Here is a 144,179-nt window from a genome sequence, read left to right as displayed (position 1 = left end):
AGAAGCGCAGAGGAAGGGAAAAGAAGAGAGGAAGAGGACATGCGGAGGGAGCCGACCGAGGAAGAATACCTTAACAGTGTTAAGTATGTATGCAGCAGTGATGGTGGTGGCAGGTGAGTGGGTGGATGTTTGCTCGGGCGGACAGGGCGGTCATGCACCCACATCTCCAGAAAAAAAATGTAGAAAGGTATTTTCCAGATGTGTGCCCCCAGCTGTTGTAAAACTACAACTCCCAGCATGCCCGGACAGTCTTTGGCTGTCCGGACATGCTGGGAGTTGAAGTTTTGCAAAAGCTGGAGGCACACTGTCTGGAAAACACTTCTTAACAAAAATGGGCTGCTCCCCATTTAATGTGGGGAACTGACGCCTGTTTAATGTGGGGGAACTGCCACCTATCTAATGTGGGGGAACTGCCACCTACCTAATGTGGGGGAACTGCCACCTATCTAATGTGGGGGAACTGCCACCTACCAAATGTGGGAAACTGCTGCCTATCTAATGGGGGGCTGCCACCTATCTAATGGGGGGGGGGCTGCCACTTATCCAATGGGGGAGGGGACTTCTGCCTAACTTATGAGGGGGAACTGCTGCCTACCTGGGGGACTATCTACTACGTCCCTGCCCAGCTAATATGGGGACTAACTGTCAAGCTATTACGGGGGCTACCTCCTATCTACATAGGTTATATAGGGGTTTTCATACAGTGGACGGCTATTTGGCGGATTTACCTACAGGGTCAACTCTCTCCGGAGGTTCCCTACCTACTCATGTCACCTATTATTACGGTTTGGGGCATTATAGGTCTTAGAAAAATCAGGAGCCTGAAATGTTTTTTCCGACAGGTCCTGCAGAGAGGAGCCGTACCCGGAAGAAATCATCATGATGGAAGTAAAAGGAAAGTGACAGATTCCAGTCAGAGAAGACATCACCCGATGTAACTGTATGTAATCTTATTTATGGTCTAATGTGGTAATGATGGGGGTTGTTATCAGTCACCTGATGCAACTAGATTTAATCTCTTATATAAATGTTGTATTGTGGTAATGATGGGGGTTGTTGTCAGTCTGTAAGTATAGAATGTCCTCCAAACTTAGATGACAACGTTATTGCTGTTAAAGAGGTATTCAGCTTCTGCATGTGCTGGCGTGATTGGGCTTGTCTAGGGGTGTGGCCAGGGGCGTGATTAGTGGGTGTGGCTAGTCCCTCTTTGCTCTTATGAAAAGTTGGGAGGTATGTTTGGTGGCCCAGTACAGGAGTTGCACCCCTGTACTCTAGCTGCCCTGTCCGGCAGACTCCATTCAGTGACCCCTCCTGCCCCCCTCCACCCGTGCACCTAAGATTTCTGTATTTACTTAAATGCCTGTTATATAGTGTATTGTACAGAAAATGTGTTATACCTTTAACCCCTTAAGGATGCAGCCCATTTGGGCCTTAAGGATGCAGACAATTACATTTTTACGTTTTCGTTTTTTCCTCCTCGCCTTCAAAAAAATCATAACTTTTTTATATTTTCATCCACAGACTAGTATGAAGGCTTGTTTTTTGCGAGACCCGTTGTCCGTTGTAAAGCCATCACTCACTTTACCATAAAATGTATGGCACAACCAAAAAGATACTATTTGTGTGGTGAAATAAAAAAGAAAACCGCAATTTTGCTAGTTTTGGAAGGTTTTGTTTTCACGCCGTACAATGTACGGTAAAAATTTACGTGTTCTTTATTCTTTGGGTCAATACGATTAAAATGATACCCCTGATAACATACTTTTCTATTACTGTTGCGCTTAAAAAAAAAAAAAAGGCTAACTTTTTAACCAAATTAGTACGTTTAAAATCCCCCTATTTTGAAGACCTATAACTTTTCAATTTTTTTGTATAAGCGGCGGTATGAGGGCTCATTTTTTGCGCCGTGATCTGTGCTTTTTATTGATACCATATTTGCTTATATAGAACTTTTAATAAATTTTTTATAAATTTTTGGGGGAATAGAGTGTTATAAAAAAGCATCTATTTTGGCCTTTTTTTATTTTTACGTTCACGCCATTCACCGTATGGTATCATTAACATTTTATTTTAATAGTTCAGATATTTACGCACGCGGCGATACTAAATATTTATATAAAATATTTTTTTAACACTTTTTGGGGGTGAAACAGGGAAAATGGGACAATTTACGTTTTTATTGGGGGAGGGGGTTTTTCAAATTTTTTTTACTTTACTTTTTTACTTTTATTACTTTTATTTTTACACTTTAATAGTCCCCATAAGGGACTGTTTATAGCAATCACTCGATTGCTAATACTGTTCAGTTCTATGTATAGGACATAGCACTGATCAACATTATGCGAGAAGGCAGATCAGAGCAGAAGACGCCGGGAAGGCAGCGGAGCCAGGTGAGGGGACCTCTGTCTGCCATGCTGGATGATCGGATCGCCGTGGCAGCGCTGCGGGCGATCCGATCATCCATTTTAGTGACCATTTTAGTGATGCTGCAGAATCCGTGATCTGTATTGATCACGGCATCTGAGGGGTTAATGGCGGACATCCGCGGGATCGTGGATGTCCGCCATTACAGCCGGGTCCCTGGCTGCGATCAGCAGCTGGGTCCTGCCACGCATGATCCGGGCATCGCTCAGACGTAAATGTACATCCTCACCAGGATGTACATTTACGTCCTGCGTCGTTAAGGGGCTAAGTAAAGTTGCTATGCATTGTAACCAGGGAAGGTACCAGTGACCATGTGACCTACAGGGTGACCTATGGGACCCCTCAGAGTCTCCCCCATGTAAGCCCTAGGTGGAGCTAGCTTACTCTCTTAGTTCCTGCTTAGCTGAGTGCAGCAAGGTCAAGTCCTATGTGTGTGTATGGTGTCCAGAGGAGGCCAAAGTCTACCACGCAGCCATGGATCCACAGGTCCACTACCCCCCAGGTCCAAGTCAAAGCCTGGAAAGCTACAAAAGGGGTAAAGTCTGTCATAGTCAGTCTCAGTCAAGTCAGTCGAAGTCAAGTCTGTTTCAAGTCAGTGTGGTCCTGCATGAAATTGTCCAAGTCCACTATAAGTCCCAGCAAGCCCTGTGGTCTCTGAAGTCATTTGTCACCTCCTTGGGCCTAGCCAAGCTGTATAGACTGTTACACCTGTCTGACTCAGTAAAGCTGCCGTTGTTCAGTAACTTGGCGTCGGAGTCATTATTTGCCCCCGGGATCCAGTGGTATACCTGCCCGTGGTGTAGAGGATAAACCACACCCTGGCATCATGAACACAAGGGGTTAATGCCATCTGCCCCTAGGGTAATTCCATCTGCCCTCATCACACCCTCACCACATTACATTAGCACATTACATTACACTATATTACCCAGCAATTGTCACTGCCAAAAACGGTAGAATGGTGGTACAGCTTGTCGTTCTGATGTCAGAAGGGGAATGGTTTGAGGAGCTATCATAGAGAGGGTGGTGGCTTGGCTGGATGATGTTAGAAAGGGGGTATGGCTTGTCGGTATGATGTCAAAAAAGGGAGTGGCTTACAAGGTAAGGACAACAGTACATCATCTCTGTCTATTGGGGGGGGGGGGGGCAAAGTGAGCAGAGAATGGCAGCTTTTTCTTCTCTACCGCCTCTCACAGCATTTTCCAACAGGTAAAACGGCCTATTACAGGTAATAAGTGTATACAGTTGATCAAGTCATAAGGGGGCAAATTATGATTTTTTTTTTTTTGCAAACTGGAGTACCCCTTTAAGAACTAATTGGGAGACTTATAAAAACCTGTGTAGAGAGAAAGTGGTTCAGTCGTCCATATCAACCAATCAGATTTCCTTTTTCATTTTTTTTAATTGCCTCTAAAAATAAAAGCGGTTGCTATGAACAACTGCACCACTCTTCCCCAACATACCGTATATACTCGAGTATAAGCCGAGTTTTTCAGCACGATTTTTCGTGCTGAAAACACCCCCCTCGGCTTATACTCGAGTGAACTCCCCCACCCGCAGTGGTCTTCAACCTGCGGACTTCCAGAGGTTTCAAAACTACAACTCCCAGCAAGCCAGGGCAGCCATCGGCTGTCCGGGCTTGCTGGGAGTTGTAGTTTTGAAACCTCCGGAGGTCCGCAGGTTGAAGACCACTGCAGCCTTCAACATCATCCAGCCCCCTCTCACCCCCTTTAGTTCTGAGTACTCACCTCCGCTCGGCGCTGGTCCGGTCCTGCAGGGCTGTCCGGTAAGGAGGTGGTCCGGTGAGGAGGTGGTCCGGGCTGCTATCTTCACCGGGGAGGCCTCTTCTAAGCGCTTCGGGCCCGGCCTCAGAATAGTCACGTTGCCTTGACAACGACGCAGATACGTCGTTGTCAAGGCAACGGCTCTATTCCGGGCCGGAAGCGCGGAGAAGAGGCGCCCCCGGTGAAGATAGCAGCCCGGACCACCTCCTCACCGGACCACCTCCTTACCGGACAGCCCTGCAGGACCGGACCAGCGCCGAGCGGAGGTGAGTACTCAGAACTAAAGGGGGTGAGAGGGGGCTGGATGATGTTGAAGGCCGCAGTGGTCTTCAACCTGCGGACCTCCGGAGGTTTCAAAACTACAACTCCCAGCAAGCCCGGACAGCCGATGGCTGCCCGGGCTTGCTGGGAGTTGTAGTTTTGAAACCTCTGGAGGTCCGCATGTTGAAGGCCGCAGTGGTCTTCAACCTGCGGACCTCCGGAGGTTTCAAAACTACAACTCCCAGCAAGCCCGGACAGCCGATGGCTGCCCGGGCTTGCTGGGAGTTGTAGTTTTGAAACCTCTGGAGGTCCGCAGGTTGAAGACCACTGAGGGCGAATGATGAGAAGAGGATGATGAAGGGGGGGGGGTGTGGGGATGATGAAGGGGGGTGGGGATGATGAAGGGGGGGGTGTGGGATGATTACAAGGGGATGATGAAGGGGGGATGTGTGGGATGATAAGGGGATGTGTGGGATGATGACAAGGGGATGATGAAGGGGGGATGTGTGGGATGATGACAAGGGGATGATGAAGGGGGGATGTGTGGGATAAGGGGATGTGTGGGATGATGACAAGGGGATGATGAAGGGGGATGTGTGGGATAAGGGGATGTGTGGGATGATGACAAGGGGATGATGAAGGGGGGATGTGTGGGATGATGACAAGGGGATGATGAAGGGGGGATGTGTGGGATGATAAGGGGATGTGTGGGATGATGACAAGGGGATGATGAAGGGGGGATGTGTGGGATGATAAGGGGATGTGTGGGATGATGACAAGGGGATGATGAAGGGGGGATGTGTGGGATGATGACAAGGGGATGATGAAGGGGGGATGTGTGGGATAAGGGGATGTGTGGGATGATGACAAGGGGATGATGAAGGGGGGATGTGTGGGATAAGGGGATGTGTGGGATGATGACAAGGGGATGATGAAGGGGGGATGTGTGGGATGATGACAAGGGGATGATGAAGGGGGGATGTGTGGGATGATAAGGGGATGTGTGGGATGATGACAAGGGGATGATGAAGGGGGGATGTGTGGGATGATAAGGGGATGTGTGGGATGATGACAAGGGGATGATGAAGGGGGGATGTGTGGGATGATGACAAGGGGATGATGAGGATGTTAATGACGGGTCTGGATGATGACAGGGGGGGATGAGGTATTTCCCACCCTAGGCTTATACTCGAGTCAATAACTTTTCCTGGGATTTTGGGTTGAAATTAGGGGTCTCGGCTTATACTCGGGTCGGCTTATACTCGAGTATATACGGTAAGTGTTGATAAATCTCCCTAACATATTTTTTAACAAAAATGGCGGTAGGCAAAAAAAATACAACAACAAAAAAACTGTTAGCGTGCATGGTATGAATGTCCAAAGTACCCCCAATCATGAAATGGTTAATGGATCTGTTATCTTTTTATAATTAACCACTGTCTAGAATGTGGCAGTATGTCTATAGAATATATGTTTTTCGGCCTTTCCCTCCTATAACACATTTACGTTGTCACGAATGATCAGCAGCTCTTATAATTGGATTTTATGTTAAAAGCTTAACACAGCAGCTGAAGAGCTAAAACCATTCAAACTGCATGCATGCAGAAAGACATCTACTGGGAAACATTGGTGCCACATATGGTATATGATCACCATCATTGTCATATATTATTTCCCATCACATCTTGTAGAGTCAGTGACTAAAGCATAAAAAGTACATAAGGGACTACTGATCAGAGTAAAGTACAAAAATAGAACTCTATTGCTTGGACATCTTCGTAATTCCCATTTTATTGCACCTCTGTTCCATTGGAGATTTACTATGACTCACATGTGACAACTCATACCAAAGGAAATTGGAGGCATTGCCCAATAAATTAATGGGGGGCATTTGTCATTGTAGGTGTAAGTGAAGCATTTTTCTACGCCTTTTGTTTTTTTGTGTGCTGGTAATGTGTAGGGGCACAACAAACACAACAAGAACGTGGTCTCAAATGTCAGGAAGTGCTCGAGCCCAAATGCTGGTGTGCATTTATAGGAAATAGCAAGTCCTGCACTTGTGGTCCGTTGCTATGGGCAATCCCCAGCAAAAAATGCATACAATGGAGGATGTCTGCAACCAACCACAAGGACCAACATATATCATCCTTACCCGATGAATGGGTGTGTGGATGTGAACATAGAGAAGTACAGAAACACAACATAAACATAAATGCACTGGTGTGGTGGATGTAACAATGACATTAGCTAACCCTCAAAACTGATGTAAAATTGAGACATTAGCCAGTATATCCTTATATGAAGGACATACCTGAGCCCGCATACCACGCCAAGGTTTCTCAAGTGATGCGGGACCTCAAGTTGACACTGGGAGCAGTCTGTAAGTCGGACCAAAAGCTTTTGTAATTGCGCATTTGCCCCTGCTTTCTTGCTTATCATGCACAGGCAGGTTTAGGTTAGGTCCCGCATCACTTGAGAAACATTGGCATGGTATGCGGGCTCAGGTATGTCCTTCATATAAGGATATACTGGCTAATGTCTCAATTTTACATCAGTTTTGAGAGTTAGCTAATGTCATTGTTACATCCACCACACCAGTGCATTTATGTTTATGTTGTGTTTCTGTACTTCTCTATGTTCACATCCACACACCCATTCATCGGGTAAGGATGATATATGTTGGTCCTTGTGGTTGGTTGCAGACATCCTCCATTGTATGCATTTTTTGCTGGGGATTGCCCATAGCAACAGACCACAAGTGCAGGACTTGCTATTCCCTATAAATGCACACCAGCATTTGGGCTTGAGCACTTCCTGACATTTGAGACCACGTTCTTGTTGTGTTTGTTTTGTAATAATATACCAATGCGCCTTTATTATCATGTATAGGTAGCATTTAGATGCACCTGTGAGGCCGGCAACTCATCAGCCTACTTAGGTGGGGCTTATAGCCTGCTTCCTCCCTCCCATTGTTTGTGTGACCACACACTGGAGTTGACACTGGGAGCAGTCTGTAAGTCGGACCAAAAGCTTTTGTAATTGCGCATTTGCTCCTGTTTTCTTGCTTATCATGCACAGGCAGGTTTAGGTTAGGTCCAGCATCACTTGAGAAACCTTGGCGTGGTATGCGGGCTCAGGTATGTCCTTCATATAAGGATATACTGGCTAATGTCTCAATTTTACATCAGTTTTGAGGGTTAGCTAATGTCATTGTTACATCCACCGGAGTGCATTTATGTTTATGTTGTGTTTCTCTAATGTGTAGGGGCACCAGATTTATTATATGGTCGCAGAGCATTTGATAAATTTTGTGCAGGTCACATTTTCAGAAATTTCACTCTTCACATACACCAAAAAGCTAAGCTAAGTCTGGGTTGGTGTAGTTTAGAGACTTTTCAGTGGATTTGTGCCTTTTTTTGCACCTTTACACACAAAAGCGCAGTTCATAAAACCGTATTGCCAAAATCAGTGGATTACAACTCAAAATCAGCAGAAATGTGTAAACCAAAAGGGGCAAAAAAAAGGACACTTGTGCCAAAATAGTGCCAAAATAGTGCCAAATATAGATGGGGAAAAAAGGGTAAACACAATGATAATTGCCGGCCAATGTTCCCATGTGAAAAAAACAGGTAGGAACTTTCTGATGGGAGATATGTCAGCTTTATACACTTATTTAGTTTCATTCGCTAAATCCAGTGTTAGACCAGGGTTCCTTGCACCACCTACAGTATACACAATAGTGCACTCTTATAATTTCATCAACTTCATTTCCATCTCATAAGGAACAGTATAAACCCAAATGACAAGGAATTGACGCCAAAGTCAGCTCCAAATAGGGTTGCCTTCTGCTAAATCATTGGGGCTCTGTATTGAGTTAGAACTTGAGACCAAATGAACACCTTCTAACATCTCTCTCACATCAGCAATATTGACTACTGTGAGGAAACTATTGACGTCCACCAGGAAACTATAGAACACTAATAAAAATATCTCAAAATGTTATCAAATTTTGCATAATTACATACTGTATGTTAAAATTTTAAATATTTTTTTTTCAAGAAGGATGAAGAAATCCAAAGTGTTAGAGGTCAGCTACCATCCTTCATTCCTTTGTCTTTCCTTATCTTAAGGTGGCCATTCACCTTTACAAACTGTTGGTCAAACATTTGCTATCTCTTCTGGCCTTCCCATATACATAAATGTTTGACATGGCTTAAAATTCATGTTTTGTCTATGGGATAGGGAAAGGTAAACCAGAGCCAGACATCTCCCCCAACAATAGGGTCAAGCGATAAAAACACACCCAATCTGACTCTACACCAACATCATTTGTCCATGGAAAGTCAGGAGGACCTCTATAACCCAAAACAGCTGTCTACCAACTGGTGTCTTTTTCTTTTAAAGGTGACTCTTGCTTGACATACTCTTAGTCATATTTCAAGGCACTTTAATGGGTAGGACACTGATGTACAGGGTAGCTGTCTATAGGTGGCACTAGTGAGGTTTCCTTTCCCTTATTTGCATACTTTATTTCCCATGGAGCATTGCCTGTATGACTTTATACATAACTGAATCTCCTCAATAATAACCAGTACCCAACGTGACAATAAATATGATGCAGATGGAAGGACAGTAGAAACAGAAATCTATTACAACTAAGTCAGAATATGTTTAACCTGAATTAAAATAGGAAGTTCCTTGACATTCTGAGCTTCATTCTTTTTTGTAGGTTATTGTCCACGGTGAGTATTTGAGAAGAAAATGATGCCTAAGATATGTCTTCTTGATGTATGGATAGAAGATAGGGAAGCATATCAATGCTATTATAGAATTTGTGCTCTGAGACAATACTGGAAGAATGCCGGGAAGATATGGAAATTGGTGCTATAAACATCTGGAGGCTCGTGTCCAATTTATTGCTATAGCAACAGCATTCAACTGGAGATGCTATTATGAAGACCACTTGTAGTAGAAGCTTAGGTTCAATAACAGCTCTTCGTTCCCCCAAGTATATGTAGCAGTTATGCAATCATATTCTTTCTTTCAACAGTGGTTTAGTAAAATATGTCACATGATCATTCTGTATAATGGAAATGAGCTCTGCATGCATTTCCTGGTGAGCTAAAGCTGGGCCTGTGCTTACACTGAGCAGCCAATGTGAAGAGACTGAGCTGAAGTTGTAGTGTTGGGGGATGACAGAAGATCCAATAGTGTGAAATGCAGGAATGAGAACTCTGGACACTTGTTTAACATGGAAACAACTTGGAACTTTACTGAACATTCTGTGAAATTCTAAAAGACAGTCTCTACAGCACAGAGTAGTATTTTACATGTTGTAGGCCCTGTTCCTTTAAGAGTTGCATAAAATGGGTATTCCAGCTTCATACATCTTATCCCCTATCCAAAGGATAGGGGATAAGATGTATGATCGCAGGGATCCTGCCGCTGGGGACCCCCACGATCTCGGTACAGCCCCCGGCATTCTGTGCCGGGCGCTACCTCCAAAACATGGACATGACGTCATGGTAATGCCCCCTAGTGATGTCACACCACGCCCCCTCCATTCGTGTCAATGGGAGGGGGCGTGACAAAGTTGTGACTTAAAGCAGCCTTTGACTTGAACAGGATACAGGACAAGATCGATCTGAACTTAACTGGACCTAGAAGAAAAACTTGGCGTATGTCTGTTAAGCAGGACCAAAGCTCGGAAACATAAGGAAACTCATATCTTACCAATCCTGCCATCTGAGGAGAGGAGGTTGGACGAGGGACTCTTCCCACAGCCTTTCCTGAAGTTTCTACATAGAAACTAGCTGGGGAGTGTATCAAGTGATCAGGTGACTTTGCTGACTTGCTTACCCCCGCCCCCAAATTAACTGCTTGCAAATCAATTCCCTCATCACTAGATATTGCTTTTCCAAGGGAAACCAAGATGATCAATTTTATGCAAATTGTGTCAAAGTCATCTAGGTGCATGTTGTATTTTGTATGTGGCAAAACTCATGGCACTTCCATAAGCTCATGAATGTCATACACATACAGAAATTACTTACCAGGCCATAATACATCAGTTGTCTAATAACGCCTCCTCATCTGTTGTACGTGTCAGAGAATAGGATTATAAATTGTGCACATTAATCTGGTTCATGGCTCTTGTACCATTTCTCTAAATCAGGTTACACATTTAATTGGATAAATGTCCCCAATGTACCATGTGATGCTGCTCTTTACTTGTTTCTCATAACACCCCAGATACATAAGTAGAATAGTAATAACAATAGGGAACATTTCTTCTAAATTTGTCAATGACAGCTTATATACACAGAGTCATTTTTATGCAAGACCAGGTTGTACTTTGTAATAAAATCACTAATTTTATGGTTGGTTTTATAAACTCGTTCATGGGTGCGTTTTCAAACGTGAAAACAAACCTTTTACTGTTAAAATTGATGTTTCTTTTTTCTTTTATTCTGTTGGGTTTGCCATTTATTTTTCATACTCTTTCTTGAGCTTTTTGGATAATATTTTCTGCAAAAATACACACCCCTCTTGCACGTAATGTATAAGAGTCACAGAGCACCTGTTACCAGTGGGGTACTGGAAGAAGCTACTGTTGTCTCCACCCCCCCCCCCCCCCTTGCACACCTCCCTGCCGTACCGCTTACCGGAGGATTTGTTTCCCCAGCAAGGGTGGATATCCAGCTTTTAACAAGAATAAAGGCATGAAGAAAATAACTGGGTGAGTGCATTGCATTTTTCTACAGTTTCTACTCCTCCTTAACATGCAGTAACACCCTCAGCAAGGTTAACCGGTAGTACCATTCACTCATTAAGTATCACGTCACATATCTTGCAGTGCCTAGGCTATCTTTTGCATATCAAGCACCTTAAAGTACAACTGAAGTAATATTTTTTCAGTAGGTCCATAGGATTATAACAAAATCCAATTTAGGTTTTATTTTGCTACTTAAAAAAAAATGCATTTTTTAAGAGAATTTTATAAAAATTTACAACTGAGATTATTATTATTATACATTATTTCCCTAAAATTGTAATTCTCCAAAACTAAATCACTATATAGTATTTTTTCCAATAACCTATGTTTAAATACCAAAGGTATCTCTAAGGCCTATAAAACTTTTCTTTATAATACCCAATTTCCAGTGCAGGAAATGGGAACAGGATTTAGGTAGGAAATTTAGCTATGATCAATGGAATTTTAGTTTTAAATTAAGCTCAAAGGTTTCACATAATGTTTTACACTTGGAAACAGCTCGGAAAATTTTGTACAGGTGGTACCTTACTCCATACAATATTTCAAAGATGTACTCTGGCTCCTCTGATCAATGTTGGAGATGTAATGCACAAGTACTATATTACATGTTTGGTGGGCAAGTGATCTCAGCCTCCCATTTTTGTGGAAAAATACATAAAATCCTATGTTAGATAGTAGGTTATCCTCTACCTGGGCCCTGAATTGGCCCTTTTGCACTTAGGTCTAGACGATATCCTGTCATTGGATATCAATATTGTAGTACACTTACAGTACTTACAGCAGCAAAAAACAGCAGTTGCAGCTAAGTGGAAAAGTACAGAATCACCCGACATTCAGCATCTTATTAACACAGTCCACTTTAATTACTGCATGGAGCGCTCTAGAGCAACTACCACAAACCAATTATTACAATTTACTAGTATCTGGAGTAAATGGCCTAAATTTAGGCATTAATGACATCATCATAACACTGTTATGTAAAAATGTATTTTCTCTCTCTTCCTTCTTCCTCCTTTCCTCTCTTTCAGCATTTCTCTATCAATATGTATGACTAGGAGAATCTCCTAGCTTTTTGAGCAATTTACTTGTTTGGTATTTATTTGATTGTTTTTACACTTGCGTGAATATTTGGTATAAAAATAAAACAAAACGTTTAAAAAAAAAAATAATAATAATAATGCTTAAAGGGGTACTCCAGCGGAGACCTTTTTTTTTTCTAAACAACTGGTGCCAGAAAGTTAAACAGATTTGTGAATTCTACATGAAAAATCTCAATCTTTCCAGTACTTATCAGCAGCTGTATGCTCCAGAGGAAGTTGAGTTGTTCTTTCCAGTCTGACCACAGTGCTCTCTGCCGACACCTCTGTCCATGTCAGGAACTGTCCAGAGCAGGAGAGGTTTCATATGGGGATTTGTTCCTGCTCTGGACAGTTCCTGACAGGTGTCAGCGGAGAGCACTGTGGTCAAACAGAAAATAACTATACAGCTTCCTCTGGAGCATACAGCAGCTGATAAGTACTGGAAGAATCAATATTTTTAAATAAAAATTAATTTACAAAAATGTATAACTTTTGGTACCTGTTGATTTTATAAAAAAATGTATTCCACCGGAGTACCCCTTTAATATCGCCCCATTCTGGCCACTACAGCTTATTGTTTTGATGGGATTTTTTGATCACTTTTTATAATTTTTTTTCTGATATACAGTATGATAAGCAATTCTGGCATTTTTTTTTTTCATGTTTTTACATTACATTTTAACAGCTTAGACAATTCCACATGCAGAGATGCCAAATATGTTTCTATGTTTTTTATACATTCTTTTATTTATAAAAATATGTGTGTATATATATATATATATATATGGAAAGGCCTGCGCAGCTGGCCTGTAATTGTGGGAGGAGCGGGATGACTATAAAACTCACGGCTCTCCTCCCTTCAATGACGCCGTGGGTTCTTCGCTTGAGGGTTGTCACGTGATGTCGGCAGGAAGTGGAGTCACGTTCCCACCGGTCAGCTGACTGCACGAGTCAGCTGACAGGAACCTCGCTTCAGCATGGGGGGGGTAAGTGGCTGTGGCTGACCGGGGGTAACGCTGGCGGTTCCCGGACTCCGGAGGTGAGCCGGAGTTCAGGGAAACCCTTGGTCAGCCCGGCCCCAGGTTATTGTATTACATATCTGCATTCGCCGGTAGCATTTTACGGTTTTCAGCTGTATATGATTACTTACGGCTTGCTGCGCATGTATATGGCTAATTTGTTATGCGAACAGCCTCCTGCACGAGCATATCATTACCGCATTAGGTGTACGGCTTGCTGCGCATGTATGTGTTCTCTTATGGCTTGCTTTATTATGTGTTCAGCCTCCTGCACGTGCATTTCATTACCACACTATGTGAACAGCCTCCTGCACGTGCATATCATTACCGCACTATGTGAACCGCCTCCTGCACGTGCATATCATTACCGCACTATGTGAACGGCTTGCTGCACATGTATACGATTACTTTGTTATGTGAACTGCCTCCTGCACATGCATATCATTACCGCACTATGTGAACGGCTTGCTGCACATGTATACGATTACTTTGTTATGTGAACTGCCTCCTGCACATGCATATCATTACCGCACTATGTGAACGGCTTGCTGCACATGTATACGATTACTTTGTTATGTGAACTGCCTCCTGCACGTGCATATCATTACCGCAGTATGTGAACAGCCTCCTGCACGTGTATATCATTACCGCACTATGTGAACAGCCTCCTGCACATGTATATCATTACCGCACTATGTGAACAGCCTCCTGCACGTGCATATCATTACCGCACTATGTGAACAGCCTCCTGCACGTGCATATCATTACCGCACTATGTGAACAGTCTCCTGCACGTGTATATCATTACCGCACTATGTGAACAGCCTCCTGCACGTGCATATCATTACCGCACTATGTGAACAGCCTCCTGCACGTGCATATCATTACCGCACTATGTGATAGGCTTGCTGAACATGTATACGATTACTTTGTTATGTGAACCGCCTCTTGCACGTGCATATCATTGCCGCGCCATGTGAACGGCTTGCTGCGCATGTATATGATTACTGCATTGTGTGATCAGTCTCCTGCACATGTATATCATTACCGCACTATGTGATAGGCTTCTTGCATATGTATTTGATTGCTGCATTGTGTGAACAGTCTCCTGCACATGCATATCATTATCGCACTATGTGTTAGGCTTCTTGCACATGCATATCATTACCGCACTATGTGTTAGGCTTCTTGCACTTGTTTATCATTACCGCACTATGTGAACAGTCTCCTGCACATGTATAACATTACCGCACTATGTGATCAGTCTCCTGCACATATATATCATTACCGCACCACGTGATCAGTCTCCTGCACATATATATCATTATCACATTTTGTAGTTCTGTGCTGCGGGGAGGATCTATATGTGTCTCCCGTATACTGAGACTCGCACACCTTTACACCCAATCGGACTCACCGCTCCGCCCCACCCTGTGGGCTTATGCTTCACCCCCACAGCTGCCAATCTGGTCAGTCTAAGGCACGCTACACCAACAGCTGCGCTCACTTCTAACCTTTGTCTCTTAACTAACTTCCTCACAGTTTACTTTTCATTTATTTATATTTCTGTGTTTCCGGGCGGTGTGCCTCCAGCTGTTGTGAAGCTACGATTCTCACTTATAGGAATCATGCCGTAGGGTTCATGCTGTACACATCCTGGTACCCATGCACGTTGGTAGGATTCATGCCGGTAACATTTATACGCCACACACGCTTTTAGGGTTCATTCGTTCTCTACGCACTTGTAGTTTTATACCGTACACACGCTTTTAGGGTCATACTGTACACCCCCTTTGTAAGGTTTATACTGCACACACGCTTGTATGATTCATACAGTACACACTTGTAGTGTTTATACCGTTTACTTGCCTACAGGTTTCATACTGTACACTCGCTTGTAGGATTATATTGTACATTCACCCTTAGGGTTCATGCTGTACGCTTGCTTGTAGCATTCATACTGCACTCACACTTGCGCATAGTTCGGGGGTGCATGCTTGTAGCATTTACTCTATACACACGCTTGTACATACTTGTAGCACTATGCTGCGTACACACTTATAAGATTCATGCTGTACACAGTACACACTGTACACACACTTGTTGGATTCTTACTTTACACGCGTTAGGATTATGCAGTACATTCGCGGTAGCTTTTATACGGTACACTCGCTCGCATAATTCATAAAGTTCATGCGGTGCATACCAATGTAGCATCCATTCTGTACACTTGCTCGTAGGTTACGTGGTATACACGCTTGTACTCGCCTGCAGGGTTCTTACTACACACGCTCTTGTAGGAGTCATGTTGTACACACTCATAGGATTCATACTTTGTACACGCTCATACGAGTCACACTGTACGCACGTTTATAGTATTACATGGCCCACGCTCATAGGATTACTACTGAGTATGCACTCATAAGGTTCGTGCTGCACACCCGCTCGCAGGACCTGTATCACGCATGTTTGGAGGGTTATATTACTCGGGTGCACGCGGGAATCAGGCTGCGTGTGCACTCGTGGCATGTGTTCTGTACATGCACTTGCGCTATTTGTGAAGTTCGTACGCCCGCAGTTTTGTGCAGCGCACATGCTCATACAGCACATGGGGTGTGGCCCTGTACGCAGGTATGTGGTTATAATAGTTACTACTTGCCGGCATATTCTCTGCCATCAGGTCGTGGTTAGCTTCAGGCATTCACTGGTGGTCTATACGCGTTTATGGTTGGCCCGAGTATAGGTTCATCAAGTTGGTGGTATAGCCATGCTTAGCGGTTTACGACAGTTTCACACGTAGTCGTTCTGCACGCATTTTTATATAGGCAGGGTGATACATAGCAGTTGTCGCTGCTCACACATATTCAGAACGACTATTACACGACGCACAGGCGGGGCTGACCCAGTAAACCGTTGCAGACGGGGTATGTCTCATTATCGTTGGTACTGACATGCCTTCTGAACGACACTGACACTACGCATAGGTGGTATTTACCTGTTAAGCCTGTCATGTTACAGAAAGGGTACGTCGCATAATTGTTATGACTGACACGCCACACATAGGTGATGTATACCCATCATGCCTCCCACGCCTGCAGGGAGTACGTTGCACGGTTGTTACTGACACGCCTTCAGAACAGCAATAACGCCACACGTAGGTGATAAGATTTGTTTTATTATCCAAGTAATCACCTCATGAACCTGACACGTCTTCAGGTTGTGTTTACTTGTGTCGTCGGTGCACCTCTTTTACGATATAGTCACGTTCTCAAAATCGGAATTCACGATGTTTTGGGTTGTAATGGTACTCGTATGAACTTTCGCACTTACCACTGGGCACACAATTATCTAGACTCAGTTACGCATATAATTCTCGTCCGACACGTCTTCGCATACTTTCCCTCTCTCCTGGTTTAAAGAGTTTCTTATTGTTGTCCAAGTAATCACCTCATGAACCTGACACGCTTTCAGGTTGTGATTGCTTGCGTTGTCGATGCGCTCCTTTCTCTGTGTAGTCATGTCCCAAAAATGTACTTCATGGTGTTCTAGGTTGATATGGTACTCGTTTAACGTTTCGCATTTGTCACCGGGCGCATACTCGTTTAGACCCGGTTACGCATACGATTCTCGTCCGACACGTCTTCGCATACTTTCCCTCTGTCTGGTTTAAAGTGCCGTACATTGTTCTCCAAGTAATCACCTCATGAACTTGACACGCTTTCAGGTTGTGATTGCTTGCGTTGTCGATGCGCTCCTTTCTATGTGTAGTCATGTCCCAAAAAGGTGCTTCATGGTGTTCTAGGTTGATATGGTACTCGTTTAACGTTTCGCATTTGTCACCGGGCGCATACTCGTTTAGACCCGGTTACGCATACGATTCTCGTCCGACACGTCTTCGCATACTTTCCCTCTGTTCTGGTTTAAAGTGTCGTACATTGTTCTCCAAGTAATCACCTCATGAACTTGACACGCTTTCAGGTTGTGATTGCTTGCGTTGTCGATGCGCTCCTTTCTATGTGTAGTCATGTCCCAAAAAGGTGCTTCATGGTGTTCTAGGTTGATATGGTACTCGTTTAACGTTTCGCACTTGTCACCGGGCGCATACTCGTCTAGGCCCGGTTACGCATACGATTCTCGTCCAACACGTCTTCGGATACTTTCCCTCTGTTCTGGTTTAAAGTGTCGTACATTGTTCTCCAAGTAATCACCTCATGAACCTGACACGTTTTCAGGTTGTGATTGCTTGCGTTGTCGATGCGCTCCTTTCTCCGTGTAGTCTCGTTCCTAAAGATGCTCTTCAGGGTGTTCTAGGTTGTTAAGGTACTTGTATAACGTTTCGCTCTTGTCACCGGGCACATACTTGTCTAGGTCCGTCACGTATACAATTCTCACCCGTCACGTCTTCGGATACTCTCTCTCTGTCCTGGTGTTAGACGGTCAGCCATGTTATAGATAAATGAGCTTGGCTAGACGGTTAGTTTGGCTGTCCCTACTACATACATTTACTCTCACATGTGCTCACGTTGAAGGAGTCCAGTATATTGCAGCAGATGCCTTGTCCGCAAATACGCAAAAATTTATGGTACGGCGTGGAACTCGTTTTCCAAATCCAGATCCAAGCACGCCGAGGGCGACAAGATTTCAGTTCCCTTCCTATTAGTATATGTCGGGTTTTGCCATTCCACACTGCATTTATCCCACAATACTTTAAGAGTTATCTAGCCGGTATCCAACACCATTTATCCTTGACCAATACCCGTAGTTACTCCATACTCTCTTCTCGCTTGGTGAAGTCCGCTCTGAAGGGCATCCTTGAGAAGAAAGTCCCTCGCAGCCCAGTCAGACAACCAATCACAGGCAACATGTTCAGGCAGTTGTCCGACTTGTTAGACTCCACACCATTGGGTATTCGTGATAGCCTCACATTAAAAGTGGCCATGTACCTTGCCTGTTATGGGTTTCTCAGACCGGGTGAGTGTACAACTCGGACCATTAACGCGCCCTATCCTAAGGTCAGTCAGCTGTCACATGTCTCTGATCATTTCGAGCTGTCCCTCAGTCAGACCAAGACCTCGTCACCGGGTCAAACTGTGGTTGTTCGGTTTTCCCCACCGTGCACAAAGGGTGTCCTGCCACAGTCCTCCGTGAATTGTTGAATGCCTGTGTAACCTATCAGCTGACGACCTTTTACTCCATTTCAGGTCCAACCCACTAACTACTTCTCAGTTCATCAAACATTTACGCATTTCGGTCAGGTCGCTGGGAGGAGTCCCGACTTCATTATCCGGTCACTCCTTCCGTATTGGCGCAGCTACAGCCAATTCTAAGCACGGGGTCCCAGCCCACGTAATCATGAAATTAGGATGTTGGAAATGTGGATGCTACATGCAGTATATCCCTAACCCTCGCAAAGAAATGGCTAGCGCATTCCAGTCTCTTGTGTTGTAATCCGCAATAAACAAATGTTTGTTTAAATCCGGGTTTTGCCCTCTTTTCCAGGCATATTCTTTACGCCGCAGTTATGGCACACTTCAGACTGCTTAGTTGAGGTTGATAGATTATTGGTTACAGTTGGTTGTTAGGTTAGTATTAGGGTTTTACGCATTTCAGTCATGTAGCAACGACCACAAATGGAAAGGCCTGCGCAGCTGGCCTGTAATTGTGGGAGGAGCGGGATGACTATAAAACTCACGGCTCTCCTCCCTTCAATGACGCCGTGGGTTCTTCGCTCCCACCCGCCCCCCCTTCTTTTCATTCCATCACACTTACCACAGGGTATGCCCTCTTTTCCAGGCATATTCTTTACGCCGCAGTTATGGCACACTTCAGACTGCTTAGTTGAGGTTGATAGATTATTGGTTACAGTTGGTTGTTAGGTTAGTATTAGGGTTTTACGCATTTCAGTCATGTAGCAACGACCACAAATATATATAAATATATATTGTGACGATCCATCTTGGGGATTAGCTCTGAGGTCGTCCTGGACCACACCACAGGATGCGTTTCTTCTCAATAAACCAGCAAAAAAGGCTTATATTGCAAATCTGACACCTTGCCAGTTTTATTAGACAGGTTGCAGGGAAAGAAATAAACAAAAAGCAGGAACAAAGCAAAATCCTAGACCGTCTGGTCACTGACTAAACAGATCAGCTGGTCCTGACTAACAACCGCTGAGCTTCCCTCAGCCGGTTAAACATATGTCCCCTGCAACCTTCTACTCACAATTCATGTCACTCTCTTTGAGCCACTCATAGCTCGGGCCGTGTACTCCTCAGCAGGCTCTGTCTCTTCCCTACAGCCCACATGCTGTCTCCTAGGAAGAGCCCACATTAGACTGAGTCTCCATCTCACATATACACCTCCCTTTCCTCCTGCCTCATTACTTAAGAAGCAGGTGAGAGCTTCTGCAGGGTGAGCCAAGGAAATACACCCTTTCCTTGCCACACTGCCACAATATATATATATATATATATATATATATATATATATAGCAACAGGAGAATACAGCAGCACACTGCTAGCACAAAGATATAGATGAAACATGAGTATATAAATAAAACATGAAAAGCTATACAGCTGTAATGCAATAAATGAAGATATGAAACTATGAAATTATGAGGTACTTAGCTTGCGAATTGCGAATGGCGCCAAATAGCGTGGACCATCCCACCACGGTAAGGTGACCTCATTCTGGGACGGACTCTACACTGTGAATATGCCTCTGTTTGAACAGTATAGCAGGCATTGCAAGGTCTGAAACATCCAAGGCACCTAATATACACCTAATACAGGTGGGTGGGGTGCAGGAGCCAACATTGAGGTAGCCACTCCCCCGTATGTGTAATACAACCAAAGATAAAAATATGTGTATATATATATATATATATATATATATATATTCAGGTTGAAGAGCAGCACTCCCAAGCCAACTGTGCGTGGGTGCAGTCAGTCTCTGGGACCCTGGTCCTGGGTTCAAAAGATAATACAAACAAAAATGGCGACCGCAGCACTCCAAGTAAATGTGCAAAAAAAAATTTTTTATTCCAAGATAAATACAGGCAACGTTTCTGTGGCCTCACACCACCATTTTCAAGCAATTTCAAGCTTGAAAATGGTGGTGTGAGGCCACAGAAACGTTGCCTGTATTTATCTTGGAATAATTTTTTTTGCACATTTACTTGGAGTGCTGCGGTCGCCATTTTTGTTTGTGTGTATATATATATATATATATATATATATATATATATATATATATATATAATTATTATTAGGGGAGAGGCTTTTATATATTCTTTAAAACTTTTTTATTATTATTTAGCCCAAGGGGCCTATTATGAAGCAATCAATTTTGTTCACTGTACAATGATGTGCAGTCGCATAATATTGAACTGTGGAATCAGCACTCTTAGTCTTCCTAAGGCAGACTGTATACGTTAAGAGTTTATTGCCAGCATGGAGGTAAAAAAGAGACCTCAGGTGGCCATCTTAATTCATCAGACCCCAGCGATCACTCTGCGGGTGGTCCGATGAGTGCCCTGACAACTGTTATTTCAGCTTTGTAGATGCTGCGATCAGTATTGATCACAGCATTTAAAGGTTAAATGATGGACATCAGAGCGATTGCTAATGTTTGTAACTACCAGTGAGTCTCGGCTGTTGACAGAGTAAAATCATGTTATAACTTCTGCCCCTGACATGAATCTGTCCTGTACTTGTTCTTGTTGTATTCTATCGTGCAGGCTGGGCTGGAAAGGCTTCCAATAAGTGACTGAACTAAGGGCCAGAGAGACAGTTTTCAGACAAGACAAGTTTCTTCTGTGAAAGGTAACTCCTTCTTACAGATGTACAAAGTGTCCAATAGATTAACATCTAACCTGTAGCAATAAGATGAGATGTAGGTGATGCATCCACAGTGCAGTAAAATAAAATCAGTACTGTACATTATGAATTTGCAGAGGAAATGTTCCCAAGCTGTTAGTAACCACTAGAACTTGCCTTGAGTCTTGTGTGTGGTAGAAGTCAGGAATTCCTCTCATTCTTATATTAAATCAGGAGCTAGACAGTCAATAGACCCAGCAGAACACCCTTTATGATCAAGTTATTGACAAGGGAAACTTCTTACAAGTAGAAATTGTCCAAAGCAGGCAAACTAAGGGTTATCCACTCTATATATTATGCTGAAGATGGCATATAAATGGTAAAACTTGCTTATTCCGGTTCCATGCTGCTCCCAAAGCATCCCCTTCCATTCCTTGCTGCTCATCTCTTCTTTTTGCTTCCGAAATAAAATGTCTCTGCAGGACCAGCCCCCCAAAAAATGATACCCCTGCTCAGACTGCACTGAGTAGGCTCATTGGTAGTTATTAAGGTGTTAACCCATGCATCTCATTGGATTGCATGACTGCATTCGTTTTTATTTCCTCTGGGGTTTTCATGGGCTAAGAAAAAAAAGTAACTCAAATTTCAATTTACTCTCTCTGTGTTAACATTTTAGTAGGACTTCAGCTGTAAGCTGGGTATAAATATATAGTTAACTGCTTGGTAAACCGCCAGCATTTATCTGTAATGCATATTAATTTAGATATTTATTACTGGAGCTTTCAGCAGTTTGCTTAGTGTGTTATACAAATATACTCTCTCAGGGGTATAGTCTACGGAAAACAATTGCCAACACAATATGAAAATGAGACATGATCCTAATACAATTCTACTGCGTTTTTAATCTTCACCCTTAATAAGAGATGTCATGTTAGGAAATGTTAGTACAGTATGGGCTGTTATCCACCCACAACAGGAAAGAAGTGATAACAATGATTTATAAAGAGCTTTGTATCTCTGAATTTCACAGTATACATACATCATTTTTGTATCAGCTGCTCCATTCTGGTGGGCTAAACCCATTCATGGCCCCACGTAATACTGCATTTTCCTTGTAGTGGCCACATGTATTGTTCCCAAGTAATATCAGCTGATCACTGGAGGTTTCAGAAGTTAGTTCCTTGGTGAAATACTGAGCACCGGGCCAGCTACATTACATAGTCACATAGTTAGTACGGTTGAAAAAAGACATATGTCCATCCAGTCTAACCAAGGAGGTAAAGGGAAGGGGTATGGGTGGTTGAAGGGTAGGGGATGCTATGTTTCTGCATAAGCATTAATGTTATTTTGTTCTAGGAATGTATCTTACCCTGTTTTAAAGCCCTCAACTGCTCCTGTTGTGACCAGTTCCTGAGGTAGACTATTTCACACTAAACCTTTTATCTCCAGAAGGATAGAAGAGTGTCCCCTTGTCTTTTGAAGGGGTTTTACCTGGAACAGTTTTTCCCCTTATTTTTTGTATGGGCCTTTCATATAGTTAAATTAGTTGATCATATCCACCCTTAAACATCTCTTTTAAAGACTAATTAAACTTAATCTTCTTGAAGCAACCCCCCTTTTAATGGGGAATTGTGTCCTCTGGGACCCCCAGCTGACCTGATGACATTAGGGACAGCGTTATATAATTATTGATACGTAAAAATAGTAATAAGCAAGATGATGCAGTTATTGCGATAGCTACATTTATAATTTATTGTTAAGTATTGCATCAGTCCCTATTAGAATCCATTATTATAGATTATCATCCATATTCTGTGTGGGTATTTTATACTTACACAATATGTTTGCTAACTCCAACCCATAATGGAACCAAGTCCAGTACACATAATGCCATGAACCTGGTATTTTAATGGAATAACCAATTACATCCATCGGAATGACTATAAATTCCAAGCAGAACTGGCATCAATACTATTACTATTTTATACTCCTCATAAGCTGCTGAAGAAAGGATTTTCGTCCTGGAAACATAACCGAACCGAATATAACAAGTACATAGTAATATTGCTGCGCTTATCATTATCACTATTATACTAACTGCCTCCCACTTCTGCCGTGTGCATACTTGTATCCCAGCAGGAAAACACGAGGACGCTGTCCCACCTGGCTCATCTTCTATCATCCAGCTACATCGGAGCGGCGCAGACTGCGATCCATTGCAAACTACTGCATCCTTCTCAACGAAGTGGCGCAGTCCGCAACTCATCAACATCCAACAGAATCTTCAAAATCTGCTGAAGCTAGTGCTGCACACATGGACTAGCAAATTATAACAGAACATTCACGCTACAGTGAAGGACCAACATGGCATGCCAGCCATAACAAGCTGACTGACCACCAACGCGGAGGAAGGAGTAAGATCTATCCTGCTTATTACCTGGATATATTTGCTATCACTCCGGTGGCTAACAGAGGAGCCTGCCAGTAACTTTTATGGACATAAATTGTTAAAGGTCCACTTTGCTTTCCCATTATACTACTAACGATTCTATTAAAGGAGGTATAAGAAATATAGGGCTGTTGATTTATTCAAACAGAGACTATGGGTCCCAGCATGCCCGATAACTTATAATACCACACTATAGACTATACGACACCTGAGACACAAAATCAATAGAGGTATAAGGACTATTGACCCCAGCCCACCCACAAACATATTATATGTATGATACGCAGCATTTTTTTAGACCTTTTATTGCATATTATTTTTATTCATTATGTTGTTTTATTGTCTAAATATATTTGTATTTACCGGTGGTGAGTCACAAGGGCCCTGTGACTGCATCATCTCACTTATTACTATTTTTACGTATCAATAACCAGCAGTCATGGTACATATTGGCACCAATGACAAAGTAAGAGGTAGGTGGAGTGTCCTTAAAAATTATTTCAGGGACTTAGGCCGCAAGCTTAAGGCAAGGACCTCCAAAGTAATATTTTCTGAAATATTACGTGTACCATGAGCCACACCAGAGAGGCAGCGGGAGATTAGGGAGGTAAACAAGTGGCTCAGAAGCTGGTGTAGGAAGGAGGGGTTTGGGTTCATGGAGAACTGGGCCAACTGATCTATTTATACCGAGGACTGTATCTATAACAAGGGGGCCTCCTCTACGTCTAGAGGAAAGAAGGTTTCTACACCAGCACAGACGGGGGTTCTTTACTGAAGAGCACTGAGGTTTTTTACTGTAAGAGCAGTGAGACTGTGGAATTCTCTCCCGGAGGAAGTGGTCATGGTGAACTCTGTAAAAAAGTTCAAAGGGGGTCTGGATGCATTTTTGGAGAATAATAACATTACAGGTTTTGGATTCTAGATTTATAGGGACAGAAGGTTGATCCAGGGATTTATTCTGATGCCATACTTGGAGTCGGGAAGGAATTTTTACCTCTAGTATGAGGGTTTTTTGCCTTCCTCTGGATCAACTCAGTAGGGACTCATTAGGGTTATAGGTGGAACTTGATGGACTCTTGTCTTTTTTTAACCTTATGAACTATGTTACTATGTAATAAATGTATACCTATTATATTGATATACACTATAGTAATCTAGCTTGGTTCCTAAACTTACACACACATCTTGTTATCCATTTTAACATTTATTTCTAACATATCTATATAGCCTAGAGGACTGAAAGATCCCTTGTTTTGCATTTTCTCTAATATATACTCAGGGGTGTGGGAGTCAGTTTCAGTAACCTCGGCTATATATAGAAAAAGTGAGCTACACCCAACTCTCTACATATACGTGATATAATTATTGCCTTTTTTTTTTTAGAGCATATTGAAAATATTAGCATATATAATACTCCCCTTAAATCTATCCAACGCATTTCAAGCATGTTAATGCCCTTAGGCTTGGCGTTGTTGTTGTAAAGGATTGACAAAGGGGATAAGTAAAACCCACATCAATGAAGCAATGAAGTAGTTATGGCATATTCTAGAGATATGTACATAAGGTGTGATGTTCTACTGTGTTTTTTGGACATTTACAACATTGTTTGCCTTGTTGCTGCCCTGCTGGCAAATGTTTTTATGTATTTTTGTATGTTTTTATGTATAAGAGAGAAAGTGTACTGGCTGTCAAGGACAGAAATAGAAAGTCAATGTGATGTAGTGGTATGAGTGTGAATAGGAGATAGTAAGTAGCCTAAAAACATCCAAAAGTATGTATGTAGTAAGGAACTATGGGTTCAAATGTGAGTTGACAACATAATTTATTAGTAGATACAATAATTAATAATATACCAAAGTGGATGCCAGCAATCCACTCTTGTAAAATGTGCATGAAAACATATATATCAAACACATCACTGAGGAAGAGCCCAGGAGGCTCAAAACGTGTCTGATGGTTAAGTGAACCCACGCCACACTTCCAATCAACCATTCTGACAGAGCCTCACAGCCTATCATTCATCTTGCGCATCATCGGAGTGCACAAATCTCCACGAGGACCCGTACAGCAAGGTATCCCGCATGTCAAGACATCGCTCACCAGCAGGGCTTGTCTGTCTCACATAAGACTTCCCCGCTTGAAGCAAGAACACGGCGCTATTTGCAGGGACCTGAAGACTATAGAAGTCCTTCCTCCGGATCCAAAGGGTGGGTGAGTTAACCTGATTACCTTATTTGCCGACTGCCGAGTCGCTCTACAGTGTCTATCCCACCACTATTACTATCACTGTGGAGGCTGCCTGGGAATATCTCCAGTTTCCACAGTACTCCTTTACATGCTCAAGTGTGATTATTGGCACGAATACCAGTAATACAGCACACACATCAGTAGCACTGCAGGAGTAGGCACTTTTTGCGGTGCTCCAGCGCTTCTCTGACTTTACCTGAACTTACGTCTTCCTTCCATTGCTATAGACTACCATCTTTTCTAAGCTGTGGCCCCTTTCTGGTTACTTGTTGGCAGTGTGTAATCTTGTTTGAACTTGATATATATGTTTTCATACACATTTTACGAGAGTGGATTGCCGGCATCCACTTTGGCATATTATTAATTATTGTATCTACTAATAAATTATGTTTTAAACTCACATTTCAACCCATAGTTCCTTACTACATATGCACTTTTGGACATTTTTAGGCTACTTACTATCTCCTATTCACACTCATACCGCTACATCACATTTACATTCTATTTCTGTTGTTGAGAGCCAGTACACTTTCTCTCTTATTTTCCCCCTTTTTTTGCATGCAGAATTTATTCTTGCCTGTTAAAATCCTGGTGTAGCCATTAGGGGTCTACACTGTACCAGATTCTCGGACAACCTACCAGATTGTGCACACCCACCATTGCTTTCCATATGTTGCATGTTGAAGCCTTGATGTCATAATAGCCAAGGTCCTGTGGTTGGCCTGCAGAATAATCACATGCCATAAGGGTGTGTTATATTTGTGGGTATGGGTATTCCAATCTTAGGGAGTCCGTGTCATCTGTATAGGATCGGGAATAACAATCTGATTGGAGGGGGTCTAACTACTAAGTTCAACAATAATGTAGCCCTATAAAGAATGAATGGAGCACTGTAACATTCATTCAGGATACATTTTAACCCATTTCCGAGATCTCTAATATAAGTGAAAAAATTCTCCAAAAAAAAAGATGTGCTCGGCTGGCATGGCTTGATAAATGTGTATATGTATCTTTCCATTTTTTCAGCATTCCCCCCCCCCAATTCTTTGATAGAAATCCTTGAGTCACATGATGAAAGAATCACTTGACTTGATAATGAAAAGAAATACAAGGTATAAAATGTCAAATACAAAACGACAAATACAACACAAAAACGGCATCATAGAGGAATAAAAATGAGGGGACAGTTTTTATTTTCAGGTAAAAAAAAAACCCACCTAAATAAAAAGTTGCGTTTATTCATAGCCTTACTTGTCATTTTCAACCCAACCTTCCGTATTTACCTAAAATAAATTGGATAGTATTCAAACCCTCCACATTCTTTTTCCAGCAGTGATAACGTAGATTCTTTAATTATGGCATGCATTATTGATAGGCAATATATTATTGAAACAAGGTTGTATTCTTTTCAAATTAATTCGATTTCCACCAGCGTGGGAATATTATAATAATTACAGACCGACATTTGTTAGAAGCAAGGAACAGATGAGTGGGGGGAGGGTGACATGAAAATTCATTATCACCACTTGAACCTAGTTCTTCTGGAACTGGTGAAGAGGTGGCTTCTTCCCTGCCTTTCTTCTGACAGCGAGCGCAGGCACTCTTCTCTCCCACTGATGTGCACATCCACTGCACAGAACTGCTCGCTCATCCACAATTCTCAGTATAGATTGGTCTTCCTAAGGACAGCTCAGCTCTTTCCTTCTGAGTGTGAAGCATGCAGCTCGCAGCAGCACCACTGCACTTTCTCTTAATTATTACAGTGAGCAGCAGGTGGAGGGAGTCCTGGGATACAGGGATGCTCTGAAGGACAAAGCCGACTGCTGGATACACAGCTCTCTGAAGAGGGGGACCGGCATTTTTCTGATTCTTTCACTTATGCTTTGAAAGAACAGAATCCAAGAAACCTTGAAAAGCAAGTAAATGGAGCACAATCACATCTACAATAGCTCTCTCCTGTCTCACAAGTATGGCTGTGGATTGGGATATGTACCTGTCATCTACTACAGTCTCTTGCTTTGTCTAGGATTACCAGGTAAGGACATATTTTATATTTTATTTATATAAGAAAAAAAATATGAAATAAAAAATTCTCCACCAGCTCTGGTGTGTACAGTTCCCAGCCATAGTAACTGTGTAACTATTTGTGCTGTGATAGATGATATCTGCAAGGGACATATCTATAGGAGGTTAGAAATCTGTAACATAGTAAATGGTATAGCAGATCCTTCTAGTAGATGTGTTATCAATACTGTCAATGTACCATTTGGAGGAATGTGTCTATATGTGTTAATATTATTTGTATGTTCTTATCTGTGCTTACCAAGGATTCTTCAAAATAAGCCTTAAAGGTGTTCTTCAACATAGCAAACTGCAGCTCACGAACAAGGGGGTTCGATTATGCATTTTTCCTAAAGAACAGGTTACCCATGCAGGGACACTCTACACTGACATTAATGGAAGTTATGGAAGCCAACTTGGTTCCCAAACCTTTGCAAAACACGAACTACCGGATCATACAGGTCATAAAAGTTTTTCATTAGTAAAATAATGTAGGTCAGAGGTCTATGTAGGAAGCTAGTCTGACTTCGTTTGTACTTTACCAGTGTTGATTTTTAGTTATTTGGTTATGACCCTAGTGCCAAGTTTCAGCAATTCCATGACATCTCTGGGGAACAACAGTTTTTTAGAGCTGGGGCCCAAGAACCACATATGTTTGGGTTGGGAAGGGAACCAAGAATCTATTAATATTATATTTATCAAAGTATCTCCATTAATCTGATCAAAATGTTAAAGATAGCTTTAAGAAAACTAAACTAAAAGCAGGAAATCTTGAATGGAGCTGTTGCTATTATGGTTTACGTTAATATCCTGATGTATTAGTGGGTTAAATGAATTTCTGCTACAGCCAAGACATGAAGATTAAAAATCAAGCCACATACTTTATTCTGTTCAATTTTCTGCTTCCTTGCCCTGTAAGAGATTATGGAGATGAATTAAGAAAACACTAACCTTGATATGTTTTGCAGAGATCCTATAGAGAAGTCATTTAAGCAGTCTCATGGAGAAGCAATGCTCCTTATTGCCTTGTGCTCACTCATGGTTTACAGTATATTGATCATTTCACATACAATGCCTGAAGTTTATCCCTATCTCTGTGATCAGCTTAGCAATGGATTTAGTAAGGATTCAGTAACTAAAGTTCAAAATCTCAAGGAAATTAGATGGACCACGTCAAGTCAATGATGTCTATTACATAGGTTTGCACCTTGGATTTTTCGTGCTTAAAGGTTCGTCAATCCAATATGATGGACTGGAGAACCAGGTCAAGGTCAATCCTAAGGTGGAGGTATAATTACAGTAGAATTATACCTCCACCTTAGGATTGTTTACACCTTCACCTCTTTAGGTTGAAGTACATTTTATTTATGTACACTGTGAAGGCCTACTTTGACTGGATTTGATATGTTAAAGAGTTGTCCAGCCACCTTAAAGAGTACCTGTCATCAAAACAAGTTTTATATGTTGTTTATTAATGTGTTACAAACAACTTTCTAATACCACGTCATTAAAAAATTTTTATATTTATATCTTTATTTTTACTTGTAAAAACTGACCATTAGGGGTCTCCCTACATGTCCTGGCCACAAGCCTCTAATAGAGTTCGGACTCATGCCGGCCTGGCATGAGTCCGAACGATCATAGTGCAGCCGGGACACTGACAAGCACAGAGCAGCTCCCTGCCTGTCAATCAGAGAGGAGGAGACCGTGTGCTGAGCCTCTATGCATGCTCCCTACAGGGATCACAGCATAGAGGAAGAAGGGCGGATATGAGCCCAGGCAGGCTTCAGATGAAGTTGCAGACACAAGATAAGGTATTTAGAAGGTGTTTTAGAGGAAAAAATGCAGGGTTAGTATCAGTTAAAGTCAGGAACAGATGAGGGGGGGTATTAGGGACAGTTTAGTTCATGATAGGTACTCATTAATATTTCCTTCATGCTAGGGTGCTTTGAGAACCGTATTCAGAATTGTTTAGGCATTAATTTGTGATCTACAATATTCATGATGCCTCTGCATGTAAAAGGTCTGGTTTCTTGGACTTTGACTCCTAAGCATCTGTTGTGTACAGGCCTACATGCTTGTTTGTTTGGTTCTGTACATTTATTATAGTACTGCATTATTTTTTGAGACACAAAAAAATTAGTTAGAGTTAGAGTCCACATTTATCCTTGATTACAGTACTTCTACCTTTCTTTTTTTCTTTCTTTCTACTGTGACAGTGGTGTACACAGAAGAGAGGAGGCCTCAAAGCAAAGATCAAAATGAGCACCCTTTATGGTCTCAGGTAGAGGTAAGCAAAACTACAGTGGGTCAGTCTGAAACCAAAGCTATGGTCATGTTCACACATGCAAAAACCATGTGAATAAATTACTACACAGCCAAACTAGGATGACAATGAGATATGTTGCTTTTGGAAATGCCATGTAAAAAACAAAAAAAAAGAACATTTTAGGATATAGCACAAGTGTTTTTAAGTTCTTCAATTGATTACAATGGGAGAAAGCTAAACTGTTAACAGGTGGAACCTAACCAAAGAAGTGAGGTTTTAAGGCTTGTTTCACAGTGCAAAATTACTCCGTTTTAAAGATCCGGACGAAGTTCCTTCTGAAAAGCAGCTGAAAACGACAGTTACAAAATCCTATACGGACGTTAGAAAATCCCATTATAGTCTATGGGATTTTTCTAATAGCCGTTTTAACCCGTTATAGCACATTATTAATAACGGCCGTTATTTTGTGACGTAAGATAGTAACGGGAGAAATAGTGCATGCACTATTTTTCCCGTTACTATCTTCCGTCACAAAATAACAGCCGCTATTAAAAACGGGTTAAAACGGCTATTAGAAACATCCCATATAATGGGATTTTCTAACGGCCATATAGGATTTTGTAACTGCCGTTTTACAGCTGATTTTCAGACGGAACTTCGTACGGATCTTTAATTTTATAGTGTGGCAGAAAAAAAGATTTGAAAAAACATGTATTTTTTCCTGAAACCACACTGATCTTTTCAGCTTGACAATGCCCTAACTCCTCAGTCATCGTTTTTTGGAGCCACAAGAAGTAGTTCCACTTTTCAAGGGAATCTGTCACGTGTATTTGTCGCTAAGAGCTGCAGACATCAATGGATAGCTGTTAGGGTATAAAAGAAAACTGTACCTTTTCTGGAGCTGATCGTGGTTGCCAAACTTTTAAAATAACCTTTTAGGGTACGTTCCCACACGGCATATTTGCTGCGTATTTGCTGCTGCGTATTTTATTTTCCCTGTTGAAGTCAATGGGTAGGAAAATACGCAGCACCAAATACGCAGCAAATACGCAGCAAAATACGCCGTGTGGGAACGCACCCTTAAGGGGAAGGAACCGAGCTGCCCAAATGCCGCTATTGGTTACCACATCTTGAAGACCATATTTGGAGACAAGGTTTGTTGCTGTAAGCTAAGCCCTTTGCATCAATCAAAGAGAGGCTGCAAGGTTAGGGGAGAGCGAGGAAGTGTGCCAGGCTGTGACCCACCTCCTTGACACTATGCTCAGCTCCAGGAAAGATACAGTTTGTTTTTCTACACTAACAGCTATCCATTGATGTCTGAAGCTCTTAGCAGCAAATATAGCTGAACAATTCAGTTTAATGTGCCCCAATTGCTCCAAGTAGTCGGTATGTGCTCAGAGAAATTACGGAATCTTAAATGCAAAAATACTTTTTTCAGACCAAACTATTTGATGGCCAAGGCTCCAGATTTGTTTCAGAACTGACCCACTGTAGTTTTACACACCTCTGGGTTTTGCTTCGAGAGTGCAGCGCCTCTCTCTTATGCCTAATCTGACATTAAGTATGAAGAGACCCTGCTGCACACTGGGTAGGACAGTTGGCAGACAACCAGCTAACAACAAGCAGACATTACGCACACTTCCCTTTAATTGGTGCGACATGTGCACAAAACCTGATGGGTGTCATATAGTTGCCTTGAGAACTGTCCCACCCAGGGCGCAGCAGCATCTTTCAAAGCCTGATGCAAGATCAGGTGGAAGGAAAAGCTGCTCCAAAAGTTCTGTAAGGGTCTCCATGGATCAGATTTTTAGATTAAATGGTAGATCAATTTGTCAACATCTTGAACTATTTGTCATGTTCCCCAAACCATTCCTGACCAATTTTTGCAGTATAGCAAAGTGCTCTATCCTGACGAAAAAGACCAGTACCATTAGGGAATGCCGATGCCATGAAGAACTGCACTTGGTTTGTACAATTTTTAGATGGGTATTACTGTAATATACAAAGTAATAGTCAGTGGAACATTGCCCAGATCATTCCCCTACCTCTGCCTGCTCACCTTCTTTCAATCATTCATTCTGGTACCATCTTTTTCTTACATAAACACTGCAGAGTTATAAGTTTGTCCATTTTTTTCTGCTTTCAATGTCAACTTTAAGAACTGCCTGTTTCTTGCTGCTTAATATATAACCCAATCCCTCGAAGGACTACATAGTAATAAGAATATTCATATTATGCACTTCAGTCTTCAGTGATTTTAATGTTATGGCTGAGATAGATTGGATGGATGAATGGATAGATGTATGGATTTATAGCACAACAGATGGTTAAAATGTCTAATGCTACCAAGTTTCATATTTATTTCTACCAATTTATTGCACATTAGGTGCCAGAGTGTGATCTAATGTCCAGAGCAATCGTTTAACAGTATAAAGCAATATGTTCAATGCCAAGATTACATATGTTGAATTCTGCTGAACCATACAAAATAAAATCTGGAGAGCTTTTTAATCTAAAATGAGAGCCTCCAAGGGCAGACTAATGATGTGATGTCAGTATTGTCAATTATATACTTTCTGAATGTACACTAACAATTACTATCTATAAAAGCCATGTGCTATTATCTCATATAGTAAACCAGCGAGCTCCTAACAATATACTACAATTAAGTAATTGGGAGATATCACTGTTAACTTGAAGGGGGTTTCCAGGGAAATAACACAGGAGACGTAACCAATCCCGTTGCTTAGTGTGATGACAGTTCAGAGGAGTCTCATTAGGCGTCTTCAGTGTAAGGATCTTATTTAATGAGATGTGTGGTGTTTAACGCTGCTCCCTGGGTGCCATTGATCAGTGGTGTGGAATAAGCTTGGTGGCCAGTGTCTACATCCCCTGATCCCTCTGGATTTGTGAAAGTAGCAGAAAAGTCTTTTCATATCAGTATTGAAGGATTGGGATTTACAAGTGTTGAGCAAAGGGCTTGGTTCTGCCAAGTGGACTGCAAGAGGGAGAGGGCTCCAAGCTGGACCAACATACTGGTCTGTTGTCCCAAGATCTGCAGTATTGTGTTTGCTGAAACACTAAACATTGTCCTATGCTTTTCCAAGCTGGGGAAACTTCAGGTTTTGTGGCCAGCCAAGAATGTACATGACAGTAAGGCAAAAAGCCTAAATAACTAATGGGCATTCCCACCTTGATTGAGTTGTATGTTTTTGATAACCTCTACCGATATGTAGTTGAATATTTAGATGTAAGAGAGGAAAACCCCTTCCTCTCCATTATCCTGAAAAGAGAGCTGCTATCAAGGTCTTTGTATGATATGGAAAGACCATTAACTTTAATGGGCAGCAATCAATGCTCAATTTTTAGGGGCACTGGCAACTTACTGGGCAACCCCCACCTCCAGTTTTGGCTCAATGTTAGAATGTTAGGAGACCTGTTTTATGCTAAGAATTGATCAATCCTATTTAACTCTTTAAAGAAAGTATCAGCAGGATGGACCTTGTTAGGTTAGGACAGCTTTCAGTAGCCAAATGGTGCTGCCACTTCTGCTGGATAGATCCCCAAACTTCCAGCCAGGAAGTAGCTAGACAAAAAAAAATGGACACAAACAGACAATAAAGGATATAAACGGATCAAAAACTGATACAAAAGGATGTCACCTGTGCATTCATTTTTTAAATACTCTGTTAAAATAACAAATGTCATCCTTTCACATCAGTTTGCATCCTTTTGCATCCGTTTGTTAGCATGGTCTGTTTAGCAGCAATAACGGGAGAATAGCGGAATGGGAGAGAACGACCATGTTTACCTAACCTAAGTGGTCCTAGTTGTGATCTTCACTTACCATAAAGGAATTTGAGGCCTACACAGTGGGGGAAGGAGTTTCTGCAGGCTCTTGATTTTCTTGGGGCATCTAAAGGTTGGTTAGATGGGTCTACTCTGAGACATTTTCATAGACCTTATCTGTAAAGTCCCTTACACCTTACTGGGCAACCCCCACCCCAAGTTTTGGCTCAATGTTAGAATGTTAGGAGACCTGTTTTATGCTAAGAATTGATCAATCCTATTTAACTCTTTACAGAAAGTATCAGCAGGATGGACCTTGTTAGGTTAGGACAGCTTTCAGTAGCCAAATGGTGCTGCCACTTCTGCTGGATAGATCCCCAAACTTCCATTCATGGTACCTTTAAAAAGCATTACTGTATGAGTCCTCAGCATTTCAACCAGCTGACTGGTATGGTCCTAGTTGTGATCTTCACTTACCATAAAGGAATTTGAGGCCTACACAGTGGGGGAAGGAGTTTCTGCAGGCTCTTGATTTTCTTGGGGCATCTAAAGGTTGGTTAGATGGGTCTACTCTGAGACATTTTCATTGACCTTATCTGTTAAGTCCCTTACACCTTTAGGGGTTTTATGTGGAAACTGAGTAGAGCAGTAGCAGCAGGAGGCTTTTTTGTTTTACTAAAACTAAAGATAACCATTTATATGATACTTGAGATTGTCATCCAGCCAATGCTGTTAATGTGTGTATTCATCAGTTAGTCACTGAATATGTAAATTAACCTATGTTTCTCTTTATCTATAGTCACATATCACTTAATGACTGTAGTTACTTAGTGAAATCAGCTAATAGTGCATATGAATAATTTTCTGTAAATACGATATGCATGAATGTTCTGATTTCATAACCTCAGTGTTCATTAGAGACACTGTATGCAGGATAATGCTCACCAACTGTCTACTGTCACATAGATTAATAGTCAGTACAGCATTCTTTGACCTGCAAAAAGACATCAGCCTCCAGCTCTGAGCTGTGATATGGTCATAATGAGATGACATTTTCACATATATATTAGTGTAAATGTGCATTCTGCATCTGAACTGTTCAGCTGAACATATATATATATATATATATATATATATATGTGTATATATACACATGGTCATAAAGAAAATAAAGTACATCCTCTTTGAATCCTATTGTTTTACTTACCAGGACAAAAAATGTTCTCCTAAATTTAAAAAAATGTAACTTCAGATGAACACCCCAAAGAAAATTCCACTGTGTCATTATTTATTTAAAGGAAATCTGTCATCAGTGTCTTCTGCACTAACTTGTCGGTGCATACAGGTAGCGCAGGTGACACTGATGACAACGATACTTACCTGGTCCCATTCCCGTGGTTTCATTCTCCCCCAACCTTCTGCCGTATCCTCCATTCTGGGGCCGACTTGGAGAATGAACGTAGTGATGTCACTGCTGCTGTTTGCTAGCAGCGGGACCCAGCAGAAAATAGCAGCTGTGGCATCACTAAGTTCCGCCCATGCTCCAAATTGTAACGGAATTTATGGCAGAAGATTGCGGGAGAACCACAGCACAGAACGGGACCAGGTAAGTATTGTTGTCATCAGTGTCACCTGCACTACCTGTCTTTCTTTTTGGAGAACTTTTGGCCTGCTATTGTTTACAGCTCTTATTCAGTTCATCAAGATTTTTGGATATTTGTTTCTGCACAGCTCTTTCACAGCATTTCAATTGGGTTGAGGTCTGGACTTTGACTGGGCCATTGCAACACTTTTTTTTTTTTCTTTTTTAACCATTCTGTTGTAGATTTGATGTTGTGCTTGAGATCACTATCTCATTGCATGACACAATTTTGGCCTGACTTTAGCTGTTAAATAGATGGCTTCACATTTAACTCTACAATACTTCAGTACACATAGAAGTTCATAGTCGACTCAATGCCTGCAAGGTGTCCTGATCCTATGGCTAACAAATGATCATCCCTCCACCCCATTTAGCAGGAGGTGTTTGTGCTGTATTGCTTTCTTTGATTTTACCAACTGTGGATTATAGCTGAACATCTCCATTTTGATCTTGTATGCAGGGCTCAAGTCCTGCAAGAACACGTGAGAACTGAGTTCCTGCACTTTTTCCTCAGCAGGCATACCATTCCCATTAGCAGGACCAGCCCTTGAGTTGAAATCTTGGGTGAGTTCCCATTCTTTTTTCTCCCAAGGACTTGACCCCTGCTTGGATGTTAAAAGGTAAAAGAAGAAGAGAAAAAACAAGGAGAGGGCAGCTCTTCGTGTGATTCCGTGGGTGTATTTGCCCACTTTCACCCCCGTGTGGTATGCGCTCACCTGGGGGACTCTTGGAACAGGCATGTCACCCGTGTGGGGTCAGACGATAGATCTCGGGCTGCAGTCTGCAAGCAAGACGCGTTTCGGGGTTAAGTTACCCCTTTCTCAATTGCAGGTTAAAAAGGCTGTTGAAAGGACATCATTTAAAAAATCTTGTGAATTGTTAAATGCAATTCTGCAAATTTAAGCCATGCTGTCATGTTCTTTTTAGAAAGAAGAGGTGCCAGCCCTCCCAAACAAGCCATACTTGTTCTGCTGTATAAAGGCGGTCACAATTGCTAATGATCAAGAGTATTTGACTAGCAGCTCTTGGCCTCCAGCCCCCCTTCCTTTCCTCCAAAAAGACAAGCTTTCATGTTGATATACAGGCCTCAGCACTATCTACTGCCTCCTGGGCATCATCTTGTGTTGTAAATACACACACACACACACACACACACACACATATATATATATATATATATATATATATATATATATATATATATATGTATGTGACATCTCAGTTCAGGACATGGTGCTGTACTACCCTTAGGCCCTGTCAAGTTGAGTCCCTCAGTTACCAGGGGCTCCCCTGCATGGTCTCCCCCTGTTGTTCCATAATGTTGTGTATATCACTTTAATTCCTAGACAGCATCCTTACGTATAGGTAGCACAAAGGACCTGAGGGAAGTCTCAAGGACCTGTGTAAGTCTGTCACGTGTTATGTTATGCATTCACATGATTTGTTGTCACATGTTCCCCCAGTTAAACCTGTGACCTGCATCTTTAGTCCCCCACTATTTGTCAATTTCTAATAAAATGTATATAAGTTATTGTGCACCAAAGGGTCACTGTGTACAGTCTTTTTCTGATGACTGGTTGTATCCTTACAGGGGTTTGTCCTGATCTATTTGGGAGAACCACATGTCACCCCACCACCAGCATCATATACAATAAACAGTATGTGTACTACACTAATGTACAGCTTAAAGTACACAGTCATGTACACATAATGAACACATAACTATTGTATACCTCAGTCACATACAGTAGTACTGTAGCACTCAAAATTTCACAGTCTACTCAATGTCATATGACAAATGTTTCTAATGTCAGATGTTCTTGTGTTCGTGCGCAGGATACTTTCCTGGCCAGAAAGTACTCCTGATACTAAATTCATGCACGTAGTCCATACAAGGTAACAGAAATGTCAACATGTTATCTGTGTCAGTTATCTAGCAAAAAATGACTAGAATTAACTTAATATAGAGTTCTGGGGAGATGTGTTTTAATTGCCAAGGGACCCCAGTAGCCAAGGCATTGGGCAGAGAGCCTCAGGCAACCCAATCCGAAAATGTCTAAGTCTAAAGTCATAAGTCTAGTCATATATACAATGTCTAGTGTATAGTCTAGTCATGTACAGTATATCATATACATAGTCAAAATTTCATGTTATGTCTAGTAAACTGTTATGTAAGTCCTTACAAGTAAAGTAAACTAATATGCACAAGTTGAATGTCATCTCTAATCCTGTTCAACCAAAAGTCAGAGCGTGTATGGACAATTTATACAAAGACTCTAATGTTATTTGTTATTTCACCAGCCTGAAATGGACATTTGTGTACTAAATGCCTCAGGACTTCATCTGGCCCCGTGACCACTTCGTTCCTCAACCCTGACAGAACCTACGTCGAGGACGACTTATGTTAAGGGTCCTGTACTACCCTTAGGCCCTGTCAGTGACCTAGGGGATACCCTGTATGGTCTCCCCCTGTTTTTCCATAATATTGTGTATATCACTTAAATGCCTAGACAGCATCCTCATGTATAGGTAGTACAAAGGACCTGTGGGAGGTCTCAAGGACCTGTGTAAGTCTGTCACATGTTATGTTATGCAGTCACATGTTCTCCCAGAGAGCACCAGCTTAACCTATGACCTGCAGCTTGACCAATGGGCTTTAGTCCAGCCCCCCACTTTATAAAGGGGCGGCCATTACAATTATCTTCTCTTTGCTCTTATGCTACCTTACTGAGCACAGCAACCACCAGAGATCTCAGTGCAAGTGATCAGCATCTGGAAGACCCCAAAAGCTACAGTCATTCTAGTAAGTCTCAAGTCTATGTCTGCTGTCAGTGAAACTAGTCAAGCCCTGCATATAGTCAAGTCAAGTCCAATCTCAAGTCAAGTTAATTAAAAGTATATTGGTCCAGCAAGCTGCAAGGTCCTTCTGGGTCCTGGCCACAACCTGGGAAATCTGGCCTTAGCTGTGAAGATAATTCCATCTGTCTTATACTCAGTAAAGCCTTCATTTGACCATAACTGGTTGTGGACTCTCATTTCACTACTAGCAACTGGGAAAGCGGAGGAACCGGGCGTGTGGTGTTCCGGAACCCTAAAACCACACTGGCGTCAACAACATCTTGGGGTTAACAACATCTTGCCCCCGGGGTTATACCATCTGATCCCACCACTCACACCGCTACACCCGTGGTCCCGCCATACACCTGTGGGTCACCACATATGTACACTATTTACTCCAAATATATATATATATATATATATATATATATAATATATGTAAATGCAGAGCCACAAAATTGGACTTTTATTTCCATTGGACTTTATTATATCCATTCCAGGGCTAGGACATGAGATATTTGACAGAGTGTTATAACCACGATGTTGTTATGAGAATGTGTAGAATTTGTGAAAGGGGAAAACTGCTCTATAATATCTTAATACTGTCCATTCCTCTACTATTCCATAGGAGAGGAAACTGTCTTACATTCTGCTGACCTCTACTTCAGGTATTATTTTTGCTGTTGTTTCCTTCTGGTTGAGCGTACACGTGTGCTAATCTCTCAATTCAACCAATTTAAGAAGCTGTAAGGCGGTGACGTGTTTAATGTGACCTGGTAAAATGTGTCATTTACGTTAATGTGTAGATTGTTAGGTTGTCATGACAACATATGCCGTAAAGGACTCAACCATTGCCTGTGTTTTCTGTACCGGTAGAGGATTTCCTGGTACTACAAAAGGAAGCTTTACCTTATCAGCGATTCCATAGTTTGATTGTATAGTACCATTCATAGAATATACGTATGGTACTGTATGGAACTGTGAATTCTCAGCTGCTTGAAGTTTCTCAACCTGAATACAAACTCCACAACAGAGTACACCATCTACCATGTACAACTTTTAGTACTGTTGTCTACTTATGTAGCGGAGGTGCCTTTGCAGCCCTTGAGATACCAGGGCCTGCATGCGACTACTGCCTTGTGAACCCTAAAAGCTATACCTCAGACTAGACCTCTGTGCTTTTGATGGAGATTTGCACTCTAGATCAAATAACTAGTGGCAAGTATTGTAATTCCAGCAGTTTCAGACCTAGCTGATGACATATTTATGGTACTGGCATATTATATGCTGTCTCCTGTCAGAATGGAGTAGGTAGAGGAGCATGTGCATTGTCACCCTATTCATTTTCAATGGGAGCTGCAGAGATACAGCATTTGGCCAATACCTCCAATAACTCACAAAGAGAATACAAAAATCCCACAGCTTCATTCTAACGTGAGACTCAGATCTCTGTTTTCAAAATTCCAACTGGGGGTCCTTACAGGTGGACCTCTGAAATCAGATAGTTATTTTCTATCCTAAAGATAATTTGTAATAGTGGGACAATCCCTTTGTCTCCCACCATCATGTTTTGTTTTTTCTGTCCCTGCCTATTGCCCTTCTATCCCTAACACCCTCCCTGCCTTTATTTTATTTATTTTTTACTATTTTAAAAATGGCATTTAGTCTGCCTGGTAGTGTGCTCACTACCAGCCAGACTTCCCCAGCAGGCACCATGTCACTGATGCCTGCTGGGGGGACAACTTCCGCCCTTAGTTCTCCTAACAGGGTGCCTCCGGCTGTTTCACCACTACAACTCCCAGCATTCCCTGACATCTATTGGCTGTCAGGGCATGCTGGAAGTTGTAGTGGTAAAACAACTGGAGGCACCCAGGACAGGAGCTTCATGGGGGAAGGAGTGAGCCCGGAGCCAATGCAGGAGGGACGGGTGCAGGGGAGCCTCTTCCTGCTGCTCGGTGAGTAACATCCAACCCCCCCCCCCCCCGTACCTTGCATGTACCTTGCAGCAGCCCTGGATGTTACTGCGCCTGCGCAAAATTACAACTGATGCCCTGCCGGAATCAGTTGGAATTTTGCAGTGACATCACTCCGCACTGCATTCGGCCACTAGGAGGCCGACCCCTAGTGGCCGAATTTCAAATTGCTTTTAAAATGTTTTAAAAGCATTTTTTTTCAAATAAAAGTATATTAAAGATATGTTGTAGTACTTAAGTACTACAACATATCAAAAAAAAAATTTTCATGGCAGTGCCCATTTGAGGAAAAGTATGTTGTGGCAAGATAGACATTAAAGGGGTACTCCGGTGGAAAACATTTTTTTTTTTTTTATGAACTGGTGCCAGAAAGTTAAACAGATTTGTAAATTACTTCTATTAAAAAATCTTTACCCTTCCTGTACTTTTTAGCAGCTGTATGCTACAGAGGAAATTCTGTTCTTTTTAAAAAAAAATTTTGTCTTGTCCACAGTGCTCTCTGCTGACACCTGATGTCCGTACCAGGAATTGTCCAGAGCAGGAGAAAATCCCCATTGCATACCTATGCTGCTCTGGACAGTTCCTGATACAGACAGAGGTGTCAGCAGAGAGCACTGTGGACAAGGCAAAAAGAAATTCAAAAAGAACAGAATTTTCTCTGTAGCATACAGCTGCTAAAAAGTACTGGAAGGGTAAAGATATTTTGATAGAAGTAATTTACAAATCTGTTTACCTTTCTTGCACCAGTTGACTCATAAACAGTAGATGAGGTCCGGCACAATAGAAGCAGGTAAAATCCAGTGCTTTATTTAATATGCAGAATAACAAGTAGTGCAGGAGACAGTCACCTACGCGTTTCAGGCTGTTGAGCCCTTAGTCATGGCATAAGAACATAGTGTGATAATGGACTTATATACACAGATATCTAGTCACATGATCATTAACACAAAAGAAAAATCAGGATAAGTATAAAAAGCGGCATGGATCCAGACATACAATCCACCGGTTACATATAAATACCTAGTTACAAAAAAGATAAAAAAAATATATATATACATATAGGGTTAAGTACAGGGAAAATCTCCAGCCCCTTCTCAATGGTTTAAATTCAATCTTCCATACATGTCAATAACCTATTAACATACTATATATTTTATTTTGTGTTAATGATCATGTGACTAGATATCTGTGTATATAAGTCCATTATCACACTATGTTCTTATGCCATGACTAAGGGCTCAACAGCCCGAAGCGCGTAGGCGACTGTCTCCTGTACTACTTGTTATTCTGCATATTGAATAAAGCGCTGGATTTTACCTGCTTCTATTGTGCCGGACCTCATCTATTGTTTGTCTGCTGCACGTGGAGAGGAACGCCACCTCCCTGGTCGGAGCACTAGAGCAGTGGTAAGGGGGATCGAGCGGAGGACTTGATATATTAGTTGACTTATAAAGACCTAAAAAAATTTTTCCACCGGAGTACCCCTTTAAGGGCATTTCTGACTGCCAGTGCAACACACACTGAACTTTAAACCAGCTATAAACTTGTGTAGATTTCCCTTATAATTTACTCTAATTCCTGCCATAAATAATAATAAATGTGTCAGGCTGAAGAAAGTTACAGCCCTTCCCATAAAACCCCACATTTTTTTCAATGTACCAAACTCGGTATATAAACTTTAGGGAAAAATTTTGACTTTGGAACAGAAAACTGGATTACATACCATAATAGATTTCCGCCTATGTATTTCCTTTAAAGCATTACTGACATGACACACAGACACTGACATGCCAAAAGTTTGATCGGTCACGGGTCTGAACACCAATTGCTAGATAGAGGCAGAAGAAGTATCTCCCAAGCTCTATGCAGTATACGGCTATGTTGACTTCTATTTCTCCTGGCACTATATAGCGATTAGTGGGGGTCTCAACATTGAGATCCTGAACAATCTAAATTTTAGATATGTCTATGTTACAGGTTGAAACTTAAAAAAAATTTATAAAAACAGTTACTATTTAATGACTGGATTTATGGCACCCTTGCTTTCTGTTGCTGAATCTTACACTTGTTGAAAACCTCAAGCATAGAGGACAGTGATACCAGGCTTCATTGAAGATCAAACAAATGCTTATTAGGTAAGAAGTAGTACTGCTTCTGTCTAAATCTAAGTGTACAAATAAGCATATATCAGTGTACATATAATGATAATGATAAATATCATATAGAAATTCTACAGAAGAACAAACTATTATTATGATTTGGCATATGCTAGAGGAATAGCTCTTTTTAATGGTTAAAGGGGTACTCCACTGTGCCAACATTCAGAACATTTTGTTCCAAGCACTGGTTGCTGGCTGCCACGTCACAGCCATGGCTCTCGTAACAATGCAAGTCTATGGGAGAGGGTGTGGCAGCTGCCACGCCCCCTCCTATAGACTTGCATTGAAGGGGCATGGCCGTGACATCAGGACCCCCACAGCCGGCACCCAGTGTTAGGAACAAAAAGTTCCCAACACTGGGGCAGTGGAGTACCCCTTTAAAGGTAAATTGTCACGTCAAAAAGGTTATCCTAGGTGGCAGATAAGGGATTGGAATGTAAAATATGGAATATAAATGTGTCCTTTCTTACCATTCCTCATTGCTCAACATATTCCAAAATGTGTTACGAGATGAATAGCTTAAAAAAAAACATGATTTTGCAATACTCTTTTAAGAGCTGTCTATTCTACATGTGTGGTCATCCAATGGTTGAGTTGAAGTCTGTTAGAGGTTTCTCTAGCATGATATAATATTAGATTTGTACAAAAACAAATTGGAGTGTTACGCCGAGCGCTCCGGGTCCCCGCTCCTCCCCGGAGCGCTCGCTACACTTCCCTCACTGCAGCGCCCCGGTCGGTTCCACGGACCCGGGGCGCTGCGTTACCACCTCCGGCCGGGATGCGATTCGCGATGCGGGTAGCGCCCGCTCGCGATGCGCACCCCGGCTCCCGTACCTTACTCGCTCCCCGTCAGTTCTGTCCCGGCGCGCGCGGCCCCGCTCCCTAGGGCGCGCGCGCGCCGGGTCTTTGCGATTTAAAGGGCCACTGCACCGCTGATTGGTGCAGTGGTTCCAATTAGTGTTTACACCTGTGCACTTCCCTATATCACCTCACTTCCCCTTCACTCCCTCGCCGGATCTTGTTGCCCTAGTGCCAGTGAAAGCGTTCCTTGTGTGTTCCTTGCCTGTGATTCCAGACCTTCTGCCGTTGCCCCTGACTACGATCCTTGCTGCCTGCCCCGACCTTCTGCTACGTCCGACCTTGCTTCTGTCTACTCCCTTGTACCGCGCCTATCTTCAGCAGCCAGAGAGGTTGAGCCGTTGCTAGGGGATACGACCTGGTCACTACCGCCGCAGCAAGACCATCCCGCTTTGCGGCGGGCTCTGGTGAAAACCAGTAGTGACTTAGAACCGATCCTCTAGCACGGTCCACGCCAATCCCTCTCTGGCACAGAGGATCCACTACCTGCCAGCCGGCATCGTGACAGTAGATCCGGCCATGGATCCCGCTGAAGTTCCTCTGCCAGTTGTCGCTGACCTCACCACGGTGGTCGCCCAGCAGTCACAACAGATTGCGCAACAAGGCCAACAGCTGTCTCAACTGACTGTTATGCTACAACAGTTACTACCACAGCTCCAGCAATCATCTCCTCCGCCAGCTCCTGTACCTCCTCCGCAGCGAGTGGCCGCTTCTGGAATACGACTATCCTTGCCGGATAAATTTGATGGGGACTCTAAGTTTTGCCGTGGCTTTCTTTCCCAATGTTCATTACACTTGGAGATGATGTCGGACCAGTTCCCCACTGAAAGGTCTAAGGTGGCTTTCGTAGTCAGCCTGCTGTCTGGAAAAGCCCTGGCTTGGGCCACACCGCTCTGGGACCGCAATGACCCCGTCACTGCCTCTGTACACTCCTTCTTCTCGGAAATTCGAAGTGTCTTTGAGGAACCTGCCCGAGCCTCTTCTGCTGAGACTGCCCTGTTGAACCTGGTCCAGGGTAATTCTTCCGTTGGCGAGTATGCCGTACAGTTCCGTACCCTTGCTTCAGAATTATCCTGGAATAATGAGGCACTCTGCGCGACCTTTAAAAAAGGCCTATCCAGCAACATTAAAGATGTTCTGGCCGCACGAGAAATCCCTGCTAACCTACATGAACTCATCCATCTTGCCACTCGCATTGACATGCGTTTTTCCGAACGGCGTCAGGAGCTCCGCCAGGATATGGACTCTGTTCGCACGAGGCGTTTCTTCTCCCCGGCTCCTCTCTCCTCTGGTCCCCTGCAATCTGTTCCTGTGCCTCCCGCCGTGGAGGCTATGCAGGTCGACCGGTCTCGCCTGACACCCCAAGAGAGGACACGACGCCGCATGGAGAATCTCTGCCTGTACTGTGCTAGTACCGAACACTTCCTGAAGGATTGTCCTATCCGTCCTCCCCGCCTGGAAAGACGTCCGCTGACTCCGCACAAAGGTGAGACAGTCCTTGATGTCTACTCTGCTTCTCCACGTCTTACTGTGCCTGTGCGGATGTCTGCCTCTGCCTTCTCCTTCTCTGCTGTGGCCTTCTTGGACTCTGGATCTGCAGGAAATTTCATCTTAGCCTCTCTCGTCAACAGGTTCAACATCCCGGTGACCAGTCTCGCCAGACCCCTCTACATCAATTGTGTAAACAATGAAAGATTGGACTGTACTATACGTTTCCGCACGGAGCCCCTTCTAATGTGCATCGGATCTCATCACGAGAGGATTGAACTGTTGGTCCTCCCCAATTGCACTTCTGAAATCCTTCTTGGACTTCCCTGGCTTCAACTCCATTCCCCAATCCTGGATTGGTCCACTGGGGAGATCAAGAGTTGGGGGCCCTCTTGTTCCAAGGACTGCTTAAACCGGTTCCCAGTAAACCTTGCCGTGTCCCTGTGCTTCCTCATGTAACCGGTCTCCCTAAGGCCTATATGGACTTTGCGGACGTTTTTTGCAAAAAACAAGCTGAGACTCTACCTCCTCACAGGCCTTATGATTGTCCCATTGACCTCCTCCCGGGCACTACTCCACCCCGGGGCAGAATCTATCCTCTGTCCGTCCCAGAGACTCTTGCCATGTCTGAATACGTCCAAGAAAATTTAAAAAAGGGCTTTATCCGTAAATCCTCCTCTCCTGCCGGAGCCGGATTTTTCTTTGTGTCCAAAAAAGATGGCTCCCTACGTCCTTGCATTGACTACCGCGGTCTTAATAAAATCACGGTTAAGAACCGCTACCCCCTACCCCTCATCTCTGAACTCTTTGATCGTCTCCAAGGTGCCCATATTTTTACCAAACTGGACTTAAGAGGTGCTTATAATCTCATCCGCATCAGAGAGGGGGATGAATGGAAAACGGCATTTAACACCAGAGATGGACACTTTGAGTATCTGGTCATGCCCTTTGGTCTATGCAACGCCCCTGCCGTCTTCCAAGACTTTGTTAATGAAATTTTTCGTGATCTACTATACTCCTGTGTTGTTGTATATCTGGACGATATCCTGATTTTTTCTGCCAATCTTGAAGAACACCGCCAGCATGTCCGTATGGTTCTTCAGAGACTTCGTGATAATCAACTCTATGCCAAAATAGAGAAATGTCTGTTTGAATGCCAATCTCTTCCTTTTCTAGGATACTTGGTCTCTGGCCAGGGACTACAAATGGACCCAGATAAACTCTCTGCCGTCTTAGATTGGCCACGCCCCTCCGGACTCCGTGCCATCCAACGTTTTTTGGGGTTCGCCAATTATTACAGGCAATTTATTCCACATTTTTCTACCATTGTGGCTCCTATTGTGGCTTTAACAAAAAAAAATGCCGATCCCAAGTCTTGGCCTCCTCAAGCGGAAGACGCCTTTAAACGACTCAAGTCTGCCTTTTCTTCGGCTCCCGTGCTCTCCAGACCTGACCCATCTAAACCCTTCCTATTGGAGGTTGATGCCTCCTCAGTGGGAGCTGGAGCTGTCCTTCTACAAAAAAACTCTTCCGGGCATGCTGTTACTTGTGGTTTTTTTTCCAGGACCTTCTCTCCGGCGGAGAGGAACTACTCCATCGGGGATCGAGAGCTTCTAGCCATTAAATTAGCACTTGAGGAATGGAGGCATCTGCTGGAGGGATCAAGATTTCCAGTTATTATTTACACCGATCACAAGAACCTCTCCTACCTCCAGTCTGCCCAACGGCTGAATCCTCGTCAGGCCAGGTGGTCTCTGTTCTTTGCCCGATTTAATTTTGAAATTCACTTTCGGCCTGCTGATAAAAACATTAGGGCCGATGCTCTCTCTCGTTCCTCAGATGCCTCTGAAATTGAACTCTCTCCTCAACACATCATTCCTCCTGACTGCCTGATTTCCACTTCTCCAGCCTCCATCAGGCAAACTCCTCCAGGAAAGACCTTTGTTTCTCCACGCCAACGCCTTGGGATCCTCAAATGGGGTCACTCCTCCCATCTCGCAGGTCATGCGGGCATCAAGAAATCTGTGCAACTCATCTCTCGCTTCTATTGGTGGCCGACTCTAGAGACTGATGTGGTGGACTTTGTGCGAGCCTGCACTATCTGTGCCCGGGATAAGACTCCTCGCCAGAAGCCCGCTGGTTTTCTTCATCCTCTACCTGTCCCCGAACAACCTTGGTCTCTGATTGGTATGGATTTTATTACTGACTTACCCCCATCCCATGGCAACACTGTTATTTGGGTGGTCGTTGATCGATTCTCCAAAATGGCACATTTCATCCCTCTTCCTGGTCTTCCTTCAGCGCCTCAGTTGGCTAAACAATTTTTTGTACACATTTTTCGTCTTCACGGGTTGCCTACACAGATCGTCTCGGATAGAGGCGTCCAATTTGTGTCTAAATTCTGGAGGGCTCTCTGTAAACAACTCAAGATTAAATTAAATTTTTCTTCTGCATACCATCCTCAATCCAATGGACAAGTAGAGAGAATTAACCAGATCTTGGGTGACTATTTACGACATTTTGTTTCCTCCCGCCAGGATGACTGGGCAGATCTTCTACCTTGGGCCGAATTCTCGTATAATTTCAGAATCTCTGAATCTTCCTCCAAATCTCCGTTTTTCGTGGTGTACGGCCGTCACCCTCTTCCCCCCCTCCCTACCCCCTTGCCCTCTGGTCTGCCCGCTGTGGATGAAATTTCTCGTGATCTTTCCACCATATGGAAAGAGACCCAAAATTCTCTCTTACAGGCTTCTTCTCGCATGAAGAGATTCGCAGATAAGAAAAGAAGAGCTCCTCCCATTTTTTCCCCTGGAGACAAGGTATGGCTCTCCGCTAAATATGTCCGTTTCCGTGTCCCGAGCTATAAGTTGGGACCACGCTATCTTGGTCCTTTTAAAGTTTTGTGTCAAATTAATCCTGTCTCTTACAAACTTCTTCTTCCTCCTTCTCTTCGTATCCCTAATGCCTTTCACGTCTCTCTTCTTAAACCTCTCATCCTCAACCGTTTTTCTCCTAAATCTGTTCCTCCCACTCCTGTTTCCGGCTCCTCGGACATCTTCTCTGTTAAAGAGATTTTGGCCTCTAAAAAGGTCAGGGGAAGAACTTTTTTTTTAGTTGATTGGGAGGGTTGTGGTCCAGAAGAGAGGTCCTGGGAACCTGAGGACAATATCCTGGACAAAAGTCTGATCCTCAGGTTCTCAGGCCCCAAGAAGAGGGGGAGACCCAAGGGGGGGGGTACTGTTACGCCGAGCGCTCCGGGTCCCCGCTCCTCCCCGGAGCGCTCGCTACACTTCCCTCACTGCAGCGCCCCGGTCGGTTCCACGGACCCGGGGCGCTGCGTTACCACCTCCGGCCGGGATGCGATTCGCGATGCGGGTAGCGCCCGCTCGCGATGCGCACCCCGGCTCCCGTACCTTACTCGCTCCCCGTCAGTTCTGTCCCGGCGCGCGCGGCCCCGCTCCCTAGGGCGCGCGCGCGCCGGGTCTTTGCGATTTAAAGGGCCACTGCACCGCTGATTGGTGCAGTGGTTCCAATTAGTGTTTACACCTGTGCACTTCCCTATATCACCTCACTTCCCCTTCACTCCCTCGCCGGATCTTGTTGCCCTAGTGCCAGTGAAAGCGTTCCTTGTGTGTTCCTTGCCTGTGATTCCAGACCTTCTGCCGTTGCCCCTGACTACGATCCTTGCTGCCTGCCCCGACCTTCTGCTACGTCCGACCTTGCTTCTGTCTACTCCCTTGTACCGCGCCTATCTTCAGCAGCCAGAGAGGTTGAGCCGTTGCTAGGGGATACGACCTGGTCACTACCGCCGCAGCAAGACCATCCCGCTTTGCGGCGGGCTCTGGTGAAAACCAGTAGTGACTTAGAACCGATCCTCTAGCACGGTCCACGCCAATCCCTCTCTGGCACAGAGGATCCACTACCTGCCAGCCGGCATCGTGACATGGAGTTTATAACTTAAAGGGGTATTCCAGGAAAAAACATATATATATATATATATATATATATATATATATATATATATATATATCAACTGGCTCCAGAAAGTTAAACAGATTTGTAAATTACTTAAAAATCTTAATCCCTTAATCCTGTCAGTACTTATGAGCTTCTGAAGTTAAGGTTGTTCTTTTCTGTCTAAATCCTCTCTGATGACACGTGTCTGGGGAAACGCCCAGTTTAGAAGGGGTTTGCTATGGGGATTTGCTTCTAAACTGGGCGTTTCCCAAGACAGCTGTCATCAGAGAGGATTTAGACAGAAAAGAACAACCTTAACTTCAGAAGCTAATAAGTACTGAAAGGATTAAGATTTTTCAATAGAAGTAATTTACAAATCTGTTTAACTTTCTGGAGCCAGTTGATATATATATATATATATATATATATATATATATTGTAAGGATTCCTCCTTGAGGATTAGCTCCGGGATCGTCCTAGACACTAGTGTTGCTCACGAATATTCGCAATTCGAATATTATTCGCGAATATCGCATATTCGCGAATTCGCGAATTTCGCGAATATAGCGCTATATATTCGTAATTACGAATATTCGTTTTTTTTTTTTTTCACAGTACACATCACAGTGATCATCCCTCTCTGCTTCCAGCTTGTGTGGTGTAAAGAAGGCTGTAATACTACTGTGTGAGACTGGCGGGCGAAAATTCGCGCATGTGAAAATTAGCATATGCGAATTTTCGCATATGCGAATTTTTGCGTATGCTAATTTTGTATATGCTAATATTCACATATGTTAATTTTCGCATACGCGAATTTACGTATATGCGAAAATAAAACGAGAATATGCGAATATTCGCGAATATATGACGAATATTCGTCCATATATTCGCGAATATTCGCGAATTCGAATATGGCCTATGCCGCTCAACACTACTAGACACTGCCACAGTTCACACCACTTCTTCACTTCTTGGACCGCTCACAGTTCGCTGTGTGTTTCCTCAACAGGGTCCGTGTGTCTCCCCCTACAGCGACATGCTGTTATCCAGGGAGAGCCCAAACTATTCTCTTTCTTTTCCTTTTAAACACACTTTCCCTTCCTGATACCTCATTAATCAGGCCACAGGTGGAGCATTCTTCAGAGATAGCAAGGGAAATACACCCTTTCCTTGCCACACTGCCACAATATATATATATATATATATATATATATATATATATATATATATATATATATACAAAAAAAGAGGATTGCAGCAGCACACATTGGTCAAAAAAATTGAGGCTCTTAGCGCACTTTTTGATCAAAACGTGTCCCCCATCCACCACGGGGAGGTGGCCTCATTTAGGATGGGAACCTAGCACAAATTCTGAGCCTAACACTCAACTATCCACTCACCTCTGCTGGGCATATAGCCTCTGACTGGGTGACATGCTGGATCCATTTAAAACTCCACCTGTGAGAAAGGGGGAGGGGTGCACAGCTAAACAGGGTGCCATTACCCCCTGAATTGTACACACAAGAAAAAAAAGAAAGATAGCCGGCACAACAGCCTAATACACGGGTGCACACTGCCATGCCATCAGAGTATACAAAAAAAGAGGATTGCAGCAGCACACATTGGTCAAAAAAATTGAGGCTCTTAGCGCACTTTTTGATCAAAACGTGTCCCCCATCCACCACGGGGAGGTGGCCTCATTTAGGATGGGAACCTAGCACAAATTCTGAGCCTAACACTCAACTATCCACTCACCTCTGCTGGGCATATAGCCTCTGACTGGGTGACATGCTGGATCCATTTAAAACTCCACCTGTGAGAAAGGGGGAGGGGTGCACAGCTAAACAGGGTGCCATTACCCCCTGAATTGTACACACAAGAAAAAAAAGAAAGATAGCCGGCACAACAGCCTAATACACGGGTGCACACTGCCATGGCATCAGAGTATACAAAAAAAGAGGATTGCAGCAGCACACATTGGTCAAAAAAATTGAGGCTCTTTTTGATCAAAACGTGTCCCCCATCCACCACGGGGAGGTGGCCTCATTTAGGATGGGAACCTAGCACAAATATATATATATATATATATATAAGGTTTTTCCTGGAATACCCCTTTAATTTGTAGAAAATTAAGGGAGGACACGTAAGTGCTTAGATATGTCTACAGCAGGGGTTCTCAACTAGGGGTACGCCAAGGGGTATGCCAAGGTACGGCAATTCGCTGACAAATGCCGGCCATGCAATGGTCCGTATTTGTCAGTGCAGAGCGGAGATTGGACGCTGCAGTAGCTCACTAAATTGTACCGCATCCGGAGCTGCAGCCAAGCCCACTTTACGTGAGCTGCAGTGGTTGCCGGGCCTAACGTGTGATGTCCCTGATGTTGCGTGGAGGTGCCGCACAGCACAGGATGATGTCACCTGTCAGTGCGACCCTCCGACTCCCACCAAACAGGATACTTTTATTTATTTATTTATATAGTGCCTACAGATTCCGCAGCGCTTGGTAAGCATGTTAAATGGCAAAAGGGGATTGAGAGGGGGGGGGGGTAATGGCAAATCGGAACCGGAGGGAGGGGGGAAATAATGACACAAGGGGATTAATATGGAGGGGGAGGTGGTTATAATTATCCCCCCCCCCCCATCTTAATCACCATATGCCATCATTCTCCCCTCCCTCTGATTCCCTTTTTGCCATTATCCGATTATGGTAAAAGAGGATCAGAGGGAGGGGGGAATAATGGCACAAGGGGATTAAGTTTCACATTAATATTGCAATAGAAAGGTAAGCACACGCCATTATGAAATTACATTTATGACTTATTTTGTCCGCAGGTATCCCTTGTGCATAAGTTCCACGCGAGGGGTACCAGCAGACCTACTTTCACCCTTTGGTAGTACAGTCGCAAAAAAGGTTGAGAACCACTAGTCTACAGAGAGAGTTTGTACTTTTATATACAGTACTGGTGTAAGATTTTATAATTTTGTTCTCTCTTTTTCTTTCCTACTTAACCAAAAAATCATTGGTTACCATGGTGCAATAGTCTTAAATGTGCATACGATAATCTCTTCTCCAGATGTTTGTGATGTCATCACTCTATATCAACGCCATTCATGGGAATAACCTTTGAGTATAATATTTCCCTGCCATAAACAAAGCATAATTGATGCAATTATGTTTCTCACAATGTACATAATGCATTCAGAATTCCCAAGGTAGAGCATATAGAGAAATCCAATACATTAATTACAATACCTATATATTCCACTGCATCTATGCAGAACTCCATTTGTATTGTTTTTCTCAGGTGACATGAATTAACCACAACAAAAGCGACACCAGCACTATATCACAAGGGCCGAAACTAAAAATGTTGGTTTTATATAGAATTGCGGAAAATGTGCACAGTACAGAAATAATGCTCACAGTGATGTTATGGTACAAGGTACACAATTAAAGAGGTATTCATATGTCAAGATTGTATCCCCTAATACATAGAATAGGGGATAACAAGCTGGTAGGTGGGGGTCTGACCGCAGGGATCCCCACCAATCCTTGGAACTGAGACAACATTGTCTTCAAAATCAATGCGGCTCACTGTATGTGTGTGGCCAGTTCTTTAATTATTCTCTAAGGGGCTGATGGACATTGCCAAATTTAGCGCTCAACAATCTGTAAATGTCAGGAAATTTCCAGAGCAGGATAGGTTTGCTATAGGGATTTACACCTTCTCTGGACAGTTCCTGCCATGGACAAGAGGTGTCAGCAGAGAGCACTGTGTTCAGACTGGAAAGAACTACATAACTTCCTCTGGAACATACAGCAGCTGATAAGTCCTGGAAGAATTAAGATCTATAAATAGAAGTAATTTACAAATCCTATTTTTGTCTGGCACCAGTTATTTAGATTTTTTTTTTTCCGGTCTGTTTTTCCCCTTTAATGTGTATGTTATAAGAAAAAACTTTGACATGTCTGAGTGTGCAGACCCGGAACAAACTAAGTATGCTCTTTACCCGACTCGTTCTAGCAATCAGTTAGGGGTCTGAAAACTCAGACCCCGACCAAGGAAAACTTTGAATTTGTCTCTACAACATATAAAAAGTGCCCATTTAAATCACAGGCAATACATAAATCACCTACATACTACATCTGCAATAGGCAGTCACATGATTATGAGTCGCTCAAGTGCTTATATGATTGAATTGCAGTAGACAATTGTGTTTTTTTTTTTTAAATTAAACTATTCTTTATAATGAGAAAAGGGATTAACCAGTTGTGGATAGCGCCATAAATGAGATTTTATGCTGTAGTGATTAGTTTTCTATTAATTGTTAAGAAGACCTTGTGAATGATGTGATTCACTACCAGGTAAGAGGCTAATCTTATTAGAAAAGAACAAAGAACATTTCTCACACCTCTAATATGTGAGCATCTAAAGCAGTGTTTTCCCAACAGTGTGCCCCCAGCTGTTGCAAAACTACAACCCCCAGCATGCCCGGACAGCCGAAGGCTGTCCGTGTATGCTGGGAGTTGTAGTTTTGCAACAGCTGGAGACACACTGTTTGGAAAACAATGATCTAAAGTATCAACTCAAACATGGAATTGGCACTTTCTATACTATCTATATAGTGCAGCACAGGCTAATATTACAAAATAGTGTAGAGGTACTTGTGTATGACTTATACTTACCTTCTTTTGCTGATATGGCAGGCATAAGATTTTAGACATGTTGTTTGTGATTCAGAGCAAAAGTGGATTTGTCATTCTTCCTACATTTCCTGTGAGTCCTCAAAGTTAGGTGGTGGTTTAATCTCTATTGAGGCCAACCTATTACCATGGCTAGACCGCAGTAACCGGAAGCCTAAACAGCTGAGATTCATAACTGGTTTTGTATCAGTTCAAACTACATGCAGTTTCAATGCATTTTCTTATTCAAAGTGCATTTATTAGAGAAATATGGCCATGAGGTGAAAGTCATTTGACTTATAATCACAATTATGGTGTATCAGCGTAGAGTCACACATAGTGCATAGGCAGCGTGTTTTTACGATGCAAAAAATCCACTGCACAGCGGGAAATCAACTGTGTATTTTCCTATGAGCAGACACACAGTGATTCCCACGGCAGCCCTGTGCGCGCATTAATGTCTGGAGGCAGGCCCAGCATGCCGAGCTGATTGACGCGAGGGCCTGCCTCCAAATCGCACTGCTCAGACAGGGCTGCTGTGGGTAGCCCTGTGTGTCTGCTCATAGGAGAATACACAGTGGGGGAGATTTAGCAAAACCAGTCCAGAGGAAAAGTTGACCAGTTGCCCATAGCAACCATTCAGATCGCTTCTTTCATTTTTAACAAGGCCTCTGTTAAATGAAAGAAGCAATCTGATTGGTTGCTATGGGCAACTCAGCAACTTTTACTCTGGACTGGTTTTGATAAATCTCCCTCAGTGTATTTCCCACTGAACAGCGGATTTTGTGCAGTGTGAAATATGCTGCGTATACGCAGCATGTGGCCCTACCCTTATGAAGATTTAAAGTCTAGGCTATGTTTACATATTGAACACAACTTAAATTACAAATTTTTTGCTGTGATTTGCACACTTGCTGTAAAATAGCACCTTTAAAATAAAAAAAAATAACACCGTGTAAAAAAATAAACATTAAAAAAAGCACAATGTGTGAACACAGCATCAGTGGAGGTGTTTATCTACTACAGTGACCCCCCGACTTACGATGGCCCCGACATATGATCATTTCAACATACGATGGCCTCTCAGAGCCCATCGTATGTTGAAGGCAGCATCAACATACGATGTTGCTGTGTGTCGGGGCCATCGTACAAACAGCTATCTGACAGAGCTGACAACTTCAGCAACTGACAGATAGTTTTTTAATGTGCCCCGTGTGCCCCGTTCTGCCTCCTGTTACTCACATGCTGTCCTGCTTACTCACGCAGGCTTCCACTGTGAGCTCTGTGTAAGCCCCGCCCCCCAGTGCAGCCATAGCCAATAGCCTGCAGCATCTTGCTGCAGGCATCCAATGAGCTGCTGGCTGCCCTCCCCTTCCTTTCCTATAGAGCTGTAGTCGGCAGGATGGTAATGGAGGACATTCTGTCCCCCCTGAAGGTATTTAAAGAACTGTACAGTAATGTATGCGATGTCACACATCACATACAATACATATACACACTATACACCCCCTACATCAATGTTTCCCTATCAGTGTGCCTCCAGCTGTTGCAAAACTATAACTCCCAGCATGCCCAGACAGTCAATGGCTGTACATGCATGCTGGGAGTTGTAGTTGTGCAACAGCTGGAGGCACCCTGGTTTGTTAAACACTCCCCATACACTCCACATACAATGGTCATCCCAGAACCAATTAGCAGTTTCCCATAGAGATATGTATTCAACATACAATGTTTCCGAGGCCCCAGAACCAATTACCATTTTTACATAGACATATGTATTCGACATATGATGGTTTCAACATATGATGGTTCTCCTGGAACCAATTAATATCATATGTTGAGGGACCACTGCATATATCCTTATCCTATAGATAGCAGATGGAGCTGAGAGGGGTCTGTGGGCTACTGTGAGAAATCTAGCAGGTATTGATGTCATTGCGTAGTTCACAGGAAGTCAGACCCAGAACTGACATCCTGTTCTGAAACATTAAGCGCCGGAAAATTTAGAGAGCCAGACTGGTGATCACATGATCAAGTTAATGTAATGATGGAAAGTATAGAAGCAGCTGTGCTGGAGTAAAATAAATCATCTGGATGGAAGAAGAAGGGTCTTTGGGGTGCACAACGAAAGAGGGAACAAATGTACTGCGGACAACATGAAACATAAAAACAAGACTTGATAAATGAAGCACAAGCTTCCGAAATGTGTCGTCCTATCCAAATTTAGTCTCATTTTTATGTTTCACGGTGTCCGCTGTAAATCTGTTTCCTCTTTCGTTGTGTACCCCAAAGACCCTTCTTTTTCCATCCAGACAATCCAAAAGTATCTCTGCAATTTATGCCAGCTCCACTGTGACGGGCTCCAAAATTATCACAAGGCTACAAAAGGTGTTGGGCTCTGAGTTCAACACTTTCAGGTAAGCATTTTTTTTTCCTGATAATTCCTACCTGTCTCACCTGGGATAAGGATACCAGGCAGTGCCATTATTGTGTGTTTTTTTTCTACATATCTGTGTAAAACAAATGGCACTGCAGGACTGGTGATATAGGGGGAAAAAACTAACATGGAGTGCTTCTTTAACCCCTTAAGGACCAGGCCATTTTACACCTTAAGGACCAGAGCATTTTTTGCAAATCTGACCACTGTCACTTTAAACATTAATAACTCTGGAATACTTTTAGTTATCATTCTGATTCCGAGATAGTTTTTTGTGACATATTCTACTTTAACTTAGTGGTAAAATTTTATGGTAACTTGCATCCTTTCTTGGTGAAAAATCCCCAAATTTGATGAAAAAAATGAAAATTTTGCATTTTTCTAACTTTGAAGCTCTCTGCTTGTAAGGAAAATGGATATTCAAAATATATATTTTTTGGGTTCACATATACAATATGTCTACTTTATGTTTGCATCATAACATTTATGAGTTTTTACTTTTGGAAGACACCAGAGGGCTTCAAAGTTCAGCAGCAATTTTGAAATTTTTCACAAAATTTTCAAACTCACTATTTTTCAGGGACCAGTTCAGTTTTGAAGTGGATTTGAAGGGTCTTCATATTAGAAATACCCCATAAAAGACACCATTATAAAAACTACACCCCCCAAAGTATTCAAAATGACATTCAGTAAGGGTATTAACCCTTTAGGTGTTTCACAGGAATAGCAGCAAAGTGAAGGAGAAAATTCAAAATCTTAATTTTTTACACTCGCATGTTCTTGTAGACCCAATTTTTTTTATTTTTGCAAGGGGGAAAATTTCTACTTGTATTTGAAACCCAATTTCTCTCGAGTAAGCACATACCTCATATTTCCATGTTAATTGTTCAGCGGGCGCAGTAGAGGGCTCAGAAGGGAAGGAGCGACAAATGGTTTTTGGGGGGCATGTCACCTTTAGGAAGCCCCTATGGTGCCAGGACAGCAAAAAAAAAAAAAAAACACATGGCATACCATTTTGGAAACTAGACCCCTCAGGGAACGTAACAAGGGGTAAAGTGAACCTTAATACCCCACAGGTGATTCACGACTTTTGCATATGTGAAAAAATATATATATTTTTTTACCTAAAATGCAGGTTTCCCAAAAATTTTACATTTTTAAAAAGAGTAATAGCAGAAAATACCCCCCAAAATGTGAAGCCCAATTTCTCCCAATACAGAAAACACCCCATATGGGGGTGAAAAGTGATCTGCTGGCGCACTAAAGGTCTCGGAAGAGAAGGAGTCACATTTGGCTTTTTGAAAGCAAATTTTGCTCTGGGGGCATGCCGCATTTAGGAAGCCCCTATGGTGCCAGAACAGCAAAAAAAACACATGACATACCATTTTGGAAACTAGACCCCTCGGGGAACGTAACAAGGGGTAACGTGAACCTTAATACCCTACAGATGTTTCACGACTTTTGCATATGTAAAAAAACTAAAAAAATTTTACCTAAAATGCTTGGTCTCCCAAAATGTTTACAATTTTAAAAAGAGTAATAGCAGAAAATACCCCCCAAAATTTGAAGCCCAATTTCTCCCGATTCAGAAAATGCCCCATATGGGGGTGAAAAGTGCTCTGCTGGCGCACTACAGGTCTCAGAAGAGAAGGAGTCACATTTGGCTTTTTGAAAGCAAATTTTGCTCTATTTTGTGTTAGTGTAGTATTTTTAGGGTACAGTCGCACAGGCAGGGGTTCACAGTAGTTTCTCGCTGGCAATTTGAGCTGCGGCAGAAAATTTGCCGCAGCTCAAACTTGCAGCCGGATACTTACTGTAATCCTCCACCCATGTGAGTGTACCCTGTACGTTCACATTGGGGGTGGGGGGACATCCAGCTGTTGCAAAACTACAACTCCCAGCATGTACGGTCTATCAGTGCATGCTGGGAGTTGTAGTTTTGCAACCGCTGGAGGCTCCGTTTTGGAAACAGTGGCGTACCAGACGTTTTTCATTTTTATTGGGGAGGGGGGCTGTGTAGGGGTATGTGTATACGTAGTGTTTTTTACTTTTTATTTTATTGTGTGTTAGTGTAGTGTAGTGTTTTTAGGGTACAGTCGCACAGGCGGGGTTCACAGTAGTTTCTCGCTGGCAGTTTGAGCTGCGGCAGAAAATTTGCCGCAGCTCAAACTTGCAGCCGGATACTTACTGTAATCCTCCGCCCATTTGAGTGTACCCTGTACATTCACATTGGGGGGGGGGGCATCCAGCTGTTGCAAAACTACAACTCCCAGCATGTACGGTCTATCAGTGCATGCTGGGAGTTGTAGTTTTGCAACAGCTGGAGGAACACTGGTTGTGAAACACCGAGTTTGGTAACAAACTCAGTGTTTTGCAACCAGTGGGCCGTCAGCTGTTGCAAAAGCTACAACCCCCAGCATGTACGGACAGAGGAAGGGCATGCTGGGTCTTGTAGTTATGCAACAGCTGGAGGCATACTACTTTAGCTGGGGATTGTAGTTATGCAACAGCTGGAGACACACTGGTTTGCTACTTAACTCAGTGTGCCTTCAGCTGTTGCAAAACTACAACTCTCAGCAGTCAGACAGCCAATGGGCATGCTGGGAGTTGTAGTTATGCAACCACCAGATGCACCACTACAACGCCCAGCATGCACTTTAGCTGATTGTGCAAGCTGGGAGTTGTAGTTATACAACAGCTGAAGGTACACTTTTCTATAGAAAGAATGTGCCTCCAGCTGTTGCAAAACTACAAGTCCCAGCATGCCCATAAGGGAATGCTGGGAGTTGTGGTGGTCTGCCTCCTGCTGTTGCATAACTACAGCTCCCAGCATGCCCTTTTTGCATGCTGGGAGCTGTTGCTAAGCAACAGCAGGAGGCTGTCACTCACCTCCAACGATCCAGCCGCATCAGGTCAGTCCCTCGTCGTCGACGCCGCCACCACTGCTCCTGGGGCCCTGATCCCAACAGGGACGCCGGGGATCGGGGTTCCCAGCACCCGGGGTGCACGTCCCGCACCCACTCACGTCCTCCGGAAGAGGAGCGGAGCGGGTTGCGGGAGTGACACCCGCACCAGTGCCACCTCACCCCTGCTGGCTCTGGTGATCAGCCAATAATTCCGGGTCACCGGGTCACTGGAGACCCGATTGACCCGGAATCCGCCGCAGATCGCTGGACTGAATTGTCCAGCGATCTACTGCTATCGCCGACATGGGGGGTCATCATGACCCCCCTGGGCGATATGCCCCGATGCCTGCTGAATGATTTCAGCAGGCATCGGGCACCGGCTCCGCTCCAGATGGTTGCGGGGGGCCAGTAAAACACATGACGTTCTCATACGTCATGTGTCCTTAAGGACTCGGAAATGGAGACGTAAGAGAACGTCATGTGTCCTTAAGGGGTTAATTGTGCAAGCAGCTTCTAGAACCCACAATGTCTGCATTTCTTGCTTCATGTTCCCAGCAGAAAATAATCACAAAATACAGATCCTTGGATTACATCTTTCAAAAATTTTACTTGGAAATATGACTGCCATTATTTTTCCAAAACGGGTTTTCAGAAAGTTTTCCTAAATGAATGGATGTCATTAAGCCGGTTCCTCAGGAATAAAACACAGGTGTACAGTGGGGCAAAAAAGTATTTAGTCAGCCACCAATTTTGCAAGTTCTCCCACTTTAAAAGATGAGAGAGGCCTGGAATTTTCATCATAGGTATACCTCAACTATCAGAGACATTATGAGGGGGAAAAAATCACATTGTTTGATTTTTAAAGAATTTATTTGCAAATTATGGTGGAAAATAAGTATTTGGTCACCTACAAACAAGCAAGATTTCTGTCTCTCAAAGACCTGTAACTTCTTCTTTAAGAGTTTCCTCTGTCCTCCACTCATTACTTGTTTTAATGACACCTGTTTGAACTTGTTATCAGTATAAAAGACACCTGTCCACAACCTCAAACAGTCACACTCCAAATTCCACCATGGCCAAGACCAAAGAGCTGTCGAAGGACACCAGAAACCAAATTGTAGACCTGCACCAGGCTGGGAAGACTGAATCTGCAATAGGAAAGCAGCTTGGTGTAAAGAAATCAACTGTGGGAACAATTATTAGAAAATGGAAGACATACAAGGCCACTGATAATCTCCCTCGATCTGGGGCTCCAAGCAAGATCTCACCCCATGGTGTCAAAATGTCAAGATATTTTTTAACATTTAAATTGAAGATTTGAAATAGATGAACCTAAAAAGATCTGTTTAATGTGCCAGCAGCATGAGGAGACCACATGGCGGTATAGTGACACAGCCTGGAGGGGGCAGAAGCATGAAGAGACCATATAGGGGCTGAATGACACAGCCTGGAGTTGGCGGCAGCATAAGGAGACCATAGAGTGGCTGAATGACACAGCCTGGAGTTGGTGGCAGCGTGAGATCATGTATTGGCTGAATGACCCAGCCTGAAGGTGGCAACAGCCTGACGAGACAATAGGGCCACACAATTGAAAAGATTAAAGATATTTTTTTACATTTAAATTGAAGATTTTAAATAGATGAACCTAAAAAGTTTTATTTAATGTGCCAGCAGCATGAGGAGACCAGATGGTGGTACAGTGACACAGCCTGGGGGTGGCGGAAGCATGATGAGACCATATAGTGGCTGAAAGACACAACCTATAGTTGGCGGCAGCATGAGGAGACCATATAGTGGCTGAATGACACAGCCTGGATGTGGCAGAAGCCTAAGGAGACCATATAGTTTCGGAATGAGACAGCCTGGAGGTGGCAGCAGTATGAAGAGAACATTTGGTGGCAGAAGTGGATGACCATGTTAACCAATCGATGACGGCAAATGGGTTGCTGGTCGAGACACGACCGCTAGCTGATACCGGGAGCTCAGGCCTCTCGCTGCCTCTCCTGCTGCCCCTAGTTTGCTGCGACCTGTGCCTGATGAATTAAGGCCTCTGACACTCCTCTGTGCACGTCCTTGCACTTCTCTGACTGTCATACGTAGCGCGTATATGAAGGGAGTACAAAATCTCCACTATGCTTAAAACAGTATTTGTCTACAAAACCAGCAGGTGTGTACTTTTGGGTGGCCTTTCACAGTATCTAGGCCCTTAAAACTTTAACAGGAACAAAATGGTACACCACTTAGATGTACGTATGTGGTATACACTTATGAGGGGAGGAGAATGTGCTCCAGTACGCTTAAAACAGTATTTGTGTACAACACCAGCAGGTGTGTACTTTTGCCTTGCCTTTCACAATATATAGGCCCTTAAGACTTTAACAGGAACAAAATGGTACACCACTTAGATGTTTTCACAGGTAACACTTAACAGAGGACAATATGCTTTTAGTGCTCTGCTCACCCTAACTGTCTGGCTACTATTAGCTTTTCAGTTGTTGTACACACCAGTGCTGCAGCACACAGTCACTGTGTACTGCACCCAAAATTGCATTTCTCTCCCAATCTCACTCCCTTCCCTATCAGTGCCTTTAGGCTGGATTTGGGCTTGAGGTGAATCACTGCTGTAAAAAAGCTTTTCTGTGCAACACACTGCTCTCTGTCCCCCTTTCTCTGCAATAGAAGACTGATGTGACTGGGAGGTGAATCACTGCTGTAAAAATGCTTTTCTGTGCAACACACACTGGCTGCTGATAGGCTGCATGCTGCATGGGATTCAGGGTCATCCCGCCGACCCTTGTTCCCACCTTCACAGGATTTCTTGCCCCATGTCCCCATGCCCCTGAAGCCTGGACCGCACTAAATGAAGTTTAATTAAGCGATTTGCATGATCGAATTGTGGCAATATTTGCATTCGTTACTAACCAAATCTTTCCTGAAATTCTTAACGAATTTGGATTCGTCAGATTCGATTCGCTCATCCCTAATGATAGTGATCCCAAACACACTGTCCGGGCAACAAAGGAGTGGCTTCGTAAAAAACATTTCAAGGTCCTGGAGTGGCCTAGCCAGTCTCCAGATCTCAACCCCATAGAAAACCTTTGGAGAGAGTTGAAAGTCCGTGTTGCCCAGCGACAGCCGTAAAATATCACTGCTCTAGAGGAGATCTGCATGGAGGAATGGACCAAAATACCAGCAACAGTGTGTGAAAACCTTGTGAATATTTACAGAAAATGTTTGACCTCTGTCATTGCCAACAAAGGGTATATAACAAAGTACTGTATATACTCGAGTATTAGCCGACCCGAATATAAGCCGAGGCCCCTAATTTCACCCCAAAATCCCAGGAAAAGTTATTGACTCGAGTATAAGCCTAGGGTGGGAAATACATCATCCCACCCTGTCATCATCCAGACCCCCGTCATTAACACCCTCATCATCATCACCCTGTCATCATCCCCCCTTCATCATCACCGCCTGTCATCATCCCCTTGTCATCATCCCATTGTCATCATCCCATACCCCCCCTTCATCATCCTCTTGTCATCATCCCACACCCCCCCTTCATCATCCCCCTGTCATCATCCCACACCCCCCTTCATCATCCTCTTGTCATCATCCCACACCCCCCCTTCATCATCCCCCTGTCATCATCCCACACCCCCCCTTCATCACCCCCTTGTCATCATCCCCCTGTCATCATCCCACACCCCCCCTTCATCATCCCCTTGTCATCATCCCACACCCCCCCTTCATCATCCCCTTGTCATCATCCCACATGTCATCAGCCCCCCCCCCCCTTCATCATCACCACGGCCTTCGACATCATCCAGCCCCGACATCATCCGAGGGCGGAGAGCTCACTCGAGTATAAGCCGAGGGGGGTGTTTTCAGCACAAAAAATCGTGCTGAAAAACTCGGCTTATACTCGAGTATATACAGTAGTGAGTTGAAATTTTGTTATTGACCAAATACTTATTTTTCACCATAATTTGCAAATAAATTCTTTAAAAAGTAGACAATGTGATTTTATGGATTTTTTTTTCTCATTCTGTCTCTCTCAGTTGAGGTATATCTATAATGAAAATTACAGGCCTCTCTTATGTTTTTAAGTTGGAGAACTTGCACAATTGGTGGCTGATTAACCCCTTGACGACGCAGGACGTATATTTACGTCCTGCGCCGGCTCCCGCGATATGAAGCGGGATCGTGCCGCAATCCCGAATCATATCGCGTCGTTCCCGGCGCTCATCAATGCCCAGGACCCGCGGCTAATACCACACATCGCCGATCGCGGCGATGTGCGGTATTAACCCTTTAGAAGCGGCGGTCAAAGCTGACCACCGCTTCTAAAGTGAAAGTGACGCGGCTGCTCAGTCGGGCTGTTCAGGACCGCCGCGGTGAAATCGCGGTGTCCCGGACAGCTTGCAGGACATCGGGAGGGCCCTTACCTGCCTCCTCGGTGTCCGATCGGCGAATGACTGCTCCGTGCCTGAGATCCAGACCTGTGATCTGTGTAAAAGATTAGTGTGTGCAGTGTTATAGGTCCCTATGGGACCTATAACACTGCAAAAAAAAAAGTAAAAAAAAAGTGTTAATAAAGGTCATTTAACCCCTTCCCTAATAAAAGTTTGAATCACCCCCCTTTTCCCATAAAAAAAATAAAACAGTGTAAAAAAATAAATAAATAAACATATGTGGTATTGCCGCGTGCATAAATGTCCGAACTATAAAAATATATCATTAATTAAACCGCACGGTCAATGGCGTACGCGCAAAAAAACTCCAAAGTCAAAAAAAACGCATTTTTGGTCACTTTTTATACCATTAAAAAATGAATAAAAAGTGATCAAAAAGTACGATCAAAACAAAAATCATACCGATAAAAACTTCAGATCACGGCGCAAAAAATGAGTCCCCATACCGCCCTGTACATGGAAAAATAAAAAAGTTATAGGGGTCAGAAGATGACATTTTTAAACGTATACATTTTCCTGCATGTAGTTATGATTTTTTCCAGAAGTGCGACAAAATCAAACCTATATAAGTAGGTATAATTTTAACCGTATGGACCTACAGAATAATAATAAGGTGTAATTTTTACCGAAATATGCACTGCGTAGAAACGGAAGCCCCCAAAAGTTACAAAATGGCATTTTTTCTTCGATTTTGTCGCACAATTATTTTTTTTACCGTTTCGCTGTGCATTTTTGGGTAAAATGACTAATGTCACTGCAAATTAGAATTGGTGACGCAAAAAATAAGCCATAATATGGATTTTTAGGTGGAAAATTGAAAGGGTTATGATTTTTAAAAGGTAAGGAGGAAAAAACGAAAGTGCAAAAACTGAAAAACCCTGAGTCCTTAAGGGGTTAAATACTTTTTTGCCCCACTGTATATATACACATTACTGCCAAAAATCCTTTCCAAATGGCAGGTCTGATCATCCAAACTTTACAGCATCATAGTCTTGATGTGCAGCTTCTTTGCCACCACCTCCTTCAATATTTCTCTATACCCCAATTCCAATATTTTCCCCAGACCTTTAAAACAATGTGATGATTTTGTATTTGCTGATAACATCAAAAGTTTAAAGCTAGCTGGAAGTAAACACTTGTACCAATAACATCAGTGGCTTTCTCAATGAGTCTATGGATGCAACAGAAAGAGCCATGCAACTAGGGATTATGAAATTATTGCCTTATGACCTCAATGTTTCCCTGTAGGGAAAAAAGTCAGATTTTTTTGCTATGGTCGATTGCAGCCTTTTTCTATTGGTAAATATTGAGCCTTTGTTGGGATTACAGTTAGTCCATATACAGGGTGATGAAATGTTGCCATGAAGCCATATAGTATTGTCCTGTAAATTCTTTCCAAAGCAACCAAATAAGTGTATCGTGTACCTATAAAGTTATATGAAAAATCATTTAATATCTGCAAAGCAGCCTTTGTCCGCCTTCTGGGTGCACCGCATCGTAAAATCACATTTCACTGGGTCTCATGCTGACTATGGAGACAAAGCAAGAGGCATCGTCTCCTGACGCACAGTAATGAGCGGCTAAGATAAAGGCTATTTTGTACAGATATTTAGATACTTATGTTAAAACTAAAATAATTTTAATATAATCATTTTCACATAATTTTACAGGCATACTTTAATCTAGGGGCAATTGGTAGCTACCTTCTGGCCTTCGAAGGAACATGACATTCATAGAAAATATCTTCAAGGCTCTGATAGGAACCCAGTATAAACACTTTATGCAATATACATGTATAAAATAGTACTGGCTTTCTGTGGGTGACACATTCTGAGATGGAAACCAATGTGTTCTAGTTGAAGAAATGTAAATGGCAAAATGATTAAAAGTATCCAAAGGTCAGAGACAAGAGTTGCTGAGAGTAAGAACAAAGTTTTTTCCCATCTTTGATCCTCGGGATACAAACATTGTCAATACAGTTATTGTCAAATCATGTAAATATCATCCTATCACAAGCTGATTTTTACAGAATAGCAGAGCACATCTGACCGAGTCCTCTTAAGTTCATCTCTTAAATATCAGCTTTCATTTTAATTCCTGTTTGAGGCGATAGAATAATTAGTCAGAGTCTACTACTAGAATCTATTCCACCACTCGGAGTCAACTCCTGCCAACCTACAGCTACAGACCGACTAATAAACATCATGAATAATACCAGAAGTACTTGCTATATGAGGAAAAGAACCTAAACCTGTAGTTTTTATTAGGATGATAATATATTTGCCTACTTTCTGTAACATATGAGATACAAACATTAGCGATGGTACAAAAGGCACCTGTTGACATTCCATTAAAGGACAACTGTAGTGGTACCCTTTTCTATATGCCCGTGCCCAGGCCTCAAAAATAAACAAAATAAATTCATACATACCTTCCTACGAGCCCCCGTTGGACCGGCACAGGCCTCATGGTCCGGCAGTGCCGACGTCATTCCACTTACTGGGGACGGGGACGCCACAGAGCTGTCGGCGTATCACCGGCCGTAATGATGTCCCGCCCCAGCCGATGATAGGCTAAGCCAACTGTCATGTAAGAAGCCGGCCAGAGCTCCTTACATGACAGTGGGCTCAGCCTATCATCGGCCGGGGCGGGACATCGATACGGCCGGTGATACGCCGACAGCTCTGCGGCTCCCCGTCCTCAGGAAGTGGAATGACGTCAGCAGTGCCGGACCGTGAGGCCTGTGCCGGACCAACGGGGGCTCGTAGGAAGGTATGTATGAGTTTATTTTGTTTGTTTTTGAGACACGGGCATATAGAAAAGTGTACCACTACAGTTGTCCTTTAATATAAGGTTGGCACAAGCTTGATATCTGAGGGAATTCATGGAGGGCTCCAATATCCAGGACCACTGTCCTCACTTGGGAGTCCAATACATCCACCTATGACCTTTTCCTCTCTCTCACAGATATCTGCCACAGTCTCGTGTCATTTATGGACTTGTGGCGTACACACTGCCTTAAGGCACCAAAGTGCAATTACTTTGGTACACCAATTGCACAAGCAAACAACACACCAGAGACTTTCCAGTTAGTTAATCTGCTAGTAAAGCAACTCATAGAGGGACAGTGACCAACTCTTGCACAAAATGTTACAGGTTGTTTCTATATTACACAAGTGCCTTGATTTCTTATTTTTGCGCATCCTAACCACAGGAACAACATATTTGACAAAAGAATACGTGGGCTCAAAGGACATCATCATCTACCTTGCCAAGTGACACCTCCAAGGGACTACTACTCCTAGCTACCTTATGCTACTGCATCCAACATCCTCTTGTATACCACGATAAGAATGCTGGGAAATTCAATATAAAGCCTTTATCCAACATACTGTATGCCCATTTCTTGGTCTGGTACATTACTAATGCCCTAATAGTTATATACAAAGCATTACCAAAATAGCTTTGAGACTCCCATGTCAGGATTTTTATACGGTATGCAACCCTTGAATAAAGGGACAATATTGGCCATGTCTCATTACATGCTTGCAGCATTTTCACAGTGATTTACCTTAAACCATCACTGTCAACATTTTACAGTATCATCTGACATTCAGAGTTTCATTTTAAGCAATATACCAATTTCATATCTCTTTCCTGTTATCAGTGGCTACAGGGTAAAAGTTACAGCGCTTTCACTGACAGTAAAGGAAACTTAACAACAAAAACTTTGATAAGTTTCTTTCTGGCTGATAAGAAATATTGAAGTTTTTCTTTAACAATTTTGTTTTCATTTTTTATATTTTTAAAGTATTACTGACGGTAAATTATCTTATCATGACTATGACTTGTACAGACTGTGAAAACGTATGATAGTGTTTTAGACAGCTATGACCTCTCTAGCGATGAGCAAACTTTTGAAAAATTCAATTTGGCCGATTTGTCGAATATTTGAAAAAATTTGGTTTGATCCGAATTTATTTGCGGGGAATGTGTATTAAAAACGGCTATTTCTGGCCTACAGAGAGCCTCAATAGGGGTGTAGAACACTTTGCTTTGTTCTAATACGCATATGGAGTGTGCTGGGGTAGTGAAATAACACTGTTATTCAGAATGACATGCAGATTACCGGCATCGCTTTTAGAATCACTGCCACAGAGCGGCACGATGACAGAGCCTGGAGGTGGCATCAGTATGCGGAGAACATATAGTGGCTGAATGACACAGCATGGAGGTGTGGGTAGCATGAGGAGACCATATAGTGACTGAATGACACAGCGTGGAGGTGTTGGCAGCATAAGGAGACCATATAGTGGCTGAATGACACAGCGTGGAGGTGTTGGCAGCATGAGGAGGCTACATAGTGGCTGAATGACAGAGCTTGGATGTGGCTGAAGCATGAGGAGACCATATAGTTGCTAAATGACACAGCATGGAGGTGTATGCAGCATGAGGAGACCATATAGTGGCTAAATGACACAGCGTGGAGGTATTGGCAGCATGAGGAGACCATATAGTGGCTGAAAGACACAGCGTGGAGGTGTTGGCAGCATGAGGAGGCTATATAGTGGCTGAATGACACAGTTTGGATTTGGCTGAAGCATGAGGAGACCATATAGTGGCTAAATGACACAGCGTGAAGGTGTCGGCAGCATGAAAAGTCCATATAGTGGTTGAATGACACAGCGTGGAGGTGTTGGCACCATGAGGAGACCATATAGTGGCTAAATGACACAGCGTGTAGGTGTTGGCAGCATGAGGAGACCACATAGTTGCTGAATGACACAGCCTGGAGCTGGCAGCAGCACGAGAAGCCACTAGTGCTTCACAATCCCTAAGATTAAAAGAAGAATTTTGTAATTTAAATTGAAAAATTATGGTAGCTAGTGCTATCATAAAAATGTTTAGGCCCAGGCCCAGCAACATCAGTAAACCATATATTGGCTCAATGACACAGCCTGGAGGTGGCTGAATAATGAAGAGACCATATAGTGGCTAAATGGCACAGCCTGGTGTTGTCTGAAGCATGAGGTGACCATATAGTGTCCGAATGGCACAGCCTGGAGTTGGCAGAAGCATGAGGAGACCATTGAAATTTAAGATTTTTAACTTTAAATGTAAGATTTTGAAATGGAAATTGAGGATTTTGAAATTGCAATTTTAACTCCCAAGTTTTAGTGTCCCGTGCCCCGGCGTGTGGGTACAAAGGATGAAATTTAACAAGGAGTCACATTTCACATGTCAGCACAATGACAGAGCCTGGAGGTGGCAACAGTATGAGGAGATCATATAGTGGCTGAATGACTGCCTGGAGTTTGTGGAAGCATGAAGAGACCATATAGTCGCTAAATGGCACAGCCTGGAGTTGGCTGAAGCATGAGGAGACCATATAGTCGCTGAATGAGACAGCCTGGGGGTGGCAGCAGCAGTATTAGGAGTCCTGAAAGTGACCCTAATGCAGAGGAATTTCTGAAACTTGAGGCCAGCACCTTAATTATGTATCCATGACAGCACAATGAGAGAGCCTGGAGGTGGTAGCATCAGCATGAAGAGAATATAGAGCAGCACAATTAGAGAGCCTGGAGGTGGCAGCATCAAAATGAAGAGACCATATGGCAGCACAATGAAAGTGCCTGGAGGTGGTAGCATCAGCATGAGGAGACCATATGGTGGCACAATAACTGAGCATGGAGGCGGTAGCATCAGCATGAGAAGACCATAGAGCAGCACAATGAGAGAGCCTGGAGGTGGCAGCTTCAGCATGAGGAGACCAAAGAGCAGCACAATTAGAGAGCTTGGAGATGGCAGCATCAGCATGGGACCATATGGCGGTACGATGACAGAGCCTGGAGGTGGTAGTATCATCATGAGGAGACCATATGGTGGCACAATGACAGAGCGGGGAGGAGGTAGCATTAGTATGAGGAGACCATAGAGCAGCATAATCACAGTGCCTGGAGGTGACAGCAGCAGCATGAGGGCCATGCCAAGTGAGGGTTGAGTCTGAGGAACCCACCGACTGTTGACTGGGGATGTCGGATGTCACTTGGGATGAAGTGGATGACCGAGTGAACCGATCAATCATGGCTGCTGGGTTGCTAGTCGAGACACGACTGCTAGCTGACACTGGGAGCTCAGACCTCTCACTGCAACTCCGGCTACCACACTCCCCTACTCTGCTGCGACCTCTGCCTGCTCCTGATGAAATTAGGCCTCTGCCACTCCACTGTGCACATCCTGGCACTACTCTGCCTGACATACTTACTGTTTATATCAGGGGAGTACAATACACTTCACCACGCTTAAAACAGTATTTGTCTAGAGCAGCAGCAGGTGTGTACTATTAGCTGTCCTTTCACAGTATATAGGCCCTTCACAGGTTAACAGGTACAAAATGGTACACTACTTAGATGTATGTATGTGATATGCACTTAGGAGGTCAAAAAAATGTGCTACAGTACACTTAAAAAAGTATCTGGGTACAACACCAGCTGTAGTGAGTACTTTTGCCTGGACTTTCACAGTATGTAGGCCCTTGACAGATTAACAGGTTAAAAATACACTACTTAAATGTAGGTATGTTGTATGCACTTATGAGGGCAGAAAAATTTGCTACAGTACGCTTAATAAACGTATTGGAGTAAAACACCAGCCGTTGATTACTTTTGGCTGTCCTTTCACAGTATGTAGGCCCTTGACAGATTAACAGGCACAAAATAGTACACCACTTAGATGTAGGTATATGTCATGCACTTATGAGGGCAGAAAAATGCGGTACAGTACACTTAAAAAAAACGTATTTTAGTAAAACACCAGCCGGTGATTACTTTTGCCTAGACTTTCACAGTATCTAGGCCCTTAACAGATTAACAGGTACAAAATAGTACATATGTGGTATGCACTTATGAGGGCAGAAAAATGCGGTACAGTAGATGTATGCATATACTATGTACTTGTATATATAGCCCTCATATGGATAACCCACAGTGGTAAACTATACTCTATATATTGTATGTGTGCGCTATATTGATTCCCTGAACAGTTTGCATATTTTGCATTATTTATATACGTAGGCTATATGCTATGCACCATTTTTTCTAGCATTGGACTCTCATTACATTACTTCATCTCTGCATTTGTATGTTTTTTTTTTTTAAATAAAAGCATTGTTAATAAAGATTTATACATTTATATTATAGGCTTTGTTGTAACTCCGTTTTTTCCTCTGTATGCATTGTTGAAATGTATGAGGCAACACGCACAGTTATGTGCGCCTCTCTGTAACACAATGCTGAAGAAGGTGACTGGGAGGTTAATGGCTGCAGCTGCAGTAAAAATAATTTTCAGTGAAGAAAACAATGCTCTCCATTCACGAGAATGCTAAGGTGACTAGGATGTGAAACGCTGCTGGAATGAGCTTTTCGGTGTAACACTCACACACAGCGATGTCCGTCCTATCTCTATGCAATGTAATGAATGATATGACGAGACGCAATATGGCTGCCGAATACATGGGGCTGTGACCTCACAGGGGTCACTGGCTGCTGATAGGCTGCATCCTGCATGTGATTCAGGGTCATCCTGCCTACTTCCCTTCCCGCCTTGCCATCCCAGAGTTCCTTGCCCCATGTATTGACTTGTGGATCTGCCATTTTAGATGCCCTGGAGCCTGGACCACAGTAAATGGAGTTTTTTTTTTAATTATTTTAAGTGATTTGCGCCATAGAATCTTGGCGATATTCGCATTCATTGCAAACCGAATATTTCATGAAATTCATAACGAATTCGGGTTTGTCAGCTTCGATTTGTTCATCTCTAGACTTCTCAATGACTAGAAACCTTTGTAATGACCAGGAAATCAAAAACTCTAACTCAGGCTAGGTTTCCACTTTTTTTTCTCAAAATTATTTAAAAAAAAATAAAATAAAATAAAACACCTCAAATGCAGCACAGCATTTTTTTTTTGTAAAAAAGAAAAAAAAACAACAACACTGCAGCCAGATGTTAGCTTAAAGGGGTTATCCAGGGAAATTTTTTTTTTTTTATATATATGAACTGGCTCCAGAAAGTATATTAGTAGATTTGTATATTACTTCTATAAAAAATCTTACTCCTTTCAGTACTTATGAGCTTCTGAAGTTGAGTTGTAATTTTCTGTCTAAGTGCTCTCTGATGACACGTGTCTCGGGAAACGCCCAGTTTAGAAGCAAATCCCCATAGCGAACCTCTTCTAAACTGGGCGGTTCTCGAGACACGTGTCATCAGAGAGCACTTAGACAGAAAAGAACAACTAAACTTCAGAAGCTCATAAGTACTGAAAGGATTAAGATTTTTTTAACAGAAGTAATTTACAAATCTGTTTAACTTTCTGGAGCCAGTTGATATATATATATATATATATATATATATATATATATATATATATAAAAAGTTTTTTCCTGAATAACCCCTAGGGATTCATGAAATGCCAAACCCACTGTGACGTCTTTCTGCGATTTTGGGCTCTGTGGCAGGTGCCCAAAATCACAGCATGTTGTATCTTTGGTAGGGTTTTTTGGATCAAATCTTTATCTCCAACAGTCTATGGTACCAAAAAAAAAAAAAAACTTCCATGTGGGTTTAGCGTAAGTGTTTTTTCTAGCATTTTTTACCCCATTTCTTTAATATAAATCCTTGACCACATGACTTGTCATGATAAAAACACAGGGGAAAAAAAACAGGTCAGTCTATAATTTAAATGATGGGTTTGTTTGAACTGTGGGGAACAGAATAACAACAAAAACATCCAGAAAAAAAAGTGTTTCCAAGAAACTAGCTGGGGAACATGTCATGTGACCCAAGTGTTTGTTGTACTGGCAGTGTAATATCCAAAAAGACAGCCGTTGGCTGTCCGGGCATGCTGGGAGTTGTAGTTTTGCAACAGCTGGAGGCACCCTGGTTGGGAAACAATGGTTTATGTAGTGTACAGGAGCTTCAATGAAAATAAATGTCACTCATACCAGAGCACTGCTTACATACCTATTTTATAGAATACCTATACTAGTAATACATTTGAAACATTATCCTATAATTTGCATTCATATGTTAACTTGGCCTAAAGAACACTATCTTGCAGGATACCCTGCGTCTATCATTTCTATTGCATTTCAGGCTGCTGACTCACATCTTGTACATTTCCCTTTGAGATTCAAGGCAAGGAAAATCCAGACTGAGTACATTCCCATCAGAAACACCGTACATAGTAAAATAATTATTCAAATATTCCTACTAATAAAGTATTTCCGTCCCCGGGATACAATCCTTAACCAATGAAATTCATTTTCAAAAGCAATAAAAGTTCCAGAGTATGACTTAGCTGACATCTGACTGTATTATAGTGATAGCCGAGAGTAATGTAATTTTTTTAATGAAGTACAATGAAAAATCTTCTGAGAACCATATCCTTACCAGACATGTAACTTGAATCTCCAGGATCCCCATTGCACAATTTCTTAAAGGGGTTCTCCGCCCCTAGGCATCTTATCCCCTATTCAAAGGATGGGGATACAATGTCTGATTGTGGGGGTCTCGCCGCTGGGGACCCTTGTGATCTTGGCTGCGGCACCCCAGACATCCGGTGCACAGAGCGAACTCCACTCCTGTGCCGGATGACTGGCGATGTGGGGCGGAGGCTTGTGATGTCACGGCCATGCCCCGCTCATGATGTCATGGCCACAACCCCTCAATGCAAGTCTATTGGAGGGGGTGTGATGTCCGTCATGCCCCCTCCCATAGACTTGCAGTGAGGGGGCGTGTTCATGATGTCACGAGTGGGACGTGGCCGTAATGTCACAAGCCTCGGGCACTGCACCCGACTCTTTTTAAAGGAATGCCGGGTGCAGCAGGGAGATCACGGAGGTCCCTAGCGGTGGGACTCCTACGATCAGACATCTTATCCCCTATCCTTTGGATAGGGATAAGATGTCTAGGTGTGGAGTACCCCTTTATAGACCCCAACCCCCAAAACACACACACTTGCACACCTACCTCTGTACTCTGTACTAGTTAAACTTGATGGGCTGTAGTCACACAATGCTGTGAAAACCAAGCCATGACCACAGCAAGTAAACATACGTACATATATATATATATATATATATATATATATATATATATATATAATATATAAAATATGTAAAAAGTTGAACAGCATGTAAAAATATCAATATTATTTGCACTTTTTTCCACTGAAAAAAAAAATGGAAGGCCTGGCTAGCTGACGTAAGGTAGTCATATGTTGCATGGGACCACCATTGGCATCATTCAAGTTCACAGCCTTTGGGGTGGGGGAGGCTTTACAGCTGAAAGCCCTCCTTAAAGGGGTACTCTAGAGTTAATACATCTTATCCCCTATCCCAGCAATCTGTCATTGTGCACCCACCTTTGTGAGCTCTCCGCAGAGAGTAGCGTGACGACCACTGGGCTGGAGTGTCGTGATGTCACGACTCTGCCCCCGTGTGACATCACGCGCCGCCCTCTCAATGCAAGTCTATGCAAGTCCCATAGACTTGCATTAAGGGGGCGGGGCATGATGTCACATGGGGTGGAGTCATGACATCACAATACTCCGGCCCCATTGTCATCACGCTACACACTCGGAGCCCCCAGCACTGCGGAGAGCTCACATAGGTGGGTGCGCAATGACAGATTGCGGGGGTCTCCAGCGACGGGATAGGGGATAAGATGTTTTAAGGCCGGAGTACCCCTTTAACTATTACAATAGTCACAATGCATTGTGCTCAGAGTGTTCCTTTAACTTGAAGAGCTGATAGAATCTATTGCTAACGATTCATTGACAAAACAAATCCAATGCATTTGTGGGAAAACAAACAACCATTGGAAGCCCTAAAAGCAAAAAATATGAAAAAATTTATATTTGCTTAATTTCCACAGTAATAGTGATGAGGAGAATGTGCTGGAAGGTGAAATAATAAACTACAGTATCGCAACTAAATAGAATGTAAGTATATAATTACAAAGTCAGCTTCATCGCCTGGAGTAATACTAGTAGTATGGAATAGCTACTGGTTCTTCATTTTCTCTCATTAGAAACAGCCTTATATAATTAACCAATTACTTCAAGATCTGTTATGACTGCTCATAGCCTCGGGAAAATCACAATTCCAAGCAAACTATAGCCTCAGTTTTACCAAAAGAGATGACAAACATTTCTCATAAAAGTTTTACATTTATATACAGTATATAAAACTCAATTAGAGATGAGCAAATTTTAGAAAAATTCAATTCAGCCGATTTGAAGAATTTTGCGAAAAAATTTGGATTGCGGCGAATCGCTATTAACCCCTTAAGGACGCAGGACGTAAATGTACGTCCTGGTGAGGTGGTACTTAACGCACCAGGACGTACATTTACGTCCTAAGCATAACCGCGGGCATCGGAGCGATGCCCGTGTCATGCGCGGCTGATCCCGGCTGCTGATCGCAGCCAGGGACCCACCGGCAATGGCCGACGCCCGCGATCTCGCGGGCGTCCGCCATTAACCCCTCAGGTGCCGGGATCAATACAGATCCCGGCATCTGCGGCGGTTCGCGATTTAAATGAACGATCGGATCGCCCGCAGCGCTGCTGCGGGGATCCGATCATTCATAACGCCGCACGGAGGTCCCCTCTCCTTCCTCCGTGCGGCTCCCGGCGTCTCCTGCTCTGGTCTGTGATCGAGCAGACCAGAGCAGGAGATGACCGATAATACTGATCTGTTCTATGTCCTATACATAGAACAGATCAGTATTAGCAATCATGGTATTGCTATGAATAGTCCCCTATGGGGACTATTCAAGTGTAAAAAAAAATGTAAAAAAATGTAAAAGTAAAAAAAAAGTGAAAAATCCCCTCCCCCAATAAAAAAGTAAAACGTCCGTTTTTTTCCTATTTTACCCCCAAAAAGCGTAAAAAATTTTTTTTATAGACATATTTGGTATCGCCGCGTGCGTAAATGTCCGAACTATTAAAATAAAATGTTAATGATCCCGTACGGTGAACGGCGTGAACGAAAAAAAATAAAAAATGTACAAAATTCGTACTTTTTTAATACATTTTATTTAAAAAAAAATTATAAAAAATGTATTAAAAGTTTTTTATATGCAAATGTGGTATTAAAAAAAAGTACAGATCATGGCGCAAAAAATGAGCCCTCATACCGCCACTTATACGGAAAAATAAAAAAGTTAGAGGTCATCAAAATAAAGGGATTATAAACGTACTAATTTGGTTAAAAAGTTTGTGATTTTTTTTAAGCGCAACAATAATATAAAAGTATATAATAATGGGTATCAATTTAATCGTATTGACCCTCAGAATAAAGAACACATGTCACTTTTACCATAAATTGTACGGTGTGAAAACAAAACCTTCCAAAATTTGCAAAATTGCGTTTTTCGTTTTAATTTCCCCACAAAAATAGTGTTTTTTGGTTGCGCCATACATTTTATGATATAATGAGTGATGTCATTACAAAGGACAACTGGTCGCGCAAAAAACAAGCCCTCATACTAGTCTGTGGATGAAAATATAAAAGAGTTATGATTTTTAGAAGGCGAGGAGGAAAAAATGAAAACGTAAAAATTACGTCCTTAAGGCCAAAATGGGCTGAGTCCTTAAGGGGTTAAAAACGGCTATTCCTGGCCTACAGAAAGCCTCAATAGGGGTGTAGAATACTTTGCCTTTGTGTAACACGCATGGGGTGTGTGCTGAGGTAGTGAAATAATACTGTTATTCAGTATGACATGCAGATTACAGGCATCGCTATTAGAATCACTGTCGCAGAGTGGCACAATGACAGAGCCTGGAGGGGGCATCAGTATGAGGAGACCATATAGTGGCTGAATGACACAGCCTGAAGTTGGCAGAAGCATGAGGAGACCTTATAGTGGCTGAATGACACAGCCTGGAGTAGGAGTCAGCATAAAGTGGCTGAATGACACAGCCTGGAGTTGGCGACAGCTTATAGTGCCTGAATGACACAGTCTAAGGTTTGCGGCAGCATGAGTCGAACATATAGTGGCTGAATAACACATCGTGGAGGTGGCGGCAGCATGAGGAGAACATATAGTGGCTGAATGACACAGCGTGAAGGTGGCCGCAGCATGAGGAGACCATATAGTGGCTGAATGACACATCGTGGAGGTGGCGGCAGCATGAGGAGAACATATAGTGGCTGAATGACACAGCATGGAGGTGGCGGCAGCATAAAGTGCCTGAATGACACAGCCTGGAGTTGGCGGCAGCATGAGAAGGCCATATAGTGGCTGAATGACTCAGCCTAGAGGTGGCGGATGCATGAGGAGACCATATAGCCTCAATAGGGGTGTAGAACACTTTACCTTGTCCTAACACACATACAGAGTGAGCTGTGTTAGTAAAATAATACTGTCATTCAGAATGACATGCAGATTACAGGCATCGCTATTAGAATCACTGCCGCACAGCATCTGGATGTGGCAGCAGGGAGACCATATGGCGTCAAAATTTAAGAGACTAAAGAGATTTTTTTTAATGTCATTTTCATTTAATTTAATTTGAATTTATTTACATTTTTTGAGTACCCATTCTGGTGAGCATCGAGTTGGCGGTCCCCTGCCAGGTGAGATACCATCTGTTCCAGCCCCTGCCTCTCTGACTGTGAAAGTGCGAACGTTTCATTTAATCAGTTATGGTTCATTGTTATTGCACCAAGCTGTTTCATTGGATTCTTATGGTAATTCCACAGGTAATATATGATGTCAACGACCATAGGGCCTCAGATTTGAAAAGATTACATAGATTTTTTTCATTTAATTTTCAGATTTATATTAGATTCCAAAGTTTAGTGTCCCAGAATCTACTTTGAACTAATACTGTATGACCACAAAACCCAATCTAGCAAGAAGTCACATGGCAGCACAATGACAGAGCCTAAAGGTGGCAGCAGCCCGACGAGACCGTAGGGCCTCACAACAGAAAAATTAAAGATATTTTGTAAAATTGTAATTGAAGATTTTAGATACATGAACATTTTTAAAGTTAAATCTAAGGTGCCAACAGCATAAGGAGACCATATGGTGGCACAATGACACAGTCTGGAGGTGGCAGTAGCATGAGAAGACCATAGGGCTTAACAATTCCAAAGATTAAATGATACATTTTCAAATTTGAACTGAAGATTTTTGGTAGCTAGTGTTACTGTAAAAAATTGTTAGGCAATGTCCCAGCAGCATGGTGAGACCATAGGGCCTCACAATCCCTATGATTAAATGATACATTTTCAAATTTTAATTGAAGATTTATGGTAGCTAGTGCTACCATAACATTTTTAGGTAATGTCCCAGCAGCATAAGGAGACCACATGGTGGCTGAATAACACAGCGTGGAGGTGGCGGCAGCATGAGGGGACCATATAGTGCCTGAATGACACAGCGTGGAGTTGGCGGCAGCATATAGTGGCTGAAAGACACAGCCTGGAGTTGGTGGCAGCATGAGTAGAACATATAGTGGCTGAATGACACAGCGTGGAGGTGACGGCAGCATGAGGATAAAATATAGTGCCTGAATGACACAACATGGAGTTGGCGGCAGCATGAGGAGACCATATAGTGGCTTAATGATACAGCCTGGAGTTGGCGGCAGCATGAGGAGAACATATGGTGGCAGAATGAGAAAGCCTGGAGGTGGCATCAGCATGAGGAGAACATATGGTGACAGAATGAGAAAGCCTGGATGTAACATCAGCATGAGGAGAACATGCGGTGGCAGAATGAGACAGCCCGCAGTTGGCAGCAGCATCAGGAGTCCTGAAAGTGACCCGGTGACAGAGTGGTGCGGTGGGGGGCAATACCAGTACCTGGTGAGGAAGGTGGGTGAAAAAAGGAGAACTTCGCATCAGATGTATGGCATCGGGTGGCAGGATCAAACAGTAGCTGAGGCAGGTAGGCAGAAGAAAACGGTCCCTTTTGTAAAAATGTTAGTGTGCACAGGTAAGTATTAAGAATACGCATTACGTAAAACTTAACTTTTGATAATATGCTTAGGATAAAATATATGGACCCAAATTTTTGTACCACCTACACCACAAGTATTGATAAGATGCAAAGACCTCTAAAAGGTGGAAGGGAACAACATATGGTCCATTGTAACCGGTTGGGGTAAAAACTTCCCCTGTAAGGCCCTACTCTCACCCTATTAATTCCCTTCTTGGCAAGTGTTACTCATCCTAAAAAGGGCGGCCCCACACAGGACGCACTCTATATTTCCTCCTTAAAACCCTGGGAAATTGCAGTGTTTGTAGGGGGAAATAGGGAGAGGTTCCTGTGTGGGGCCGCCCTTTTTAGTTCAAGTAACACTTGCTAAGAAGGGAATTAATAATGCGAGAGTAGGGCCTTACAGGGGAAATTAATAGCCCCACCAGTTACAATGGACCATACATTGTTCCCTTCTACCTTTTAGCGGTCTTTGCATCACATCAATACTTGGTGGTGTAGGTGGAACATTGTATTTTTTGCAATCTCTCCTTTTGTTTGATTAAAAAATTTTTTTTTAGTACATATATTTTATTCTAAGAAAAGTTACGTTTTAGCTAATGCATATCCTTAAACAGGTTTCGCACTATCCATATTTGTGAAGTGTTGGTGTGGCACCATGGTCAATCTACTCTGATGCATCAGGCATTGGTGGTTGGAAATCCTGGCTGATCCATGCCTGGCTCATCTTCACAAAGGTCAGTCTCTCCACATATTTTATAGACAGACGAGTTCTCCCGCTCTGATGGCACACTACTGGTCGGGCAGGACAGCTTTTCCAGGGCAAACTCTGCTAGTTGCGGCCACAAATCAAGTTTGGCTGCCCAGAAGTCTTCAAGGTGTGTTGGCATGTTCATGTCAAGGTATGCCACCACCTGCTGGTTCAGGTCCTGCTCCATGTCTACCTGCTACTGATGAGTTTCTTCACTATGCGGGTAAAGAAAGCTACTCATTAGCGACTGTAGACTCAGGCTGCTGCTGATGGAGCTGGTACTGCTCCTGCCACCCCAGCAGCCATGGCAGTGGAAAGTAAGCCCAGAGGGCCCCCCGAGTCATACCTGTGAGAGGAAGGACAATGGTGCAGATAGGCATCGCCAACTGACTACATAGGATGTCTCTGTCGTAGGTCAGTTTGTCCTCCCTCTCAGTGGATGTGAAAAAGGCCCCCATTTTGTGTCGGTAGCGAGGGTCCAATAAGGTGGAGAGCCAGAAGTCATCCCGCTGCCGAATGGTGACAATTCGGCGGTCACTACGCAAGCAAGTGAGCATGCATTGTGTCATTTGTGCAAGTGACTCAGAGGGACTCCATGCCTCAATCTCCACTGCAAACTGCCAAAGTGTGTCTGGGTCCTGTTCCTCGCTTTCCTCAAAACCATCTAGCTGCTCCTGCTCCTCCACTCCTGTCAGCTGACTAGAAAAACTGCCCATCTTGCAAAACCTAAACTGTGCTCCACTGTGCCCCTTCTCCTCATTCTCCAGTTCAGCCCCCACAGGGATCATGTGGCCGTGAGATGTAGGCGCCACGTCTCCAGTGCCCTGACCAGCCATCATTTCCAACACGTGTTGTAGTAGATGAAGCAGTGGAATGACGTCGTTCATCCCGTAATCCTGGCAACTGACTTATAATGTGGCTTCCTCAAAGGGCCTGAGAAAATGGCAGGTGTCATGTATGAGCTGCCAATGGTTGACATTGAAATTACACAGGAAAGTCCCCCTATCCACTTAAATCATCAAAAAATGGGTGATGGCTTTTCTCTGTTCGGTGTTGGAGCCTTGGCTGGCTGAAAGAGGGTGCGGCGTGCCAATGGGTGATGCAGCAGGCTGGACCATCACATTGGAGCCATGGTTCTTTCAGGCCGCTTTATGGTGGCGAAGCATATTTTGACGCAGGGCCATGGTGCCAACATTGGGACCCTTTCCACGCCTCACCTTCTGCCGACACATCTTGCATGTGGCTATGTTAACCTCCTCTGGATGCTTGATGAAAAACTGCCACACCGCCGAGTGGCTGATTTTCCCACCAACAGTCCGCACTGATTGACTGCCACTGCCGCCGACTTCAGGAACCACTCTACCACTACGTCCAGGGAAGGTAGGCCCTGGGGGACCTATTAGGGGGTCAGAGGGGGAGGGTACTTTTTTTTTACTTTCTTTTTACTTTTATAGAACTTTTTTTTAACCTATTAACTCCTTCCTGTCCCTGTAATCAGCTTTCCCTATTCTATGGCTCCTGAGGGGGCTCCGGCTCCGAGGGGGGATCCACTGCTTCTTCTCACTGCTGCACCCGCTGACTGAACGAAAAGAGCGGGTGCAGCAGCGGGAAGTAGCCGTTAGCCCCCTCCTCTGCCGCTCTGCGATTGGCCGGACGATCGCCGGCCAATAGCAGCATTGCTGGGGCGGTGACAGTATTGTCACAGCTCCCCAGCAACGGCAGGTGATTGGCGGTGAATTGTACTCCGCCGATCATCATTTATTACCGGGTCATCGGGTCACAAGTGACCTGAATGACCCGAATCGCTGAAGATCGCTTGTGTGATTTCCCGGGACCCCCCTAGGCATTTGCATGGCATGCCTGCTGAACGATTACAGCATACATGCCGTTCCGATCTCTGTCCTCTGTCCGGCGCGCGGCAGAGACCGGAGAAACACCAGGACGTTCTGGAACGTCCTTGGTCCTTAAAGCCCAGGGTGCGGGGACGTTCCAGAACGTCCTTGGTCCTTAAGAGGTTAACCCCTTAAGGACGCAGACCTTTTTCACCTTAAGGACTGAGCCCTTTTTCGCAATTCTGACCACCGTCGCTTTACTAATGAATAACGCAAAAACGCTTTTATTGAATATTCTGATTCTGAGATTGTTTTTTCCTGACATATTCTACTTTATTTTGGTGGTAAATTTTTGGCGTTACTTGTATCCTTTTTTTGTGAAAAATCCCCAAATGTCATGAAAATTTAGAAAATTTAGCATTTTTCTAAATTTGAAGCCCTCTACTTGTAAGGAAAATGGATATTCCCAATACATTTTACTTTTATTCACAAATACAAAATGTCCACTTTATGTTGGCATCATAAAATGGACATATTTTTGCTTTTTGAAAAAATTTGAGGGCTTCAAAGTAGAGCAGCAATTTTCAAAAAATTCATGAAAATTGCTAAATCTGAAGGGACAGATGTTACAGAACTACAACTCCCAGCATGCCTGGGCAGTCCAGGCATGCTGAGAGTTGTAGTTTGGCAACATCTGGAGGGCTACCATTTGGGCACCACTGTAACAGTGGTCTCCAGACTGTGACCCTCCAGATGTTGCAAAACTACAACTCCCAGAATGCCCAGACAGCCTTTGGCTGTCTGGGCATGCTGGGAGTTGCAGTCCGGCATTCCAAGTGGTTGCCACAGTAAAGATCACATTACTTTCTCTTTCATTTCTCCCCCCAACCGCCGATTCCCTACCTGAGCCGTGATCTCCGCTGGATGTCTGCGATGATCACAGGGCCCCACGCATCTTCTCCTCAGGTACAGGCCTCCATCTTCTCCCCCACGTTCTGCCCGACATCCAGGGGTGGGCAGAACGGGGGGTTTCCATGGCAACCCCCTGTCCTGCGCTGCCATTGGTCAGAACTCAGTTCTGACTAATGGCATGGGACAGGAGGAGATCGCAGCACTGCGACCTCACTCCCATCCCTTAGGGCTGATCGGGGCTGTCTCTGACAACTCAGATCAACCCTATTTTCTGGGTGATCGGGTCACCAGAGACCCGATCAGCAGGGATTGGAGAAAATCGCATCTCCGATCGCCGACATGTGGGGTCTCAGTACCCCCCTGGGTGATGTGCCGAGGTGCCTGCTGAATGATTTCAGCCGGTATCCCGATCCGGTCCCTAACCGGCTAGCGGCGGGGACCGGAATTCCCACAGGCGTATCCATACGCCCTCAGTCCTTAAGGACTCGGGATGCAGGACGTATGGATACGCCCTGCGTCCTGAACAGGTTAAAGTCCCATGCAAATCAATGGGAAATGTATGTTCTCGCATAACTTCTATACGGCTGGAGATATTTCAATACCTGGCACACATATTACAGGGATATGAGGACGGGATGGGAGGTTGAGATAGGAGGTCAATATAGGAGGATGGGATGGTCGGGATAGGAGGTTGAGATAGGAGGTCGGGATATGAGGACGGGATATGAGGACGGGATGGGAGGTGGAGATAGGAGGACGGGATAGAAGGATGGGATAGGAGGTCGGGATAGGAGGTTGAGATAGGAGGTCGGGATAGGAGGACGGGATAGGAGGACGGGATAAGAGGTCAGGATAGGAGGACGGGATAGGAGGTCAGGATAGGAGGAAAGGATAGGAGGTCGAGATAGGAGGATGGGATAGGGGTCAGGATAGGAGGTCGGGATAGGAAGTGGAGATAGGAGGACGGGATAGGGGGTCGAGATAGGAGGACGGGATAGGGGGGTCGAGATAGGAGGACGGGATAGGAGGTTGAGATAGGAGGACGGGATAGGAGGTCAAGATAGGAGGTCGGGGTATGAGGACGGGATATGGGGTTGGGATATGACAACAATATATGGGGATGGGATTTGAAGTCAAAAGCTTCCTCCTTTGTCGATTCTCCTCCCCAACAAGGATGAGGAAGGAAAAACCGGGCAATGCTGGGTACTCAGCTAGTAATAAAACATACACACATCATACATACATACATCTATCTTACATACATCTATCATGCATGCATACATACATCTATCATACATACACACAGCTATCATTCATACATACATGCATCTATTATAAATACACACACCTATCATAAAAACATCTCTCTACATACATGCTTAGATCTCTTACATATATACACATCTATTTGTCATTCATACATCATACATAAATCTGTTATACATACAAACATAAATCATACACACATCTATCATGCATACATGCATGCATATATTTATTATACACACAACTATCATACATACATACATACATCTATAATACATGCATATATTTATTTATTATACATACACACATGAATCATACATACAACGGTCATACACACATGCATACATCTATTATACATACACACATCACAGATCTATCTTGTCATCACCCCTAAACCCTGACCCCCCCCCGTACCAGTACACTCACCATCCTGACCATGAGATCACCACCGCTCATCAGGGTCTGGGGATCAAGTCGGAGGCAGCGCCGACTATGCCAGCCATCACTCCTTGCCCCCGTTCGGTGCCGGTGTGATTTGTCCAGGACGCAAGGAATTTTATTACATTGACAATTGCAGGCTTGGAGCAGACATGTGTGCCTGCGAAGGGCACTTCTGCTCTAAACAGCCTCTGCAGCTGCTTGATCTCATGGGACTTGGGGGCTGATGTTTTGGCCCAGAGGGAGTCTCCAGAGCATGGCATCTGACGTGCCTATGCGTGGCACATCATGCCATGCCTCATCCCAGAAGCCATCGCTGTCTTAAAGCAGTGGTGCCAATAATTATAAAAAATAAATAAAAAGCTGCAGCCTGAGGCCCGGGGCTATTTGCATGACACCCGGGGCTATAGTTTAAAACAGATTTGCTTTAAACTAAAGAATATAAGAGTGCATTCATCTCCAATTCATACATGTATAAGCATTTAATAAAGTCATCCAATTCATCAATTATATAAATGAGCTCCATCTCTGAGCAACAAGTGCCCTTCTCTACAATCTCAACATTGCAGCCATTAGGCATGTGAACCTTGGTTCTAATGGGGATTATGGGCCTGGCAACTACACAGGATTCATTACAAAACGTCTCAAAATGTATTTTAGCCCTTGGTCCATGAGTGAAGATCGCCCTTTCAATGCCTGACAATCCTTTAAGTCTATAGAAGAACAGTGCAGGAAACAGATCAGCGTTCACTCTTTGCTTTTTGCTGCTGAAGCTACATATACATTAGGGAAAGATGCCTTTTTATATTGGATCAACCTGCATCTTATGTTTTAGGCCCTTCAGATAGTTGTTAGGTGACAGAGATGAAATCTCATTTCATAAAGTGGTTTCATCTCAAACAAAACACTGGTTTCCCGTCTCCTCCAGATACAGCTTGGAGTCCCGGAGCTGCTTTACAGGCAAATACATATTGATTAATGTTAAGATCAATAAGATGACAAATCCTACAGCAGAGCTTTTTTGTACGGTGCAAAATAGTTAGGCGGAAGTCTCAGGATGCGTGAAACCTTCATAACTCATCGGACATGAATGTATTGAATGCATGATTTCATTGAAGGACATTATTCTTGAAAGTCATCCATAGCTTGCTATAGAATGATTTTCCTTCTTTGCCATCTGCCTTTTACTGGATGAGATATATTCTGGCTTTGCTGTACCTCTATGATTTCTTTCTACCTCCCTGAATATGTCCTTTTTACTACTGCCCACAACCGTTAAAAAGGGGTACTTTGGGGAACTAAACCCATAGCCCTCTCACCAACCTATGTATTTGTCTAAATATCATTCATTAGCTATATAGAGCAGTTTCCCTCTTTCAGCTGTCACTTACATGCCGAGAGTGAGAGAAGGACATCATAATCTGATCCTGCTTGTCTTTGTGTAAACCCCTCAATGAGCCTAGCCCCCACCCTCCTGGAAAACAAATACCATGTGATATCTGGCTTTTACAGCCACACCTCCCCTCTTCTGCTGCTCTTTTCCTGCTGTAGATCTTATCACTGACTGCTGCCATTCAGAGAATATCATGATTTATTGCTGAGGGAAGGATAGTTTGAAAGAAAAGACATACAGTTTACAACAACACAGCATGCACACAGCTAACAAAAGCAATTGGCTGGCAGCCATTACACAGAGCTGCACTGACTTCTGGGAGTTGTAGTCTGGGCTGCAAGCAATAAAAAAAAGACTATTCAGGAGACAACAGGGGCCACAAGAGCTGGCAAAATCACAAGGATAACTACAGGGGACATGGAAAAGGTATTGTGGTGGCTTTGGGGCGTTTTTATTTTTCTTAACTTCCCCGTAGCATCCCTTTAATGCATGTTTAGAGAAACTATAGAAAAAAAAGGGAACAGAAAAAAAAAAGTGCAGCAATTTGCCATTACTCCTAATAACTGAGGGTAAATGAGAAGAGAAGCAGTTCTGCTCACCTTTGGGTGTTGCACTACGGGTACAACACCATATAGCGTAGTGGATAGAAAGTCCGGGAGTGCTGCCATGTCACCTTCTCCGTCTTAGGATGATCCTAGGCGGTCTTGGAAATAGAGGGAACTGTGGTCTGCATTGCAGCAGAAAATGCCGGTGCGTTCAGGCGCTCTCCTCGCAAGTGTAGATCAATCCAAGGTTGGATACAAATCAAGTCCAAAATGGGAAATGATATATAGGCAAAAGGATTTTATTTAACATAAAAAAATATATATAAATAAAATGGGGATAGTAAAAGAAGGCCGTAACATGGGGGGTGGGACAACGCGTTTCGAAGGGCGTGATCCCTTCTTCGTCAGGTCCAATGGTTATGCAGATGGAGATGTCGTCATTTATACTGTGCGAGATAAGCAAAACAGGGGCCAGTGGGCAATTACGGCAGCATTCGGTTGAATCACAGCCTCCTCCCAGGTACCCTCCAGCGTGACTGAGCACACACGCTGGAGGGTACCTGGGAGGAGGCTGTGAGTCAACCGAAGGCCTCCCTCCTTCCATTGCATGTGTGCTCAGTCACGCTGGAGGGTACCTGGGAGGAGGCTGTGAGTCAACCGAATGCTGCCGTAATGGCCCACTGGCCCCTGTTTTGCTTATCTCGCACAGTATAAATGACGACATCTCCATCTGCATAACCATTGGACCTGACGAAGAAGGGATCACGCCCTTCGAAACGCGTTGTCCCACCCCCCATGTTACGGCCTTCTTTTACTATCCCCATTTTATTTATATATATTTTTTTTATGTTAAATAAAATCCTTTTGCCTATATATCATTTCCCATTTTGGACTTGATTTGTATCCAACCTTGGATTGATCTACACTTGCGAGGAGAGCACCTGAACGCACCGGCATTTTCTGCTGCAATGCAGACCACAGTTCCCTCTTTAATGCATGTTTAGCACAGTGTATGTATCTGAAGAATCCCCTTAAAGGAATTATCAAGCTTTCCAAAACGTATTCCTTATCTCAACAGTTAGACCCCCTGCAATCTCCAGTGTTGAGCCTGACTCTTCCTCCTGAGCTCTCCAGCCCCAGTCTTCTGACATGCACTAGTTAATCACTGATTGCAGCAATACCCCACCTCAGACGCTGATTGGCAGAGCAGTCCGTCACCAGTAAATCTCGCAAGGTCAGGGCCAGAGTGCTCAGTGCTGGAGAATGTGACCCCCTGCGATGAGACTCTTATCCCTCTTTTCTTTTATATTAATAGGTTATGGGGGTCTAACACTTGGCACCCTTGACAATTAGCTGTTTGCCCAAGATATGGCAAATACACTGTGAAATAAGGTGGAGGAAGCAGGAAGTACCTTTTTATAGCTGACAAAATGAGAATTAAAAAAAATAAACCATGCCGCATAACCTCTTTAGATGGTGAAAAGTAGTCACTGTGCTGCTCGACACTACACAATATACGGAGCCACCTGCTTATGCTCCATTCATTGTGCATTGCATGCGCCGTGGCTGATTGGTGGGAGTGCCGCGTGTCTAAAAACCCACCAATCAGACATTGAGGGATGTGATTCCCCTTTTTTTCCCCCCATTTCATACTGAATTTTTATTCAATTTTCCATCATATGCATCAGAAATGTACCAAAGAGTGTCAAGGTTTTTAACCTCTTGAAAGTGAAAAATCATGGCCTAAAAAGACAGCAAAATGTTTATCCTCAGGGTAGGCAATAAAAGAAAACTCTTGGAAAACCTCTTTAAGAGAATTGACATCATATTAAACCGTCTGACTGACTGTCAGGCTGTAAAGCACATAGCTGTAAAAGAAAGAAAACATATTGATTGCAAAATGAAACATTTATCAGATATCTTTCTTGAAACATTTTTATATTGTGCATTTACATATATGAGTCAAAATATGGATTGGTTCAAATAAATTCCCTATCATCAATAGTGTATGGAGTAGGAGTCTAAGCTCGTACTCCACGGACCTTGCTTAGAAGATTTTATACTTTCACTGCATAAACAACAAAACATCTAAGGTACAGACAGTGCCAGGTATATACACTGCAGAATACGTTCTATATCGGGCAAAGTATTTAACCCAAATGGACAATATTTATCTTAATTATCTTAACTCATGAAAAATGTGCCAGAACTACAGTGCAAACTTACACCTAGAAACAGAATAAATAACTAATTTAGTTTTTTTTTTTTCCCCATAGTCTAATATGACTTGGTGATCATCCACCTGTTGAAATGTGTCTGTGATACTAGAAAACTACTTTAACAGACTAAACCTGAACAGAATAATCACCATCTGTGACTCTGCATAATGAATGCATGTGTTTAGGCTTCTAACAGATGCTTCCATATGGTTCTGAGACTCATCATGATGTAAGGAGTTAATTCCACAATGTTAAACTTGGAGACAGGCCAGGAATAGTCAGTTTTTGGCAAAATCCAGCTCCCTGGACTCTGAGCCAGACATCAAATAGTAATTGACCTACAGGTAGACGTTCTTACTAAGCACATTTATATGCTTGGCAGCCATATATGTAACATTGAGAAGGTGAAGATATGAGCTAGGAAACAATTATGTAGACATTATATTAACAAGTCATTGTATATCCGTTAATTAAACATGAACACAAGTAAAAGTATAATAATGGCATCATGCAGTCTTGTCACAATGAATACTGTCAACAGCATCAAGAACCAAAAGAAATTTGGGAATACATTGAGACCCATTTATGCAAGGCTGAAGAAAACCTTCTTGTGACGTAGCCAGAGCTAGTAAAAGGAGGAAATAGGGGGAAGCGGTTTGAATGTTAGATGATGTTTGTGTCGAGGGTGAAAGGGAGAGTGAAAATTTCTTGTATTATTTTGTTTCTGTTTTTCATTTGTCAAGCCTTGTTTCAAGCCATTCTGAGAAATTAGGAATATGTATAAGGTTAGAGAAACATTTGTTGCATTTAAAGGGGTATTCTGGCGCTAAGACATCTTATCCCCTATCAAGATGCCTGATCGCGGGGGTCCCACCGCTGGGGACCCCCCCCATGATCTTTCACGCAGCACCCCGTTACCATCAGCCCCCGGAGCATGTTCACTCCAGGTCTGATGACTGCCGATCACGGGGCCGATGATACCACATATGTTTATTTTTATTTTTATTTACACAGTTTTTTTTTTTTTTATGGGAAAAGGGGGGTGATTCTTATTTGTATTAGGGAAGGGGTTAATTCATCATTAGTAACTTTTTTTCAACCTTTTTTCTAGTGGCTACAACACTGTTGCTATGTTATAGCCCCCCTCTAGTGGCATTAAACTGATTCCTAACACTTATCATCAGCAGAGAAACACATGCCGATGATCAGTGTTATCGGGGCTTGACTTCTCCTGTATAGATCTAAGGCATGGAGAAGTCAATCGCTGATTGGACATGCCGGAGGCAGGTAACGGACCCTCTGTTCATGTCCTAGCTGATCAGGACATCGCGATTTCACCGCGATGGTCCCGATCAGCCTGACTCAGCTGCTGGGATAAAAATTTTTCAACTTTAGACACGGCGATCGACTTTGATCGCCACGTCTAAAGGGTTAATAGTGTGCGGAAGCCCAGGGACCCGGCGTGACCCCGCATTATAGACCGGGTGCGGTCACAGGGCGTACAGGTACGCACTGCATCCTTAAGAGGTTAAATATAATAACTGTATATGTACCGTTCATAACTAGCCTTTGTTTTCTATTGCTGAGCAAAAAAAAAGTTAAGATATATGACATCTAGCGACTCACCCTGGTCCAGATTAGAACTGACTCATGGAATCTGATAATATAAGTTTGACCCATGCTGATATGGAGTTAGACATCTATTTTCAGTGAAATTAAAAATACTCAATTTACATTCAATAGAGGTTAAATTTACAGGTCCTGGGGAACAGACTACCACTTCTATAGGAAGGCTATTCCATTATTCTCTCAGTAAAGTAATACTTCCTGAAATTACTACATAAACCTTTGCCCCCCTAATATAAAACTATGTCCTCTTGTGGTAGTTTTTCTTCTTTTAAATATAATCTCTTCCCTTACTGTGTTGATTCCTTTACGAATGTAAAAGTTTCTATCATATCCCCTCTGTCTTGTCTTTCCTCCAAGCTATACATGTTAAGGTTCTTTAACCTTTTCTGGTAAGTTTTATCCTTTGGTCCATGTACTGGTTTAGTATGTTCTCCGAACTCTCTCTAGAGTATCTATATCCTTCTGGAGATACAATCTCCAGTACTGTGCACAATATTTCAAGTGAGGTCTCACCAGTGCTCTGTACAGCAGCATGAGCACTTCCCTCTCTACTGCTTATACCTCTCCCTATACACCCAAGCATTCTGCTATCATTTCCTGCAGCTCTATTACATTGTCTTCCTACCTTTAAGTCTTCTGAAATAATGACACCTAAATCCCTTTCCTCAGATACTGAGGTTAGGACCGTATCACATTATTTATATTCTGCCCTTGGGTTTTTACGGCCCAGGTACAATATCTTAAAGGGGTAGTCCAGTGGTGAAAAACTTATCCCCTATCCTAAGGATAGGGGATAAGTTTGAGATCGCGGGGGGTCCGACCGCTGGTGCCCCCTGCGATCTCTCTGTACGGGGCCCCGGCTCTCGGCCCAGATAGCGGGTGTCGACCTCCGCACGAAGTGGCGGCCGACACGCCCCCTCAATACATCTCTATGGCAGAGCCGGAGATTGCCGAAGGCAGCGCTTCGGCTCTGCCATAGAGTTGTATTGAGGGGGCGTGTCGGCCGCCGCCTCGTGCGGAGGTCGACACGCCCCCTTCCCACGGGCTGTCGGGGCTCCGTACAGGAGATCGCAGGGGGCCCCAGCGGTCGGACCCCCCGCGATCTGAATCTTATCCCCTATCCTTAGGATAGGGGATAAGTTGCTCACCACTGAGTCACCACTGGACTACTCCTTTAAATGTCAGTTGCCTGAGTTCTGACCATTTTCTAGTTTACCTAAATCTTTTTCCATTTGGCGTATCCCTCCGGGAACATCAACCCTGTTACAAATCTTTGTGTCATCATCGAAAAGACATACCTTACCATTGAGACCTTCCGTAATATCACTTATAAAGATATTATACAAACCGGGTCCCAGTACAGATCCCTGAGGTCACCACTGGTAACAAGACCTTGCTCTGGATATACTCCATTAACTACATCCCTCTGTTGTCTGTCCTTCAGCCACGGCCTCATCCATTCAACAATATGGGAGTTCAAGCACAATGACTGCAGTTTATTGATAAGTCTTCTTTGTGGGACAGTGTCAAAAGCCTTACTAACATTTAGATAAGCGATGTCTACTACACTTCCACCATCTGTTGATTTCTTTCTTTTGATCCATCATCTACCATGATCTTTAAAGAAAAAAGGTGTAGTATTTTCTATAGATAGATAGAGAGATAGAGATAGATAAATAGATAGATATACAGCAACAGAAGAATGCAGCAGCACACTGCCAGCACAAGGATATATGTGAAACATGAAAATGCAGTTAAAACATGGAGAGCTATACAGCTATGGTGTAATAGATGCAAATGTGAAACTATGAAATAGTGAGGCACTTAGCTCGCAAATTTGTCTCCGCCGGCGGTCAAATAGCTTGGACCGTCCCACCGCGATAAGGTAGCCTCCTGGGACGGACCCTACACTGTGTATATGCCTCTGTGTGAACAATTCAGTAAGCATGGCAGGATCTGGAACATCCAAGACACCTTATATATACACCTGATAGAGGTGGGTGGGGTGCAAGGCCAACATGGAGGTAGCCACTCCCCCGCATGTGCAATACAGACAAAGAATAAGTCAGCCAGCACTTTAGTTGATACCAAACTATTATATGGACCTGGCCTACAGGTGCACGCTACTAGGCTAGATATACAGCAACAGAAGAATGCAGCAGCACACTGCCAGCACAAGGATATATGTGAAACATGAAAATGCAGTTAAAACATGGAGAGCTATACAGCTATGGTGTAATAGATGCAAATGTGAAACTATGAAATAGTGAGGCACTTAGCTCGCAAATTTGTCTCCGCCGGCGGTCAAATAGCTTGGACCGTCCCACCGCGATAAGGTAGCCTCCTGGGACGGACCCTACACTGTGTATATGCCTCTGTGTGAACAATTCAGTAAGCATGGCAGGATCTGGAACATCCAAGACACCTTATATATACACCTGATAGAGGTGGGTGGGGTGCAAGGCCAACATGGAGGTAGCCACTCCCCCGTATGTGCAATACAGACAAAGAATAAGTCAGCCAGCACTTTAGTTGATACCAAACTATTATATGGACCTGGCCTACAGGTGCACGCTACTAGGCTAGATATACAGCAACAGAAGAATGCAGCAGCACACTGCCAGCACAAGGATATATGTGAAACATGAAAATGCAGTTAAAACATGGAGAGCTATACAGCTATGGTGTAATAGATGCAAATGTGAAACTATGAAATAGTGAGGCACTTAGCTCGCAAATTTGTCTCCGCCGGCGGTCAAATAGCTTGGACCGTCCCACCGCGATAAGGTAGCCTCCTGGGACGGACCCTACACTGTGTATATGCCTCTGTGTGAACAATTCAGTAAGCATGGCAGGATCTGGAACATCCAAGACACCTTATATATACACCTGATAGAGGTGGGTGGGGTGCAAGGCCAACATGGAGGTAGCCACTCCCCCGTATGTGCAATACAGACAAAGAATAAGTCAGCCAGCACTTTAGTTGATACCAAACTATTATATGGACCTGGCCTACAGGTGCACGCTACTAGGCTAGATATACAGCAACAGAAGAATGCAGCAGCACACTGCCAGCACAAGGATATATGTGAAACATGAAAATGCAGTTAAAACATGGAGAGCTATACAGCTATGGTGTAATAGATGCAAATGTGAAACTATGAAATAGTGAGGCACTTAGCTCGCAAATTTGTCTCCGCCGGCGGTCAAATAGCTTGGACCGTCCCACCGCGATAAGGTAGCCTCCTGGGACGGACCCTACACTGTGTATATGCCTCTGTGTGAACAATTCAGTAAGCATGGCAGGATCTGGAACATCCAAGACACCTTATATATACACCTGATAGAGGTGGGTGGGGTGCAAGGCCAACATGGAGGTAGCCACTCCCCCGTATGTGCAATACAGACAAAGAATAAGTCAGCCAGCACTTTAGTTGATACCAAACTATTATATGGACCTGGCCTACAGGTGCACGCTACTAGGCTAGATATACAGCAACAGAAGAATGCAGCAGCACACTGCCAGCACAAGGATATATGTGAAACATGAAAATGCAGTTAAAACATGGAGAGCTATACAGCTATGGTGTAATAGATGCAAATGTGAAACTATGAAATAGTGAGGCACTTAGCTCGCAAATTTGTCTCCGCCGGCGGTCAAATAGCTTGGACCGTCCCACCGCGATAAGGTAGCCTCCTGGGACGGACCCTACACTGCCTATGGATTATAGTTGCATTGTACGTGGAAAAAGACACAGACCAACCCCTCGAATTTTAAACAACTTATTCAAGGGTCCTTCACTTCCCTACCATCCAAATGGCCACTTTCTAAAACCTCAATAGTGTTAATTTGTGTATACTGTATCACTCACAATAGGACATATATTTCATATACTTTTATCTCCTGAGCACCAGTGTTGTCAGTAACACATGATAAAGGAGGTCATCACTTATGAGATAAGCCATGTTAATGTCAATTCAGCTTGTAGGAAAAGATAAATCATGGTATCATTGTATGGCCTTAGTCCACTGTCTCTATGAGGGATGCGCCATAAATAGGCTAATAAAATGAAACCCCATGGCTTCATATATCTCCATAGTAGCTAGTTATCTAGCTCCAGTTTAGTTTTATACAATTTATGGTTTCCAGACTCTAGCAAAGACATCATTCCCATTTGCTTGTATGATATGTTTGCCCTTGAAAAGGTCATCCATCTATCTTTATTACATCTTTATTTGAAAATCTTTTAAGTCTTGTGAATCATAACTGGATCTTAATCTGAAAAGGACGTGATCTTGCTTTACAGGCTAGAAATGAATTATATTGTAACTGCATGATAAATAGGTTTATTAGATATGTAAAAACCTGAAAGGTTTCTTGAAACGAGATGCAGGGAAGGTTAGTTGGTTCAATGGCAATTTTACATGAGCTGTTTTATGAGGATTTAGCGCACTATACATCATAGTGTCAAAAATCAACTCGAAAAAATCTAATTCTCGATGCTGAGAGGGGGAAATACCTTATAAAACATAACCTTTAATATAGTACTCTAAAATGCACCACACCTGTGATAAAGAAAAAGTGCTCAAATTGCAGAGCTACACAAAAAGCAGTAACCACATATCATGTGGATTTATGATCAAAGAAATGCATAACTATTGCCAGATGTCACCCAACGCGTTTCTGCCACTTTGTGGCTTCCTCAGGGGAAATGTATACAATGTGCAATAGATAACAATACTGCTATATAATAAAATATCAATAGAGTATAAGACAAACGGTGTAGTTTGATTCATAGGGAAACACTCAATACACAATGTATATCCCTTAATTACTGTAGCTCAACTAATAGGGAAACACCCGATACATAGTGTATATCCCTATTGCCATAGTGTGGCTATCATAACAGGAGGTAAAGTCATCCTTCAGGGCAACCTAGAGGAAAGACACATATTCACAATTTCCAAGTGTTTGACCGGATACCTATAATAAAAATACAGAGTCCCAATCAATATGGGAGATGCTGGTACCTGCAATACAAACAGTGCGCATCGCACCAGCCATCGTACTCACACTCCTGTAGCCACACGTCCGGTTAATGGCTCTCGGATGAGTGCGCTATACCCGCGTTGGCAAGGAGCCGTCTGTCTCTGACGGCTGCTTAGCGCTCACTGAGACCATGCCGGCGTCTGTCGTCATATCCTGTTTCCGGCCGGCGCCGCGTCATAGCACACCACCCTCTCTGACGACTACAGAGGGCGTTGCTGGGTCTGACAGCGGCGTCCGTAGTAACAGAAGCAGTGTGTATTAAGGGGCAATTCGCTTGTTTAAGATGAAAATAAAGATATAATTAAAAGAGCCTGGCTAAGTGTTGATATGCACAACAGAGGATAAATATTAACTAATTATCAAAATATGAATAGGGAAATTAATTAAGTAATAATTATTTTGCATATGATGAGAAAATTTATGAGGAGAGGGGGGAAAAAGAAAAAAATCAGTGAGACAGGTACTGGGTCCCTCAAGGTAAGTTACGCTAGACCCACTCTTTCTCATTATGGATATATACTTTCCCCACACTCCACATATAAAACTATATATTACATATATAGTGTGTAAAGGATATGGTAGAGACATGCTCAGATTGGAGGAGATCTAGAAAACAATGTTAACAGAGGGTCAGGACCCAAGGAGGACGAACAATTTCACTATGTAACAATAAATCTGAACAGACCAGGATATATAAGGAAACTGATGGAAACCATCGAGAATTAGATTTTTTCGAGTTGATTTTTGACATATTTATACCGGGAATTCTGGGCCCCTGCAGGCTCATACATATGTAAGTGTTGCAAAATTTTTCCTATACATCATAGTGCTCAGGTCACACTGGCATTTCTATTCATGATGGAGTTATAAGAGCGATGATGGATATGTTTTCAGTCAATCCCAATTGCTCTTTGCTCTATTTGGGCCTTGAAGTAAATCTATCATCAGTATCACCTGCCCTAGCCTGTCACACAGGCTTGTAGTATGGGTGATACTGATCAAAATTATACTTATGGTGTTCGGAACCGCCACGCCGTTATTACTCATTTTCGGGGTATGCAAATTAGGTCCTTGGGGCATGGGCGGAGCATGGACCAGAGCTTCGGACACTCTGACGTAATCTTCGGCCAGACAGGCACTCCTCCCTGCTCATCCATATGCATAACCCCCTCTCTGATTGTGTGGCTGTGCTACTGAGCGGCGCATGCACCATACAGTAGCACGGCCGAACTTGCAGGAAGGGGGTTATGCATATGGATGAGCAGGGTGGAGCACCCGTCCAGCCGAAGATTACGTCAGAGTGTCCCGAGCTCTGGTTCAGGCTCCGCCCATGTCCCAAGGACCTAATTTGCATACCCTGAAAATACCCGAGCAATAATGGCGGAACGGCCTGGCGGTTCCGGATGCTGTAAGTATAATTTTGATCAGTATCACCCGCACTACAAGCCTATATGACAGGTTAGGGCAGGTGATACTGATGACAGATTTTCTTTAAGTGGTTCACAGTTATTGTAATAACATCCATTCATGTTTTAGAGTATCATTCTTTTACTATTTCTCTTTAACCCCTTAAGGACCCATCATGCCCCCTCCCATAGACTTGCATTGAGGGGACGGGGCTTGATGTCACACGGGGGCGGAGTCCTGACGTCACGGACTTCCGTTCCTGTGGTCGTGACCCAGACCCTCCAGCGCTTCCGGACAAGAAACAGGTGGGTGCCACATGGAACATTGCGGGGGTCCCCAGCGGCGGGACCCCCGCGATCAGACATCTTATCCCCTATCCTTTGTCTATGGTAGGAGTACCCCTTTAAGGACCCGGGCATTTGTTTTCACATCTGACCACTGTCACTTTAAGCATTAATAAGTCTGGGATGCTTTTACTTTTAATTCTGATTCCGGGATTGTTTTTTCATGACATATTCTTCTTTGTGATAGTGGTAAATATTTGCCGATACTTGCATCATTTCTTGGTGAAAAATTCCAAAGTTTGATGAAAATTTTTTAAATTTTGCATTTTTTTTTACTTTGAAGCTCTCTGCTTATAAGGAAATTGGACATTCCAAATAAATTATATGTTGATTCACATATACAATGTGTCTATGTTTGTATCATAAAGTTGACATGTTTTTACTTTTGGAAGACATCAGAGGGCTTCAAAGTTTTTTCAAAAATTTTTCGCAACATTTTCAAAATCAGAATTTTTCAGGAACCAGTTTTGAAGTGGATTTGAGGGGCCTTTGTTTAAGAAATATCCCATTAATGACCCTATTATGAAAACTGCACCTCTCAAAGTGTTCAAAATGACATTCAGAAAGTGTGTTAACCCTTTAGGTGTTTCACAGGAATAGCAGAAAAGTTAAGGAGAAAATTCAAAATCTCAATTTTTTACACTAACATGTTCTTGTAGACGCGATTTTTGAATTTTTACAAGGGGTAAGGGGAGAAAAAGCCCTCAAAATGTGTAACCCAATATCTCTCGAGTAAGAAAAAACCTCATATGTGTATGGCAAATGCTCTGTGGGTGCACTACAAGACTCAGAAGGGAAGGAGCAACAATGGGATTTTGGAGACTGAGTTTTTCTGAAATGGCTTTTGGGGGGCATGCTCCATTAGGAAGACCCTATGGTGCCAGAACAGCAAAAAAATAAAAAATAAACACACATGGCATACTATTTTAGAAACTACACCCTTCAAGGATTGTAACAAGGGTTACAATGAGCCTTCACACCTCACAGGTGTTTCACAACTTTTCGCTAAAGTTGGATGTGTAAATTATTTTTTTCACTAAAATGCTGGTTTTACAAGGGGTAATAGGAGAAAATGCCCCCCAAAATGTGTAACCCAATTTCATCTGAGTATGGAAATACCCATGGCATATTATTTTGGAAACTACACCCCTCAAGGAAAGTAACAAGGGGTACAGTGAGCCTTAATACCTGACAGGTGTGTGACGACTTTTCGTTAAAGTTGGATGTATAAATTATTTTTTAATAATTTTTTTCACTAAAATGCTGGTTTCCCCCCAAATTTTACATTTTTACAAGGGGTAATAGGAGAAAATGCCCCCCATAATTTGTAACCCTATTTTCTCTGAGTTTGGAAATACCCCATGTGTGTACTTCAAGTGCTCTGCTGGTGCACTACAATGCTCAGAAGAGAAGGAGTCACATTTGGCTTTTGGAATGCAAATTTTGCTGAAATGTTTTTTGGGGGGCATGTCCCATTTAGGAAGCCTCTCTGGTGCCAGGACAGCAAAAAAAAAAAAAAAAAACACATGGCATACTATTTTGGAAACTGCACACCTCAAGGAACGCAACAAGGGGTACAGTGAGCCTTAACACCCCACAGGTGTTTGACGACTTTTCGTTAAATGTGGATGTGTAAATGATTTTTTTCTTTTTTTCACTAAAGTGCTGGTTTCCCCCAAAGTTTACATTCTTATAAGGGGTAATAGGAGAAAATGCACCCCAAACTTTGTAGCTCTATCTCTTCTGAGTGTGGAAATACCCCATGTGTGGACGTCAAATGCACTGTGAGCACAATGTATTTTTCCTTTTTTTTTTTCAACCTCCTAACTATCCCTGCAGACAAACTCACCATGAACTAATGGACACTTCTTCAGCCCTGAGGGGCACAGATCTTGGCAGAGGGGGGGGGGGGGGTCCCTGGCTCTCTCTCTCTCTAAGCTCTGCCCGCTGACTGAATTCGGTGGCCGAGCAGAGATGAGAGAAGTGCTCACAAGAGCAGCACTCCTGGGGGGTGACAGGATAGCCACCTCCCCCTAGCTACAGGAGATGATTGGCAGTGTATAGTACACCGCTGATCACCTTTCAACTCCGGGTTATCGGGTCATACGTTACCCGTATGACCAGAATCACCTCAAATCACCAGTGTGAATTCAAGACCCCCCTTGGCATTGTCAAGGAATGCCTGCTGAACGATTTCGGCAGGCAACAGGCATCCCGGTCCGGTCCCCGCCGGACGCCAGGTGGGGACCGGAATTCCCATGGGCGTACAGGTACGTCCTGGGTCCTTAAGTACCAGGTAGCCAGGGCGTACCCATACACCCTGGGTCCTTAAGGGCTTAAAGGGGTTGTCCTGTCTGGACAACTACTGTACACCCCTTCCCAGTTCAGGGAATTCCAATCCAAAATCCCTTTATATATTGCAAACTGCAATATTTTAGCTGGCCTTTTTCACAGAGACACTCTCGACTTGAAAAAAAAAGACAGCTAAGGCCGAAACGTTGCTGAGTTTCCATAGGCTCACCAGGAAAATGATTCTGAGGACTGCCCTGAACATAGCTACATGCACTATTACATTAGTAGTTATTTCTGAGTCAACTTAAAAGACCCTAGTGAAAGGCAACTGGCTCCAAAGTCATCTTCAAATGGGGTTTTCTTCTGCTGGACCTTTGGACACAGAAATATATGCGAGCCAGGGCCAACTGGATGACCCTCTGGTATTCTGGTCATCCAAACTCACTCTTTATATTTTAAACCGTAGAAGATGATATGACTGGAGGTTATGCTGTAGGACAGAGTATGGACAAAGGGCTGGGAGCATCATACTATGCCACTGCCAAAATGCCACTGCCACTATTCTTTGCTGACATAGCCTAAACTACATAAACTAACTGTTGGTAGGACTCAAACTAAATAGGCCATATAAACAGGGTGCTGTTTACACTCCGCCTGTGTCTATTTAGCTTATGCCTAAGGAAACCTCCAGCTGCATTGAATAGGCATAGCGTAGACTTCAGTCTATAGTAAAAAACATAAACCCAAAGGTATTCATTATTTTAGCATGGAGACCAATGGCGATGTACATGACCGTATGTCTATAAAGTGGCATACATCAGAGTCATTGGAGTATATGATTTGGAACATTCCCAATGTCTATCTCTGGTGTGCACTGTAAATGCAGTGTGAATAGGCCATAACAATTGTCATCCAGACTCATAAACCCATAAATTATTTGCCCATGGATGACCTTCAACATTTCTATAGAATGAGTATATGTGTCAGAATATGTGACCTCAAATCTACTTACTGAAGAATTGTATTGTTTTTTTCTTTTCTCTTTAATTTCTGATCCTCTGCCAAAATTTCCAGTTTCAGTGATTTTGCATGTTTCATTCATAGTCCAGTAAGTAGCAGTGATGGAATTTGTACTATAATGATCCTTCATTGCAATTCTGCTCTTCTAAATAGCGCTTGACAGCCCATTCTATCTGGTTATATAGACTGGGTGACCTTCTCTGTGTCCTCCTTATTTCACTATCACTGCACATTTATGTGCTCACAGGATGCATTAACCGCAGTTCCTGAGAGTAATGGACAGAAATACAGCCTGCCATGCTTTATACAGCTGAAACAGTAGTTTATGTACAGGAATATTGATTGTGCTTATAAAAGCATGCAAACCACCAATAACAGTTTCCAATCCATATTAATAACTTACTTAGATGTTTATTAAGCATCTGATTTCTCTCTATTTTTTTGAATGGAGAAAAATATGATGATTGTGAAAAGTTTAAAGGTCAAGTCAGTCCCACCTGAAAACCCAGCAGTGACTGAAATTACAGGGGAATTCTACCCAAAAGCAACCTAATGATATATTGCAGATAGAAGTAACATCTGTGATGGTGGTCTGAGAACTTGGAGGTCAACAGAATACAAAAACTATGGCATTCCACACCAACTAAGAATGGCCCAGACTAAACCTGCTTTCTTTCATGGTACAGCTGTTTTTTTCTGCCTATTGTTTACTGTTCATTGTCTAGGTTGCAGACCACCACTTCATTCAGTGGACAGACTGCTGATGACTAGTGTTGAGCGGCATAGGCCATATTCGAATTCGCGAATATATGGACGAATATTCGTCATATATTTGCTAAATTCGAATATTCGTAATATTCTCGCTTTATTTTCGCTTATGCGAAAATTCGCGTATGCAAAAATTAGCATATACAAAAATTAGCATAAGCAAAAATTCACATATGCGAAAATTTGCATATGTAAATCTCACATAGTAGTATTAGAGCCTTCTTTACACCACACAAGCTGGAAGCAGAGAGGGGTGATCACTGTGAAAAAAAAAAAAAGAATATTCGTAATTACCAATATATAGTGCTATATTCGCGAATATTCATGAATTCGCGAATATGCGATATTTGCGAATAAAATTCGCATTGCGAATATTCGTGAGCAACACTACTGATGACAAATCCTTTCTGCACATAGCTATAGATACGCGCTGACTCCTATGTCAGCTTATCTGTCAGTAACTGAATCTGTATGTAAACATAATCACTGATGCTATGCTGCTTGTGTGCAGGCTATACTGTATTAGTGAGTCATGCAAAGTACTAGTAGATTGCACACAAGTGTGTACAAGTGTGTCTGAAGTGTCAGTCACAGAGCAAAATCCCTCTCTCCTGAAAGCAGGAAGAGAGAGGAGGCTTGGCTTTGCACAGACCTGAAGCAGACTACTTAGAAAATCCCTTAGAAGGGAAACTGTCAGCAGGCTAGCCCATACCAACCTTCCCGTATCAGGTAATAGCTCTTCTTACAGTGATTGCTATACTACCCTGATCATTTTGGTCCATTTGTGAGAGTTCTTATTTACAGCAATATGCTAATTATGATCTTTGGTGCAATGAGGGGAATTTTTGGGGTGTTCTTGAGTATTAAAGTGACCAATCATACTGTCAGCTTTTTTCATTGTAAAATAATTAAATATGTTTTTCCATCTCAAGAAGTTATCCTATACCCTAACCCCTGTTCCCCTCCCTTTCTGATTTCAAGAATGGGGACCACAGTCTCACATGAAAATGGTACACAACACTCCCTAAATTCTCTATTGGAGCTGCCGGAAACAGCCAAAGACTGTACTCCTGTGCCTCCCATAGAGAATGAATGGAGTGTTGATGCACTTGCATGTCCTGTTGGTCCATTATGCAGAAGACTGGGGTCCCCATTTTTAAGATTGTGGGGACCCCAGTGGCTGCACCCCATGAACAGGATAGGGGTTAACTTCTTTATTTAATTACAGAATATTTGGTCCAATGCATTATGACAGTTTCCTGCTGTGATTGGCATCATTTAGATTCTTCATGTCTAGTGAATTGATTTGGATAAGTCTACATTAGTGTTGAGCGGCATAGGCCATATTCGAATTTGCGAATATTCGCGAATATATGGACGAATATTCGTATATATTCGCGAATATTCGCATATTCGTTATATTCTCGTTTTATTTTCGCATACGCGAAGATTAACTTATGTGAAAATTTGCATATACAAAATTAGCACGTGCGAAAATTCGCATATGCGAAAATTCGCATATGCTAATTTTCGCATATTCGAATTTTTCGCACGCCAGTCTCACACAGTAGTATTACAGCCTTCTTTACACCACACAAGCTGGAAGCAGAGAGGGGTGATCACTGTGATGTGTACTGTGAAGAAAAAAAACAAAAAAAAAACACGAATATTCGTAATTACGAATATATAGCGCTATATTCGCGAAATTCGCGAATTCACGAATATGCGATATTCGCGAATAATATTCGAATTGCGAATATTCGCGAGCAACACTAGTCTACATTTCCAAAGAGAACAGGTGAATCAGATGCTCTGAAGCTTATTTAGCTGTGAAGCTGTCCTAAAGGCCATGCAAAAATAACATCCATCTTCCACTCCAACAATCAAGAGAAATAGTGTATGACTCAGCTTTTATGGACTCAAAGTACATCTTGGTAAAAATCAAGAATTTACCGTTAGATGAGAGTCCATTTACGGGAAATGCCATATAAATGATTTCTACCTTGCACAGAAAAGTTCATCAGATAACGAAAGAAGTTATCAGAGGAAACTTTTTAATGCCAAGATACTTATATCGTTATTCTGTGTATCTGTATATATGAAACCCAGATAATAGCAGGGACTGAAGATGCAAAAAAAATTTCCTTCAGTAATTCAATCATATTGTCTCATTGGCCAAACCTTGTGGGTTTCTTGGACCATGTTTGTGTTTCATGGGACACCAATCTACTACTCTTTTCCTACTAAAAGAAGACATGCCAGCAGGAAAACAGGGGTGTAAATAAGCACATGGCTTACCTTTCTATCTCTGTAGTTCTTTTCAGAGTCAAGATACAAGCCTTGCAAATGAGGCTTCAGAGCCCAGTGTGCATTTCTCAGTAAAGCAAGAGCCTAGGTAAGTCCAGCAAATCTCCTTATTTAGGAGCTGTCAGTCAAATAGGGTAGGCGGATGCAAGCAGGCCAGCGGGTGGTAATAAAGATTACATGGGTCGGATTCACCTGGGACTTTTAAGCCTCATTTGCATAATAAAAAAAAGTCTTATATCTCGGCACTGGAACTGTGGAGACAATTAAAGTATGCCCTGAATCCTGAATAGCCCTATCTATCCATGTGCTAATTTACAACTCTGTTTTACTGCTGACAGGTTTGCTGTGAGCTATGTTCACGTCTGCCTTGTAGGCTCAATCCAGGGCCTCAATCACATTTTTTTTTTTATATAATAGAAAAAATAAACACTGCATGTCATATTTGTTATCCCATTATGATCCAGTAATATGAGAACACCAAATAGAAACCTCACGGACCTTAATAAACTTAATGGAGTCTCTTGGGATCTGTTGGTGTCCATAATACAGCTGACTGGTGTCTCAGGTTACTGGGGTTAAACAGCTCCAAAGGGAGCCTTTATAAGGTACATAACAAGCAACATATTAGCATAATAATATCATATAGTTATACAACCCCCCCCCCCCCCCCCCCATACTCCCACCCCCCCCAGAGCGAGGAGGAAAGAAATAAAAATAAAAATGAGAAATATAAACACTCTATGGCCCAGATTTATCAACTGTGTGAGAGAAAAAGTGGAGGGATTTTCCCACAACAACCAATCACAGCTCAGCTTTCACTTTACCACAGCTCTTTAGCTGAGCTGTGATTGGTTGTTGTGGGAAAATCCCTCCACTTTTTCTCTCACACAGTTTGATAAATCTGGGCCTATATGTAGTAAGTAATATTACCTAACTACTTCAATTTTTCCCATATTCTATTACATTTCCTTAACCCATGTTGGGATTTCTGGGCTACCCAAAATTCATAGTTGGTGCTGATTATATTTTTAAATTCATTTGTATCCATTTGTTTCAGTTTTTTTTGTTTTGTTTTGTTTCTGATTTTATTCTAAAGTACTTTGGTATCGGCAAAAGGACATACCCACTCCTTGCAAACGTTGAAGCCACTTCTGTACTGTTGACAGATATAGTTAAGATATAAAAGGAGTCCTTAGCAACTGGAAAGACCAACTTGTTTTATAGCCAACTGCAGCACACAAGTGATAAAATAATTTCTTTCTCATAGTGCCATGGATAAAATTGAACCCATAGTCTGTTTCTTTTACTTAGTGCATTAACAGTAAATTCAAGGAAACGACCGTGCAGCTATAGTGTCATGAGCAGATGCTTTTAGAACATCGATATCTCACAGCAGCTTACAATTTCTAGTGTATTGCGCAGAATACAACTCTAAGACATTAAGTCTATGGAACAAACACAATCATTCCGCTTTCTAGAAATGCTTCCAGTGATTTTCTCCAAGCCTCAGTTTAATTACCCTCTTGTGATTGTAAAAGTTTACAGGGTCCTCACTCACTGTGTCTCTCATTCGTTTTATATCTTTATTTTGTTACTTATAACAGCTTGTCCACAAAATTGAATACCATGTGATGGATTGAGTAAAAAATAGTCTCGGACAACAATACTGTCAACCTCAAAAAGCAAAAAAAAATTCTTAAACAGAGGAGCAAATTATAGTTTAACTGTCAAACATACTATACTGTACTAGTTTGTAGTGCTAAGACATACCATATATACTCGAGTATAAGCCGACCCGAATATAAGCCGAGGCCCTTAATTTCCCCCAAAAAACCCAGAAAAAAAAGTTATTGACTCGACTATAAGCCTAGGGTGGGAAATACATCATCCCCCCTGTCATCATCCAGACCCACGTCATTAACACCCTCATCATCATCACCCTGTCATAATCCCCCCTTCATCATCACCGCCTGTCATCATCCCCCCTTCATCATTACCCTGTCATCATCCCCCTGTCATCATCCCACCCCCCCTTCATCATCACCACCTGTCATCATTACCCTGTCATCATCCCCCCCTTCATCATCACTGCCTGTCATCATCCCACACCCTCCCTTCATCATCACCGCCTGTCATCATCCCACACCCCCCGTTCATCATCACCGCCTGTCATCCTCCCACACCCCCCCTTCATCATCCCCGCCTGTCATCATCCCCCTGTCATCATCCCACACACCCCCCTTCATCATCACCGCATGTCATCATCCCCTTCATCATCCCCCCTGTCATCATCCCCCATGTCTTCATCATCCTCCTTCATCATCACCGCCTGTCATCCCACACCCCCTTCATCATCACCGCCTGTCATCATCCCATTGTCATCATCCCACCCCCCCTTCATCATCACCACCTGTCATCATCCACTTGTCATCATCCCACCCCCCCTTCATCATCACCACCTGTCATCATCCACTTGTCATCATCCCACCCCCCCTTCATCATCACCACCTGTCATCAGCCCACCCCCCCTTCATCATCACCACTTGTCAATGTCTGATTACAGTGGTCTTCAACCTGCGGACCTCCAGATGTTCCAAAACTACAACCCCCAGCAAGCCCGGACATGCTGGGAGTTGTAGTTTTGAAACATCTGAAGGTCCGCAGGTTGAAGACCACTGCGGTCTTCGACATCATCCAGATCCCCCCCACCCCCTTTAGTTTTGTACTCACCTCCGCTCGGCGGGACTTTAGGGTGAGCTGGTCAGGGCCATCTGTGCTGCAGGGACCATCCGGTGGAGAGGGATAATCGTTCCGGGCTGTCCATCTTCACCGGGGGGGCCTCTTCTCCGCGCCTCGGGCCCGCAATAGAGACGTTGCCTAGACGACTACGCACAGGGACGTTGCTCATGAACGTCCCTGTGCATCGTCATCAAGGCAACGTCCCTATTCCGGGGCCGGGCCCGAAGCGCGGAGAAGAGGCCCCCCCGGTGAAGATGGACAGCCCGGAACGACTAACTCTCCCCACCGGACGGTCCTTGCAGCTCAGATGGCCCAGACCAGCTCACCCTAACGTCCTGCCGAGTGGAGGTGAGCACAAAACTAAATCGGGGGGGGGGGGGGGGGGGGTCTGGGTGATGTCGAAAAAATTTTTTAAGAAATCCCGACACTCGATGAAGATTCAATTTCTTTTTGTATTTTTATTGAATACCGCACATGTTAACAAATGCAGCACGCGCTCCGGCTATTGCCTTTATCAACTGCAGTTCATGCATTTTTTTGCATATGAACCAGGCTTTAAAATATTTATCCAATAATGAAGAAAGAATGGGCCACACTCACCAGCTTTAAAGTGCAAACAGTGTTGACTCTTTATTTCAGAGGTGCATCACATCAAATGGCAGGGCAGAGCTTTTGCATTAAAAAATGGATGACAGCTGTGTCACTGTCCTGCCATTTGATGTGATACACCTCTGAAATAAAGAATCAACACTGTTTGCACTTTAAAGCTGCCCATTCTTTCTTCATTATTGGATGTGTCTGGACTTCTCCCTATTCGTGGGCTTTTTCGCACCGCAGCATGTGCATTTAGAGTGGACTACGGTTCCCGGGTGGAAGACTGTATTGTGCTAGTTCACTGTCCAAACATAATTGTTAAAGAAGGGGGTTGGAGTGCCGCCTGCTGTATTATTTTATATACTATTTAAAATATTTATACTTTTTTACTCATAAGAGCCAGATGCTAAAACATGTTATTTTCTAATAGTTTTTTTTATTTTCTTTATAAAATTTTTAGTACATTATATTGGAGGTGGCCATCTTGACTTGTTTTTAATAGTATTTAGAAATAAGCTTTATAGCCACCCCCATGAACACAGACACATTTGTATGGGAGAGTTTTCTAGGCATGCTCTGTGACCTGTGCAGAGGTCATTATGCATGAAGAGGAGAAGCTGGACTTTGACCATCACCTATTTAAAATGGTGGTAAATTATGTCTTATCTATCTTCTGGTATAACCACTCGCTGTAATCTTGTCTGTACTGTAATAATAGGAAGGGGACTGCCGAAAAGTTTTTTTTTTTTACAGAACAGGAAGTGTTGATTTATTATAAGGCTTAGTGCTAGAGTAAAACAAATCTGCAAGATTTCAGAATGATTTTATACTATACATAGTAAAATAGAAAATAATAATTAAAAAAAATAATCACCCCAAAATCTTAAAAAATAAGTTGTATATAAAACCTCTCTTATTACTTCATAAAAAATAGATATTATGGCTTATTAAAAAAAAACACTAGGGGCCCCCTTACCACCCAAAACATAATCCGGTCCGACTCCAGCTTGATTTTTGAAGAATAGGCTGGGCCAAAGTTCAGTGAAAGGGGGATTAGCACTCACTGTGCTCACTCCTGTCTTGTCTGCAGCATGAAAACAAAAAGGAGGGGGTTACCGAGAAGCCTGAGTGATTGGATGAACAGACCCAGCACAGCACAGCAGACTAAGGGAGGAAGTGAATGCATAGTGAGTGAAGTAGGGCTCAGTGCTTGCCTCGCTCTTGCCCCTTCCTGAGCAGTTATTGTCAGAATGAATGATCAGCAGAACAAGGGGAGCCAAATACGGAAACTACACACATAAAAAAGGACATGTAAAGAATCTACATGACCTAGTGAGTAACATATGCAAGCAATTTTTTTTGTGATATGATAGGTATTCCTTAAGAATGCTATAGTCAAATAAATAAGGGGTTGTCCAAGATATAGAGAAATAAATGACAGTCTGCTACAGCTCTAAAATAACAGAAAAAAAACAGCATACTCACAGGTTTCATGCTTTCTGTCTCGTGCTGACCACCAATAAGCCCAGCCACTGGCCACAGGGCCATCGGGACATCAACAGGAGAACAGAGAGAGAGGGTGGCATGGAGGCAGGAAAGTAAACAAAGGCAGGGGTGAGACTTAAAGCAGCATTCTAGGATAAAAAAAAGTATAAAATAAATTCTCTATTTATTTATTTTTTAACCCTAGCAGACTGATATTTTTCAAACTGTGCACCATGATCCTTTATAATGCAGAAACGGAAGTAATTTGAACTTTTATCTCATTTTAAATGAGGTTTATAAGGGCCCTACTAGATGGCCAGAGCCAATGTGTAACAAGTGCTGATCTGGTTAATCGGGGATCATTTACAGGGCATATCACACGGCTTGGTAATCATGTGGGGGAGCCTGCAGGAGAAATCCCTAGATTGTCCGGGAGACCATTTTCTATTATAATTCTTAGTGGAGATGTGCAGGTGAAGGGCAATGGTTTTTTTGACAGGTTAAAATGATCCTATCAGCATTTGCTTGTTCTTTGACTGATCGCTGGCTGAAAATCGCCTGTTTAATATGACTTTGTATGCAACAGTTGTCAGAAGGCTAGAGTCCTGCAGGAATGCATGGGAATGGAGTTCATGCACTTTTTCCACAGCAGGAACATTGTTCCCTTTAGCAGGAATCCTACAGGACCAGCCCTTGAGTTGAAATCTTGGAGTTCCCACACTTTTATCTCAGAACCCCCTGATTGTCAGTCATTTAAACGCTTATACAGATACTTTTTATATCATTTAGTGCTTTCTATTTTACAGATCTTCCTGGTAGTCAAAGAAGCTTCCAATTTACTGTTCATAAAAATGACTGATTAAATTTATGCCCGGTAAAAAGTTGATACACGACTTTGCAGATTTCTCAACCTTGTTTACAAGAAAAAAAGTAACTCATTTTCAACAAATTTAAACTTAAAGAATTATGGAATTATGGAAAGTGCAATCCACTTGTGCCAATAGTAAGGACATAACTATTGGAAGCATTCCTGGTCGAAATTTTGTTTAAAAATTAGAAAATACACTTTAGCGGAGCACAACTACCCCGAGGAGAAAAGATAATGTTGTCAGAGCGAAAATGAAATGTGTAGATCTGATGGACAGTGTACTTTATAGTCAAATAGGGGGAGATTTATCAATACCTGTTCATAGGAATAGTTCCTGAGTTGCCCATAGCAACCAATCAGATCTCTTCTTTCATTTTGCAGAGGCCTTGTTAAAAATGAAAGAAGTGATCTGATTGGTTGCTATGGGTAACTGGGCAACTTTACCTCTGGACAGATTTTGATAAATCTCCCCCATAGAGTCATAAAGTTGGACCTGTAAAAGAGATATAATGTAGATCATGTTGCTTAAAATGGTCAAACATAATAAAAAAAAGTGTGCAGCAACAGCCTCAAATAGCATTAATATTAAAAACTGTGCAGAATAACATAAGGGAATCCATATTGTACAACAACTTTTATGTCATTGTCTGTTACATTTGCAGTAGAGCTGGATTTTATTGCAAAAAGAACTGTTATGTGTATTTTTTTTACATATTTATTGTAGTTATTTTACTTACCTTATTATTCAATTTTACTCTAAGGTAATTAAAGTCAGAGTGGGTTCACACTGCGTTTTAGTTTCCATTCAATGTATACATATAACAGTAAGGAAAATCCATATGCATTTATGGACGCTAACAATGGATGCTGCTGTATGCTACACAACAGAATATGTTTCCCATCGAATTACATAAAAAATAAACATAGTAATCTATAGTGTAATTGACTGTGTTTTACGTTTTCGCAAGATGTATCTTACTGTAAATGACAGTGAAATGGAGACAGAAAAGCAGTGTGAACTCTCCCTTAAAGGCATTAAAGGGGTACTCCACTGGAAAGCCCTTTTTCACCTTAAAGGAGTACTCCGGTGCACACTTTTTTCATGTTATCCCGTCCGGGCTGCAAAATAAAAGAAAACGCACTTTCTCTTACCTGCCAACGAGCCCCCGGAGCTCCGGTACAGGTGTTCGGTCCCCGGGCTGTATTCTTCTTACTTCCTGTTAGCCCGGCACATCACACGGAGCTTCAGCCTATCACTGGCCGAGGCGGGACATTGCTGCGGCCGGTGATAGGCTGAAGCTCCGTGTGACGTGCCGGGCTAACAGGAAGTAAGAAGAATACAGCCCGGGGACCGAACACCTGTACCGGAGTGTACCGGAGCTCCGGGGGCTCGTTGGCAGGTAAGAGAAAGTGTGTTTTCTTTTATTTTGCAGCCCGGACGGGATAACATGAAAAAAGTGTGCACCGGAGTACTCCTTTAAGCACTCGGCCATTTTTTGCAATTATGACCACTGTCACTTTAAACATTAATAACTCTGGGATGCTTTTAGTTATCATTCTGATTCCGAGATTGATTTTTCGTGACATATTCTACTTTAACATAGTGGTAAAATTTTGTGGTAACTTGCATACTTTCTTGGTGAAAAATCCCAAAATTTTATGAAAAATTTGAAAATTTTGCATTTTTCTAAGGAAAATGGATATTCCCCAAAAAAATTTTTTTATTCACATTTCCAATATGTCTACTTTATGTTTGCATCATAAAATTGATGTGTTTTTACTTTTGGAAGACACCAGAGGGCATCGAAGTTCAGCAGCAATTTTCCAATTTTTCACAAAATTTTGAAACTCGCTTTTTTTCAGGGACCAGTTCAGGTTTGAAGTGGATTTGAAGGGTCTTCATATTAGAAATACCCCACAAATTACCCCATTATAAAAACTGCACCCCCCAAAGTATTCAAAATGACATTCAGTCAGCATTTTAACCCTTTAGGTGTTTCACAGGAATAGCAGCAAAGTGAAGGAGAAAATTCACAATCTTCATTTTTTACACTCGCATGTTCTTGTAGACCCAATTTTTTTTATTTTTGCAAGGGGTAAAAAGGAGAAAATGTTTACTTGTATTTCAAACCCAATTTTTCTCGAGTAAGCACATACCTCATATGTCTATGTAAAGTGTTCGTCAAGCGCAGTAGAGGGCTCAGAAGGGAAGAAGCGACAAATGGTTTCTGGGGGGCATGTCACCCCTATGGTGCCAGAACAGCAAAAAAAACACATGGCATACCATTTAGGAAACTAGACCCCTCGGGAACATAACAAGGGGTAAAGTGAACCTTAATACCCCACAGGTGATTCACGACTTTTGCAAATGTAAAAAAAAAAAAATTTTCCCTAAAATGCTTGGTTTCCCAAAAGTTTTACATTTTTAAAAAGGGTAATAACAGAAAATACCCCCCAGCATTTGAAGCCCAATTTCTCCCGATTCAGAAAACACCCCATATGGGGGTGAAAAATGCTCTGCTGGCGCACTACAGGTCTCAGAAGAGAAGGACTCACATTTGGCTTTTTGAAAGCAAATTTTGCTCTGGGGGCATGCCGCATTTAGGAAGCCCCTATGGTGCCAGGACAGCAAAATAAAACCCACATGGCATACTATTTTGGAAACTAGACCCCTCGGGGAACGTAACAAGGGGTTAAGTGAACCTTTATACCCCACAGGTGTTTCACGACTTTTGCATATGTAAAAAAAAATTTTTTTTTTACCTTAAATGCTTCTTTTCCCAAAAATTTTAAATTTTTAAAAAGGGTAAAAGCAGAAAATACCCCCCAAAATTTGTAACACAATTTCTCCCGAGTACGGCGATACCCCATATGTGACCCTAAACTGTTGCCTTGAAATACGACAGGGCTCCAAAGTGAGAGCGCCATGTGCATTTGAGGCCTAAATTAGGGATTGCATAGGGGTGGACATAGCGGTATTCTATGCCAGTGATTCCCAAACAGGGTGCCTCCAGCTGTTGTAAAACTCCCAGCATGCCTGGACAGTCAGTGGCTGTCTGGTAATACTGGGAGTAGTTGTTTTGCAACAGCTGGAGACTCCGTTTTGGAAACAGTGGCATACCAGAAGTTTTTCCTTTTTATTGGGGAGGGGGGCTGTGCAGTGGTATGTGTATATGTAGTGTTTTTTACTTTTTATTTTATTTTGTATTAGTGTAGTGTAGTGTTTTTAGGGTACAGTCGCACGGGCGGGGGTTCACAGTAGTTTCTCGCTGGCAGTTTGAGCTGTGGCAGAAAATTTGCTGCAGCTCAAACTTGCAGCCGGATACTTACTGTAAACCTCCGCCCATGTGAGTGTACACTGTACATTCACATTGGGGGGGGGGGGGGGGAACATCCAGCTGTTGCAAAACTACAACTCCCAGCATGCGCTGACAGACTGTACATGCTGAGAGTTGTAGTTTTGCAACAGCTGTAGGCACACTGGTTGTGTATTACTGAGTTTGTGACCTAACTCAGTGTTTCACAAACAGTGTGCCTCCAGCTGTTGCAAATCTACAACTCCCAGTATGTACGGTGCATGCTGGGAGTTGTAGTTTCCAACAGCTGGAGGCACACCGGTCGTGAAACACTGAGTTAGGTTAAAAAAAAACTCTGAGTTTCACAACCAGTGTGCCGTCAGCTGTTGCAAAACTACAACTCTCAGCAGTCACCGACAGCCAACGTGCATGCTGGGAGTTGTAGTTATGCAACCAGCAGATGCACCACTACAACTCCCAGCATGCACTTTAGCTGTTTGTGCAAGCTGGGAGTTGTAGTTATACAACAGCTGAAGGTACACTTTTCCATAGAAAAGTGCCTCCAGCTGTTGCAAAACTATAAGTCCCAGCATGCCCATAAGGGAATGCTGGGAGTTGTGGTGGTCTGCCTCTTGCTGTTGCATAACTACAGCTCCCAGCATGCCATTTTTGCATGCTGGGAGCTGTTGCTAAGCAACAGCAGGAGGCTGTCAATCACCTCCAACTGCTGCTCCCCAGGTCAGTCCCTCGCCGCCGCCACTCCTGGGGCCCCGATCCCAACAGAGACGCCGGGGATCGGGGTCCCCAGCTCCCGGGGTCTTCTTCCCGCACCCACTCACGTGCTCCGAAAGAGGGGCGGAGCGGGTTGCGGGAGTGACACCCGCAGCAGGTGCCCTGATTGGTCGGCCGGTAAACCGGCCGACAAATCAGGGCGATCGTGAAGTGGCACCAGTGCCACCTCACCCCTGCTGGCTATGGCTGTTCGGGGCCATCAGAGCCGGCCCCGATCAGCCAGTAATTCCGGGTCACCGGGTCACTGGAGACCCGATTGACCCGGAATCCGCCGCAGATCGCTGGACTGAATTGTCCAGCGATCTGCGGCCATCGCCGACATGGGGGGTCATCATGACCCCCCTGGGCGATATGCCGCAATGCCTGCTGAACGATTTCAGCGGCGGGGGGCCGGGATTTGACAGGACGTACTCAAACGTTCTGAGTCCTTAAGGGGTTAAACAGATTTGTAAATTACTTCTATTCAAAAATCTTAATCCTTACAGTACTTATCAGCTTCTGTATGCTCCACAGTAAGTTATTTTCTTTTTGAATGTCTTTTCTGTCTGTCACATGGCTCTCTGCTGACACCTCTGTCCAGAGTAGGTGCAAATCCCCATAGCAAACCTCTCCTGCGCTGGACAGTTCCTGACGTGGAGAGAGGTATTAGCAGAGAGCACTGTGGTCAGACAGAAAGGAAGTTAAAAAATAAAAGAACTTCCTGTAGAGCATATAGCAGTGCTGATAAGTGCTAGAAGGGTTCAGATTTTTAAATAGAAGGAATTTACAAATCTGTTTAACTTTCTGGCACCAGTTGATTTAAAAAAAAAAAAATTCCAGTGGAGTACCCCTTTAAATTTCATTAGAGGAGAAGAAAGTAGCTGCATTAGGAAGGAACAGAGAAGAAATCTAAGGGTAGGATTAGGTATCAGTAAAGGAGAGTAGTTGTTGAGGTCAGTGTGACCTGTTGTAGGCGTTTGTGTTTGTGCTGTCCTTATTGACTGTGATATATTAAGTGATTAAAAGGATGTAGATAGGGAATGTGCCCATAATGTGGGTAGCTGGGAGAGGGTTTAACAAGTCACTCTGCTTTGGTCAATTTATTTAGATAGAGAGCTAAGTGTAACAAAGCAAATGAGATGCTGCAGAACCTGGCTTAGCATTTGCCCTTCCAGTGTGTAAACAATGGCTCCCAGTACTCAGATACCCCCAAGACTTTTAGTAGGGTCGAAAATTGTCACAGGAAATTCATACGAGCTTTAATGAAACATAAGAAGCAAAAGCAGATGGCAACTCCCCATCAGATGTTTGTGGCCAATTGTAATAGTAGTCTTCCAGGACGGCTCAGATATAAAAGAAATATCTGACAACAGAAGAACCGGAAATTTCAATAGGAGAGATTTATCAAGCCTTGTGTAGAAAAACAGTGTCCATAAAAAACAATCAAATTGCTTCTTTCATTTTCAAAAAAGATGATGCTCTTGATGCCGAAAGCATTGTTAAATAGTTACATAGTAAGTATGGTTGAAAAAAGACATACATACATCAAGTCCAACCAAGGTATTGAAGGGAAGGGGTATGGTTGGATTGTATTGAGAACTACACATTAGCTGAGAGGGGACATGTATTATTAATAAGACCATTAGGAATTGTTGTGGAACACAGGATAAGCAATGGAGAATGCATCATGAAACCCTCTAAATTGAGTGCCAAAACATGTTGTCTCTGAAATGGACCTATTGGGGAAAACAAGTCATTTCATGTGTATATTGTGTTGGTCTTATAACAGATAAGGTTATGGCTTGCGTATGTGTGACATGTTGTTGGTTCTTAGTGTTGCTGCTGGTGAAGGTAAGCAATTATGTTTCAAGACCTGTGTCTGTTTCTTGGAATTTGATTCTACCTGACCCGTTCTGTACCTTATTGACTCTTCTGTTGTCTACCTAGATTGCTTATCTGAACTTGTGCTGTCTGCTTCAACCATCTGCCTGGATTTGACTTTGCTTCACTCTCACCTCTGGTACCATTCTGACTAGAGACAGTAAATTTGGTTCGTCACAAACTTCTCGGCTCGGCAGTTGATGACTTATCCTGCATAAATTAGTTCAGCTTTCAGGTGCTCCGGTGGGCTGGAAAAGGTGGATACATTCCTAGGACTGTATCCACCCTTTCCAGCCCACCGGAGTACCTGAAAGCTGAACTAATTTATGCAGGATAAGTCATCAACTGCCGAGCCGAGAAGTTCATGACGAATCGAATTTACTGTAAATTCGCTCATCTCTAATTCTGACTCCCAGTGTATGACTTAGCCTGCAGACTATGCATTTCTGCCTGATTCCCCAGTGCCCGCAGTAGGCCCATCTGGCCCCTCTTGGGTTTGCAGCTATCAGACCAAGACTGCTCTTTGGGAGTGACCTAGTCCGTTTTGGCAGCAAATTCCAGGTGTAAACTCAGGTGGTACTTAGACTTGGCCGAATGCCAAACTATCTATCAGCACAGCGGATCCACACCAATTGCTTGCTACAACCTTTTGTTCTACAGTCCTTTAGAACAGTGGTCCCCAACCTACAGATCTCCAGCTGTTGCAAAACTACAACTCCCAATCATGCCAGGACAGCCATAGGTAAGTTAAAGGGGTTATCCAGGAAAAAACTTTTTTTTTACATATCAACTGGCTCCAGAAAGTTAAACAGATTTGTAAATTACTTCTATTAAAAAATCTTAATCCTTTCAGTACTTATGAGCTTCTGAAGTTAAGGTTGTTCTTTTCTGTCTAAGTGATCTCTGATGACACATGTCTCGGGAAACTCCCAGTTTAGAAGCAAATCCCCATAGCAAACCTCTTCTAAACTGGGCGGTTCCCGAGACACGTGTCATCAGAGAGCACGTAGACAGAAAAGAACAACCTTAACTTCAGAAGCTCATAAGTACTGAAAGGATTAAGATTTTTTAATAGAAGTAATTTACAAATCTGTTTAACTTTATGGAGCCAGTTGATATATATATATATATATATATATATAAAAAAGTTTTTTTCCTGGATAACCCCTTTAACGACGCAGGACGCAGCGAAAGTGAAAGTATCCCGGCTAGTCAGTCGGGCTGTTCGGGACCGCCGCGGTGAAATCACAGCATCCTGAACAGCTTGCAGGACACCGGGAGGGCCCTTACCTGCCTCCTCGGTGTCCGATCGACGAATGACTGCTCCGTGCCTGAGATCCAGACAGGAACAGTCAAGTGCCGATAACACTGATCACAGGCGTGTTAATACACGCCAGTGATCAGCATGAGAGATCAGTGTGTGCAGTGTTATAGGTCCCTTTGGGACCTATAACACTGCAAAAAAAATATAAAAAAAAAGTGTTAATAAAGGTCATTTAACCCCTTCCCTAATAAGAGTTTGAATCACCCCCCTTTTCCCATAAAAAAAAAAAAAAAACAGTGTAAATAAAAATAAAAATAAACATATGTGGTATCGCCGCGTGTGTAAATGTCCGAACTATAAAAATATATTGTTAATTAAACCGCATGGTCAATGGCGTGCGCGCAAAAAAATTCCGAAGTCCAAAAAAGCGTATTTTGGTCACTTTTTATATAATGAAAAAATGAATAAAAAGTGATCAAAAAGTCCAATCAAAACAAACATCATATCGATAAAAACTTCAGATCACGGCACAAAAAATGAGTCCCCATACCGCCCTGTATGGGGAAAAATAAAAAAGTTATAGGGGTCAGAAGATGACATTTTTAAACGTATAAATTTTCCTGCATGTAGTTATGATTTTTTCCAGAAGTACGACAAAATCAAACCTATATAAGTAGGGTATCATTTTAACCATATGGACCTACAGAATAAAGATAAGGTGTCATTTTTACCGAAATATGCACTGCGTAGAAACGGAAGCCCCCAAAAGTTAAAAAATTTAGTTTTTTCTTCGATTTTGTCGCACAATGATTTTTTTTTCCCGTTTCGTCGTGAATTTTTGGGTAAATGACTAATGTCACTGCAAAGTAGAATTGGTGGCGCAAAAAATAAGCCATAATATGGATTTTTAGGTGGAAAATTGAAAGGGTTAGGATTTTTAAAAGGTGAGGAGGAAAAAACAAAAGTGCAAAAACGGAAAAACCCTGAGTCCTTAAGGGGTTAAAGTTTATTTTGTTTGCCTTTTGCAGCCTGGGCATAGGGGATACAGCGTACAGCAGTGGTCTCAAACCTGCGGACCTCCAGCTCTTGCAAAACTAGAACTCCCAGCATGGCTGTCCGGGCATGCTGGGAGTTGTAGTTTTGCAACATCTGGAAGTCCGCAGGTTGGAGACCACTGCTTTAGAACATAGCTGTTATTGCGGAGGCTTTGTTGTGTGTGTGTGCAATCTACTGTATCAGGTAGCACTGACGACATTACCTTCCTGAGAAATATTATTGCACTGGCATTTCTGAACAGTGACTTTAATCCTCTGTGTCCACCAACGCTGCTTTATGACACTTGTTATTTGTCCCCCGGTCATTCACTGTATGTCATTCTACAAGCAGAGTATTTCTGGAGGCAGTCGGGATCACTCCTATCAGTGAATCATCACATTGACTCTTAATCATAAGTAGGAAAACACCTTCACACAGCATAAGCATGTAATTAATGCCAGAGGAGTACAACGCGCTGTTATGACACGATATGTCAAACGGGAAAGTGATATAACTATTTAGCAGAAAAACCCCCACACTGGCGTAAATGTAACCAGCAGGCTCAAATGCCTCCGCGTATACATTCAATGTTTTGTTCCTTAATGCATGCTTCATACAGAGTGTTTGTTTAACACACCATGACATTTATTAGTCTCCTGGGGCAATATTTGCCTGGTTGTACGCGAAGGTCTTACAAGGGGAAAAAAAACTACAATTTATTTCAGTTGGATTCCTTTCATTACATGCACTTGCTGCAGCTTTATGCAATGATTTTGGTTTTTAGTCTTTGTTTTTTTTTCTCCTGGAAAACATTAGTAGATGGACCCCTAAGTCAACTGAGTCATTCTTGACTATGATCTCCCGTTGCTTCTTCTGAGTACTGAGAATGTCTGGCTGCTACAAGCATGTGACTACATTCTAAATGGGCCATTTAAAGGCTTATTCCGGTGAAAACTTTTTTTTTTTTTTTTTTATCAACTGGTGCCAGAAATTTAAACAGATTTGAAAATTACTTCTATTAAAAAATCTTAATCCTTCCTGTACATATTAGCTGCTGAATACCACAGCGGAAATTCTTTTCTTTTTGAAACCCAGAGCTGTCTGCTGACATCACGAGCACAGTGCTCTCTGCTGACACCTCTGTCCATTTTATGAACTGTATATTGGAGGTGGTGCAGCTCAATCAATATTCTAACCTGAGGTTAACCGGTATGGTCTAATAACCCCTAGACTAGAAATCTAAAAAAAAACTTATATAACCAAGAGAATTATATGAAAAAAGCAGATAATATAGCAGAGAATAGAAAATAGGTAGAAAGAAATATCAAATTATAAAAAATATGAATAAATATTAATGATATTGCTAAAATGTACCTTGATAAAAAGAATAAATAATGAATATTAATAATAATTGAAGGATAATAATAAATACCTGCAAAAAGAAACTTGAATAATCATATACATTTATTAGTAAAATTAATAGAAAAACATACGGGCAGGGCCCTTGCCCAGGTGTTTGGTGAAAATATGTTAATTAAAAATGTGTAGATTGTGATAAAAAAAAAGTTTGCCAACCATCTCATGTAAAATAATTAATAATGTTCATAAAAGTCCTTATAGAAAAATATGATTATCAGCCAATGTCAAAAGTCAGTACAGTAGTTGTGGTTTAATTGACCAACTACAGTGATTAGAGCTGTCCATCAATTATGATTGATGGGCTCGAGTGCTTTCAAGTGCGATACAGTTGTAACATTTGCTTCAGTAGGAGCGTGCCGGTAATTACAGATAGTTACAATGTTAAGGACGGTACCTTGTAGAAGACTTCCCCGTGTTCTCCGGCAGCTGATGTCTCCAGGAGCGGCAAGCTCCGGTGACTGTGCAGATCTGCGCCCGCACGGACTAATGTGAAGGTGACCACCAACCTGGCATAGGTGCAGGGGGCTCCTCTGATACAGCGACGGGTAGGTACACTGGTCCAAATTGATGTGATTTTGCCCTCTGCAATGTAGGAAGCCGGCTTATAATATCGGAAGAGAAATTGAAGTCCTCGCACTGAGCACAGTTCGTCCAGACCACTATTGAATAACGCACTATTCACACCACGAGGACGCCAATCTACAAGCCTAATTGCCGCTCCACAGACCGGACGAACTGTGCTCAGTGCGAGGACTTCAATTTCTCTTCCGATATTATAAGCCGGCTTCCTACATTGCAGAGGGCAAAATCACATCAATTTGGACCAGTGTACCTACCCGTCGCTGTATCAGAGGAGCCCCCTGCACCTATGCCAGGTTGGTGGTCACCTTCACATTAGTCCGTGCGGGCGCAGATCTGCACAGTCACCGGAGCTTGCCGCTCCTGGAGACATCAGCTGCCGGAGAACACGGGGAAGTCTTCTACAAGGTACTGTCCTTAACATTGTAACTATCTGTAATTACCGGCACGCTCCTACTGAAGCAAATGTTACAACTGTATCGCACCTGAAAGCACTCGAGCCCATCAATCATATATTTTAGATACCTTGTCTCTACTTTGCTGCTACTATCAGCGCATAGATTCTAATTGATGGACAGCTCTAATCACTGTAGTTGGTGAATTAAACCACAACTACTGTACTGACTTTTGACATTGGCTGATAAACATATTTTTCTATAAGGACTTTTATGAACATTATTAATTATTTTACATGAGATGGTTGGCAAACTTTTTTATCACAATCTACACATTTTTAATTAACATATTTTTACCAAACACCTGGGCAAGGGCCCTGTCCGGGTGTTTTTCTATTAATTTTACTAATAAATATATATGATTATTCAAGTTTCTTTTTGCAGGTATTTATTATTATCCATCAATTATTATTAATATTCATTATTTATACTTTTTATCAAGGTACATTTTAGCAATATCATTAATATTTATTCATATTTTTTATGATTTGATATTTCTGTCTACCTAGTTTCTATTCTCTGCTATATTATCTGCTTTTTTCCAACTACCCTTTGAGGACTGGTTATATAATTCTCTTGGTTATATAAGTTTTTTTTAAACATTTTATGAACTGTCCAGAACAGCATATGTTTCTATGGGGATTTCCTTTTACCCTGGACAGTTCCTAAAAATGAACAGAGATGTCAGCAGAGAGCACTGTGCTCGTGATGTCAGCAGAGAGCTCTGTGTTTCAAACGGAAAATAATTTCCACTGTAGTATTCAGCAGCTAATAAGTACAGGAATGATGAAGATTTTTTAATAGAAGTAATTTACAAATCTGTTTAACTTTCTGGCACCAGTTGATTTAAAAAAAAAAAAAGTTTTTCACCGGAGTACCCCTTTAAGTCCTTTCAAAGAGAAATGGCAGCTTTCACAAGCATATAGAAAAAAAATCTGTTGGCTTGGAATCTTTCATTTTCTCGAGCATGTACAATAAAAAGGGCATAGCTGAAGTTCTTACAATTCTTTGGAACGTACTTTAAAGGGGTACTCCGCTTGAAAACACATTTTTTTTAAATCAACTGGTGCCAGAAAATTAAACATATTTGTAAATTACTTCTATTTAAAAATCTTTATCCTTACAGTACTTATCAGCTGCTGTATGTTCCAGAGGAAGTTCTTTTCTTTTAGAATTTCCTTTCTGTCTGATCACAGTGCTCTCTGCTGACACCTCTGTCCATCTTAGGAACTGTCCGGAGCAGGAGAGGTTTGCTATGGGGATTTGCTCCTACTCTGGACAGTTCCTAAGATGGACAGAGGTGTCAGCAGAGATCACTGTGGTCAGACACAAAGGAAATTCAAAAAGAAAAGAACTTCCTCTGGAACATACAGCAGCTGATAAGTACTGGAAGGGTTAGGATTTTTAAATAGAAGTAATTTACAAATCTGTTTAACTTTATGGCACCAGTTGATTAAAAAAATGTTTTCCAGTGGAGTACCCCTTTAACCCGTTAAGGACTCAGCCCATTTGGGCCTTCAGGACTCTATATGGCACAAAAAAAAAACTCTTTGTGTGGAGAAATTGATAAGAGAACCGCAATTTTGCAAATTTTGGAAGGTTTTGTTTTCATGCTGCACACTTTATGGTAACATAGACCTGTTTTCTTTATTTTGTGGGTCAAAACGATTAAAATGATACCCATGCTTACATACTTTTCTATTATAATACCGCTTTAAAAAAAATCGCAAACTTTTTAACCAACTTAGTGCTTTTAAAATCCCTCTATTTTGCTGACCTATAACTTTTTCATTTTTCCATATAAGCGGCGGTATGAGGGCTAATTTTTTGCGCCGGGATCTGTAATTTTTTTATACCACATTTGCATATATAAAACTTTTAATAAATTTTTTATCAATTTTATTTGGAATAAAATGTTATAAAAAAAAGCAGCACTTTTGGATTTTTTTTTGCTCACACCGTTCACCGTACAGGATAATTAACATTATATTTTAATAGTTCTGATATTTACGCATGTGGAAATACCAAATATGTTTATTTAAAAAAAAATTACACTTTTTGGGGGGTAAAAAGGGGAAAAACAGACAATTTAAATTTTTAATGAGGGAGGGGATTTTTCACATTTTTTTTACTTTTATTTTTAACTTTTTTTACTTTTATTTTTACACTTTAATAGTCCCCATAGAGGACTATTTATAGCAATCATTTGATTGCTAATACTGTTCAGTGCTATGAATAGGGCATAGCACTGATCAGTGTTATCGTTGATCTTCTTCTCTGGTCTGCCTGATCTCAGCCCAGAGCAGAAGACCTGTGGAAGGCAGCGGAGGCAAGTGAGGGGACCTCCGTCTGCCATTCTGGATGAACGGATCTGTATTGATCACAGCATCTGAGGGGTTAATGGCAGACATCTGCATGATCACGGATGTCGGCCATTACCGGTGGGTAATTATCGCTCCAATGCTCGCAGTCACGTAAATGTACGTCCTGGTGCGTACCACCGCACCAGGACGTACATTTACGTCCTGTGCCGTTAAGGGATTAATGCTCTTTATAAAAAAAAAAAAGAGAAAGATTTTACCACCACAATGAAATCTAGATGTCTATGTGCTGTAAAAATACTACATGCTAGTTAAATAAGTGTGGTGAGCAACAGGGTATAAAGTGTAAGGGGCAGATGGTGTTGCCCAGGGGTATATGGTATTAACCCCTTCGTGTTCGTGACACCAGGGTTGGGTTTTCCTATACAACCACCTGAAGGTAGTACCACTAGTCCTAGGTCAGGCAGAGGCAGTAAAGAGTCCAAGGCCAGGTTAAGGGTAGCTTTTAGTGAGGTTAGACAGGTGGTACAGTCTATACAGTTCACCCAGTATCCTAGAGAGGTGGCCAGTGACACAGAGAGACCTTGCAGGCTTGCTGGGACTTGCAGTAGGTAGACTGACTATAATGCTGGCCACGGTGACTAGACAGTAGACTTGACTTGACTGACTTGATGACGGACAGTTATATGACTTTAGCTAACTTGCATTTGACAAGTGGTTGCAGACTTTAGGCTTGAGGCCTCCAATGCTCCGGACACACTCTGTAAGATGGCTTGACTGCACTGGACCTCAGGAACAAGAGAGATGAAAGAGCAAAGAGAGCGATTTCAGCTCCTCCCCATCTTTTATAGGGGGCTGTGCAAGGAGCCCATAGGTTACTTGGGAGGTCACCTGGTCACTGGGTTCTCTATATAATCATGTGACAAACAAAAAAGGTCCTTTACTCTTCATGTAAAACCTATGTGCACAGGGGAATATACTGCAGGAGAGCCCCGCCGACAGCCAGGGACTCAACCCGACGGGACAGAAGGACCATATCCCGTACTGGGACACCACATAAGCACTGTCAGAATCCAAAATGTTTTATAAGTTGTACATCTTGGCAAAACATTTCTAATATAGTTTTAAAAAAAATGTTATCTCCTTATTATAAAAATCATGGCTTATAAAAAAAGAACACTAGGGGTCCACGTGTCATCCAGAACATGGTCTTGTCAAGCTGCAGAATCATCTTTGCCCCAGCTGAAGCACAGACAGGGACAATGGCCCTGACTTACTAATAGTGGAGTGTAGTTTTTTTGTGGGTTTTAATTCCCTACTTTTTTTTCCAGCATATTTAAATGGGTACTCCACTTGAAAACAAATGTCTTAAAATCATCTGGTGCCAGAAAGTTAAAGAGATTTGTAAATTACTTCTTTTTAAAAATCTTTATCCTTCCAGTACTTATCAGCTGATGTATGCTCCACAGGAAGTTGAATTTATTTCTGGAATTCTTTTCAATTTGACCGCAGTGCTCTCTGCTGACACATCTGTCTTTATCAGGAACTTGTAGAGAAAGAGAAAAAGGAAAGGCCCAAGGAGGCGCCTAGTGCATTACCCTAGGAAGCAAGTAGCACCCCACAAAAAGTGGGGACAGGTGGGGGGGTCTAGTGGGTAGCCGCTCACCTGGAGCGTATATTAAATACGTATGTAACCTCAACCTGAGGTGGTGATGTGGGAGTCCATGCAGGCCCACAGGTCTCAGGATGGATCCAAAGGAAATCCTGTGAGTGAACTGGACAGCGGGAGAAAAGTGACCTTTTTCCAGGCGCTCGGAAGTCTAAGAGATGTCACAACCAAGTCATGGAAGTGAATAGAAGTTCAAATTTTATTAGTGAATAACAACAACGCGTTTCAGGTTAGCATACCCCTTCTTCAGATTGACAGATTAGTGACCAATCTGAAGAAGGGGTATGCTAACCCCGAAACGCATTGTTGTTATTCACTAATAAAATTTGAACTTCTATTCACTTCCATGACTTGGTTGTTACATCTCTTGGACTTCCGAGCGCCTAGAAAAAGGTCACTTTTCTCCCGCTGTCCAGTTTATCAGGAACAGTCCAGAACAGGATACTTTTGCTATGGGTATACTTTTGCTATGGTAATTTACAAATCTGTTTAACTTTCTGGCACCAGAAAGTTAAATTGTTTCACTCTGGAGTACCCCTTTTATAAGGTTTCCCTACATTTTGCACTTTTCACTATGTTTTGCTTTTTTTTTACACATGCTCTGATCTGTGTAAAATCCACCACATTTTCTGAGGAAATCACCACATTTTCTGTGGAAACCTTAGTAAATATGTTGGGGTTTTGTGAAAAGTTGGGGGACATACCCCTTTTCATCGACCACATCCACTTTTCCCGATAACCATGCCCCTTTTTCGGGTCTTCTCAGTAAAATGTCGGATTAGTCAGGTTTTTTTCAATTATGGAGCAAATCCTGGTGCATATTCTGGTGCAATGCGCCAGAATCTGGCGCACAGCCCAACAAAACATGTCGGGTTTACAATAGTAAACAGTCCAAGAAGTGAGGGCAGGACTAGCACTCTACTGTGCTCCCTGCTGTCCTCTCTATCAGACTCCTGTCTGAAAACAGAGAAGAGGGGTTACAGAGCAGCCTGCAGTTATTGGATGGAGAGATGCAGCACATCACAGCAGACTCAGGGAGGAAGTGAATGCATGGTGAGTGAAGGCGGGCTAAGTGCATGCCTCGGACATGCCCCTTCCTGATCAGTGGATGTTAGAATGAGTGAGCAGCAGAACAGAAGGGTTTGTGAGCCAAATACAGAAATTAAACACTTAAAAAAAACATACAGAATCTGCATGACCTGTGAGTAACATATATAGGTATTATTTATTTTTTCTGTGATATAACAGGTATGCTTAAATATGTTAAGTTAAAAAAAAGTTTTGGATAAATGGAAATCACTTTCCATATGCACATAAGAGGTGGTTCCAAGCTAGAAAAAAAAGAGATTAAAAAGACTCATCCCATCCATGCATTTTAAAGATTGGTCATTTATTATTATGTTCAGGAAATAGGAGTTTCAGAATAGAGTCCTGGTTCCAGCAAGGAAAGCAAGAAGTTGTTAAGCAATTCAAAAAAAAAAAAAAAAAAATGTAAATAATCTATTATATTAACCCCTTAAGGACGCAGCCCTTTTTCACCTTAAGGACTGAGCCCTTTTTCGCAATTCTGACCACCGTCAATTTATGAATTAATAACGCGAAAACGCTTTTACTGAATATTCTGATTCTGAGATTGTTTTTTCGTGACACATTCTACTTTATTTTGGTGTTAAATTTTCAGCATTACTTGCATCATTTTTTGGTGAAAAATCCCCAAATTTCATGAAAATTTAGAAAATTTAGCATTTTTCTAATTTTGAAGCTCTCTACTTGTAAGGAAAATGGATATTCCCAAAACATTTTTTTTAATTCACAAATACAATATGTCCACTTTATGTTGGCATCATACAATGGACATATTTTTGCTTTTTTTTTTTTAATTAAAGGGCTTCAAAGTAGAGCAGCAATTTTCAAAAATTTCATGAAAATTGCTAAATCTGAAGGGACAGATGTTACAGAACTATAACTCCCAGCATGCCTGTGCAGTCCAGGCATGCTGAGAGTTGTAGTTTGGTAACATCTGGAGGGCTACCGTTTGGGCACCACTGTAACAGTGTTCTCCAAACTGTGACCCTCCAGATGTTGCAAAACTACAACTCCCAGCATGCCCAGACAGCCTTTGGCTGTCTGGGCATGCTGGGAGTTGCAGTTTGACCTTCCTAGTGGTTGCCACAGTAAAGATCACTATACTTTCACTTTCAATCTCCCCCCCCACCCCACCGTAGTTTCCCTACCTGAGCCAGGATCCAGCAGTCTCCAGCGAAGATCGGAGATCCCCAGGCATCTTCTCCTGCAGGTACCGGCCTCCATCTTCTGTCCATGTTCCCCTCGACATCCAGGGGTGGGCAGAACGGGGATTGCCATGGCAACCCACTGTCCTGCTCTGCCATTGGTCAGAATCAGTCCTGACCGATGGCAGGGGATAGGAGGAGATCGCAGCACTGCTAGCCCTCAGGATGATCGGGGATGATGGGGGGGGGGTCTCAGGACCCCCCTGGGCGATGTGCCGGGATGCCTGATTTCAGCAGGCATTCCAGTCCGGTCTCCAACCGGCTAGCAGCGGGGATCGGAATTCCCACGGGTGTATGCATACGCCCCACGTCCTTAAGGACTCGGGATGCAGGGCTTATGCATACGCCCGACATCCTGAACAGGTTAAAAGGATGCTCTAAGAAGAAAAAACAAAACAAAAAATAATAATAATAATACAAATTTTTATTTATGTACCATATGTATTTAGCTATTTATGTATTTGTTCGTTTGTTTATTTATTTTTATATATTTATGACTTTACTTTAACCTCTTAAGGACATGCGCTGTAAATACGCCGTTACTTTGCACACAGTGCTATACACTTACGGCGTGGTTATGAAACAAGCAGAGGAGCTGTGCTTCATGCACTGAACAGTATAAGCAATCTGTTGATTGCTATAAATAGTCCCTAACTATTTACACTAAAAAAGTGTAAAATAAATGTGTAAAAAGGTTTAAAAATAAGGGGAAAAAAACCCTCCTCCAATAAATATTTTAATAACCCCTTTTCCCCATTTGAATAAAAAAGGATAAATAATAAACATATTTAGTATTGCCGTGTGCATAAATGTCTCAAATATAAAAATATAATGTTGCTGATCTCTTACGTGAACAGCGTAAACGTAAAAAAAAAAGTCCAAAAGCGTTTTGGTCACATCACATTGCAAAAAAATTAATAAAAAACAATCAAAAAGTCACATATACACTAAAGAGGTACTAAAAAAAAACTTCAGATCACAGTGCAAAAAGCATAATTTTAGTGGTGGCCAAATTTGAACTTACTGATATTGTAAAAGGAAGTTTGAGATTTTTTTTAAATCAGTGCAATAATAGAAAAGTATGTAACTATGGCTACCATTTTAATCGCATTGACCCAGAGAATAAAGAAAACATGTCATTTTTAGCGTAAAGTGTACAGTGTGAAAACAACCCCCCCCCCCCTAATTTGCTAAATTGTGATTTCCGTTTAAATTTCCTTACACAAAAAATAATTTTTTGGGTTTACCATACATTTTAGGGTAAAATGAGTGATGTCATTACAAAGAACAAGCCATCATATGGGTCAGTGAATAGAAATATAAGTTATGGATTTTAGAAGGCGAAAAACAAAAACGCAAAACGAAAACGCAAAAATAAAACTAGTGTCTTTAAGGGGATAATATAAACAGAGTATCAGCAATAGTCATATTATCCAGAGTTCAGAGTACCTTTTCATCTGTTCAGTTTAGACCACATTTCTTATTTCTGTATTGGTAATGACTCTGAATACTAGTTATACAAAGCTTATGGCATATTATTTTACCCTTTGCCTCATTCACTCGCACTTGCCCCACAAAATTTTGAATATATATTTATTTTCCGGCTTAAGTTAAAAGCGAACGCGAGCCATAGCCCTTCACTGATGTTAATATGCTGTAAGTACAGACTTGGAAAGGAACACTGGATCTTGTTCAAGAGAGGCATTAGATTTAAAAGGTTGAACCGAAGCCGACATAAGCAAAGGCAGCAATCCACTTAACTTGTCAGCTGGGCCTCTCTGACATTTTAATTTGGTGAGGTTCTCTTCTAGGCTTATATTCAGGGTCAACTATCAACTACTTTGAGGAAATACCGAACAATGATCAATAAATCATCACAAGCTCAAATAATTATTCTTCATCTGGTATTTTCTTCATTTTTTGCATTGTGTGACTTCAATATTTCAAATTCCAAGGGCAGTAAGTGGAGGAGGAAGAAATAAAAGAAAGAAATGTCTCAGAATATGTGTCTCATTTTAAGATTTAGCTGCTTATCCTGAGGACAACTTAAGAGTTCACATTTACTTAGTATTCTATTATTATTTATTATGGTTGGTGTTGTTATTGTTGTTATTATTATTATTAATAATAATAATAATACTTAGTTTCATTTTAATATTTTTTGTCATAGATCATAACAATTGGCAAACAAGGCTGTAAACATTTTTCACATTATCCTTTGTTTGACATAGTATATATAGTATTGCTGTGCTGTGTAAGGAAAATCTAGACCTTTGTTTATCTGTCACCTCTGCATTCCCCTATAGCTATTTTGATGCCTCAAGCCATTTCTAATAAGGATGTACTTAATGGGATTTGGGTCAGCATTCTAAAAATACCCTGTAAAATAAAGGGCAGGTCTTGGTCTACATTGTGAGCAGGCAAAGAGTAGCAAAGTCTGGAACAGGTAGGAGAATCACGGCAGGCAGCAAATGTTCATAGTCAACATTCCAAGTCAATCATGTTATGGCTAATAGACGGTCCATAAAAGATAAATATGGGGAATGAATGTAGATTTTATTACCTTTTTTGTAGTTTCTGGGGTCTGGCCGGGTCTGTTTTAAAGTTGGGTCTGATCTGGAGTCTGTAATATATTTGGGTCTGTATATTAAGAGGATCAGAAAGTATTTATTTATTTTATGGTTTGCATTTGTTTTAGAGTCTGGAGTTTAAGTTATTATGGGGTTTGGTTGGGTGTCTATAGTTTCTGAACTACTTGAAATGCATTGGCTTGGCATTATATCAGGGCATGGTCTATTTAAGGCATGGTCTATTTAAAGAGTACTTGTCTCTTTAAAAAAATGTCATAGTAACATGTCAGAAGTTTTGATTGGTAGGGTTTGGGTGCAGAGACCCTTTCCTTAAATGAATGGTTAGCATTGCTCAGAGTGTTGTGCTTGATCATTTCTGATTGTAACCGCTCAGCTCTGCTGTCTGAGCGATAAGATTTGGGAAAAGATTGATGAAAAGCCCATATAAAGTCTATGTGGTTTCTGTCGATCTGCACCCCACTCATGCCCCTCACTGAGCAGTGCGGTAAAAATCACAAATAAACATGGAGAGTGCTCAGTTAAGCATTGCAGCCCATTGCAAATATTTAGGTATCTAGTTAAATATTTGTATTTAATGGGTCATGCAGGAATCTACATTTGATGGACAATCCTTAATATAGGTCACCATTGTAACTGGTGGAGGAAGTATGATCTTCAGTTTGCAGCAGGAATTGTCCAAGAAGTTTTTCAATGAGTTACACCACTACTGTGGTTCTCGCTGACTCCTAGTTTTTGGTCCAAAATGTTATTTCAACTGCTTTAAATTTGACTACACCTAATTTGGCAACTCATCCTAAGCTTAAAGGGGTACTCCGCCCCTAGACATCTTATGAAGCGATCTTGGCTGCTGCACCCCTCGTTCTGTGCATAATGACGGGTGATACAGGGGCCGGAGCATCGGGATGTCATGTTCCGCCACCTCAAAACAAGTCTATGGGAGGGGGCCTGGTGGCTGTCCTGCCCCCTCCCATAGACTTGCATTAAGGGAGAGAGCCATGACATCACGGGGGCGGAGCTGTGACATCACAATGCAACCCCTGTATTGCCCGTCATTACGCACAGAGCAAGTTTGCTTTAGATATAGGATACGATGTCTAGGAGCAGATTACCCCTTTAAAGGGGTTTTCCAGCTACCACATTATGATGATCAATCTCAGGATTGGTCATTAGTGTTGAGCAGCATAGGCCTTATTCGAATTCGCAATATTTCGCAAATATATGGACGAATATTCCTCATATATTCGCAAAATGCGCATAGTTGTTGAGTTTTTTTTACTATGCGCCATAAAATTTGCATGTGCATGCTCATTCACCATAACATTTGCATGCGCATGCGCAATATCGCGTGATAAAAGAGCTAAAAGAAGGGAGGGATCAATATGGGCATATGCGAATTTTCGGGCGCCCACAAGTCTGACACAGTAACTAGCATTGGAGCCTTGTTTACACCACAATCCGGAAGCAGGGAGGGATGATCACTGTGATGTGTACTGTGAAAAAAATGCTATATTCACAATATTCGCGAATTTGCGAATATGCGATATTTGCAATAAATATTCGCATTGCGAATATTCGTGCCCATCACTATTGGTCATCAATATCAGATATGCTAACAACTGACATCCTGCTGATCAGGTGTTTGCTAGAAAATCAGAGCTAAAAGATGATGGTCCTCTACACTGTGTGGTGACCATGTGGGGCTAGTTAAATTCCCATTGATAGGAGCTAAGTTGCAGTAACCAAGGATGGCCACTACACATTGAATTGAGCATTCTTCATCTATTTCAATTCATTGTGCATGTGCCAGAGCCATGGTAAAGGCAAAGACCTGTCTGGTGGAATTGCCAGGTGTTGGCATCACATCACTCTAATATTGCTGACCTAACCTGAGGACGGACCATCAAAATGTTTTGACAGAAAAAAAGCCTTTAACCCATGAGCTGCAATACCAGGCATAGTTATATGTATAATAAGAAATTATTCATAATAATTGATACAGGGCAGACATATGCCACAACATTGTATGCTCAAATTGGTCCCTATCCCTATTGGGGCTCACAATTAAAATTCACATATCAGTATGTTTTTTGAGTGTGGGAGGAAACTATGCAAACATGGGGAGAAAATACAAACTCCTTGCATAAAATATGCACTGCATTTGGTAAAACAGTGGAGAGGAAGTGGTCCCAATAATAGTACCCCACTCATTACACTAAGGATACATCATCAATGTATATCCTTATAAAATACCTTTAACAAATTGTACAGTTTGACCTACTAAAGTATTCAGTATCAAGGGACTGGCATTCCCATTGTTCCCTGGCAGATTGTCACTTAGTTGGTATTCATGGCACTTTATGGCTGTATATGTAACTATTTGCACTTGCACTTTCAACTAATAGAGCTTGCTTTTCGCAACTGTTTGCTATTGTACCATCATGTTTGTTGGTTATGCTTTGCACGTTGCTTTTGTCATTCATTTGTTTTATTACTGTATTGTTATCACTGCTCTGGATTAACAGGAGAGCACCCTTTTTCCTTTGCTCCGATTGTCCTATTTTATATATTGCAATGGGATTATTGTGTTTTGAATAAATAAAATGTATACTCTTATGTTACATTTGAAGTCCCTGACAACATTTTTTGTAGTTTTTTTTGTTAAAGTATCCAGATTTGTATTTAATTGGTACTCCTGTGGAAAACAATTATTTTAAAATCAACTGCCAAGGTGCAAAAAAGTTAAACATATTTGTAAATTCAACAGCAAGAAAGTTGTCAGCTCGCTGGGGGCAGGATGCACAGTCCAACTCTCGACAAGCAGAAGAAGGAAAAGTGGAACGGCCGGCACACTTAAAACGCCAAGTTTATTGCAGCTTTAAAATCATCAGGAACAAGGGGAACAAACAGTTAACATGCACGGTTGACGCATTTAGAGTCTACAACTCTTTACCGAAACCTATAGCATAACACAATTGTAACATATTTATAGTCAGGGGGCGGGAAGGGGAGTAGACAGTGATGGTCAACACCTGTTGAGGTATTAACCCCCTGTGGACTTTCACTGAGCGCTCTCACGCCTCTTATATACCACAATCAACTGGGAAAACTGGATGACTGGATGTCCTGGCTAGTCTGCAACATCGAGTCGTTGTATACATCTTTACTCCACACGTACAGGCCGTCTCAGATATTATGAACCAATTTTCACTATACAATTCGGAGTTGCAAGGTTTGATTCTGGATGTTTTGCGGTATGTGCTGTCACATATTTTTTTTATGTATGAAAATATTTTCTATTTACAAAAAACAGGAACCAATATGGGGGCTAAGTCCTCTCCAACTGTAGCAAATTTGTTTTTTGGTACGAAAACCAGTATATTTTCAGTGAAACCAATCCATTCTTGGACCACATAAAGTGGTTTGGCAGATATGTGGACGATATTGTTGTCATGTGGATGGGTACAGAATTCAAAGCATTGGATTTTGTCAGCTCCATGAACAACAATGTCCACAATCTCCGTTTCACTTACCAGTGGCATAAGAATCATGTTCCATTTCTTGATGTTACTTTAACAGCCAACATACCACATGCCACAAAAACGTTGTCCTTTTCCAATGCACATTCTAACAAAACTTAAAAAATCTGAGATTTTCTTAATTATGATTCCTGTTTTGTAATATACAAAGTAACATGTTCCACTTGCAACTTGATATATATTTGTTCTACTAAAATAAAAGTAAAAAAAAAAACGCATCCAGGAACATATTAGGGGTGCAACCAAATCACTTAATGTGAATGTGTCCAACGTATCACGTCACTTTCAGTTCATGCCGGTGACGTTTCCTGCATGCGTCTTTTTGCCATTGAAAGAGTCCATTAGCAAATCAGAAAAGGCAACTGGCTGAAGGCACTTAGAGACCAGGAGACCCTGTGGATATATGGATTTGATTGTTTCCAGCTAAAAGGGTGGAAAAACCATGCTGAATTATTTTTTTTCATTACTAGGAAATTGCTGCTTTTTGTTTTATACTTGTCTCTGAAACAGATATTATTGTTTTTATATTTGTTTCCTATTTTATACTTGTTCAGATGATGTGGTTTTCCCAGTTGATATTGGCATGTAAGAGGTGTGAGAGCGCCCAGTGAAAGTCCACAGGGGGTTAATACCCCAACACGTGTTGACTAGAGATGAGTTAATTGATGATTCACCAAATTACCCCCCCCCCCCCCCCCAAAAAAAAAATCGATTCGATCCGAATAAATTATTGGCAAATTTTTATTAGAAATGTATTTTTTGAATAATGGGAGCTGTAGTACCTGTACTAATAAACAGATCACCCTGGGTGTCACTCCTGACACCCGATGCAATTGCCTTTCTATTGCAGAGATGGAGCGGCTTTCTCCTGCGCTTGCATCTCTGCACTATACTCCGGCCGGCCAGTATCACAACTCTCTGCCGGAAATATGAATAATAGGTATATATACGGCATATACTCATACTATAGTGGGACCAGAGAAGAGCGGTCGGCCGCATCTATACATTAAACAGGACGATTGCATCAAGTGTCAGAATTGACACCCACTGCGATCTGTCTATTAAGGCAGGTACTACAGCTCCCAGCATGGAGCAGAGTGTGCTCCATGTTGGGAGTAGTAGTATCTGCAGTTAAGGACAGATCACAGCAAGTGTCACTCCTGACACCCGATGAGATCGTCCTATCTATTGCAGAGATGCCAGCACAGGAGAAAACCACTTGCATCTATACATTATACAGGACCATCGCAGGGGGGTCGCAAATGAAGAAATTTGTTATTTCGAATCAAGTGGAAGTTCGAATTCGGTCTGAATCGAATTTTTCATGAAATTCGGAATGAATCTGACTTAGTCCGGTTTGATTCGCTCATCTCTAATGTTGACCGTAACTGTCCACTCCCCCTCCCGCCCTCTGACTATAAATATGTTACAATTTTGTTATGCTATAAGTTTCGTTAAAGAGTTGTAGACTTGAAACGCGTCAACCGTGCATGTTGACTGTTTGTTCACCTCTTTCCTAATGACATTAAAGCTGCAATAAACTTGGAGTTTTAAGTGTGCTTGCCATTTCACTTTTCCTTCTTATATTTGTAAATGACTTCTATTAAAAAATCGTAATCCTTCCAGTACTTATCAGCTGCTGTATGCTCCAAAGTTGTATAGTTCTTTTCTGTCTGACCACAGTGCTCTCTGCTGACACCTCTGTCCATGTCAGGAACTGTCTAGAGCAGAAGAGATTTGCTATGGGGATTTGCTCTTGTTCTGGACAGTTCCTGACATGGACAGAGGTGTCGGCAGAGAGCACTGTGGTCAGACAGAAAAGAACAACTCAATATCCTCTGTAGTATACAGAAGCTGATAAGTATTGGAAGGATTACGATTTTAAATAGAAGTAATTTACAAATCTGTATTGCTTTCTGGCACCAGTTGAGTTAAAAAAATGTTTTCCATCAGAGTACCCCTTTAATAACAGGCAGAACCCATCAGACTGCTGGTCAGTAATTAAAGAAGTATTTGAATAAAACTAATATACAACTTACGAAGCTTGGCTAATGAGATGTTTTTAGATGCCATTAGGAATGATTAATGAGTCAGAAGATAAGTAGCAAGCATCTCATCTGTAATAGGGAAAGAACAAGCAAATCATTAAAGGAAATTAATTACATGTATGTGCTTTCGAGATATATCAGCTATATTTTCAATATAGAGAATATTTGTGTAATATACAACACATGCAAACATTCCTGCTATCCAAAAGAAGCAAAAACAAGTGACAATTCCAAAGATGTACTGCTAGATCCTCCCCCCCCACCACCACCACCGCCACCACCCCCACCCCGATGATATTGCTATGGGAGGTGTGTTCTGTACTTTCACATTATTATTATTATTATTATTATTATTATTAAGCTTCCTATGGGTCTAACTGACCTACATACCAACTTTACCAAGATACTGGTTCATTTCCACAGGTATAAGAGATCTTGCAAGGTTATATTTAAAGATTAGTCATAACATGTAACTATATAAAAAAAAACAGCTTGTTTCAATAATGGATACTGTTAATAAGTGGTGTCTGATACATGGTGGAATGTTGAGCCCCATTTACTCCTTTTGGGACATGACATGCCACCATTTATGAGATGTTCCACACTGTTTGAATTGGGCCCCCTGCATGTGGGTCACCGAGCTGTTGGCAGCTAACAATATTTTTGTTCTTGAGTATTACCAGTGATGCCATGACATTAATAGATCTTGAACATAGGGTTAAAACCATATCACTGGTAGTTGATATTAGAGTAAAATACCCATTATTTTGACAAATTTTTACTAGGCTTTCTCCCTTTTAATACTCACTATGGCTCAATATCATCTATTGCATTTGAAAGTGGATCATGACCTACAAAAGACTGGAGACCTCTGTTTTACAGAGTTTCAATAGAAATCAATATATCTGGCAGCTTGGGATATGACTGCATAGAATCAAGGCATTGAGTTCATCACAAGCAAATGCTTCTGTTTTATTTATTGTACAGGGTAAGACACATACCCAGAACAGGTTTTTGCAAAACAATAAAATAAAAAAATAAAACATCATATATTTCTAATGCAAACATGTATTATTGAAGAAATAAGATAAGATATAAGGCTTCGGGCTTGGTGGGCCATATCTTTCAGAAATGATTAGGATTTAATCCTGGTGTAAGTTGGATATTATATAGTTCTGTATGGACCTAAAAGAACATTTTTCTCTCATTCTGTCTCTACAGCAAACATTCTGACGGTGATCATCTTGTCCCAGCTCGTAGCCAGAAGACAGAAGTCCTCCTACAACTATCTCTTGGCCTTGGCTGCAGCAGACATCATGGTACTATTCTTCATTGTGTTTGTGGACTTCCTTTTAGAGGACTTTATCCTCAACAAGCAGATGCCTCAAATACTGAACAAGGTGATTGAAGTCCTGGAGTTTTCTTCCATACATACATCCATTTGGATTACAGTCCCACTAACCATCGATAGATATATAGCAGTTTGCCACCCTCTGAAATATCATACTGTTTCCTTTCCAGCTCGTACGAGGAAAGTCATTGTAAGTGTGTACATCACTTGCTTTTTGACTAGCATCCCATACTATTGGTGGCCCAACATATGGACCGAGGATTACACAAGCACATCTCTACATCACATCCTTATCTGGATACATTGTTTCACAGTCTACTTGGTCCCATGTTCGATTTTCTTCGTTCTAAATTCCATCATTGTCTACAAGCTCCGTAGGAAAAGCAATTTCCGGCTTCGAGGATACTCCACGGGCAAAACCACCGCTATTTTGTTTACAATAACATCTATCTTTGCCATCCTTTGGGCACCACGAATAATTATGATACTTTACCATCTGTATGTATCTCCTATAGACAATAGTTGGCTGGTGCACATAGTAACAGACATTGCCAACATGTTAGCACTCCTAAACACTGCAATTAATTTCTTCCTCTATTGCTTTATAAGTAAAAGGTTTCGCACAATGGCTGCCGGGACACTCAAGGCGTTTTTTAAATGCCAGAAACAACCAGTTCAGTTTTATACAAATTATAATTTCTCCATAACCAGTAGCCCTTGGATTTCGCCTGCCAATTCTCACTGTATTAAAATGTTTGTGTATCAGTATGACAAGAATGGTAAACCGGTGAAAATCTCCCCATGAGGCACTGGTGCCATTGGTGGTTTGAGAATACAGCTGAAAGAAAAAGCTTGTAATAATAGTTTTTTTGCACTTAAGTGCATAGGCGCTTTCCAAAGGCCATATCATTTAACGTCACTGGTGACAGCGAGCACAGGAGTGACAGCTGAAGTGTTCTTGAGATCCAGGATGAAGCTAAGGGCACTAAGTCGAATGTTGATGTTGAAGCCTAGTATGACTCCAGTAGACAAAGTGACGGGAGTTTGATGGCTTCTCTTTACCTGCTGAATAATATTTACATATTCTATATGCCATTTACATGCAGTAGTGCAATACAACGTTTTCGAGACATCTTTTAAAGACACTCGATGGTGCTTAGATTAACCAATAAACCCATAGAGTTAACAGCTACTGCCATTTAATCCATCTCACCCCATGTATATTTGGGATTTGAAATATTAGTTAGCTATGTGATCTTGCATTACAAGATATTACAATAATATAGCAACTAGATCATACACCGTAAACCCACTGGAGTGTTTATATAGGATAAATAACTTTCTAGTTTATCGCTTTTTACTGCTTTTTTGATATGTCAGATGTAACAGTGTGTTTTGTGAATGGCTTGACCTGCAACTTATGCTGTACAATACCTTATGTGAGCTATGCGTGCATACAACCTGCAAAACATATTCAGCAGTGCCATCATTTGTACATTGCATCGACTTGAATTATTCATGAAGGTATTATTTAAAACAGGGGGAAAAAAGGACGGTTATTTCAGCGCAATCCATTAATGCTGCCACACTTTTCATTACTTCCTCTGGTGCATACACAGTACAACTTTGACTGGTTGTTAAACAAGCCTTAGTAAGGTCAAAGTCAATCTCTTTTACCTTAATAGTGATTGCAAAAAATACAAAGCACAATGAGCAAAAACAACAATTTCCACCGAGAACAACATCTGCAATATCTACCCTAGGACTAGGTGTATGCTTATGGGATCTTTTTTTTTTTCTTTTTTACTATACTTAATCTTTGAAGCATAATGATTAATCATGTTAACTCCACTAAATTTGTACAGTTTTTCTTCCAATATGTGCACATTGCATTTATCTAACAATTTGTTTGAAATATTGTATTTCTCTTATTTTCATCCATGTACATTCATAATTGATTTTCTATAAGGTCAATGATATGTACATATAATAGTTTTCTGTGAAGTAAAAAAAAAAAAGGAAAAATAAATGTAGACCTTTTTTTGGGGATCAGAGAGTTTGCGCAACCCTTAAGCCATGGTTGAAGGTCTTTGGAGGACAGCAAGAGCTGTCACGTTTACAGTATGGATTAGAGTAATTGTAAGGATTCCCCAGGAGGGTGAGATATTTTAAGGGTTCCTCCCCCACAGTAATAGAGTTTGGAATGACTACTATAGGCCTTACTTAACAGACATATCTTAGGCCTTATCTTTTAGTATAGGCCTTACCTTGTGAGCAATCTATAGGTTTTACCATGTAGGCCTTACGTTAGTGTATTAGTATATTCTGCCTTATAGTTCAGTTTTACATCTTTTACCATGTGTTCCTTATCAGCTGCCTGTTTTAGCTTACAGAAAACAAATGGGAATGTTTTGGACACCTGCAATGCAGCACAATTTACTCATTGAGCGTCAATGGAAGTCTTCTTTTATGGATTATTCCATCCCTATTTTAACTTAATAGTGGTTCTGTATATTCCTAACCTTAACCTTTTACAGGTTTACTTATATGTATGTCCACAAAGCGGCTTTGTCTGTATTAATGGTTGTTGCTACTTGCTGTATAGCTTTAGTACATTATATGTGCTGCAAACCAAAATAGTGAAATGCACTTTGAAAACTTTAGTTACATGAGTATTGTAGTTGTCATGGGTGTCAAATAATTTAATCATGCTTAAAGTGACTGTCCAGTCATGGGATTAAATGGGAATGTAAGGAAGTACTTAAAGGCGATAGTTACCTGCTATTCATTTTCCTTATTTGCTGTATTGGCTGCAATTCATTTGTCTCGTTTTGAGCAGATCTGAGATTTGTGACTACAGTTAAATTACAATGCCTACAGGGAGGCTGAGGTAGTCTGAGACACGCCTCCTGTCTCCTGATTGGTTCAAGCTGCTGCTCCCTCCCTCCTTCTGCAGTTTGTGAGATTGGCTACTGTGTGTATACAGAAGTCTATCACAAGCTCAGCCGTACACCTGGAGCAGATTTCCATTACAAAAGGACTAAGAGTATTAAAGGAGTACTTCAGTAAATCAAAATATATCCCCTATCCACAGGATAGGGAATAAGTGTCTGGTCCCAGCGATCGGACCCACACAATCTCCAGGATAGGGTCCCTCTCACCATGTGCATGGAGACGCTTGTCGGCACGCACTCCATGCACTGGGAGAGATAGAGGTGCTGTACTTGAGTATCACTCCTATAGCGAATGCAAGAAGCACATGCTGACACTCTGTTCCATGCACATGGAGACATGGGGCCTAATTCTGGAGATTGTCCCAGCAGTTGGATCCCATGTGATCACATCCTTATCACCTATCCTGTGAATAGGGTATTTGTTTTGAAGTAATTGAGTATCCTTTCAAGCTGCCAGTGAGAAAAAAGATTATCAGGTAATTGTAACACATACATTGGAGGAATGGAGAGTCATTTTAAAAATTCTCTATTACCGTCATCCAATATAGGCAGTCATGTTATAGCTGTTATGCACTGGCATCACTCGGAAATGGCTGCAAGCAATGACCATAGGTACAATAAAAGTGCATACACATGATAAATTGTGAACCGTTGCTTTCGTAGAATGGCATTGATATACTGGCAATAATACATTGTGCAAAAATATACACACCCAGTGACATCTTGTCATAGGATAACATTCAAATGTCACCTTCAGCAGCGAACAATATGTTACATTCTCCCCCATGAGTATGAGCGAACCATTACACCCATGTTCTTTTCTTGTTTACTGATGGAATATAAGCTATTAGACAACATGTTGTATGGGCTGTATTTATATATGGGAATGTGAATGCTAAGTTATGTAGATGTAAATACTTATTACATTTAGTGCAATATAGCGATGCACTGCTGACGATTTTTGTAAACCATTTAACCTAGTTATTATTAAGGATGTATCAATACTTTATTTGATGCTGTATAAAGTAGGAATGTAATAAATTTATGATGTGCAATTTTACTGAGACGGAATGCAATCTTATAGAAACTTGTAAGGTCTCTTTCTTCTTACAGATTTCATAGATACATTTTTGTATTGAATATATTTAAGTGTTTTCAACTGATGTTTGTTTGTTTTTTCCTGACAATTCTAGCTTGAAGACCTTCTCCTTAGAGACACTTTTATTAATTTCAGGGAATTTAGGGCTTAATTATGTTGCCTGTTTTCACTTGTGTGAGCTTAGTAGGTTGTCTGGAATTACAAATAAAATCTACTTTTGTAATAGATGTGGAGTGACGACTGACTTCTTTACTTGCAATGCTCTTGTGGTACTGCTTAAAATATCATAAAATGATGTGTAAAGAGTGTCCTAGAGGACATAGCCTATCGGTGAGGAACACAAACAGCCCAAGCATTTCAATTACTGTGTAATACTTCAATTCTCCTGTGGTAGTGCTGTTGGGAGCATGAACACTTGCTGTTGGATTCCCCCACAAGAATGGGTAGTGTACCTCTTGGTAAGAGATCACTGACTGCTAGACATGCCTCTAAGGTAGTGATTCCCATTCCCGTCAAGCCATTTCCCGGGTACCGCAACGCTCTGGCAATTTTTTTTATTTTTTTAAACTCCCGCCCCAGCCTGCGCGCCTGTGAATCACGGCGTCGCAGGGGGGAAGGGAAGCCTGCGTGTGCATTACGTGTACATGCACACTATGCACACAGCGTCCCCCCTGCGGTGCCGTGAGTGAGTCATATACGCGCAGTCCGGGAAGGGGATATATGCAATGGGGATGGCACGCCAGACCATTCTCCCGGCCCCAGGGCCATTTTCCCAGCCCTAGGAGCATCCATCCTCCCGGCCCCAGGAGCATCCATCCTCCTGGCCGAAGGAGCATCCATCCTCCCAGCCCCAGGTCCATCCTCCCAGCCCCAGGACCATCTTCCAATCCTGCTGCAGAAGGACATTTAAAAACAGCTCAGCTTAATTAAGGTACTGCACCCTCTTCCCTCACCCCTGTCCACCCCCCTTTGTCACCCCTCTGTTACCCCCCTTTCACCTTTTTCCACTTTTTCCACTTTCCTGTCATCCATGTCCACCTTGTCCGCCCCTGTCACCCATGTTTACCACCCCTCTGACCACCCCCCAGTCTACCCATGTACACTCCTCTACACCCCCAACATCCCTGTTACCCATGTACGCCCCTCTGTCACCCTCTATGCCCCCCTGTCACCCATGTACACTCTTCTACACCCATGTACACTACTCTGTCAACCCCTATGCCCCTGTCACCCATGTACACTCTTCTACAACCATTTGTCACCCATGTATACTCCTCTACACCCCCAACACCCCTGTTACCCATGTATACCCTTCTGTCACCCCATACGCCCCCTGTCACCCATGTACACTCTTCTACACCCCTCTGTTACCCCTTTGCACCTATACACCCCTGTATTCCTCTTCACTTGTAAAAGGAGAATCTGGAGGCTGATGCAGGAAGAGTGAGGAGCCAAATAGGTTTGTTTTGCAGGTTTAACAGTGAAGAATTGTGGCTGGAAGAAATCGTTATGATGATTCCTCGTAGAAGAGAAAGAAACAACTCTGATTTTAGAAGATGTCACTTGTGAGTTGCTGTATAAAGCAGCACTGTAATTGCATTGCGGCTGTTAACTGGACCATGGTTTTAGGTGATATGCAACGGTTTTGGGTCCGGTCAGAAAACCGTATACCAGGCAAAAATGAGCCAACCGGAGTCAGCGTTTGACTCCGGTCAGCTCATTGAAATGAATGGGGTTCGGGCTGGATCCATCTGGGATACGGGAGCACTCGGTCTTTGCTCCCCCCAGCCATGTCCGGTTCCCATACACTACACAAAAGTAGCATGAACCCAGCCTAAGATTTTGTCCAGTTGAGAGACTCTAAAAGGGGGTGCATCATTTAACTCAGAGAATCAGAATAGTTCAGAATTTTTTGCGCCGTGATCTGTAGTTTCTTTTGTACCATTTTTGCGTATATGTGTCTATTTGATTGATATATATATATATATATATATATATATATATAAAACCAAAGAATAAGTTGGCCAGCACTATTTGATTCCAAACTATTGTATAGACCTGGCTCACAGGTGCAAGCTGCTGGGCTAAATATACAGCAACAGGAGAATACAGCAGCACACTGCTAGCACAAAGATATAGATAAAACATGAGTATATAGAAAAAACATGAGTATATAGATAGAACATGAAAAGCTATACAGCTGTAGTGCAATAAATGAAAATATGAAGCTATGAAATTATGAGGTACTTAGCTTGCGAATTTGGCGGCCAAATAGCGTGGACCGTCCCACCAAGGTAAGGTGACCTCATTCTGGGACGGACCCTACACTATGAATATGCCTCTGTTTGAACAGTTCAACAGGCATTGCAAGGTCTGAAACATTCAAGGCACCTTATATACACCTAATAGAGGTGGGTGGGGTGCAGGAGCCAACATGGAGGTAGCCACTCCCCCGTATGTGTAATACAACCAAAGAATAAGTTGGCCAGCACTATTTGATTCCAAACTATTGTATAGACCTGGCTCACAGGTGCAGGCTGCTGGGCTAAATATACAGCAACAGGAGAATACAGCAGCACACTGCTAGCACAAGGATATAGATAAAACATGAGTATATAGATAAAACATGAGTATATAGATAGAACATGAAAAGCTATACAGCTGTAGTGCAATAAATAAAAATATGAAACTATGAAATTATGAGGTACTTAGCTTGCGAATTTGGCGGCCAAATAGCGTGGACCGTCCCACCACGGTAAGGTGACCTCTTTCTGGGACGGACCCTACACTATGAATATGCCTCTGTGTGAACAGTTCAACAGGCATTGCAAGGTCTGAAACATCCATGGCACCTTATATACACCTAATAGAGGTGGGTGGGGTGCAGGAGCCAACATGGAGGTAGCCACTCCCCTGTATGAGGTCACCTTACCGTGGTGTGACGGTCCACGCTATTTGGCCGCCAAATTCGCAAGCTAAGTACCTCATAGTTTCATATTTTCATTTATTGCACCACAGCTGTATAGTATCTATATACTCATGTTTTATCTATATATGTTACGCCGAGGGCTCCGGGTCCCTGCTCCTCCCCGGAGCGCTCACGGCGTCTCTCTCCCTGCAGCGCCCCGGTCAGACCCGCTGACCGGGAGCGCTGCACTGACATTGCCGGCGGGGATGCGATTCGCATTGCGGGACGCGCCCGCTCGCGAATCGCATCCCAAGTCACTTACCCGTCCCGGTCCCCCGCTGTCATGTGCTGGCGCGCGCGGCTCCGCTCTCTAGGGCGCGCGCGCGCCAGCTCTCTGAGACTTAAAGGGCCAGTGCACCAATGATTAGTGCTTGGCCCAATTAGCTCAATTAGCTTCCACCTGCTCCCTGGCTATATCTACTCACTTCCCCTGCACTCCCTTGCCGGATCTTGTTGCCTTGTGCCAGTGAAAGCGTTTAGTGTTGTCCAAGCCTGTGTTACCTGATCTCCTGCTATCCATATTGACTACGAACCTTGCCGCCTGCCCCGACCTTCTGCTACGTCTGACCTTGCCTCTGCCTAGTTGTTACGCCTAGCGCTCCGGGTCCCCGCTCCTCCCCGGAGCGCTCACGGCGTCTCTTTCCCTGCAGCTCCCCGGTCAGTCCCGCTGACCGGGAGCGCTGCTCTCTCATGGCCGTTGGGGATGCGATTCGCACAGCGGGACGCGCCCGCTCGCGAATCGCATCCCAGGTCACTTACCCGTTCCCGTCTCCTGCGGTCATGTGCTGGCGCGCGCGGCTCCGCTCTCTAGGGCGCGCGCGCGCCAGCTCCCTGAGACTTAAAGGGCCAGTGCACCAATGATTGGTGCCTGGCCCAATTAGCTTAATTGGTTCCCACCTGTTCCCTCCTTATTTCTAGTCTCCTCCCTTGCACTCCCTTGCCGGATCTTGTTGCCCTAGAGCCTAGTGAAAGCGTTTTTGTGTGTTTATACCCTGTATACCAGAACTTTGCTATCTCCCCTGACTACGAACCTTGCCGCCTGCCCCCGACCTTCTGCTACGTCCGACTTTGCTTCTGCCTACTCCCTTGTACCTCGCCTATCTTCAGTATCTTCAGCAGCCAGAGAGGTGAGCCGTTGCTAGTGGATACGACCTGGTCACTACCGCCGCAGCAAGACCATCCCGCTTTGCGGCGGGCTCTGGTGAAAACCAGTAGTGTCTTAGAACCGGTCCACTGGCACGGTCCTCGCTATCCCTCTCTGGCACAGAGGATCCACTACCTGCCAGCCGGCATCGTGACAGTAGATCCGGCCATGGATCCCGCTGAAGTTCCTCTGCCTGTTGTCGCCGACCTCCCCACACTGGTCGCCCAGCAAGCCCGACAGATTGCCCAACAAGATCACCAGCTGTCGTACTTGACCACCATGACTCAGCAACTCCAGTCGCAGCTACAGCAGATTCAGTCTCAGCTACAGCAGCAGCAACCATCTCCTCCGCCAGCTCCTGCACCTCTTCCGCAGCGAGTGGCCACTCCTAGCCTCCGCCTGTCTTTGCCGGACAAATTTAATGGGGACTCTAAGTTTTGCCGTGGCTTTCTTTCCCAATGTTCCCTGCATCTGGAGATGATGTCGGATCAGTTTCCTACTGAAAGGTCTAAGGTGGCTTTCGTAGTCAGCCTTCTGTCTGGAAAAGCCCTGTCATGGGCCACACCGCTCTGGGACCGTGATGACCCCGTCACTGCCTCTGTACACTCCTTCTTCTCGGAAATTCGAAGTGTCTTTGAGGAACCTGCCCGAGCCTCTTCTGCTGAGACTGCCCTGCTGAACCTGGTCCAGGGTAATTCCTCCGTTGGCGAGTACGCCATACAATTCCGTACTCTTGCTTCTGAACTTTCCTGGAATAATGAGGCTCTCTGCGCGACCTTTAAAAAAGGCCTATCCAGCAACATTAAAGATGTTCTGGCCGCACGAGAGACTCCTGCTAGCCTGCATGAACTCATTCATCTAGCCACTCGCATTGACATGCGTTTTTTTGAGAGGCATCAAGAGCTCCGCCAGGAAAAAGACTTAGATCTCTGGCCACCTCTCCCACAGTCTCCACTGCAATCTGCGCCTAGGCCTCCCGCCGAGGAGGCCATGCAAGTGGATCGGTCTCGCCTGACCCTGGAAGAGAGGAATCGCCGTAAGGAAGAGAATCTTTGTTTGTACTGTGCCAGTACTGAACATTTTCTGGTGGATTGCCCAATCCGTCCTCCACGTCTGGGAAACGCACGCTCACACTCAGCTCTCGTGGGTGTGGCGTCTCTTGATGCCAAGTCGGCTTCTCCACGTCTCACGGTACCTGTTCGGATTTCCACTTCAGCCAGCTCTCCCCTCTCAGCCGTGGCCTGT

The 144,179-nt window shown here is 42.6% G+C and overlaps 1 protein-coding gene across 1 annotated transcript; it reads left to right on the top strand.

Moving 5' to 3' along the window:
- The first annotated feature begins 27,156 nt into the window (after positions 1-27,156).
- GPR139 (G protein-coupled receptor 139) lies at positions 27,157-139,042 on the top strand. Its single transcript, XM_056535404.1, has 2 exons — positions 27,157-27,891; positions 134,640-139,042. Exons 1-2 carry the CDS (start codon positions 27,780-27,782, stop codon positions 135,572-135,574), a joined length of 1,047 nt encoding a protein of 348 aa, XP_056391379.1. The 5' UTR covers positions 27,157-27,779; the 3' UTR covers positions 135,575-139,042.
- Positions 139,043-144,179: the final 5,137 nt, after the last annotated feature.

The sequence above is a fragment of the Hyla sarda genome, chromosome 8, assembly GCF_029499605.1.
Source record: "Hyla sarda isolate aHylSar1 chromosome 8, aHylSar1.hap1, whole genome shotgun sequence".
NCBI lineage: Eukaryota > Metazoa > Chordata > Amphibia > Anura > Hylidae > Hyla > Hyla sarda.
The sequence above is the reverse complement of the archived record's forward strand: the minus strand, read 5'-3'. Positions and strand labels throughout refer to the sequence as shown.

Excerpts from the sequence above, each read along its gene's own strand:
- GPR139 (XM_056535404.1), top strand. The coding sequence starts at position 27,780 with ATGGAGCACAATCACATCTACAATAGCTCTCTCCTGTCTCACAAGTAT. Across the intron at positions 27,892-134,639 it reads GCTTTGTCTAGGATTACCAG|CAAACATTCTGACGGTGATC; the intron begins GTAAGGACATAT and ends CTGTCTCTACAG.